The sequence below is a fragment of the Vicugna pacos genome, chromosome 15 (assembly GCF_048564905.1).
Source record: "Vicugna pacos chromosome 15, VicPac4, whole genome shotgun sequence".
NCBI lineage: Eukaryota > Metazoa > Chordata > Mammalia > Artiodactyla > Camelidae > Vicugna > Vicugna pacos.
Genome location: NC_133001.1, coordinates 2,994,561 through 3,137,855, shown reverse-complemented (window position 1 = coordinate 3,137,855; position 143,295 = coordinate 2,994,561). Strand labels below are relative to the sequence as shown.

Here is a 143,295-nt window from a genome sequence, read left to right as displayed (position 1 = left end):
TCTGTGATCTTTACCAAAGACTGTACCTCACTGCACAATTTATCTCATTGTACAAGGGAAAAAAATAAGAAAGAATTCTTGCCAATCACTTCTTTTTTATCCCTAATATGCCGCCTATCACCACATCTTGCTGACTTGGCTTTCTAAATACCTGCACACCTACGCAACTGGGCTCTGTGGGGAAATGGCACGGACGCCCTGTTTTTACTGACTACCTCGCAGACATCTTTATGTGAAAGTATCTTTAAATTCTGCCTGTAGTGCCTTACTTGATGGATGGACATGTGTCACTTTGCTTCCATGTCTCTGCTTCTGCCTCTCAAGCCTTAAAAAAAAAAGAGAAGTTCTCATGAAAATCAACCCAATAAAAATACCTAGTTCAAAACAGATGCCTTGTGTTTTTTAAATCTGTGTTTTGGCTCATATTAGGAAACTTAAAACATAGGTATAAGACATACTTCCCCAATACATCGGTTTAGGGTAGGATACTCAGGGTGTTGATTAACAGACAAAAGGAATTCTGTACCCTGCCCTCCCATATTCTTTTGCTTTGGTTCAAAAAAATAGAGGAAATTCTTGAGATATAGGAAAATTCTGTGACTGACACTACTTTTTGCACGACGGCATTAACATTGTCTAAAAAACTGCCCAGGTCCATCTCGAGGCACCCATGCACCCTGCTGCTGATGGGGACACAGGCTTATTAGTCCCGGCTGCCTGTCCTCCTGTCCTGAGCCCTTGGCATCCTTGGCTTGCAGCAGGCCGAGAGCCGCAAGAGTTGGCTGTGTCAACGTGACTTGAAACAGACTGTGGCCCTCAAACTCCTGCTTCTCACAGACTGAGGATAGATCTTTCCTGGATGCTCAGGCCTCCTTACTTGAAGAAGTCAACCTCTGTGCTCGACCAAAGATGCAGATAGAGTTAATCACAGAAGCATTTCAGCCCCATCCCACCTCCGGTGGCTTCTCATTTCACCAGGTCAAAAAAACTCTCTTGATAAGTTGAAGCAATGACAAGGCACAGTTTGCTGACACTTCGCTGCATCCTCTTTTTATCTCTCTTCCCCATCATTCACCAAAATAACTGGTTCCCACTGGGCCGTCTTCCAGCCCTCACAAAACCCATCTTTTACACACTTTACCAAAGTTCTAAAAGCCAGTTTGAAACTGTGCTGAATTTTCTGTGGCAGATTTTGCTGCAGAAAAATAGGAATACATATGTATTTTGTTTTGTTTTGTTTTTTTAATCAATGATATTATTAAATCTGAGGATGTAATTTCCCTACTTGCTCCAAAAGTATTCCAAATTCCTGAGTGTGACATCTTAAAACTTGCTTAATTTGCTCTCAGCCAAGGTGAAGGCATGAAGTTGTCACATGCTGAAGTGGAGGGAAGGTCATTTGATGATTCAAAGGTGTAAAGAGGGAAGTGTGAAGGAGACATTGCCATTAGAAGAGTGGACGAACAGAAGCAGTATCTTGAAAAGCAGCTCATGGTAAAGTGATGATTTCTTATAAATGGGGAGGAGCAAAGACCTATTCCAGTTTCCCAAGGAATCAGGTCCCGTCTCCTTGACAACAGGAGTTTTCCTCTTTGAGGATAAAAAAACCTGCAACTTACCAATTCACATCAAGTTGTTCATCACCTTTGGGGAGAAGGGTGTAGCTCAGTGGCAGAGCACGTGATTAGCAACACAAGGTCCTGGATTCAACCTCTGATACCTCCATTAAAATAAATAAACCTAACCCCCCCACCAAAAAATAAATACAAATAATTTGTTAAAGATTTTTATCATCTTTTAATTATTGAATAATTTAATACCAATATTAAGCAAAGTCACTCTCTGCGCCTACTAAAATCCAGCGTAAGTCAATTTGTTTTCTTCTACAGCGTGTGAGCAACAGCGTTTGGCAGAGCAGCTAACTTTTCCAGAGAAGCTGACCTAATGCCAGAGAGAAGTAAACCTGTGCTCCTGGCACGTCTTAGACACATGAGCCTCCGAACTGTGAAATGTATTTCCTTCACCTTAAACAGCAAGGCACTTATGGACATGATGCATCCATGCAAGCTTCTGTAAATGATTATTTCTGCAAAATCACTGACATGCACGTCATTTTACCAGATAACTCCTTTCCTCCCCGGTACAACGTAAAAACATTTGTAAAAAGCATTTTTTGTTTGTTTGCTCTTCTTCTCCTTGGTGGAATCTTGCTTGTCTCACAATTTACAAAATTTACCATCAAGTTCAGCTCTCTTTTCTCTCATGGACAGGTCAGTTCAGGGGTCTGTGATTGCCTGAGGCAAATGTACAGAAAATACCCACAAATCACTGCTTTCTTCTAATTAAAAGTTTATTTGTGAGACAAAGTAGCAAAGAAGTAATTTTATGTTTCTGACCTCTTTCTCTTGCTGAATAATCGGAGGCAATTCTCAATGATATTTGAACATCTATTTAATCTTTACAACTAAATCAAATGACCATCATATTTCAAATCTTTTCTTCTACTTACAAAAAGTAAAGAGTTTAGCAATCATCCAGAACAAAGAAAATGTAGACTGCTGACCTAGATAATGCGGGTGTTTCTATAGTCGCCGAAAGTAACTGAGTTTCACCCTCAACCCGCAAGTCATTCTGACCACATGGGTCAGACTCCTGGCTCTGTTACCTGAGTCCAGTGCATAGCAGGTACTTCGTCCTGGTGAAACGACTACACTTACAGAAGGTCCCAGTGCAGACTTCACACTCACCTTCACTCAAGCAGCATAGTGCGCCATCACTGTTAACAGCGCCATGCAGTGTATCTATCAAGTGCACTCCAACACGTCCTGGCGGCAATCCAGACCATTTGATTTGCAAAGATGTGATGGCCCATTTAAGGCTCACTAAATCATTCTATGCCTTAATAATCATATCTAGCTGAGGCACTCAGTCCCGGATCACGCTTCCCAAGAGAACAAATAAAACCACTGGGGGGAAAAGCTTCCTGGAAACAGCTTGAACTTAAATGGTGACAACAGCTGGCTCAGCAGATGCTCTTCACACGATTTAACACCCGAGTTCTCCATGACAGAATTTTGACTAAATCCACACCTCTAGATGTCATAAGTACTATTTTAATAAAATTTTGAAAGCCCAAAGAGGTAATATTGGGTGAAACCAAGAGCACTGGTGACACTATAAAGATAATGTTCATTTCTACACTTTTAGTAGCCACATATTTCCAAATTTTACCACCTTTCTGTATAATAACCTAGCAATCACATCCAGAAGGATAATCAGTTCTATCCTACAGTCTTGTTAAATAGAAATGATTTATATAAAATGAGTCTCATACAACTAAATGAATGCATAATTTTAAAACATGATCATTTTAATATTTGCATCTCCTTCAAGTAATTTTTAAAAAATGCAATCCCTTTCTCCTCTGAAAGTAATTTTTACCCTAGAAAATCAATTTACTCAGCCAGTATCAGCCAAAACTTAGAGTTACTTATAGAAATGTGTAAATGTATAGGTAATATGTGTGATATTCATATAGAAATTGATTAGTTGTATCCAGAGAAATTTAAATTCTGAATTGAAATGTTTGAAAAATTCTGGGACTAATGATTGTGTTAACTTTGACAATCTTGGCTGACTGCAAAATCAGCTGTATTTCTGAACCCAGTCATTATTTTAATGCCTCATCATAATAAAGACAGCAAGGAAGGTATGGCGATTTTATCTGAACTTTCTACGATATTGGTGAGTCACTATGTTGATCTAAATCTGGTAAAATATAAATATTTAGGCGTGCAGTCTGTCTAAGCAAAAGAATGTTCATATGAATCTCGTTATCTACATTAAAAAAAACTTTCTGGCACATCCACGTCTCTTAATGTTTCTTTTCAGACCATGGGGTCAGAATATGGTAATTCTCTCTCTCTCTCTCACACACACACACACACACACTACACATTTACTGTATTTTCTATAATAAAACTGTACTGTTTTCTATAGTTTGCTAATAGTGTAAAATTTGAAATTCGCAATTCCTAGATGATAGAATGCTTATTTAAAAAAAATAAAATGATGGATAAGTAACAATCCTCAGCTAAGAAATTCTAAGCTAAAAGATTCTCAGCAAACCTCAACAACAACAAAAAAGTCTGAAGTGACACCATGGGAACTGGGCGGCCCAGTGCCGGCCACGCCCCTGAGCCAGGCGCCGGCAGCGGCCGCAGCTCCGCGGGGTCGGCCAGGCTCTCAGCGGGGGGACCGCAGCCCGCGCCCTCCGCGAGGACGACGACGGGGACGCGGGGAGGAGGGCGCGGGGGGGGGGGCTGGCTGCGCCCCGGAGGCCGGGCGGCGGCAGCGGCAGCGGGGCCGGCCCGCGGGGCTCTGGGTGGCTCGCGCAGCGCGCCGCGTGCCTGCGGGCGCCCCGAGGCCAGAACCGCCGGCAGAGCGAGGGGACGCAGAGCGAGGGGACGCAGAGCGAGGGGACGCAGACGCCTCGGCAGCCTCGGCAGCCTCGGCCGCCGCCGCCGTCCCGGGCGCCTGGGCCTCCGGAGCGCCAGGGCGGTGCTGGCCCCGGCGGGAAGCCTGGCGCCCCCCGGGCTCTGGGACTCCGCTGGCGCGCGCGGGCAATGGACCAGCAGGCAGCAACTTTCACTCATTCTGTGCCATGTCCATCTTCCCCCAGGCTAGGCTCCCTTCCTCTCTGGAATTCTGAGCTCAGAAGGAGAGAGAGGGAAAATGATCTTTCCCCCTCATCTCTTCCCAGCAGAGCAGCCCTGGAAATGCCATCACGTCAGCACCATCCCCCACCGGCGCCCTCTCCCTGCCCCTACATTTGCATGCATGCATCAGTGTCCTGCAAGCATTCTTGCCAAATATTTCAAGGCATAACATTTGCCTTGGTCTGAAGTTTTCTAGAGGCTGATGAGGTTTCCCCAAGCCTCCACAACCTGCCATTTCACAAATAATTACCTACTTCAGCTCTCCTGCCACTACCGATGCTGTCTCTAAAACACTACATCTTTTTTTAAAAGCCAGTGTTTATTCTTATAATTAGGAACATTCCAGCTTCTCCTGCCAGGTAACTTCACCATCTCAAATACCGACAAGAGTTATTAAGCCATAAGAATACACACCTAAGTGTGGAGTAAAAAAAATCTGTTTTCTTCCATCAAGAAATACAGTGCTTTTTCCACCACAGTCTGTATGGCTGTATAATTAATCATGGTTTTCAAATGGCTCTCTCTTATTATAAAATTGCTTTGAGTCATTAGGGAGAAAATAGAAGATACAGATGAGGAAAGCACCCACCCCCCCACGCCTGTAGCGGCTGGTCTCTAAGACGGTCCCCAGGGAGCCTTCCGCCTGGTGTTTATTCACACCCCTGTGCAGTCCTCTTCACGCCCGTGGCCTGGATCTCATGGGTCACTTCTAATGAACAGAATACAGAAAAAGTCATGGCTGTCGCTCCCAAGCTTAGGTGTGCCCAAAAGAGTTACCAGAGCAGACCTGAGACTGTTATCCTCAGAAAGGCCTGCTCTCACAGTTGGCCCATTGGCCAGCATCCTGCAGCTCGGATTTCAGGATGAAACCTTCCCACGTTAAGCCACCAAAAGACTAAAATCTCCCTTGCTCTCTCCATCTCTCACTCTCTCTCTCTCTATCTTCCTCTCTCCCGCTGTCATACACACACACACACACACACACACATCTTTCCCTCATTGAGCCCTGAGATGACTAAGGCCCAGCCACAACCTTGACTGCATCCTTGTGAGGGACCCTGAGCCAGAGGACACCCAACCAAGCTGCATCTAGATTTCAGAAACGGACCCACAGAAACCATGAAATAATAAATGCTTATTGCTTTAAGCTGCTAAATTTTAAGGTAAGTGGTTACAGAGCAATCGATAACTAACATACTGTAACCCAGAGTTCACTGATGTTTATATTTTAGGTCATGTCACCTCAAGGGTTTATATATACATATAGTTAGCTTGCTTAATTCACTTGGCAATATATTGTATTGTAAAAATTGTCTTACCATGGGATTTGTACTAGCCACGAAGTATTCAGTCATATGGGAAAATCATATTTTATTACAGCCATTTCCTGTCATTTCACACGTAGGTCATTTTGAGGTTTCTGCCACCACTATAAACAATCCTTGTACTAATCTCTGTCCAAAAGTATAATGATATTTTTAGAATACATTGTTAAAAATGAAAGTTTTAGCTCAAAGGATATGCACATTTAGGAGTTTTTGATGTATTATCTCAAGTGGCTTTCCAGAAAACTACACTTGAGTTATACAATTCAGACTCCTGCCAAGAGGAGCTGAGTGCACTTCGCCCCATCGCTGAGCCAAAACTGTATGTTATCATTTTATGATTTTTACAACATGATACATATGCCTGTCCTTACAATCGCCTGAACACACTATAAGACAGATATGGCTGAAAATTACCTTTTGTCTGTTTCTTATGTGCAGCCTAAGTATAAACACTGGGTGTCATGCTAGGAGCCCTCAGAGCCACTGCAGGCAGCAAGCAAGAAAGCCACGCAGCCAGCGGTTCCTTGCCGCACGCCGCTCAGCTCAGTGGCCCTTCCTGGGATGAGCGCCCGCGTAGGTTGTACTGATGACAGCAGCTCATTTCTTTTGTATGTAATGTTTGCAACTCATTCATATCCAGTAAAAAAAAAAAATTCTTGTTTTGCCAAAAAAGGGAATGCGAAAAGTGGATGAAATGTATGTCTTAGAGAACTGAAAAAAGGAAAGGAAATGCTTTTTCTAGTTAGTCAGGGTGACTACTGCTTTTGGCTAGTAGGAAAACACTGTTTTTAAAAACAGTCTCTTGTAACAACAAAAAATACAAACAGAATGGAAAGTATTCCGTTTTTACCTCTTTGTCTCACCTGAGATTGTGCCCTCTGCTCTTTTGCCGTGTTTAATCCCCATAAAAACTTACTCAATAAGCAGTTCTAGGGAGAAAAATGGGGAAGATCTGGGCAAGAAACAGTATCAGAACTGCTGGTTTTTACCCTTTTCTCATTTCCTAATGAGCCTCATTATTTCATAGGCAATGTGACCATGCTCAAGGATAAAAGATTATTAATTTAATAAGCTTTAAATAACTAAGCAATTCTGCAAAAGTGTATTGAGTGAATATTAAGTGCCTTGTTGGAACAGAGAAGGGGAGATGAGGGTGACCAAGAACGAGGAACGGTCCTCAGCGAGCCTTCCACCTAGTACAGGGCACACACACACACACACACGCACACGCGCACACACACACGCACACACACACAGAGCTGACAACAGAAACCATGCGAGCAAGAGCTGAGGGGATCTGAGGACAGGGGAGGACATGGGTTTGACCCCACCTTAGAGAGAAGAAGAGGGCTGCAGACGTCGGACAGGGAACCATGAACAGAAGCTCTGACAGAAGGAGAGCACAGCCGCAGCCCAGGCCCTGAGTGTGTACATGGATGCACGCGGCACCAGGCCCAGCTGGCATGGAGAGATACAGTGGGGACCAGGTTAAAAAAAAGGTTGGAGGCTATGCATGGTATGATTCCAACTACACAACATTCTGGAAAGAGCAAAATTATGGAGACAGTAAAAATTCAGTGGTTGCCAGGGGCTGGGGGAGAGGGGTGAATAAGTGGAGCACAGGGGGTTTTGAGAGCAGGGAAATTACTCCGTGAGATACTATAGTGGTGGACACGTGCTGTTACACATTTGTCCAAATCCACAGAATGGACAACACCGAGAGAGAACTCCAAGGTCAGCTCTGGGCTTCGGGTGATTATGATGTGTTAACGCAGGTTTAGCCTTGGTAACCAATGTACCACTCTGATGGGAGATGTGGATAAAGGGGCAGTCTGTGCATGCATGGGGCAGGGAAGACAGGGAAAACCTCTGTACTTTCCTCTCAATTTTGCTGCAAACCTAAAAATAATGTAAGCAAGTAAAATCTTAAAAAAAGAAAAAAAAGATTGGGGGCTGTAACTAAAGGCCTTGCATGCAGTGCTAAGGAATGTGAAACTGACTCTGTAAACCACCGCTCGCCAAACTTTTGATCACACACTCCACTCATTTAGAAGTCTCTCTGAGCACACACCCTAATACAGGTCTATTCACTTACTTACTTATTAAATTATATACCTGACCTACTACTACATTAATGTGCTATGTGCTATCTACGTATATTATGAAAGATATAGGAAAATATAACCTAAAAAGAATCAGATTATAATATTCGAATGTCGTGCTTATCGTGGGTTTCCTACTGGCAGAAGCGCATCCTCAAAGCACAATGTACGTTTACTTCGACAAATCTTGTAATTAACACTTATATTTCAAAGCATCTTCTTGATAACTTTGAACTTGCGCAGCCAGCTTCTTGCCAGGGCTCCTTGGATTGTCGCTGCTGTTTCCTCGTGAAGCAGCGGGCAGGGGGCTCACGCAGGCCCAGCAGTGAGGCCCGCCTAGCTGCTTCTTTGTTTGTACTTTACCACTAGCATCCCCGTCAGCCTTGCAACAATGTTGAAGCCTCTTGTACACTTTATAAAGGCTTGTTTAGCCAACACTAGGTGCTAATATCTGTCCCTGGTCTCCCGTAAGATGTGGCCTGAGGATGAACTCCACTCACACTTCCAGTGAGCTGAGACTCCAGCTCCTTCTCACAACTACTTGAGACCCAAGCAGGGTGCTGGTGTCAATCCACATAAACAATGTTTGTAAATACACAGAAACAGAAGTTCCAGAATCCCCCTCCTGCCTCCCTCTTGCACACTGTCTACAGAGCGTGCTTCCACACTGGGGAGCAGCCAGCAGTGTAGATAATGGAAGCCGTTGCACATTTTGGAGGCAGGAATAGCAGGTTTTAATCTGTATTCTAGGAAATGGTCTCTGTAGTGGATGGGATGGGGGCTGCCACAGGCAGAACATTTAGGAAGCTCTCATTTTAATCCAGAATGGAGACAATGAGGGGCTGAATCAAAACTGCAAACAGGAAGGAGAGCTCCCTATCATGTTGCGGGAGGAAACAGAATTGAAACTGAATACTTTTAGAAGACCTGTGATTCTCAGGCCACCCTATTGTGTCACAGCCTGCACTTCAATGATTTATATTATCTTCTTGGTCCTTCCAGGCATTTGAGTCCAAATTCCGAACTAAGGCAATGACTGTGAACAGTAAAAAGCAGGGCTGGACAGGTAAGATCATGACCTCTCTTTTTGACATGTTGAGTTAGAGACACCAGTTGTGTATCTACAAGGAAGTGTTGAAAGGAAAGTGGTAACAGGGATCTAGAGCAGTGCACTGGGCTAAATAGTGTCCCCCCAAATTTCACATTCACCTGAAACCTTTGAATGTGACCTCGTTTGGAAACAGGGCTTTTGCAGGTGTAATTAGTCATGTGAAGGTGAGATCACACTGGGCCCTAATCCAATGACTGGTTTCCCTGCAAAGAGAGGGAGATTTAGACCCAGACACACAGACAGGAGGCCATGGGAAGACAGAGGCCGAGGTTTGAGTAATGTGTGTACAAACCAAGAAGCTCCAAGGGTTGTCAGCAACCACCCGAAACCAGAATAAGGTCTGGAAGGATTTCTCCCCCAGAGACTTCAGAGATGGCATGGGCCTGCCAACAACTTGATTTCAGCTTCTAGCCCCCAGAACCGCTAGAGAACAAGTTTCTGTTGGTTTAGGCCATGCAGTTTGTGGTGCTTTGTAACAGCAGCTCCAGGAAACTGATGCAGACGAGGTTCCCAGCTAGGGATCAGTGTGAGGGCTGAAGCTGTAGGCGGTGTGCAGTCATCTTTCAAGAAGGCTCGGAGAGGGGAGGGAAGATCCAAACCTGAGTGACAGCGAAGAGCCACATGTGATAAGCAAGCCAAGAAGCCAGAGGGGAACGAGGGGCCAGGAAAAGGGAAGGAGCTTTTGGTTTCAAGAGAGGAGAACGTGTGCAGGGATGGAGGGGAGATGCCTGGACTGGGTGGTGGGGGGGAGGGCAGTGCCATGAACTCAAAAGAGGAGAAGTTTGAAGAGGGTTGGGGTAGTCAGTGGAGACAGACACTCCTAAAATATCAGGCAGGGTGAGAAATGAGAAAAAGCCTTACAATACAGGTGATCGCCACCACACTCAGAGAGATGAGACTGAATACCAGAAAGGTCAAGGGGCCTCACCAACATCAGGTAGAAAGCTGTTGGGTCCAAGACACATTAAGTGAAAACATTAAATTCCAAGATGACATAGAGAAAATTAGACAGAACATAAGTCAAACTGAAATCATGACCACTTGCCTGCATCACATATTCTGGAACAAGTAGGTGTTTTTCTTCGGCCACACTCAGTTCATTCTGTTACACCCGATTTCCTCTCCAAGGTCAACGGCGCTTCTCTAGAGGCGGTGGCCGCGTGTCTACCATCGCCGGACCCGTTTCCACGAGAGCGTGTACGTACCTTTCCTGAAGCACCGCACCGCGCTAGGAGCAGGCCTCGCGCACTCGACGGCCGGGCGTGAGGAAGGAAGCGCGGGGAAGGAGCTGCCGAGTCCGCGAGTGGGAGGCGGGGCGAGGCGGCCGGGCGGCCCCGCACGCAGCGCCGGTCGGCGGGGGGCATCAGCCATTCCTCGTTATTTTTAAAAATTGCTTGCTCATTGTTACCAATGGGTATTGCTGGCCTGCGCTCTGCAGGTTTGTAAGCCTTGTACTTTCCAAGCCTTAAGACTGAAGAAAGAGCCCAGAGCCAGCAACAGAGACACCAGTGGTTTAACAGACCGGGGGGGGGGGGTTACTTGTCTGAAGCAATGTCCCGGAGCGACTCCCCACCGTGTGCAGCAGACGGTGGACAGGACGCGGCGGCAGCCTTCCCTCCTGGGGTGCGGGGTGGAGACAGTGGGTTACCAGTTATAGGAGGAACTGATGTCCAGTTCACTTCTCAGCTGCCAGGAAAGCCAGCAGGGGAGCACAGCATGCTCCTTACCACTCCTTGGATAAACCATCATAGTGGAGATCGTTCTTATTTAAATATTAGGACAACCGCTGCCAGGGGCTGAGGGCAAGTATGTGAGCACTTAGAGGGAAAGTCAGGCAGGTGAGCAGGGTGGGGGTGAGGCAGCGACTGGTTGAGCAGGGGATGTACAGAACAGCCATCTTGTTCATTCAGGTTCTTCCATGATGCTTTTTGGGGGATAATAATGCAAACTTCTAATCTTGCACCACTTCCTTTAATGCACTAGGATTCTTGCTAAAAAAGGAATAACCTGAGTTTGATCAGGAGGAGACATCAGACAAACTCAAACTCATAGACATTCTACAAAATAACTAGTCAGCACTCTTCAGTCCTGCAAGGCAAAGAAGAGGCGCTGTTCCCGGCCCAAGGAGGCTGGTGAAGTGTGACACCTAAACGTGCTGTGGGATCCTGGCTGTGCTCCTGGGCCAGAAAGTGAGGCGCTTGATGAAAGTCAAATGATTTGATTTTAAATTAAATTTGAATTAAATTCTACAGAATTCATCTATAGACTAATTAATAGTTTAATATCAATGTTAATTTCCTGGTTTTGATCATTGGGCTACGGTTTCTAAGAGGTTAATATTTGAAGAAGCTGACTGAATGGTGTAGGAAACTTTACAAGACTTTTGCAACTTCTTTGTTAAGTCCGACATTACTTCAAAATGAGATATTAAAAATATTAATGATAGAAATACTTGTTAAGTGAGGATGACTTTCTTCCTTCTCCATCCCCTCTTCTTCCTTCTTTAAGGTGTCCCCTCTCCCTGGCTGTCCTGGCTTCTCAGGGCTACCTGTCATGGGGCCACCCTCATTTTCTTTTTTTTTTTTAAAGTCCTTTACATGTAGTAAATCATTTAATCCATGTAACAAACGTGCAATATGTTTTACATATGAGAAAATAGAACCTCAGAGAAATTCAGTAATTTGCCTGAGGTCACACAGCCAGAGGGAGCTGGGGTCCTAACCCAAGTGGTCTGTCATCAAAGCTCCTAAAAACATCACTATGTTGTCTCTTACTAGGTTAGTATCCTTTGCAAAACATAGCACCTAACTGACACTCAGCACATATTTTTTGAGCTGATTTGAATAGATGGTCCCATTAAGAAAGGACATCTTCACCCTCTTGATCATGAAATTAATCTATGCTGAGTCCCCTTCTTTCAGGGACCTATGAGATTGGTGAGAACATCTGATAAACCAATCTGAGCTGCAGTGTTAGCAGTAATTAAGGTTCTTTGCAAGCACCTCTTGAAATAACTGTGCCTTTCAGGTGAAGATGAGAACCTCACACATCCTGTAGAACCAGAGGAGTGATATATGAGCAAGGAGCAGGTGGCACCCAGTTCAAGCCATACAAAAGGCAACAAAGACCAGAATTTTCAAGTGTAGACTGAGGCAGAAGGGCTCACACCTGGCTATGAATCAGAACCACCTGTGGGGCTTTTAAAACTTGTGATTCCTACTCTCTACTCTAGACACTCAATCAGAAGCCCCTTGAGTGGGAATCTGTGTTTTTTTCTAATTCTCTAGAATATTCTAATCCATAGACATAAAGAAAGAGGGCTGCAATCCATAAAAGCAGGATATTTAGGGATTCCTGGAATAGACTCAGAGGAAAGAAGCAGGAAAAATGATGAAAGAGTAATCACAGGAAACAGATTTCACATCATGTTTAGAGTGTCCTGTGTGAGCCGGCTTGTGAGACACATCTGAGGCTGATTTCAGTGAAGTCTTACAAAATCTCAGTGGATGGGGGTGGGGGTTGGGGGAGTCTTGGGCCCATTTTAGAGATGGCAAAACTGAGGGCTTCAGTGGATTTCAGCACCTTGCTCAAAGTCTCTAAGTTAGAGAGTTTTTTGGCTTTTATTTTTATCTGTCCAATGTTAAAAAAAAAACTAAACTAAAAGTAAATTCAACTCAGTAAATTTGAAGATCTAATTGACTTTGTTAGATTCATGAATGGCACAGCATCCCATCTAGTAAACAGAAGGGTGGAAAAAAATGGAAATTGTTAAAAAATGGCAAGTTTTTATAGGAAGAAGGATGGAGCAAGGGAGGTATTAGCAAAAGAAAAGAATTTATTTTTTTCAGGCCACGACATCCTCTTCCAGGGAAGAAGGGAATGACAAGGGTTTTACCACGCAGATTGCCTCTTCCTGGGAAGTGTGATACTGGACAGAGAGTGCTCATGTAACAGACTGCCTCATGAGAAAATTCGAGAATGGTTGATTAAGATTACATTTCTGATAGGACCTGATCTAACTTAAACACTTCTGCACAGCAAAGGAAACCATTAACAAAAGAAAACAGCAACCTATGGAATGGGAGAAAGTATTTGTGAATGAGGCAACCAACAAGGGATTAATATGCAAAATATACAAACAGCTCATACAACTCAGTATCAAAACACACACACACACACAAAACAATCAAAAAATGTGCAGAAGACCTAAATAGACATTCTTCCATACAGAGGGCCAACACGGCCATCTGAAAAGATGCTCAATATTACTAATTAGTAGGCAGATGCAAATCAAAATCACGATGAGGTATCACCTCACACAGGTCAGAATGGCCATCATCAAAAGTCTACAAATAATAAATGCTGGAAAGGATGGAGAGAAAAAGGAACCCTTGTACACTGTTGGTGGGAATGTAAATTGGTGCAATCCCAATGAAATACAGTATGGAGGTTCTTTAGAAAATTAAAAATAGAGCTACCATATGACCCAACCATCCCTCTCCTGGGCATATATCCAGAAAAGATGAAAAGTCTAATTTGAAAAGATAGGGACGCACAGTCTTTAAGGCATTAGCCTGCTGTGACTCCCTTTGCCTGGCAGAGCAATAAAGCAGTTCTTTTCTATCCTTCCCCCACCAAGAAAAGATACATGCATTCCAATATTCACAGCAATACTATTTACAATAGCTGAGACACACAAAAATAAATATTATATGATATCACTCACATGTGGGATCTAAAAAATAATACAAATGAATCTATATAAAAAACAGAAAGATTCACAGACTTAGAAAACAAACATGGTTAACAAAGGGGAGAGGAAATGGGGGAGGGACAAAATTAGGAATATGAGATTAACAGATACAAACTAGTAAGCATAAACTAGATAAGCAACAAGGATTTACTATATTGCAAAGGGAATTATGCCCAATATTTTGTAATAACCTATAATGGAATATAATCTGCAGGAAAAAAATTATAATGCTGTACACCTAAAACTAACACAATATTGTAAATCAACTATACTTCAAATTTTGAAAAGATTACATTTGTGGGGAAGGTCAAAACTACAATTAAGTATAGATTTGGTATCATGGGCTTTGGCTCAATTTATGTCATTTTGATCCTATGGTTTTTCTTTTTAACACCAGGGAACTTTGTTAAGAATGAACAAAGAAGAGGACAAGCTTTAGGGGTGCTTCTACTATTCTCTAAGGACTGTAGAGAACAAGATAGGGTGAGAGCTGCTCCCTCCTCTTCCCAAGGACACTGCCCTATAATCCATGTCTTACTGGTACCAGCAACTCTAGTGGGCCTTCTGTCCTCAGAACTCTCTAGACCATTGGACAAGTTTTATGTCCACATTTTCTCTCCTTCAGGGGCCCAGGTTGCCTTTTCCTTCATCATGCTGAATTTTGGTAAGAACACAGGGTGAGCCTGTGGGTTCTGCATCTCAGCCATCCTCTAGCAGCTGGTTTCCCTTCTAATGGGTCACCCAGCCTTTGCACATGGCATAGAAGAAGGGAAAACATTCCTTTCCTCATGGTGAGATACCAGCACACATATGGCCTGAGTGCCAGAAAGACCACCCCTACCCTTGCCTCCCAGTCCTCTTCCCAAATAGCCTGGGGAGGGGCTAGAGGGAGAGCAGTGGGTGATGACAGGTCCCATCCTGCTGCTGCTTCATAAACCTGCCACTAAGGGTCTTGCTCAAATCTTCAGTAAGTGTTGTTTAGCTTCTTGTTTCAGACATAGGACTTAGCCCCTATTCAACACCACAACACAAGTCCCAGTCTGTAGATGAATGAATGAATGAATGAATGAATGAGTTTGGGCATCAAACAAAACTGGGTTCCAATCCTGATTTCTCTACTGTGTAAGTCACTTCACTTTTTTTAAAAAACATTTTTTACTGAATTATAGTCATTTTACAATGTGTCAAATTCCAGTATAGAGCACAATTTTTCAGTTATGCATGAACATACATGTATTCAGTCTTTTTTTTTTGCTGTGAGCTACCACAAGATCTTGTACATATTTCTCTGTACTATACACTATAAACCTTTTTCTTTGTATTCTGCACATGTCTGTCAGTATCTACAAAGTTTGAAATCCCAGTCTGTACCTTCCCACCAACCACTCACTTGGCAACCACAAGTTTATATTCTATGTCTATGAGTCTATTTCTGTTTTGTATTTATGTCTTTTTTTTTAAATTTCCACATATGAGCAATCTCATATGGTATTTTCTTTCTCTTTCTGGCTTACTTCACTTAGAACGACATTCTCCAGGAACATCCATGTTGCTGCAAATGGCGTTTTTGTCGTTTTTATGGCTGAATAGTATTCCATTGAATAAATATATCACATCTTTATCCACTCATCTGTTGATGGACATTTAGGCTGTTTTCATGTCTTGGCTATTGTAAATAGTGCTGCTATGAACATTGGGGTGCAGGTTTTCTTTTTGAAGTAGGGCTCCTTCTCAATACATGCCCAGGAGCGGGATTCCTGGGTCATATGGTAAGTTTATTCCTAGTCTTTTGAGGAATCTCCATACTGTTTTCCACAGTAGCTGCACCAACCTGCATTCCCACCAGCAGTGTGGGAGGGTTCCCTTTTCTCCACAGCTCTCCAGCATTTCTCACTTGCAGACTTTTGAATGATGGCCACTCTGACTGGTGTGAGGTGATACCTCGTAGTTTTGATTTGCATTACTCTGATAATTAGTGATATTGAGCACTTTTTTTTCATATGCCTATTGATCATTTGTATTTCTTCCTTGGAGAATTGCTTGTTTAGGTCTTCTGCCCATTATGGGATTGGGTTATTCTTCTTTTTTTTTTCTTATTATGTCGTATGAGCTGCTTATATATTCTGGAGATCAAGCTTTGTTGGTTCCACTTGCAAAAATTTTCTCCCATTCCAAAGGTTGTCGTTTTGTTTTACTTATGGTTTTCTTTGCTGTGCAGAAGCTTGTAAGTTTCATTAGGTCCCATTTGTTTATTCTTGCTTTTATTTCTATTGCTTGGGTAGACTGCCCTAAGAGAACATTTTTGAGATGTATGTCAGATAATGTTTTGTCTATATTTTCTTCTAGGAGGCTTGTTGTATCTTGTCTTATGTTTAAGTCTTTGATCCATTTTGAGTTTATTTTTGTGTACAGTGTAAGGGAGTGTTCTAGCTTCACTGATTTACATGCTGCTGTCCAGTTTTCCCAACACCATTTGCTGAAAAGACTGTCTTTATTCCATTGTATATTCTTGCCTCCTTTGTCAAATATTAGTTGACAAAAAGTTTGTGGGTTCATTTCTGGGCTTTCTATTCTGTTCCATTGGTCCATATGTCAGTTTTTGTACCAATACCAGCTCTTTTGATTACTGTAGCTTTGTAGTATTGTCTGAAGTCTGGGAGAGTTATTCCTCCAGCCTCTTTCTTTCTCTTCAGCAATTCTAGGTCTTTGGTGGTTCCATATAAATTTTACTATGATTTGTTCGAGTTCTGTGAGATATGTCCTGGGTAATTTGATAGGGATTGCATTAAATCTATAGATTGCCTTGGGCAGTATGACCATTTTAACAATATTGATTCTTCCAATCCAGGAGCACGTGATATCTTTCCATTTTTTTAAGTCTTCATTCATTTCCTTACTCAGTGTTTTATAGTTTTCCATGTATAAGTCTTTCACCTCCTTGGTTAGATTAATTCCTAGGCATTCTATTACTTTGGGTGCTATTTTTAAGGGGATTGTTTCTTTACTTTCTTTTTCTGTTGATTCATCATTAATGTAGAGAAATGTAATTGATTTTTGAACGTTAATCTTGTAACTTGCTAACTTGCTGAATTCTTCGGTTATTTCTAGTAGTTTTCGTGTGGAACTTTTAGGGTTTTCTATATATAGTATCATGTCATCTGCATATAGTGACACTTTTACCTCTTCTTTTCCAATTTGGATCCCTTTTATTTCTCTCTCTTGCCTGATTGCTGTGGCTAGGACTTCCAAGACTATGTTGAATAGGAGTGGTGATAGTGGGCCGCCTTGTCTTGTCCCAGATTTTAGTGGGAAGCTTTTGGGTTTCTCACTGTTGATACTATGGTGGCTGTAGGTTTGTCATATATGGCTTTAATTATGTTGAGCTATGTTCCTTCCCTCTATTCCCACTTTGGTGAGAGTTTTGATCATAAATGGGTGTTGAATTCTATCAAATGCTTTTTTTACATCTATTGAGATGATCATGTGGTTTTGTCCTTCCTCTTGTTGATGTGTTGTATTGCATTGATTGATTTGTGTATGTTGAATCACCCTTGTGTCCCTGGGATGAATCCCACTTGATCATGATGTATGATCTTTCTTATGTGCTGTTGGATTCTGCTTGCTAATATTGTGGTTAGGATTTTTGCATCTATGTTCATCAGTGATATTGGTCTGTAATTCTCTTTTTTGATGGTGTCTTTGACAGGGTGATGGTGGCTTCATAGAATGAGTTTGGGAGTATTCCCTCCTTTTCAGTCTTCTGGAAGAGTTTGAGAAGGACTGGTATGAGTTCTTTGTATGTTTGGTAGAATTCCCCTGTGAAGCCGTCTGGTCCTGGACTTTTATTTGTGGGGAAGTTTTTTTTATTGCTAATTTGATTCCATTTCTAGTGATTGGTTTGTTCATGCGGTCAGTTTCTTCTTGATTCAGTCTTGGTGGACTGTATGTTTCCAGAAACTTGTCCATCTCCTCTAGGTTATCCATTTTGGTTCCATATATTTTTTCATAATATTCTCATATGATATTCTGTATTTCTATGTTATTTGTTGTTCTTTCTCCATTTTCCTTTCTTATTTTGCTTATCTGTGCTCTCTCCTTTTTCTTCTTTGTGACTTTGGCCATAGTTTTGTTGATTTTATTTATTCTTTCAAAAAAGAGCTTTTGGTTTGATTGACTTTTTTCTAATTTTTTAAAATCTCTATTTTATTTATTTCCTCCCTCGTCTTTATTATTTCCTTCCTTCTGCTGACTTTGGGATTTTTTGCTCTTCTTTTTCTAATTCTTTTAGTTGGTGGGTTAGATTGTTTATTTGAGATAGGTTTTTTTTTTCTTTTTTCTTTTTTTGAGGAGGGCCTGTATTGCTATAAACTTCCCTCTTGGCACTGCCTTTGCTGTGTCCCATAAATTTTGTGTGGTTGTGTTTTCATTTTCATTTCTCTCAAGGTACTTTTAAAATTTCAACTTTGATTTCTTCATTGAACCATTGTTTTTTAGTAGCATGTTGTTTAATCTCCATGCTTTCCTTTTTTTTCTCCTTTGTTTCTCTATTGTTGATTTCTAGTTTCATGGCATTGTGGTCAGTAAAGATGCTTGAGATAATTTCTATCTTCTTAAAATTGTTGAGTCTTCTTTTGTGCCCAAGTACATGATCAATCCTAGAAAATGCTCCATGTGTACTTGAAAAGAATGTATATCCTATTTTGGGGAGTGTAATGCTCTGAAAATAGCCAAATCTAATTTTTCTATTGTATCATTTAGTTTCTCTGTTGCTTTATTTATTTTCTGTCCAGGAGATCTGTCTAGTGATGTTAATGTGGTATTAAAATTTCCAATAATGATTGTATTCCCATCGATTTCCCCCTTTATCTCTGTTAGTAATTTTTTATGTACTTAGGTGCTACTATATTGGGTGCATATATATTAATGTGTAATATCCTCATCTTGTATTACTACTTTAATCATGATAAAATGTCCTTCTTTATCTTTATGGCCTTTGTATTAAAGTCTATTTTGTCTGAAGTCTGTACTGCTACACCTGCTTTCTTGGCTTTTCCATTTGCATGGAATATCCTTTTCCATCCTTTCACTCTCAATCTATATGTATTCTTCTTCCTACAGAGGGTCTCTTGTATGCAGCATATTGACGATTCTTCTTTTATTATCCAGTTTGCCACTCTACATCTTTCAACTGGAGCATTTAGTCCATTAACATTTACAGTAATTAATGATGTGTGTTTATTGCCATTTTGTATTTATTTTTGCAGTTGATTTGGTATTTCCTCTTTGTTCCTTTCTTCTTCCTTTTGTGGTTTGATAATTTTCCTTTGTATTATCTTGGATTTTATTTAGTTTTTGTGACTCACTTGTAAGTTTTTGGCTTGCGGTTACCCTTTTTTTGTAAGTCTATTAACCCATTACAATAACTGTTTGTATTAAACAGATAGTACTATAAGCTCAAACCCATCCTACCAAGAACACAAAATTTTGAAAAGAAAAAAAATATATATTTCCTTGCTTTCCTTTCCCACTCTTTATGATTTAGATGTCTTCTTTTACAACTTTGTGTTTATTCTATTTGTAATTCATGGTAGTTATCACCTTTCCAGTCATGATTTTCTCATTTCTGTAGCATTCTGCTTCTTTTCTATTTAGAGTAGACCTGTCAGTATTTCTTTTAGCATAGGCTTAATGATGCTAAACTCTTCTAGTTTTCTCTTGTCCATGAAGTTCTTCATCTCTCCTGTTCTAAAGTATAACCTTGCTGGATAGAGTGTCCTAGGCTGCATCTTTTTTTTCATTTAAGACTTTGAATGTATCTTAACCACTCCCTTCTGGCCTGTAGTGTTTGTGTAGAGAAATCAGCTGAGAGCCTTGTGGGAGTTCCCTTGTAACTCACTCTGTTTTTCTCTTGCTGCCTTTAGGATCATTTCTTTATCCTTTTAACCCTGGCCATCTTGATTATAATATGTCTTGGTGTGGGTCTACTTGGGTTCTTCTGTTTGAGACTCTCTGAACTTCCTGTACTTGGATATTTTGATTCCTTCTTTAGGTTTGGGAAGTTTTCAGTCATGATTTCTTCAAATACCTTTTCAATACCCTTTGTTCTTTCTTCCCCTTTTGGAACCCCTATTATGTGTAGATTGGCAAGCTTTATATTATCCCATAGGTCCCTTATATTGTTTTCATTGGTTTTTGTTTCTCTCTAAGCTGTTCTGATTGGGTGCTTTCTATTGTCCTGCCTTCTAGGTCACTTATTTGTTCCTCTGCATTATCTATCCTGCTTTTGTACAACCTTTAGATCAGCTCTTATCTTAGCAAGTGGGTTTTCCAATGTTACTTGGCTCTTCTTTATAGCTTCAATTTCATTTTTGACATATTTTATATCTCTATACACTCTTAGTTCCTTCAGTACTCGGATCACTTTTTTTGAAATCTTTATCTAGTAGGCCATCAGTGTTTATTTCACTGATCATCAGGGAATTTCTCGTGTAATTGGGAGTGGTCCCTCTGCTTCATCTTGCTTATCTCTCTCTGGCATTATTTCTTATGGAGTATCAGTTATCTATTGTGGTCATTAAGGAGTTTATTAATCTATCTAAGCCTATGCAGGAATAAAATTTAAAAAGAATTTTTAAAGAAGAAAGATAAAAAGCTTGAAAAAAGTGTATAATCAACAACAGAAGAACAAGTTGGGGCAATGTAACAATTTGAGTTGAGACATCTTTTAAAAACCTCAAAAAAAGGAGAAAAGACCCTCCAAAATTTTGAAACTTGAGTATAATCAATAACAGGAGATCAAAACCAAGATAAATGAAACTGAAATTGCAGTGGATTTTGAAAACTAGTAATAATAAAAATAAAAGAAATATTTTAAAGGGATTAAAATGGGAAACATATACAGTTGTTTAAAAATTTAAAAATTCAAAAGGTAATAGAAAATAGAACAGATGAAAAAGAGAAAAAGAAATAAAGTGGTTGTGTTCTCATGGAGACCGTATGCTCTTAATGGTTTTATCGAGAGGTCTTTCTGTCCTCTCCCTGCTGCATGAACTGAGCTCGCTGCATTCAGAACCCCTCCGTTGGCCAAGCCCCTGGTCTGTGCTGCTCCCAGTGCAGGTCGGCAAGCAGATCACATCCCCTCCCAAAACTGCAGTCAGGTGCTGCGCTCTTACACAGTGGGCGGGTGGGTTACACCCTTCCTTATGCCACGGTCACATACTGCACTCCTGCCAAGAAGGCAGGTAGCCACCTGCCCTCTCCCAGTGCAGATCACTCCCCTGCTCTGTGCAGCTGCCTGCTCCACCTCGGGTCTGCGCTCCAGGAGACAGCAGAACAGCGCCACCCATGATTTGTGCCCAAACTCAGCTCCTTGTTTGTCTTGGAGGCTTAAGTTCTCAAGAATTCCCAGGACAGAACTATCCTATCTGCCTTGCACTATGAACAAGTCTCAGTCTGCCCTTTGAGGCTGCTAAGCCCTTAGGTATGAATTCAGGTTTCAACCACGCCACACCTGGGTGCTAAGCACTGGAGGATATGGAAGCTGTGTCTGAGCACCGCCTCTTGGCTCGACAGATTTTCAGAGGTAGGAGATATTGTACCCTTCCCCTCAGGGCACGTCAGCCATGTTGCTTTTTTTTTTTTTTTTGTATTTTATGGAGGGCCCAGGTTTTTCTGCCCTGTGTACCCACTAATCCACAGTGTGAAATACCCTATAGTTCCCTGGGATTGCCTCTGTGCAGCCTGCCTGTCCTCCGCCCGGCTCAGGCAGCTTGTCCTGTCCTCCACCTGCCACTTTCCCTCTAGGGCTAGGGGTTGCAGAGAACCTCTGTGCCCATTTAACTTAGTTCTGTTTGTCAAGAGCTATTTCATATAGATCTGGGCCTTGGAGGATCCCCCTCAGTCCCAATGACCTCTCCCTTGGAGAGGGGTAGACCCAGCAAGTGAACGCTATTTCTCCTTTGCAGCTTCCTCCCTGCAGGACTAGTCCCAAGTTATTTTACTTTTACTTTTTTCCTACCATATTTGTGGTGTCTCCGTCTTTTGAAGAAGGCAATGTTCTGTCAGAGTTCAGCAGGTGCTCTGCTTGGCTGGGTGGGTCCATGGATGTGAGTTTTGGTGTATTTGTGGGAGACGGTGAGCTACGAGGATTCCTCTACTCCACCATCTTGGCTGATCCCCCACCCCCCTTTTTTTAAAGCTGTACACTTTATCGAACTGGTCTCAAGTCAGTGTACAGGTAAACCCTGGCTGCCTCCATGCCTCAGCCTACTCTCAAGGGGACCAAAAGCCTTCATACATCTCAAGTTTGGGGACAAAAAGGGGGGGCTGATCATTCAAAATAAAACAAAAGCAAGACTTAATGTAATTTTTTTTTTTGGAGACCATCACTTACACAAAAGCAATGCCATCACCCTCCCCTGTGTGGATTTAGGCAAGGACTGGCCCTTCTCCTTAGAGAAGTGGGGCAGCTTTCAGGAAGTCAAGGGACTTCCTATAACAATGCATCTTACATTCGAAATGACTATTTTAAAAAATGTACGAAGTCCTCAGCCACAAGGTAGAACTTTGGGGATGGTTGATCCAACTGCCTGCTGTCACCTTCACTGTTCCAGTTTTTAAGTCCTGAGTCAGTACCAAAAAAAAAAAAATATTCAAAAGAAAAAAAAATAAAACTATGCCAATCTCGTCACCTTTTCTGTGCAAGTTAGGTTTTGTCATGAAAAGGGTGGAAGGTAACTCAGTCCGCCTAGAAGCACTTGCGGTGGACGATGGAGGGACCAAACTCATCATACTCTTGGTTGCTGATCCACATCTGCTGGAAGGTGGGCAGTGAGGCCAGGATGGAACCACCCATCCACACGGAGTACTTGCGCTCAGAGGGCGCAATGATCTTGACCTTCACCGTGCTGGGGGCCAGGGCAGTGAGCTCCTTCTGCATCCTGCCGGTGATGCCGGGGTACATGGTGGTCCCGCCAGACAGCACCGTGTTGGCATAGAGGTTCTTGTGGATGTCCATGTCACACTTCATGATGGAGTTGAAGGTAGTCTCGTGGATGCCACAGGCTTCCAGGCCCAGGAAGGCAGGCTGGAAGAGAGCCTCAGGGCAGCGGAAGCGCTCGCTGCCAATGGTGATGACCTGACCATCGGGCAGCTCATAGCTCTTCTCCAGGGAGGAGCTGGAGGCGGCAGTGGCCATCTCCTGCTCCAAGTCCAGGGCGACGTAGCAGAGCTTCTCTTTGATGTCACGCACGATTTCCCGCTCGGCCGTGGTGGTGAACCTGTAGCCACGTTCCATGAGGATCTTCATAAGGTAGTCTGTCAGGTCCCGGCCAGCCAGGTCCAGACGCAGGGTGGCGTGGGGGAGGGCATGCCCCTCGTAGGTGGGCACAGTGTGAGTGACCCCATCACCAGAGTCCATCACAATGCCAGTGGTGCGGCCAGAGGTGTACAAGGACAGCACAGCCTGGATGGCCACGTACAAGGCTGGGGTGTTGAAGGTCTCGAACATAATCTGAATCATCTTCTCACGGTTGGCCTTGGGGTTCAGTGCGGCCTCAGTCAGCAGCAATGGGTGCTCCTCTGGGGCCACGCGCAGCTCATTATAGAAGGTGTGGTGCCAGATCTTCTCCATGTCATCCCAGTTGGTGACAATGCCGTGTTCAATGGGGTACTTGAGGGTCAGGATGCCTCTCTTGCTTTGGGCCTCATTACCTACGTAGGAGTCCTTCTGGTCCATGCCTACCATGACGCCCTGGTACCGGGGGCGTCCCACGACGGAGGGGAAGACGGCCTGGGGGGCATCGCTGCCCGCGAAGCCGGCCTTGCACATGCCGGAGCCGCTGTCAACCACGATTGCAGCAGTATCGTTATCCATGGCAAACTGGTGGTGGAGTAGACCAGTGGCAAAGGTGGAGCGGTGAGAGGCCTGTGCTGTTGGAGTGGACGTGGTCTCAGCTGTCATCTTGAAGTTTCTTGACCCACTCGTGCAAGAAGGTATGTAAGACACACCTAAGAAATAATGTATATTAGGTTTTCAATATTGACATAAGGTTATTGAAAAGGTAAAAAATTAATTTAATTGCCACAGAATTATTAGAAATTAAGTCTTTTATATTTCAAGATCACTGTAGTATTCACTGAAAACATTTTTAGCATTTAGGGAATGAATGCTATTAATTTCTTCTGTTTCCAAAATTAGTTTGGTTTGTTACCTCATGCTAATGTTTAAAAGCCTTTCTATGAGAGAATCATCAAAAAATTAGCTATCCTAAAAAAAAAAAAAAAAGCTAGTGCTTCCATACAGAAATTAATCTCATTTGAGTAACAAATGCCAATTCAACATATAGTCTTGATGTCTGACAGTTGTGAGGAGTGGCTGTGGTTTACCCCAGTTCTAGCCCCTTCCTGCTTCCGGAATTCTCTGCAGTGGCAATGATCTAATCTTGCTTCAGTGCAAACATATGACGCCATCTGAAAGGAGTTCTCTCAAGTTTCCTCATCAGTTCCCAGATCACCTATCACCTTTTTTTCTCTTTCCTTTCACTGTATCCTTCCCTTTTCAAAGGTAGCTCTAGATCTGTGGTCTTAATTCTTCCCCCCTTTTATATTCTTTTGATGGATTATCCCCACCACTTCTTTTTTCTCTCTGCTTAATGGCAGGAACTTACATCGGTAATTTCTGCTTCAACTCTTTGCCTCCCTCTGGCTATAAACGTGCTCAGAAAGAAAAACAAAATTACGCTTTTCCTTGATGCTTTATGTCTTGAATTCTCTAGTGGCTCTTCTCCCAGATTTCTCTAAACACAAATCTACCCTCTTGCTATTCTGAGCGTGGTCTCAAGACAAGCAACAAGAGTGTCAGCTTAGAACTCATTAGAAATGCAGAATCTCAGACCTACTGTTCAGAATGCACACTTTTCAATGGGTCCCCAGGTGACTAGTTAAAATTTGAGACAGTCTCGTCTATACCGAGTCTACTCGACTTAACTGATTATTCTGAAAAATCTAGCCTCAAGTGCCCACTATAACACTTCTCCAAATTGAAACTGCATTAGAAGTTGCAAACTTTCTAATGGACTATTTATCAGGAAACAGCTTCCCTGCCCCCCTCACCCCCCATAACACACCCTGCTCTCTTCCTCTTCCTTATTCTCTTTTGGCCTAGGTGACACCATCCAGTAAGGCAGCAACACACTACATGACATGAAGGTCCAGACATTTACAGCTGCCCACATCTGCCTGTGTTCACCCACGGCAGGTAAAACCCAGCTCTGCGTGATCAGGCACCTCAGTCCTCACTGCCTGCCCAACAATGAGGAATATGGGGACAGTGGGAACATTCGTGCTTCTCGGACAAGCTACGGTGCTGGAAGCTCACTTCAGGTCCATCTCACATTTCAGACACTTCCTTTTTCCAAAGAACTGATCTACCTTCCCACCCTCTCCCACAGGCCCCTACCTCCTTTCCCTTCATTTACTGCCTGTCCCCTCTGCCGCTCTCATTCTTCATCCCCTCTTTCCTGCCTCATTTTCTGACTGTCCTTAGGTCACAGAGCATCCTGAAATGAAACAATTAAGCTCCTTAAATGGCACTCTCAATTTAACCTGTCGTTGACACCTAAGTTATAAAATTTACCTCCTTTTCTCATTTTTCCCTCACTATACCTTCACCGGGTGATTTTTCTTTGGCTTTTAGAATATATCAGAATTCATGTTGGAAATCAACATTCTGTCAGATGGCTTTTTAATAAAATACAGGTCTTACCTTCTACTTGTCCACTTAATATATTTTTTCCTGTTTGACCTGCAGCTCCAGATGAAATATCCACATACATTTGTGGTAGACTCTCAGAGATACTCTGTTAAAATCAATATTAATAATGAGTCGCATAAAGAATTCCTAATCCCTAAGAAAATCCCTGCATTTCAAAACTTAAAAAAAAAGCCTTCCTATTTTAAAAGCAATTTAGACTTAAAAACAAGAGAAGAGTATCTTGGGAAACCAAACATATAAATAGAAAACTTCATATACATTTTCTAGAACAAGCCTATCTTTTATTTTCATTTGGCTTTTGATTCAGTAAGCTGAACATGGAAAGCCAGAGCAAGTATTTTCACAGGCAAAATATTGACTTATATTCACATTTCAACAAAGAATTAACTTCAAAACACCTAACTTCACTCTACATTCCCCCACAAAAATGAAGATATATTTAAAAATAAGTATTTTTGTTGGTAAAATTGAATTGCTTTGTAGTACATGTGAAACTAACATGGTAAATTGACCACACTTCAATAAAAAAGCAAAACTTAAAATGCACTTATTTTAAAACAAGTACTTTCATAAATATACTTGCTATAAATTTAAAATATTTCTAACGACAGATACTGATTTAGTATTAAATTGAGATCCTTGACATGAAAACAAACCTTGGAGACTGTCACATTGAGTACTGACAGAACACTGTAGAAGCTGCTTCATTTCAGTAAACAATGGCTTAGCACAATCTTATTATTTGATAAAACTTTTATAGTTAGGAAAACTAGTTGAATAAAGTAGCAAAGTAATAAGAAAAACATTGATGCCTTAATAACAGCGGAATCTTTAAGTACAGTTATGCAATTCTTCAAAAAACTACAAGGATTTCTCTCTGTCCAGAGTGTTCCTTCCCTGGGCCTTCACGTCACTGGCTCCTTCCCGTCCTTCCCTTGGCAGCTTTGGTCACATTCTGATCTGTGCCAACTAAGTGAATTCCACTCTTACTCCACACCCATCATAACTACAGACACGCCCCTTCTGTCAAAAACCAAAGTTCTCCACTTCCTTTACCTGAAGGACTTACTGTGACTGACAGAGGATTCCTGTTTACTTGTCCTTCTGTTCCTACCACTACAGCCTAACCCCTCAACCCTTAGGTCAGTTCAGTGTCTTAACTGCCTGGCACGCAGTTGGTGTTCAGAAGCAGGAATTCCTTTAAGGTCAAAACATCGAAAATCTCAAGATGCCCACAAGCACCAAATCACTCTATACCTATCAGAGATCTCCACTAATAGTCTACTAAAACACGACATACCCCCATTTTAATGAGAACTCCACATGCCCACTCAAACTTTCCCATTCTTAACTATCCACTGCCGTTTTCTTGTCCTTCAGGTGTCAAAAAGTGTCCTCAGCACTTAGTAAGTCATTCATTGTCACTGTGATCATCCTGTCTTACACTTTATAGCACCATTTGCAGATGACATCTTTTCACATTTGTTACATTTGTTCACTGCACACACCTCAGAGTTAAGTGCCAGTGTCCTTTTACCAACAAGGTCACTGACATTCAATCAGCTCCAACAGGTTTTTCCAAGACCCCACAGCTTATGCATGACAGAACAAAGATGCCAACATATCTGCTGACTTGAAATACAGTGCTGTGCCACTAGGCAGCACCTGTCTAGATCCAAGAGTTCAGGGTCAATTTACCTCTCTTCACAGCTGTCAGCTTAGAACACTCCACCAATGTTACTTACAATACTTCAACTACGGTCACGATTAAAGTACAACATGCAGGCCACACTAACTATCCCATATGGGCTGTCCTCATTACAATGTCACTAACCCAAACTGTTGGTATACTAACCCCACATATTTACTAATCTTCACCATGCTTTTGATTTACATGAAACTATCCCTGCAGATCTACTTGACAAGAAAACTGTAATATTTCCAACTCACGGGCATTTGCTTTTGAAGGTCAAATTGGCAAAAACATAAAACAAAACACAACAATATGAAAACAGTCTTCTTTTTGACCCAAAACATTTTTCTCTGAATATGCCTTGAGAGTTGGACAAATCCATTTATAAGAAACACACACAACTGGTCACAGGCTGAAAAAGAATAACTCTCTACTTTTTAGAGAAAACAGCTCAAGAAGTCAAATCGATTCCATAGGACAAATAAGCATTGCTTTCTGGGCTATAAACACTGGTTTCATTAGGTAACACTGGAAAATTAACAAGAGGATACTAGGTACTAGTAAGACCTTTAGCACTCAAAGAATTTCTTAATGGAAGATTCAAAAACATAAGAAAAATATGTATGGGAAAATGCAAAAAGAGAAACTAACCTCAAAGCATCCCTTCACTTATGTATTAACAAAACTAGTTAATATTTAAGGGCGATACTAATAATAATAAAAATAGAATACTACCTCTAAACGAGAAGATGATTCTGTATCTTCCTGGATACCTGAATGAAAAGACGAAATGTTACATATAAAACTAAGGCACAGACACATAAATAAGAATACTTACAAATTAAATTTTGAACACACATATACATCAACTGTCACTCATGCATATTACTATATAATAAAGCAGAAAAGCCACTTTAAAAAGTTGTACCATTTTCTGGACGAAAAACATCATCAAACATGGGACAGTTATAAAGATAGATGTTAAATGGAAACCATTAAAAACAAATGGTCATAACATATACATTTACAAACAGCAGAATTTCATAATATTTTTTGGAGAACTGAAAACTGAACCGAATAGTACTACCTGTAATGCATACATTCTATCTCTTACTGAGCTAAAAAATCCACCCTGGCACACTACGTATAACGATAGAGAAAAAAACTATCATGAATGTTCATCAACTTACTTAATGTACAGCTTTTTTCTGCTGCAGTAACAGACGTCAAAGAGCCATGATCGGCCAGTTCCTCTGGAGCAATGTGAATCGACTCAGAAACATGAAGTGATCTGTCAATTTCAGGCCCAGCCAAGACTTCCTATAAACACACACACACACAAAAACAAGAACCAAAAGTTACAAACCATTAACATAATACACATGGACTTTCAGTAAAATAGTAACCAGGACAACAAGAACGCACGCCACCTCTCAGATCATAAGCCCTCTCCCCTGGGAGGAGCTGCCGATACACATAAAAGGGAGGCCCTTCTCTCGACTCTGCCACCGGGAGGGAGCCAGGAAGACGACTCGCCACGCAGAAGTCTGACCGCTCTCCAACCCAGGGCGGAGGCATACGGCGAACGGCACAAGGGACAGGAGAGCCCGTGGCAGGTCGCTTAGGTCACGGAGCGCTGGGAAGCCCGCACTGGGTCTTCAGAGACACAACCCAGTGCACACAGGGGGAAGCGAGGGCGCTTCCGGGGAAGGGCAGCCTGGGCCAAAGGCTGCGGGGTCAAGCACCAGAGGAAGTCGCAAGGGAAACTACAGCACTGTTACTGGCCATGGGCTGGAAAAGGGCAAAAGCCCCTACGTTCAAGGCCAGACATCCCCTGGTAACTTTCAGATCAGGATGGCCACAGGAAAAAAAGCCAAGATCAAACGACGACAGGAAAGCACCTGACTGCCACAGGGCTCTGTCCGCCTCCAGCGTCCCCTCATAAACGCTAACGGAAAAGAACTGGGCCACACCACGTAGATACAGACACCCGTTTCGCGAGGTGAGTCTCCAAAATTACTGCAGGTGCGTCGGTCGTGCAGTCACACGACGTGAAGCACCCGGTAACTGTAGGAGGTGTGCACTGGGATAAACCCTGTAAGCCCGCAGACCTTCCCGGGCAAATGCAAACTTGGGGACGCAGGCGCAAAGCACCCAGGCGTCCCCGCTGCAGCGTGCCCTGACGCTTACCTACCGAACGAAGGAGAAGAACAGTGACAAAGGGAGACGGTTACCTCTTTATCAGAAAAGAAATCGGCCTCGTCCGGTTCTCCGCTTTGGGGCACTGTCACGTGGCCTGTAAGAAGGAGTCACACGTACATCAATGGGGACACGAGCCTCTGGGAACTTCAACCCCCCCTCCTCTCCTCACCTATCCCCAACTCATGCGTGCTTCAGTGCAATCAAGGGGCACAAAAGGAGGTCAGGGGGCTAAAGCACTTCCTGGAAGGAGAAGCGCCGTCGTGCTGGGATCTCTGTGAGGACAGGTGGCAAAGGCCAACCGCCCAAAAGGGGACGGATACTGTGCCAGGACCTACACCTTTCAGGTGTTCCACAGTAGGCGTTCTGTTAAGGGAGGCAGTGGGCATCGAATCCAGGAAGTCCTGCATGCTAAGCATGCATTCACTCTACCGCAGAGCTGCACTGCTCCCTCCGAAAATTGAGTTTCTGGACAGACGCCTGATCAAGACAAGAGAGGGACAGAAAACCCCCAGACGTGTACACTAGCTTACCGAACGTGTCAGCTGGGCCAGCTCCATCAACACAGCTCAACGTGTCATGCGCTGTTACTGGCCCTGGAGCAAGTCCAAACGTCTGGCTATCGGTTGCTGGCTCAGTCGCCAACCCCTAGGAACACAGAGGGCAATTAAACAAGAACCGAACGCCAGAAACCATCACATTCACGCACGGGGTCTTTCCCCCAGTTAGTCATGGGGACAACAAGTACGCACGCCACCTCTCAGATCATAAGCCCTCTCCCCTGGGAGGAGCTGCCGATACACATAAAAGGGAGGCCCTTCTCTCGACTCTGCCACCGGGAGGGAGCCAGGAAGACGACTCGCCACGCAGAAGTCTGACCGCTCTCCAACCCAGGGCGGAGGCATACGGCGAACGGCACAAGGGACAGGAGAGCCCGTGGCAGGTCGCTTAGGTCACGGAGCGCTGGGAAGCCCGCACTGGGTCTTCAGAGACACAACCCAGTGCACACAGGGGGAAGCGAGGGCGCTTCCGGGGAAGGGCAGCCTGGGCCAAAGGCTGCGGGGTCAAGCACCAGAGGAAGTCGCAAGGGAAACTACAGCACTGTTACTGGCCATGGGCTGGAAAAGGGCAAAAGCCCCTACGTTCAAGGCCAGACATCCCCTGGTAACTTTCAGATCAGGATGGCCACAGGAAAAAAAGCCAAGATCAAACGACGACAGGAAAGCACCTGACTGCCACAGGGCTCTGTCCGCCTCCAGCGTCCCCTCATAAACGCTAACGGAAAAGAACTGGGCCACACCACGTAGATACAGACACCCGTTTCGCGAGGTGAGTCTCCAAAATTACTGCAGGTGCGTCGGTCGTGCAGTCACACGACGTGAAGCACCCGGTAACTGTAGGAGGTGTGCACTGGGATAAACCCTGTAAGCCCGCAGACCTTCCCGGGCAAATGCAAACTTGGGGACGCAGGCGCAAAGCACCCAGGCGTCCCCGCTGCAGCGTGCCCTGACGCTTACCTACCGAACGAAGGAGAAGAACAGTGACAAAGGGAGACGGTTACCTCTTTATCAGAAAAGAAATCGGCCTCGTCCGGTTCTCCGCTTTGGGGCACTGTCACGTGGCCTGTAAGAAGGAGTCACACGTACATCAATGGGGACACGAGCCTCTGGGAACTTCAACCCCCCCTCCTCTCCTCACCTATCCCCAACTCATGCGTGCTTCAGTGCAATCAAGGGGCACAAAAGGAGGTCAGGGGGCTAAAGCACTTCCTGGAAGGAGAAGCGCCGTCGTGCTGGGATCTCTGTGAGGACAGGTGGCAAAGGCCAACCGCCCAAAAGGGGACGGATACTGTGCCAGGACCTACACCTTTCAGGTGTTCCACAGTAGGCGTTCTGTTAAGGGAGGCAGTGGGCATCGAATCCAGGAAGTCCTGCATGCTAAGCATGCATTCACTCTACCGCAGAGCTGCACTGCTCCCTCCGAAAATTGAGTTTCTGGACAGACGCCTGATCAAGACAAGAGAGGGACAGAAAACCCCCAGACGTGTACACTAGCTTACCGAACGTGTCAGCTGGGCCAGCTCCATCAACACAGCTCAACGTGTCATGCGCTGTTACTGGCCCTGGAGCAAGTCCAAACGTCTGGCTATCGGTTGCTGGCTCAGTCGCCAACCCCTAGGAACACAGAGGGCAATTAAACAAGAACCGAACGCCAGAAACCATCACATTCACGCACGGGGTCTTTCCCCCAGTTAGTCATGGGGACAACAAGTACGCACGCCACCTCTCAGATCATAAGCCCTCTCCCCTGGGAGGAGCTGCCGATACACATAAAAGGGAGGCCCTTCTCTCGACTCTGCCACCGGGAGGGAGCCAGGAAGACGACTCGCCACGCAGAAGTCTGACCGCTCTCCAACCCAGGGCGGAGGCATACGGCGAACGGCACAAGGGACAGGAGAGCCCGTGGCAGGTCGCTTAGGTCACGGAGCGCTGGGAAGCCCGCACTGGGTCTTCAGAGACACAACCCAGTGCACACAGGGGGAAGCGAGGGCGCTTCCGGGGAAGGGCAGCCTGGGCCAAAGGCTGCGGGGTCAAGCACCAGAGGAAGTCGCAAGGGAAACTACAGCACTGTTACTGGCCATGGGCTGGAAAAGGGCAAAAGCCCCTACGTTCAAGGCCAGACATCCCCTGGTAACTTTCAGATCAGGATGGCCACAGGAAAAAAAGCCAAGATCAAACGACGACAGGAAAGCACCTGACTGCCACAGGGCTCTGTCCGCCTCCAGCGTCCCCTCATAAACGCTAACGGAAAAGAACTGGGCCACACCACGTAGATACAGACACCCGTTTCACGAGGTGAGTCTACGAAACTACTACAGGTGCGTCGGTCGTGCAGTCACACGACGTGAAGCACCCGGTAACTGTAGGAGGTGTGCACTGGGATAAACCCTGTAAGCCCGCAGACCTTCCCGGGCAAATGCAAACTTGGGGACGCAGGCTCAAAGCACCCAGGCGTCCCCGCTGCAGCGTGCCCTGACGCTTACCTACCGAACGAAGGAGAAGAACAGTGACAAAGGGAGACGGTACCTCTTTATCAGAAAAGAAATCGGCCTCGTCCGTTTCTCCGCTTTGGGGCACTGTCACGTGGCCTGTAAGAAGGAGTCACACGTACATCAATGGGGACACGAACCTCTGGGAACTTCAAACCCCCCCTCCTCTCCTCACCTATCCCCAGCTCATGCGTGCTTCAGTGCAACCAAGGGGCACAAAAGGAGGTCAGGGGGCTAAAGCACTTCCTGGAAGGAGAAGCGCCGTCGTGCTGGGATCTCTGTGAGGACAGGTGGCAAAGGCCAACCGCCCCAAAGGGGACGGATACTGTGCCAGGACCTACACCTTTCAGGTGTTCCACAGTAGGCGTTCTGTTTAAGGGAGGCAGTGGGCATCGAATCCAGGAAGTCCTGCATGCTAAGCATGCATTCACTCTACCGCAGAGCTGCACTGCTCCCTCCGAAAATTGAGTTTCTGGACAGATGCCTGATCAAGACAAGAGAGGGACAGAAAACCCCCAGACGTGTACACTAGCTTACCGAACGTGTCAGCTGGGCCAGCTCCATCAACACAGCTCAACGTGTCATGCGCTGTTACTGGCCCTGGAGCAAGTCCAAACGTCTGGCTATCGGTTGCTGGCTCAGTCGCCAACCCCTAGGAACACAGAGGGCAATTAAACAAGAACCGAACGCCAGAAACCATCACATTCACGCACGGGGTCTTTCCCCCAGTTAGTCATGGGGACAACAAGTACGCACGCCACCTCTCAGATCATAAGCCCTCTCCCCTGGGAGGAGCTGCCGATACACATAAAAGGGAGGCCCTTCTCTCGACTCTGCCACCGGGAGGGAGCCAGGAAGACGACTCGCCACGCAGAAGTCTGACCGCTCTCCAACCCAGGGCGGAGGCATACGGCGAATGGCACAAGGGACAGGAGAGCCCGTGGCAGGTCGCTTAGGTCACGGAGCGCTGGGAAGCCCGCACTGGGTCTTCAGAGACACAACCCAGTGCACACAGGGGGAAGCGAGGGCGCTTCCGGGGAAGGGCAGCCTGGGCCAAAGGCTGCGGGGTCAAGCACCAGAGGAAGTCGCAAGGGAAACTACAGCACTGTTACTGGCCATGGGCTGGAAAAGGGCAAAAGCCCCTACGTTCAAGGCCAGACATCCCCTGGTAACTTTCAGATCAGGATGGCCACAGGAAAAAAAGCCAAGATCAAACGACGACAGGAAAGCACCTGACTGCCACAGGGCTCTGTCCGCCTCCAGCGTCCCCTCATAAACGCTAACGGAAAAGAACTGGGCCACACCACGTAGATACAGACACCCGTTTCGCGAGGTGAGTCTCCAAAACTACTGCAGGTGCGTCGGTCGTGCAGTCACACGACGTGAAGCACCCGGTAACTGTAGGAGGTGTGCACTGGGATAAACCCTGTAAGCCCGCAGACCTTCCCGGGCAAATGCAAACTTGGGGACGCAGGCGCAAAGCACCCAGGCGTCCCCGCTGCAGCGTGCCCTGACGCTTACCTACCGAACGAAGGAGAAGAACAGTGACAAAGGGAGACGGTACCTCTTTATCAGAAAAGAAATCGGCCTCGTCCGGTTCTCCGCTTTGGGGCACTGTCACGTGGCCTGTAAGAAGGAGTCACACGTACATCAATGGGGACACGAACCTCTGGGAACTTCAAACCCCCCCTCCTCTCCTCACCTATCCCCAGCTCATGCGTGCTTCAGTGCAACCAAGGGGCACAAAAGGAGGTCAGGGGGCTAAAGCACTTCCTGGAAGGAGAAGCGCCGTCGTGCTGGGATCTCTGTGAGGACAGGTGGCAAAGGCCAACCGCCCAAAAGGGGACGGATACTGTGCCAGGACCTACACCTTTCAGGTGTTCCACAGTAGGCGTTCTGTTTAAGGGAGGCAGTGGGCATCGAATCCAGGAAGTCCTGCATGCTAAGCATGCATTCACTCTACCGCAGAGCTGCACTGCTCCCTCCGAAAATTGAGTTTCTGGACAGACGCCTGATCAAGACAAGAGAGGGACAGAAAACCCCCAGACGTGTACACTAGCTTACCGAACGTGTCAGCTGGGCCAGCTCCATCAACACAGCTCAACGTGTCATGCGCTGTTACTGGCCCTGGAGCAAGTCCAAACGTCTGGCTATCGGTTGCTGGCTCAGTCGCCAACCCCTAGGAACACAGAGGGCAATTAAACAAGAACCGAACGCCAGAAACCATCACATTCACGCACGGGGTCTTTCCCCCAGTTAGTCATGGGGACAACAAGTACGCACGCCACCTCTCAGATCATAAGCCCTCTCCCCTGGGAGGAGCTGCCGATACACATAAAAGGGAGGCCCTTCTCTCGACTCTGCCACCGGGAGGGAGCCAGGAAGACGACTCGCCACGCAGAAGTCTGACCGCTCTCCAACCCAGGGCGGAGGCATACGGCGAACGGCACAAGGGACAGGAGAGCCCGTGGCAGGTCGCTTAGGTCACGGAGCGCTGGGAAGCCCGCACTGGGTCTTCAGAGACACAACCCAGTGCACACAGGGGGAAGCGAGGGCGCTTCCGGGGAAGGGCAGCCTGGGCCAAAGGCTGCGGGGTCAAGCACCAGAGGAAGTCGCAAGGGAAACTACAGCACTGTTACTGGCCATGGGCTGGAAAAGGGCAAAAGCCCCTACGTTCAAGGCCAGACATCCCCTGGTAACTTTCAGATCAGGATGGCCACAGGAAAAAAAGCCAAGATCAAACGACGACAGGAAAGCACCTGACTGCCACAGGGCTCTGTCCGCCTCCAGCGTCCCCTCATAAACGCTAACGGAAAAGAACTGGGCCACACCACGTAGATACAGACACCCGTTTCGCGAGGTGAGTCTCCAAAATTACTGCAGGTGCGTCGGTCGTGCAGTCACACGACGTGAAGCACCCGGTAACTGTAGGAGGTGTGCACTGGGATAAACCCTGTAAGCCCGCAGACCTTCCCGGGCAAATGCAAACTTGGGGACGCAGGCGCAAAGCACCCAGGCGTCCCCGCTGCAGCGTGCCCTGACGCTTACCTACCGAACGAAGGAGAAGAACAGTGACAAAGGGAGACGGTTACCTCTTTATCAGAAAAGAAATCGGCCTCGTCCGGTTCTCCGCTTTGGGGCACTGTCACGTGGCCTGTAAGAAGGAGTCACACGTACATCAATGGGGACACGAGCCTCTGGGAACTTCAACCCCCCCTCCTCTCCTCACCTATCCCCAACTCATGCGTGCTTCAGTGCAATCAAGGGGCACAAAAGGAGGTCAGGGGGCTAAAGCACTTCCTGGAAGGAGAAGCGCCGTCGTGCTGGGATCTCTGTGAGGACAGGTGGCAAAGGCCAACCGCCCAAAAGGGGACGGATACTGTGCCAGGACCTACACCTTTCAGGTGTTCCACAGTAGGCGTTCTGTTAAGGGAGGCAGTGGGCATCGAATCCAGGAAGTCCTGCATGCTAAGCATGCATTCACTCTACCGCAGAGCTGCACTGCTCCCTCCGAAAATTGAGTTTCTGGACAGACGCCTGATCAAGACAAGAGAGGGACAGAAAACCCCCAGACGTGTACACTAGCTTACCGAACGTGTCAGCTGGGCCAGCTCCATCAACACAGCTCAACGTGTCATGCGCTGTTACTGGCCCTGGAGCAAGTCCAAACGTCTGGCTATCGGTTGCTGGCTCAGTCGCCAACCCCTAGGAACACAGAGGGCAATTAAACAAGAACCGAACGCCAGAAACCATCACATTCACGCACGGGGTCTTTCCCCCAGTTAGTCATGGGGACAACAAGTACGCACGCCACCTCTCAGATCATAAGCCCTCTCCCCTGGGAGGAGCTGCCGATACACATAAAAGGGAGGCCCTTCTCTCGACTCTGCCACCGGGAGGGAGCCAGGAAGACGACTCGCCACGCAGAAGTCTGACCGCTCTCCAACCCAGGGCGGAGGCATACGGCGAATGGCACAAGGGACAGGAGAGCCCGTGGCAGGTCGCTTAGGTCACGGAGCGCTGGGAAGCCCGCACTGGGTCTTCAGAGACACAACCCAGTGCACACAGGGGGAAGCGAGGGCGCTTCCGGGGAAGGGCAGCCTGGGCCAAAGGCTGCGGGGTCAAGCACCAGAGGAAGTCGCAAGGGAAACTACAGCACTGTTACTGGCCATGGGCTGGAAAAGGGCAAAAGCCCCTACGTTCAAGGCCAGACATCCCCTGGTAACTTTCAGATCAGGATGGCCACAGGAAAAAAAGCCAAGATCAAACGACGACAGGAAAGCACCTGACTGCCACAGGGCTCTGTCCGCCTCCAGCGTCCCCTCATAAACGCTAACGGAAAAGAACTGGGCCACACCACGTAGATACAGACACCCGTTTCGCGAGGTGAGTCTCCAAAACTACTGCAGGTGCGTCGGTCGTGCAGTCACACGACGTGAAGCACCCGGTAACTGTAGGAGGTGTGCACTGGGATAAACCCTGTAAGCCCGCAGACCTTCCCGGGCAAATGCAAACTTGGGGACGCAGGCGCAAAGCACCCAGGCGTCCCCGCTGCAGCGTGCCCTGACGCTTACCTACCGAACGAAGGAGAAGAACAGTGACAAAGGGAGACGGTACCTCTTTATCAGAAAAGAAATCGGCCTCGTCCGGTTCTCCGCTTTGGGGCACTGTCACGTGGCCTGTAAGAAGGAGTCACACGTACATCAATGGGGACACGAACCTCTGGGAACTTCAAACCCCCCCTCCTCTCCTCACCTATCCCCAGCTCATGCGTGCTTCAGTGCAACCAAGGGGCACAAAAGGAGGTCAGGGGGCTAAAGCACTTCCTGGAAGGAGAAGCGCCGTCGTGCTGGGATCTCTGTGAGGACAGGTGGCAAAGGCCAACCGCCCCAAAGGGGACGGATACTGTGCCAGGACCTACACCTTTCAGGTGTTCCACAGTAGGCGTTCTGTTTAAGGGAGGCAGTGGGCATCGAATCCAGGAAGTCCTGCATGCTAAGCATGCATTCACTCTACCGCAGAGCTGCACTGCTCCCTCCGAAAATTGAGTTTCTGGACAGACGCCTGATCAAGACAAGAGAGGGACAGAAAACCCCCAGACGTGTACACTAGCTTACCGAACGTGTCAGCTGGGCCAGCTCCATCAACACAGCTCAACGTGTCATGCGCTGTTACTGGCCCTGGAGCAAGTCCAAACGTCTGGCTATCGGTTGCTGGCTCAGTCGCCAACCCCTAGGAACACAGAGGGCAATTAAACAAGAACCGAACGCCAGAAACCATCACATTCACGCACGGGGTCTTTCCCCCAGTTAGTCATGGGGACAACAAGTACGCACGCCACCTCTCAGATCATAAGCCCTCTCCCCTGGGAGGAGCTGCCGATACACATAAAAGGGAGGCCCTTCTCTCGACTCTGCCACCGGGAGGGAGCCAGGAAGACGACTCGCCACGCAGAAGTCTGACCGCTCTCCAACCCAGGGCGGAGGCATACGGCGAACGGCACAAGGGACAGGAGAGCCCGTGGCAGGTCGCTTAGGTCACGGAGCGCTGGGAAGCCCGCACTGGGTCTTCAGAGACACAACCCAGTGCACACAGGGGGAAGCGAGGGCGCTTCCGGGGAAGGGCAGCCTGGGCCAAAGGCTGCGGGGTCAAGCACCAGAGGAAGTCGCAAGGGAAACTACAGCACTGTTACTGGCCATGGGCTGGAAAAGGGCAAAAGCCCCTACGTTCAAGGCCAGACATCCCCTGGTAACTTTCAGATCAGGATGGCCACAGGAAAAAAAGCCAAGATCAAACGACGACAGGAAAGCACCTGACTGCCACAGGGCTCTGTCCGCCTCCAGCGTCCCCTCATAAACGCTAACGGAAAAGAACTGGGCCACACCACGTAGATACAGACACCCGTTTCGCGAGGTGAGTCTCCAAAATTACTGCAGGTGCGTCGGTCGTGCAGTCACACGACGTGAAGCACCCGGTAACTGTAGGAGGTGTGCACTGGGATAAACCCTGTAAGCCCGCAGACCTTCCCGGGCAAATGCAAACTTGGGGACGCAGGCGCAAAGCACCCAGGCGTCCCCGCTGCAGCGTGCCCTGACGCTTACCTACCGAACGAAGGAGAAGAACAGTGACAAAGGGAGACGGTTACCTCTTTATCAGAAAAGAAATCGGCCTCGTCCGGTTCTCCGCTTTGGGGCACTGTCACGTGGCCTGTAAGAAGGAGTCACACGTACATCAATGGGGACACGAGCCTCTGGGAACTTCAACCCCCCCTCCTCTCCTCACCTATCCCCAACTCATGCGTGCTTCAGTGCAATCAAGGGGCACAAAAGGAGGTCAGGGGGCTAAAGCACTTCCTGGAAGGAGAAGCGCCGTCGTGCTGGGATCTCTGTGAGGACAGGTGGCAAAGGCCAACCGCCCAAAAGGGGACGGATACTGTGCCAGGACCTACACCTTTCAGGTGTTCCACAGTAGGCGTTCTGTTAAGGGAGGCAGTGGGCATCGAATCCAGGAAGTCCTGCATGCTAAGCATGCATTCACTCTACCGCAGAGCTGCACTGCTCCCTCCGAAAATTGAGTTTCTGGACAGACGCCTGATCAAGACAAGAGAGGGACAGAAAACCCCCAGACGTGTACACTAGCTTACCGAACGTGTCAGCTGGGCCAGCTCCATCAACACAGCTCAACGTGTCATGCGCTGTTACTGGCCCTGGAGCAAGTCCAAACGTCTGGCTATCGGTTGCTGGCTCAGTCGCCAACCCCTAGGAACACAGAGGGCAATTAAACAAGAACCGAACGCCAGAAACCATCACATTCACGCACGGGGTCTTTCCCCCAGTTAGTCATGGGGACAACAAGTACGCACGCCACCTCTCAGATCATAAGCCCTCTCCCCTGGGAGGAGCTGCCGATACACATAAAAGGGAGGCCCTTCTCTCGACTCTGCCACCGGGAGGGAGCCAGGAAGACGACTCGCCACGCAGAAGTCTGACCGCTCTCCAACCCAGGGCGGAGGCATACGGCGAACGGCACAAGGGACAGGAGAGCCCGTGGCAGGTCGCTTAGGTCACGGAGCGCTGGGAAGCCCGCACTGGGTCTTCAGAGACACAACCCAGTGCACACAGGGGGAAGCGAGGGCGCTTCCGGGGAAGGGCAGCCTGGGCCAAAGGCTGCGGGGTCAAGCACCAGAGGAAGTCGCAAGGGAAACTACAGCACTGTTACTGGCCATGGGCTGGAAAAGGGCAAAAGCCCCTACGTTCAAGGCCAGACATCCCCTGGTAACTTTCAGATCAGGATGGCCACAGGAAAAAAAGCCAAGATCAAACGACGACAGGAAAGCACCTGACTGCCACAGGGCTCTGTCCGCCTCCAGCGTCCCCTCATAAACGCTAACGGAAAAGAACTGGGCCACACCACGTAGATACAGACACCCGTTTCACGAGGTGACTCTCCAAAACTACTGCAGGTGCGTCGGTCGTGCAGTCACACGACGTGAAGCACCCGGTAACTGTAGGAGGTGTGCACTGGGATAAACCCTGTAAGCCCGCAGACCTTCCCGGGCAAATGCAAACTTGGGGACGCAGGCGCAAAGCACCCAGGCGTCCCCGCTGCAGCGTGCCCTGACGCTTACCTACCGAACGAAGGAGAAGAACAGTGACAAAGGGAGACGGTTACCTCTTTATCAGAAAAGAAATCGGCCTCGTCCGGTTCTCCGCTTTGGGGCACTGTCACGTGGCCTGTAAGAAGGAGTCACACGTACATCAATGGGGACACGAGCCTCTGGGAACTTCAACCCCCCCTCCTCTCCTCACCTATCCCCAACTCATGCGTGCTTCAGTGCAACCAAGGGGCACAAAAGGAGGTCAGGGGGCTAAAGCACTTCCTGGAAGGAGAAGCGCCGTCGTGCTGGGATCTCTGTGAGGACAGGTGGCAAAGGCCAACCGCCCAAAAGGGGACGGATACTGTGCCAGGACCTACACCTTTCAGGTGTTCCACAGTAGGCGTTCTGTTAAGGGAGGCAGTGGGCATCGAATCCAGGAAGTCCTGCATGCTAAGCATGCATTCACTCTACCGCAGAGCTGCACTGCTCCCTCCGAAAATTGAGTTTCTGGACAGACGCCTGATCAAGACAAGAGAGGGACAGAAAACCCCCAGACGTGTACACTAGCTTACCGAACGTGTCAGCTGGGCCAGCTCCATCAACACAGCTCAACGTGTCATGCGCTGTTACTGGCCCTGGAGCAAGTCCAAACGTCTGGCTATCGGTTGCTGGCTCAGTCGCCAACCCCTAGGAACACAGAGGGCAATTAAACAAGAACCGAACGCCAGAAACCATCACATTCACGCACGGGGTCTTTCCCCCAGTTAGTCATGGGGACAACAAGTACGCACGCCACCTCTCAGATCATAAGCCCTCTCCCCTGGGAGGAGCTGCCGATACACATAAAAGGGAGGCCCTTCTCTCGACTCTGCCACCGGGAGGGAGCCAGGAAGACGACTCGCCACGCAGAAGTCTGACCGCTCTCCAACCCAGGGCGGAGGCATACGGCGAACGGCACAAGGGACAGGAGAGCCCGTGGCAGGTCGCTTAGGTCACGGAGCGCTGGGAAGCCCGCACTGGGTCTTCAGAGACACAACCCAGTGCACACAGGGGGAAGCGAGGGCGCTTCCGGGGAAGGGCAGCCTGGGCCAAAGGCTGCGGGGTCAAGCACCAGAGGAAGTCGCAAGGGAAACTACAGCACTGTTACTGGCCATGGGCTGGAAAAGGGCAAAAGCCCCTACGTTCAAGGCCAGACATCCCCTGGTAACTTTCAGATCAGGATGGCCACAGGAAAAAAAGCCAAGATCAAACGACGACAGGAAAGCACCTGACTGCCACAGGGCTCTGTCCGCCTCCAGCGTCCCCTCATAAACGCTAACGGAAAAGAACTGGGCCACACCACGTAGATACAGACACCCGTTTCGCGAGGTGAGTCTCCAAAATTACTGCAGGTGCGTCGGTCGTGCAGTCACACGACGTGAAGCACCCGGTAACTGTAGGAGGTGTGCACTGGGATAAACCCTGTAAGCCCGCAGACCTTCCCGGGCAAATGCAAACTTGGGGACGCAGGCGCAAAGCACCCAGGCGTCCCCGCTGCAGCGTGCCCTGACGCTTACCTACCGAACGAAGGAGAAGAACAGTGACAAAGGGAGACGGTTACCTCTTTATCAGAAAAGAAATCGGCCTCGTCCGGTTCTCCGCTTTGGGGCACTGTCACGTGGCCTGTAAGAAGGAGTCACACGTACATCAATGGGGACACGAGCCTCTGGGAACTTCAACCCCCCCTCCTCTCCTCACCTATCCCCAACTCATGCGTGCTTCAGTGCAATCAAGGGGCACAAAAGGAGGTCAGGGGGCTAAAGCACTTCCTGGAAGGAGAAGCGCCGTCGTGCTGGGATCTCTGTGAGGACAGGTGGCAAAGGCCAACCGCCCAAAAGGGGACGGATACTGTGCCAGGACCTACACCTTTCAGGTGTTCCACAGTAGGCGTTCTGTTAAGGGAGGCAGTGGGCATCGAATCCAGGAAGTCCTGCATGCTAAGCATGCATTCACTCTACCGCAGAGCTGCACTGCTCCCTCCGAAAATTGAGTTTCTGGACAGACGCCTGATCAAGACAAGAGAGGGACAGAAAACCCCCAGACGTGTACACTAGCTTACCGAACGTGTCAGCTGGGCCAGCTCCATCAACACAGCTCAACGTGTCATGCGCTGTTACTGGCCCTGGAGCAAGTCCAAACGTCTGGCTATCGGTTGCTGGCTCAGTCGCCAACCCCTAGGAACACAGAGGGCAATTAAACAAGAACCGAACGCCAGAAACCATCACATTCACGCACGGGGTCTTTCCCCCAGTTAGTCATGGGGACAACAAGTACGCACGCCACCTCTCAGATCATAAGCCCTCTCCCCTGGGAGGAGCTGCCGATACACATAAAAGGGAGGCCCTTCTCTCGACTCTGCCACCGGGAGGGAGCCAGGAAGACGACTCGCCACGCAGAAGTCTGACCGCTCTCCAACCCAGGGCGGAGGCATACGGCGAACGGCACAAGGGACAGGAGAGCCCGTGGCAGGTCGCTTAGGTCACGGAGCGCTGGGAAGCCCGCACTGGGTCTTCAGAGACACAACCCAGTGCACACAGGGGGAAGCGAGGGCGCTTCCGGGGAAGGGCAGCCTGGGCCAAAGGCTGCGGGGTCAAGCACCAGAGGAAGTCGCAAGGGAAACTACAGCACTGTTACTGGCCATGGGCTGGAAAAGGGCAAAAGCCCCTACGTTCAAGGCCAGACATCCCCTGGTAACTTTCAGATCAGGATGGCCACAGGAAAAAAAGCCAAGATCAAACGACGACAGGAAAGCACCTGACTGCCACAGGGCTCTGTCCGCCTCCAGCGTCCCCTCATAAACGCTAACGGAAAAGAACTGGGCCACACCACGTAGATACAGACACCCGTTTCACGAGGTGACTCTCCAAAACTACTGCAGGTGCGTCGGTCGTGCAGTCACACGACGTGAAGCACCCGGTAACTGTAGGAGGTGTGCACTGGGATAAACCCTGTAAGCCCGCAGACCTTCCCGGGCAAATGCAAACTTGGGGACGCAGGCGCAAAGCACCCAGGCGTCCCCGCTGCAGCGTGCCCTGACGCTTACCTACCGAACGAAGGAGAAGAACAGTGACAAAGGGAGACGGTTACCTCTTTATCAGAAAAGAAATCGGCCTCGTCCGGTTCTCCGCTTTGGGGCACTGTCACGTGGCCTGTAAGAAGGAGTCACACGTACATCAATGGGGACACGAGCCTCTGGGAACTTCAACCCCCCCTCCTCTCCTCACCTATCCCCAACTCATGCGTGCTTCAGTGCAATCAAGGGGCACAAAAGGAGGTCAGGGGGCTAAAGCACTTCCTGGAAGGAGAAGCGCCGTTGTGCTGGGATCTCTGTGAGGACAGGTGGCAAAGGCCAACCGCCCAAAAGGGGACGGATACTGTGCCAGGACCTACACCTTTCAGGTGTTCCACAGTAGGCGTTCTGTTAAGGGAGGCAGTGGGCATCGAATCCAGGAAGTCCTGCATGCTAAGCATGCATTCACTCTACCGCAGAGCTGCACTGCTCCCTCCGAAAATTGAGTTTCTGGACAGACGCCTGATCAAGACAAGAGAGGGACAGAAAACCCCCAGACGTGTACACTAGCTTACCGAACGTGTCAGCTGGGCCAGCTCCATCAACACAGCTCAACGTGTCATGCGCTGTTACTGGCCCTGGAGCAAGTCCAAACGTCTGGCTATCGGTTGCTGGCTCAGTCGCCAACCCCTAGGAACACAGAGGGCAATTAAACAAGAACCGAACGCCAGAAACCATCACATTCACGCACGGGCTCTTTCCCCCAGTTAGTCATGGGGACAACAAGTACGCACGCCACCTCTCAGATCATAAGCCCTCTCCCCTGGGAGGAGCTGCCGATACACATAAAAGGGAGGCCCTTCTCTCGACTCTGCCACCGGGAGGGAGCCAGGAAGACGACTCGCCACGCAGAAGTCTGACCGCTCTCCAACCCAGGGCGGAGGCATACGGCGAACGGCACAAGGGACAGGAGAGCCCGTGGCAGGTCGCTTAGGTCACGGAGCGCTGGGAAGCCCGCACTGGGTCTTCAGAGACACAACCCAGTGCACACAGGGGGAAGCGAGGGCGCTTCCGGGGAAGGGCAGCCTGGGCCAAAGGCTGCGGGGTCAAGCACCAGAGGAAGTCGCAAGGGAAACTACAGCACTGTTACTGGCCATGGGCTGGAAAAGGGCAAAAGCCCCTACGTTCAAGGCCAGACATCCCCTGGTAACTTTCAGATCAGGATGGCCACAGGAAAAAAAGCCAAGATCAAACGACGACAGGAAAGCACCTGACTGCCACAGGGCTCTGTCCGCCTCCAGCGTCCCCTCATAAACGCTAACGGAAAAGAACTGGGCCACACCACGTAGATACAGACACCCGTTTCACGAGGTGAGTCTCCGAAACTACTGCAGGTGCGTCGGTCGTGCAGTCACACGACGTGAAGCACCCGGTAACTGTAGGAGGTGTGCACTGGGATAAACCCTGTAAGCCCGCAGACCTTCCCGGGCAAATGCAAACTTGGGGACGCAGGCGCAAAGCACCCAGGCGTCCCCGCTGCAGCGTGCCCTGACGCTTACCTACCGAACGAAGGAGAAGAACAGTGACAAAGGGAGACGGTACCTCTTTATCAGAAAAGAAATCGGCCTCGTCCGGTTCTCCGCTTTGGGGCACTGTCACGTGGCCTGTAAGAAGGAGTCACACGTACATTAATGGGGACACAAACCTCTGGGAACTTCAAACCCCCCCTCCTCTCCTCACCTATCCCCAGCTCATACGTGCTTCAGTGCAACCAAGGGGCACAAAAGGAGGTCAGGGGGCTAAAGCACTTCCTGGAAGGAGAAGCGCCGTCGTGCTGGGATCTCTGTGAGGACAGGTGGCAAAGGCCAACCGCCCCAAAGGGGACGGATACTGTGCCAGGACCTACACCTTTCAGGTGTTCCACAGTAGGCGTTCTGTTAAGGGAGGCAGTGGGCATCGAATCCAGGAAGTCCTGCATGCTAAGCATGCATTCACTCTACCGCAGAGCTGCACTGCTCCCTCCGAAAATTGAGTTTCTGGACAGACGCCTGATCAAGACAAGAGAGGGACAGAAAACCCCCAGACGTGTACACTAGCTTACCGAACGTGTCAGCTGGGCCAGCTCCATCAACACAGCTCAACGTGTCATGCGCTGTTACTGGCCCTGGAGCAAGTCCAAACGTCTGGCTATCGGTTGCTGGCTCAGTCGCCAACCCCTAGGAACACAGAGGGCAATTAAACAAGAACCGAACGCCAGAAACCATCACATTCACGCACGGGGTCTTTCCCCCAGTTAGTCATGGGGACAACAAGTACGCACGCCACCTCTCAGATCATAAGCCCTCTCCCCTGGGAGGAGCTGCCGATACACATAAAAGGGAGGCCCTTCTCTCGACTCTGCCACCGGGAGGGAGCCAGGAAGACGACTCGCCACGCAGAAGTCTGACCGCTCTCCAACCCAGGGCGGAGGCATACGGCGAACGGCACAAGGGACAGGAGAGCCCGTGGCAGGTCGCTTAGGTCACGGAGCGCTGGGAAGCCCGCACTGGGTCTTCAGAGACACAACCCAGTGCACACAGGGGGAAGCGAGGGCGCTTCCGGGGAAGGGCAGCCTGGGCCAAAGGCTGCGGGGTCAAGCACCAGAGGAAGTCGCAAGGGAAACTACAGCACTGTTACTGGCCATGGGCTGGAAAAGGGCAAAAGCCCCTACGTTCAAGGCCAGACATCCCCTGGTAACTTTCAGATCAGGATGGCCACAGGAAAAAAAGCCAAGATCAAACGACGACAGGAAAGCACCTGACTGCCACAGGGCTCTGTCCGCCTCCAGCGTCCCCTCATAAACGCTAACGGAAAAGAACTGGGCCACACCACGTAGATACAGACACCCGTTTCACGAGGTGAGTCTCCAAAACTACTGCAGGTGCGTCGGTCGTGCAGTCACACGACGTGAAGCACCCGGTAACTGTAGGAGGTGTGCACTGGGATAAACCCTGTAAGCCCGCAGACCTTCCCGGGCAAATGCAAACTTGGGGACGCAGGCGCAAAGCACCCAGGCGTCCCCGCTGCAGCGTGCCCTGACGCTTACCTACCGAACGAAGGAGAAGAACAGTGACAAAGGGAGACGGTTACCTCTTTATCAGAAAAGAAATCGGCCTCGTCCGGTTCTCCGCTTTGGGGCACTGTCACGTGGCCTGTAAGAAGGAGTCACACGTACATTAATGGGGACACGAGCCTCTGGGAACTTCAACCCCCCCCTCCTCTCCTCACCTATCCCCAACTCATGCGTGCTTCAGTGCAACCAAGGGGCACAAAAGGAGGTCAGGGGGCTAAAGCACTTCCTGGAAGGAGAAGCGCCGTCGTGCTGGGATCTCTGTGAGGACAGGTGGCAAAGGCCAACCGCCCAAAAGGGGACGGATACTGTGCCAGGACCTACACCTTTCAGGTGTTCCACAGTAGGCGTTCTGTTTAAGGGAGGCAGTGGGCATCGAATCCAGGAAGTCCTGCATGCTAAGCATGCATTCACTCTACCGCAGAGCTGCACTGCTCCCTCCGAAAATTGAGTTTCTGGACAGACGCCTGATCAAGACAAGAGAGGGACAGAAAACCCCCAGACGTGTACACTAGCTTACCGAACGTGTCAGCTGGGCCAGCTCCATCAACACAGCTCAACGTGTCATGCGCTGTTACTGGCCCTGGAGCAAGTCCAAACGTCTGGCTATCGGTTGCTGGCTCAGTCGCCAACCCCTAGGAACACAGAGGGCAATTAAACAAGAACCGAACGCCAGAAACCATCACATTCACGCACGGGCTCTTTCCCCCAGTTAGTCATGGGGACAACAAGTACGCACGCCACCTCTCAGATCATAAGCCCTCTCCCCTGGGAGGAGCTGCCGATACACATAAAAGGGAGGCCCTTCTCTCGACTCTGCCACCGGGAGGGAGCCAGGAAGACGACTCGCCACGCAGAAGTCTGACCGCTCTCCAACCCAGGGCGGAGGCATACGGCGAACGGCACAAGGGACAGGAGAGCCCGTGGCAGGTCGCTTAGGTCACGGAGCGCTGGGAAGCCCGCACTGGGTCTTCAGAGACACAACCCAGTGCACACAGGGGGAAGCGAGGGCGCTTCCGGGGAAGGGCAGCCTGGGCCAAAGGCTGCGGGGTCAAGCACCAGAGGAAGTCGCAAGGGAAACTACAGCACTGTTACTGGCCATGGGCTGGAAAAGGGCAAAAGCCCCTACGTTCAAGGCCAGACATCCCCTGGTAACTTTCAGATCAGGATGGCCACAGGAAAAAAAGCCAAGATCAAACGACGACAGGAAAGCACCTGACTGCCACAGGGCTCTGTCCGCCTCCAGCGTCCCCTCATAAACGCTAACGGAAAAGAACTGGGCCACACCACGTAGATACAGACACCCGTTTCACGAGGTGAGTCTCCGAAACTACTGCAGGTGCGTCGGTCGTGCAGTCACACGACGTGAAGCACCCGGTAACTGTAGGAGGTGTGCACTGGGATAAACCCTGTAAGCCCGCAGACCTTCCCGGGCAAATGCAAACTTGGGGACGCAGGCGCAAAGCACCCAGGCGTCCCCGCTGCAGCGTGCCCTGACGCTTACCTACCGAACGAAGAAGAACAGTGACAAAGGGAGACGGTACCTCTTTATCAGAAAAGAAATCGGCCTCGTCCGGTTCTCCGCTTTGGGGCACTGTCACGTGGCCTGTAAGAAGGAGTCACACGTACATTAATGGGGACACAAACCTCTGGGAACTTCAAACCCCCCCTCCTCTCCTCACCTATCCCCAGCTCATGCGTGCTTCAGTGCAACCAAGGGGCACAAAAGGAGGTCAGGGGGCTAAAGCACTTCCTGGAAGGAGAAGCACCGTCGTGCTGGGATCTCTGTGAGGACAGGTGGCAAAGGCCAACCGCCCCAAAGGGGACGGATACTGTGCCAGGACCTACACCTTTCAGGTGTTCCACAGTAGGCGTTCTGTTTAAGGGAGGCAGTGGGCATCGAATCCAGGAAGTTCTGCATGCTAAACATGCATTCACTCTACCGCAGAGCTGCACTGCTCCCTCCGAAAATTGAGTTTCTGGACAGACGCCTGATCAAGACAAGAGAGGGACAGAAAACCCCCAGACGTGTACACTAGCTTACCGAACGTGTCAGCTGGGCCAGCTCCATCAACACAGCTCAACGTGTCATGCGCTGTTACTGGCCCTGGAGCAAGTCCAAACGTCTGGCTATCGGTTGCTGGCTCAGTCGCCAACCCCTAGGAACACAGAGGGCAATTAAACAAGAACCGAACGCCAGAAACCATCACATTCACGCACGGGCTCTTTCCCCCAGTTAGTCATGGGGACAACAAGTACGCACGCCACCTCTCAGATCATAAGCCCTCTCCCCTGGGAGGAGCTGCCGATACACATAAAAGGGAGGCCCTTCTCTCGACTCTGCCACCGGGAGGGAGCCAGGAAGACGACTCGCCACGCAGAAGTCTGACCGCTCTCCAACCCAGGGCGGAGGCATACGGCGAACGGCACAAGGGACAGGAGAGCCCGTGGCAGGTCGCTTAGGTCACGGAGCGCTGGGAAGCCCGCACTGGGTCTTCAGAGACACAACCCAGTGCACACAGGGGGAAGCGAGGGCGCTTCCGGGGAAGGGCAGCCTGGGCCAAAGGCTGCGGGGTCAAGCACCAGAGGAAGTCGCAAGGGAAACTACAGCACTGTTACTGGCCATGGGCTGGAAAAGGGCAAAAGCCCCTACGTTCAAGGCCAGACATCCCCTGGTAACTTTCAGATCAGGATGGCCACAGGAAAAAAAGCCAAGATCAAACGACGACAGGAAAGCACCTGACTGCCACAGGGCTCTGTCTGCCTCCAGCGTCCCCTCATAAACGCTAACGGAAAAGAACTGGGCCACACCACGTAGATACAGACACCCGTTTCACGAGGTGAGTCTCCAAAACTACTGCAGGTGCGTCGGTCGTGCAGTCACACGACGTGAAGCACCCGGTAACTGTAGGAGGTGTGCACTGGGATAAACCCTGTAAGCCCGCAGACCTTCCCGGGCAAATGCAAACTTGGGGACGCAGGCTCAAAGCACCCAGGCGTCCCCGCTGCAGCGTGCCCTGACGCTTACCTACCGAACGAAGGAGAAGAACAGTGACAAAGGGAGACGGTTACCTCTTTATCAGAAAAGAAATCGGCCTCGTCCGGTTCTCCGCTTTGGGGCACTGTCACGTGGCCTGTAAGAAGGAGTCACACGTACATTAATGGGGACACGAGCCTCTGGGAACTTCAACCCCCCCCTCCTCTCCTCACCTATCCCCAACTCATGCGTGCTTCAGTGCAACCAAGGGGCACAAAAGGAGGTCAGGGGGCTAAAGCACTTCCTGGAAGGAGAAGCGCCGTCATGCTGGGATCTCTGTGAGGACAGGTGGCAAAGGCCAACCGCCCAAAAGGGGACGGATACTGTGCCAGGACCTACACCTTTCAGGTGTTCCACAGTAGGCGTTCTGTTTAAGGGAGGCAGTGGGCATCGAATCCAGGAAGTCCTGCATGCTAAGCATGCATTCACTCTACCGCAGAGCTGCACTGCTCCCTCCGAAAATTGAATTTCTGGACAGACGCCTGATCAAGACAAGAGAGGGACAGAAAACCCCCAGACGTGTACACTAGCTTACCGAACGTGTCAGCTGGGCCAGCTCCATCAACACAGCTCAACGTGTCATGCGCTGTTACTGGCCCTGGAGCAAGTCCAAACGTCTGGCTATCGGTTGCTGGCTCAGTCGCCAACCCCTAGGAACACAGAGGGCAATTAAACAAGAACCGAACGCCAGAAACCATCACATTCACGCACGGGGTCTTTCCCCCAGTTAGTCATGGGGACAACAAGTACGCACGCCACCTCTCAGATCATAAGCCCTCTCCCCTGGGAGGAGCTGCCGATACACATAAAAGGGAGGCCCTTCTCTCGACTCTGCCACCGGGAGGGAGCCAGGAAGACGACTCGCCACGCAGAAGTCTGACCGCTCTCCAACCCAGGGCGGAGGCATACGGCGAACGGCACAAGGGACAGGAGAGCCCGTGGCAGGTCGCTTAGGTCACGGAGCGCTGGGAAGCCCGCACTGGGTCTTCAGAGACACAACCCAGTGCACACAGGGGGAAGCGAGGGCGCTTCCGGGGAAGGGCAGCCTGGGCCAAAGGCTGCGGGGTCAAGCACCAGAGGAAGTCGCAAGGGAAACTACAGCACTGTTACTGGCCATGGGCTGGAAAAGGGCAAAAGCCCCTACGTTCAAGGCCAGACATCCCCTGGTAACTTTCAGATCAGGATGGCCACAGGAAAAAAAGCCAAGATCAAACGACGACAGGAAAGCACCTGACTGCCACAGGGCTCTGTCCGCCTCCAGTGTCCCCTCATAAACGCTAACGGAAAAGAACTGGGCCACACCACGTAGATACAGACACCCGTTTCACGAGGTGAGTCTCCGAAACTACTGCAGGTGCGTCGGTCGTGCAGTCACACGACGTGAAGCACCCGGTAACTGTAGGAGGTGTGCACTGGGATAAACCCTGTAAGCCCACAGACCTTCCCGGGCAAATGCAAACTTGGGGACGCAGGCTCAAAGCACCCAGGCGTCCCCGCTGCAGCGTGCCCTGACGCTTACCTACCGAACGAAGGAGAAGAACAGTGACAAAGGGAGACGGTACCTCTTTATCAGAAAAGAAATCGGCCTCGTCCGGTTCTCCGCTTTGGGGCACTGTCACGTGGCCTGTAAGAAGGAGTCACACGTACATTAATGGGGACACAAACCTCTGGGAACTTCAAACCCCCCCTCCTCTCCTCACCTATCCCCAGCTCATGCGTGCTTCAGTGCAACCAAGGGGCACAAAAGGAGGTCAGGGGGCTAAAGCACTTCCTGGAAGGAGAAGCACCGTCGTGCTGGGATCTCTGTGAGGACAGGTGGCAAAGGCCAACCGCCCCAAAGGGGACGGATACTGTGCCAGGACCTACACCTTTCAGGTGTTCCACAGTAGGCGTTCTGTTTAAGGGAGGCAGTGGGCATCGAATCCAGGAAGTTCTGCATGCTAAACATGCATTCACTCTACCGCAGAGTTGCACTGCTCCCTCCGAAAATTGAGTTTCTGGACAGACGCCTGATCAAGACAAGAGAGGGACAGAAAACCCCCAGACGTGTACACTAGCTTACCGAACGTGTCAGCTGGGCCAGCTCCATCAACACAGCTCAACGTGTCATGCGCTGTTACTGGCCCTGGAGCAAGTCCAAACGTCTGGCTATCGGTTGCTGGCTCAGTCGCCAACCCCTAGGAATACAGAGGGCAATTAAACAAGAACCGAACGCCAGAAACCATCACATTCACGCACGGGGTCTTTCCCCCAGTTAGTCATGGGGACAACAAGTACGCACGCCACCTCTCAGATCATAAGCCCTCTCCCCTGGGAGGAGCTGCCGATACACATAAAAGGGAGGCCCTTCTCTCGACTCTGCCACCGGGAGGGAGCCAGGAAGACGACTCGCCACGCAGAAGTCTGACCGCTCTCCAACCCAGGGCGGAGGCATACGGCGAACGGCACAAGGGACAGGAGAGCCCGTGGCAGGTCGCTTAGGTCACGGAGCGCTGGGAAGCCCGCACTGGGTCTTCAGAGACACAACCCAGTGCACACAGGGGGAAGCGAGGGCGCTTCCGGGGAAGGGCAGCCTGGGCCAAAGGCTGCGGGGTCAAGCACCAGAGGAAGTCGCAAGGGAAACTACAGCACTGTTACTGGCCATGGGCTGGAAAAGGGCAAAAGCCCCTACGTTCAAGGCCAGACATCCCCTGGTAACTTTCAGATCAGGATGGCCACAGGAAAAAAACCCAAGATCAAACGACGACAGGAAAGCACCTGACTGCCACAGGGCTCTGTCTGCCTCCAGCGTCCCCTCATAAACGCTAACGGAAAAGAACTGGGCCACACCACGTAGATACAGACACCCGTTTCACGAGGTGAGTCTCCAAAACTACTGCAGGTGCGTCGGTCGTGCAGTCACACGACGTGAAGCACCCGGTAACTGTAGGAGGTGTGCACTGGGATAAACCCTGTAAGCCCGCAGACCATCCCGGGCAAATGCAAACTTGGGGACGCAGGCGCAAAGCACCCAGGCGTCCCCGCTGCAGCGTGCCCTGACGCTTACCTACCGAACGAAGGAGAAGAACAGTGACAAAGGGAGATGGTTACCTCTTTATCAGAAAAGAAATCGGCCTCGTCCGGTTCTCCGCTTTGGGGCACTGTCACGTGGCCTGTAAGAAGGAGTCACACGTACATTAATGGGGACACGAGCCTCTGGGAACTTCAACCCCCCCCTCCTCACCTATCCCCAACTCATGCGTGCTTCAGTGCAACCAAGGGGCACAAAAGGAGGTCAGGGGGCTAAAGCACTTCCTGGAAGGAGAAGCGCCGTCGTGTTGGGATCTCTGTGAGGACAGGTGGCAAAGGCCAACCGCCCAAAAGGGGACGGATACTGTGCCAGGACCTACACCTTTCAGGTGCTTCACAGTAGGCGTTCTGTTTAAGGGAGGCAGTGGGCATCGAATCCAGGAAGTCCTGCATGCTAAGCATGCATTCACTCTACCGCAGAGCTGCACTGCTCCCTCCGAAAATTGAGTTTCTGGACAGACGCCTGATCAAGACAAGAGAGGGACAGAAAACCCCCAGACGTGTACACTAGCTTACCGAACGTGTCAGCTGGGCCAGCTCCATCAACACAGCTCAACGTGTCATGCGCTGTTACTGGCCCTGGAGCAAGTCCAAACGTCTGGCTATCGGTTGCTGGCTCAGTCGCCAACCCCTAGGAACACAGAGGGCAATTAAACAAGAACCGAACGCCAGAAACCATCACATTCACGCACGGGGTCTTTCCCCCAGTTAGTCATGGGGACAACAAGTACGCACGCCACCTCTCAGATCATAAGCCCTCTCCCCTGGGAGGAGCTGCCGATACACATAAAAGGGAGGCCCTTCTCTCGACTCTGCCACCGGGAGGGAGCCAGGAAGACGACTCGCCACGCAGAAGTCTGACCGCTCTCCAACCCAGGGCGGAGGCATACGGCGAACGGCACAAGGGACAGGAGAGCCCGTGGCAGGTCGCTTAGGTCACGGAGCGCTGGGAAGCCCGCACTGGGTCTTCAGAGACACAACCCAGTGCACACAGGGGGAAGCGAGGGCGCTTCCGGGGAAGGGCAGCCTGGGCCAAAGGCTGCGGGGTCAAGCACCAGAGGAAGTCGCAAGGGAAACTACAGCACTGTTACTGGCCATGGGCTGGAAAAGGGCAAAAGCCCCTACGTTCAAGGCCAGACATCCCCTGGTAACTTTCAGATCAGGATGGCCACAGGAAAAAAAGCCAAGATCAAACGACGACAGGAAAGCACCTGACTGCCACAGGGCTCTGTCCGCCTCCAGCGTCCCCTCATAAACGCTAACGGAAAAGAACTGGGCCACACCACGTAGATACAGACACCCGTTTCACGAGGTGAGTCTCCAAAACTACTGCAGGTGCGTCGGTCGTGCAGTCACACGACGTGAAGCACCCGGTAACTGTAGGAGGTGTGCACTGGGATAAACCCTGTAAGCCCGCAGACCTTCCCGGGCAAATGCAAACTTGGGGACGCAGGCGCAAAGCACCCAGGCGTCCCCGCTGCAGCGTGCCCTGACGCTTACCTACCGAACGAAGGAGAAGAACAGTGACAAAGGGAGACGGTTACCTCTTTATCAGAAAAGAAATCGGCCTCGTCCGGTTCTCCGCTTTGGGGCACTGTCACGTGGCCTGTAAGAAGGAGTCACACGTACATTAATGGGGACACGAGCCTCTGGGAACTTCAACCCCCCCCTCCTCTCCTCACCTATCCCCAACTCATGCGTGCTTCAGTGCAACCAAGGGGCACAAAAGGAGGTCAGGGGGCTAAAGCACTTCCTGGAAGGAGAAGCGCCGTCGTGCTGGGATCTCTGTGAGGACAGGTGGCAAAGGCCAACCGCCCCAAAGGGGACGGATACTGTGCCAGGACCTACACCTTTCAGGTGTTCCACAGTAGGCGTTCTGTTAAGGGAGGCAGTGGGCATCGAATCCAGGAAGTCCTGCATGCTAAGCATGCATTCACTCTACCGCAGAGCTGCACTGCTCCCTCCGAAAATTGAGTTTCTGGACAGACGCCTGATCAAGACAAGAGAGGGACAGAAAACCCCCAGACGTGTACACTAGCTTACCGAACGTGTCAGCTGGGCCAGCTCCATCAACACAGCTCAACGTGTCATGCGCTGTTACTGGCCCTGGAGCAAGTCCAAACGTCTGGCTATCGGTTGCTGGCTCAGTCGCCAACCCCTAGGAACACAGAGGGCAATTAAACAAGAACCGAACGCCAGAAACCATCACATTCACGCACGGGGTCTTTCCCCCAGTTAGTCATGGGGACAACAAGTACGCACGCCACCTCTCAGATCATAAGCCCTCTCCCCTGGGAGGAGCTGCCGATACACATAAAAGGGAGGCCCTTCTCTCGACTCTGCCACCGGGAGGGAGCCAGGAAGACGACTCGCCACGCAGAAGTCTGACCGCTCTCCAACCCAGGGCGGAGGCATACGGCGAACGGCACAAGGGACAGGAGAGCCCGTGGCAGGTCGCTTAGGTCACGGAGCGCTGGGAAGCCCGCACTGGGTCTTCAGAGACACAACCCAGTGCACACAGGGGGAAGCGAGGGCGCTTCCGGGGAAGGGCAGCCTGGGCCAAAGGCTGCGGGGTCAAGCACCAGAGGAAGTCGCAAGGGAAACTACAGCACTGTTACTGGCCATGGGCTGGAAAAGGGCAAAAGCCCCTACGTTCAAGGCCAGACATCCCCTGGTAACTTTCAGATCAGGATGGCCACAGGAAAAAAAGCCAAGATCAAACGACGACAGGAAAGCACCTGACTGCCACAGGGCTCTGTCCGCCTCCAGCGTCCCCTCATAAACGCTAACGGAAAAGAACTGGGCCACACCACGTAGATACAGACACCCGTTTCACGAGGTGACTCTCCAAAACTACTGCAGGTGCGTCGGTCGTGCAGTCACACGACGTGAAGCACCCGGTAACTGTAGGAGGTGTGCACTGGGATAAACCCTGTAAGCCCGCAGACCTTCCCGGGCAAATGCAAACTTGGGGACGCAGGCGCAAAGCACCCAGGCGTCCCCGCTGCAGCGTGCCCTGACGCTTACCTACCGAACGAAGGAGAAGAACAGTGACAAAGGGAGACGGTTACCTCTTTATCAGAAAAGAAATCGGCCTCGTCCGGTTCTCCGCTTTGGGGCACTGTCACGTGGCCTGTAAGAAGGAGTCACACGTACATTAATGGGGACACGAGCCTCTGGGAACTTCAACCCCCCCTCCTCTCCTCACCTATCCCCAACTCATGCGTGCTTCAGTGCAACCAAGGGGCACAAAAGGAGGTCAGGGGGCTAAAGCACTTCCTGGAAGGAGAAGCGCCGTCGTGCTGGGATCTCTGTGAGGACAGGTGGCAAAGGCCAACCGCCCCAAAGGGGACGGATACTGTGCCAGGACCTACACCTTTCAGGTGTTCCACAGTAGGCGTTCTGTTAAGGGAGGCAGTGGGCATCGAATCCAGGAAGTCCTGCATGCTAAGCATGCATTCACTCTACCGCAGAGCTGCACTGCTCCCTCCGAAAATTGAGTTTCTGGACAGACGCCTGATCAAGACAAGAGAGGGACAGAAAACCCCCAGACGTGTACACTAGCTTACCGAACGTGTCAGCTGGGCCAGCTCCATCAACACAGCTCAACGTGTCATGCGCTGTTACTGGCCCTGGAGCAAGTCCAAACGTCTGGCTATCGGTTGCTGGCTCAGTCGCCAACCCCTAGGAACACAGAGGGCAATTAAACAAGAACCGAACGCCAGAAACCATCACATTCACGCACGGGCTCTTTCCCCCAGTTAGTCATGGGGACAACAAGTACGCACGCCACCTCTCAGATCATAAGCCCTCTCCCCTGGGAGGAGCTGCCGATACACATAAAAGGGAGGCCCTTCTCTCGACTCTGCCACCGGGAGGGAGCCAGGAAGACGACTCGCCACGCAGAAGTCTGACCGCTCTCCAACCCAGGGCGGAGGCATACGGCGAACGGCACAAGGGACAGGAGAGCCCGTGGCAGGTCGCTTAGGTCACGGAGCGCTGGGAAGCCCGCACTGGGTCTTCAGAGACACAACCCAGTGCACACAGGGGGAAGCGAGGGCGCTTCCGGGGAAGGGCAGCCTGGGCCAAAGGCTGCGGGGTCAAGCACCAGAGGAAGTCGCAAGGGAAACTACAGCACTGTTACTGGCCATGGGCTGGAAAAGGGCAAAAGCCCCTACGTTCAAGGCCAGACATCCCCTGGTAACTTTCAGATCAGGATGGCCACAGGAAAAAAAGCCAAGATCAAACGACGACAGGAAAGCACCTGACTGCCACAGGGCTCTGTCCGCCTCCAGCGTCCCCTCATAAACGCTAACGGAAAAGAACTGGGCCACACCACGTAGATACAGACACCCGTTTCACGAGGTGACTCTCCAAAACTACTGCAGGTGCGTCGGTCGTGCAGTCACACGACGTGAAGCACCCGGTAACTGTAGGAGGTGTGCACTGGGATAAACCCTGTAAGCCCGCAGACCTTCCCGGGCAAATGCAAACTTGGGGACGCAGGCGCAAAGCACCCAGGCGTCCCCGCTGCAGCGTGCCCTGACGCTTACCTACCGAACGAAGGAGAAGAACAGTGACAAAGGGAGACGGTTACCTCTTTATCACAAAAGAAATCGGCCTCGTCCGGTTCTCCGCTTTGGGGCACTGTCACGTGGCCTGTAAGAAGGAGTCACACGTACATTAATGGGGACACGAGCCTCTGGGAACTTCAACCCCCCCCTCCTCACCTATCCCCAACTCATGCGTGCTTCAGTGCAACCAAGGGGCACAAAAGGAGGTCAGGGGGCTAAAGCACTTCCTGGAAGGAGAAGCGCCGTCGTGCTGGGATCTCTGTGAGGACAGGTGGCAAAGGCCAACCGCCCCAAAGGGGACGGATACTGTGCCAGGACCTACACCTTTCAGGTGTTCCACAGTAGGCGTTCTGTTTAAGGGAGGCAGTGGGCATCGAATCCAGGAAGTCCTGCATGCTAAGCATGCATTCACTCTACCGCAGAGCTGCACTGCTCCCTCCGAAAATTGAGTTTCTGGACAGACGCCTGATCAAGACAAGAGAGGGACAGAAAACCCCCAGACGTGTACACTAGCTTACCGAACGTGTCAGCTGGGCCAGCTCCATCAACACAGCTCAACGTGTCATGCGCTGTTACTGGCCCTGGAGCAAGTCCAAACGTCTGGCTATCGGTTGCTGGCTCAGTCGCCAACCCCTAGGAACACAGAGGGCAATTAAACAAGAACCGAACGCCAGAAACCATCACATTCACGCACGGGCTCTTTCCCCCAGTTAGTCATGGGGACAACAAGTACGCACGCCACCTCTCAGATCATAAGCCCTCTCCCCTGGGAGGAGCTGCCGATACACATAAAAGGGAGGCCCTTCTCTCGACTCTGCCACCGGGAGGGAGCCAGGAAGACGACTCGCCACGCAGAAGTCTGACCGCTCTCCAACCCAGGGCGGAGGCATACGGCGAACGGCACAAGGGACAGGAGAGCCCGTGGCAGGTCGCTTAGGTCACGGAGCGCTGGGAAGCCCGCACTGGGTCTTCAGAGACACAACCCAGTGCACACAGGGGGAAGCGAGGGCGCTTCCGGGGAAGGGCAGCCTGGGCCAAAGGCTGCGGGGTCAAGCACCAGAGGAAGTCGCAAGGGAAACTACAGCACTGTTACTGGCCATGGGCTGGAAAAGGGCAAAAGCCCCTACGTTCAAGGCCAGACATCCCCTGGTAACTTTCAGATCAGGATGGCCACAGGAAAAAAAGCCAAGATCAAACGACGACAGGAAAGCACCTGACTGCCACAGGGCTCTGTCCGCCTCCAGCGTCCCCTCATAAACGCTAACGGAAAAGAACTGGGCCACACCACGTAGATACAGACACCCGTTTCACGAGGTGAGTCTCCAAAACTACTGCAGGTGCGTCGGTCGTGCAGTCACACGACGTGAAGCACCCGGTAACTGTAGGAGGTGTGCACTGGGATAAACCCTGTAAGCCCGCAGACCTTCCCGGGCAAATGCAAACTTGGGGACGCAGGCTCAAAGCACCCAGGCGTCCCCGCTGCAGCGTGCCCTGACGCTTACCTACCGAACGAAGGAGAAGAACAGTGACAAAGGGAGACGGTTACCTCTTTATCAGAAAAGAAATCGGCCTCGTCCGGTTCTCCGCTTTGGGGCACTGTCACGTGGCCTGTAAGAAGGAGTCACACGTACATTAATGGGGACACGAGCCTCTGGGAACTTCAACCCCCCCCTCCTCTCCTCACCTATCCCCAACTCATGCGTGCTTCAGTGCAACCAAGGGGCACAAAAGGATGTCAGGGGGCTAAAGCACTTCCTGGAAGGAGAAGCGCCGTCGTGCTGGGATCTCTGTGAGGACAGGTGGCAAAGGCCAACCGCCCAAAAGGGGACGGATACTGTGCCAGGACCTACACCTTTCAGGTGTTCCACAGTAGGCGTTCTGTTAAGGGAGGCAGTGGGCATCGAATCCAGGAAGTCCTGCATGCTAAGCATGCATTCACTCTACCGCAGAGCTGCACTGCTCCCTCCGAAAATTGAGTTTCTGGACAGACGCCTGATCAAGACAAGAGAGGGACAGAAAACCCCCAGACGTGTACACTAGCTTACCGAACGTGTCAGCTGGGCCAGCTCCATCAACACAGCTCAACGTGTCATGCGCTGTTACTGGCCCTGGAGCAAGTCCAAACGTCTGGCTATCGGTTGCTGGCTCAGTCGCCAACCCCTAGGAACACAGAGGGCAATTAAACAAGAACCGAACGCCAGAAACCATCACATTCACGCACGGGCTCTTTCCCCCAGTTAGTCATGGGGACAACAAGTACGCACGCCACCTCTCAGATCATAAGCCCTCTCCCCTGGGAGGAGCTGCCGATACACATAAAAGGGAGGCCCTTCTCTCGACTCTGCCACCGGGAGGGAGCCAGGAAGACGACTCGCCATGCAGAAGTCTGACCGCTCTCCAACCCAGGGCGGAGGCATACGGCGAACGGCACAAGGGACAGGAGAGCCCGTGGCAGGTCGCTTAGGTCACGGAGCGCTGGGAAGCCCGCACTGGGTCTTCAGAGACACAACCCAGTGCACACAGGGGGAAGCGAGGGCGCTTCCGGGGAAGGGCAGCCTGGGCCAAAGGCTGCGGGGTCAAGCACCAGAGGAAGTCGCAAGGGAAACTACAGCACTGTTACTGGCCATGGGCTGGAAAAGGGCAAAAGCCCCTACGTTCAAGGCCAGACATCCCCTGGTAACTTTCAGATCAGGATGGCCACAGGAAAAAAAGCCAAGATCAAACGACGACAGGAAAGCACCTGACTGCCACAGGGCTCTGTCCGCCTCCAGCGTCCCCTCATAAACGCTAACGGAAAAGAACTGGGCCACACCACGTAGATACAGACACCCGTTTCGCGAGGTGAGTCTCCAAAAATACTGCAGGTGCGTCGGTCGTGCAGTCACACGACGTGAAGCACCCGGTAACTGTAGGAGGTGTGCACTGGGATAAACCCTGTAAGCCCGCAGACCTTCCCGGGCAAATGTAAACTTGGGGACGCAGGCGCATAGCACCCAGGCGTCCCCGCTGCAGCGTGCCCTGACGCTTACCTACCGAACGAAGGAGAAGAACAGTGACAAAGGGAGACGGTTACCTCTTTATCAGAAAAGAAATCGGCCTCGTCCGGTTCTCCGCTTTGGGGCACTGTCACGTGGCCTGTAAGAAGGAGTCACACGTACATTAATGGGGACACGAGCCTCTGGGAACTTCAACCCCCCCCTCCTCTCCTCACCTATCCCCAACTCATGCGTGCTTCAGTGCAACCAAGGGGCACAAAAGGAGGTCAGGGGGCTAAAGCACTTCCTGGAAGGAGAAGCGCCGTCGTGCTGGGATCTCTGTGAGGACAGGTGGCAAAGGCCAACCGCCCCAAAGGGGACGGATACTGTGCCAGGACCTACACCTTTCAGGTGTTCCACAGTAGGCGTTCTGTTAAGGGAGGCAGTGGGCATCGAATCCAGGAAGTCCTGCATGCTAAGCATGCATTCACTCTACCGCAGAGCTGCACTGCTCCCTCCGAAAATTGAGTTTCTGGACAGACGCCCGATCAAGACAAGAGAGGGACAGAAAACCCCCAGACGTGTACACTAGCTTACCGAACGTGTCAGCTGGGCCAGCTCCATCAACACAGCTCAACGTGTCATGCGCTGTTACTGGCCCTGGAGCAAGTCCAAACGTCTGGCTATCGGTTGCTGGCTCAGTCGCCAACCCCTAGGAACACAGAGGGCAATTAAACAAGAACCGAACGCCAGAAACCATCACATTCACGCACGGGCTCTTTCCCCCAGTTAGTCATGGGGACAACAAGTACGCACGCCACCTCTCAGATCATAAGCCCTCTCCCCTGGGAGGAGCTGCCGATACACATAAAAGGGAGGCCCTTCTCTCGACTCTGCCACCGGGAGGGAGCCAGGAAGACGACTCGCCACGCAGAAGTCTGACCGCTCTCCAACCCAGGGCGGAGGCATACGGCGAACGGCACAAGGGACAGGAGAGCCCGTGGCAGGTCGCTTAGGTCACGGAGCGCTGGGAAGCCCGCACTGGGTCTTCAGAGACACAACCCAGTGCACACAGGGGGAAGCGAGGGCGCTTCCGGGGAAGGGCAGCCTGGGCCAAAGGCTGCGGGGTCAAGCACCAGAGGAAGTCGCAAGGGAAACTACAGCACTGTTACTGGCCATGGGCTGGAAAAGGGCAAAAGCCCCTACGTTCAAGGCCAGACATCCCCTGGTAACTTTCAGATCAGGATGGCCACAGGAAAAAAAGCCAAGATCAAACGACGACAGGAAAGCACCTGACTGCCACAGGGCTCTGTCCGCCTCCAGCGTCCCCTCATAAACGCTAACGGAAAAGAACTGGGCCACACCACGTAGATACAGACACCCGTTTCGCGAGGTGAGTCTCCAAAATTACTGCAGGTGCGTCGGTCGTGCAGTCACACGACGTGAAGCACCCGGTAACTGTAGGAGGTGTGCACTGGGATAAACCCTGTAAGCCCGCAGACCTTCCCGGGCAAATGCAAACTTGGGGACGCAGGCGCAAAGCACCCAGGCGTCCCCGCTGCAGCGTGCCCTGACGCTTACCTACCGAACGAAGGAGAAGAACAGTGACAAAGGGAGACGGTTACCTCTTTATCAGAAAAGAAATCGGCCTCGTCCGGTTCTCCGCTTTGGGGCACTGTCACGTGGCCTGTAAGAAGGAGTCACACGTACATCAATGGGGACACGAGCCTCTGGGAACTTCAACCCCCCCTCCTCTCCTCACCTATCCCCAACTCATGCGTGCTTCAGTGCAATCAAGGGGCACAAAAGGAAGTCAGGGGGCTAAAGCACTTCCTGGAAGGAGAAGCGCCGTCGTGCTGGGATCTCTGTGAGGACAGGTGGCAAAGGCCAACCGCCCAAAAGGGGACGGATACTGTGCCAGGACCTACACCTTTCAGGTGTTCCACAGTAGGCGTTCTGTTTAAGGGAGGCAGTGGGCATCGAATCCAGGAAGTCCTGCATGCTAAGCATGCATTCACTCTACCGCAGAGCTGCACTGCTCCCTCCGAAAATTGAGTTTCTGGACAGACGCCTGATCAAGACAAGAGAGGGACAGAAAACCCCCAGACGTGTACACTAGCTTACCGAACGTGTCAGCTGGGCCAGCTCCATCAACACAGCTCAACGTGTCATGCGCTGTTACTGGCCCTGGAGCAAGTCCAAACGTCTGGCTATCGGTTGCTGGCTCAGTCGCCAACCCCTAGGAACACAGAGGGCAATTAAACAAGAACCGAACGCCAGAAACCATCACATTCACGCACGGGCTCTTTCCCCCAGTTAGTCATGGGGACAACAAGTACGCACGCCACCTCTCAGATCATAAGCCCTCTCCCCTGGGAGGAGCTGCCGATACACATAAAAGGGAGGCCCTTCTCTCGACTCTGCCACCGGGAGGGAGCCAGGAAGACGACTCGCCACGCAGAAGTCTGACCGCTCTCCAACCCAGGGCGGAGGCATACGGCGAACGGCACAAGGGACAGGAGAGCCCGTGGCAGGTCGCTTAGGTCACGGAGCGCTGGGAAGCCCGCACTGGGTCTTCAGAGACACAACCCAGTGCACACAGGGGGAAGCGAGGGCGCTTCCGGGGAAGGGCAGCCTGGGCCAAAGGCTGCGGGGTCAAGCACCAGAGGAAGTCGCAAGGGAAACTACAGCACTGTTACTGGCCATGGGCTGGAAAAGGGCAAAAGCCCCTACGTTCAAGGCCAGACATCCCCTGGTAACTTTCAGATCAGGATGGCCACAGGAAAAAAAGCCAAGATCAAACGACGACAGGAAAGCACCTGACTGCCACAGGGCTCTGTCCGCCTCCAGCGTCCCCTCATAAACGCTAACGGAAAAGAACTGGGCCACACCACGTAGATACAGACACCCGTTTCACGAGGTGAGTCTCCAAAACTACTGCAGGTGCGTCGGTCGTGCAGTCACACGACGTGAAGCACCCGGTAACTGTAGGAGGTGTGCACTGGGATAAACCCTGTAAGCCCGCAGACCTTCCCGGGCAAATGCAAACTTGGGGACGCAGGCGCAAAGCACCCAGGCGTCCCCGCTGCAGCGTGCCCTGACGCTTACCTACCGAACGAAGGAGAAGAACAGTGACAAAGGGAGACGGTTACCTCTTTATCAGAAAAGAAATCGGCCTCGTCCGGTTCTCCGCTTTGGGGCACTGTCACGTGGCCTGTAAGAAGGAGTCACACGTACATTAATGGGGACACGAGCCTCTGGGAACTTCAACCCCCCCCTCCTCACCTATCCCCAACTCATGCGTGCTTCAGTGCAACCAAGGGGCACAAAAGGAGGTCAGGGGGCTAAAGCACTTCCTGGAAGGAGAAGCGCCGTCGTGCTGGGATCTCTGTGAGGACAGGTGGCAAAGGCCAACCGCCCAAAAGGGGACGGATACTGTGCCAGGACCTACACCTTTCAGGTGCTTCACAGTAGGCGTTCTGTTTAAGGGAGGCAGTGGGCATCGAATCCAGGAAGTCCTGCATGCTAAGCATGCATTCACTCTACCGCAGAGCTGCACTGCTCCCTCCGAAAATTGAGTTTCTGGACAGACGCCTGATCAAGACAAGAGAGGGACAGAAAACCCCCAGACGTGTACACTAGCTTACCGAACGTGTCAGCTGGGCCAGCTCCATCAACACAGCTCAACGTGTCATGCGCTGTTACTGGCCCTGGAGCAAGTCCAAACGTCTGGCTATCGGTTGCTGGCTCAGTCGCCAACCCCTAGGAACACAGAGGGCAATTAAACAAGAACCGAACGCCAGAAACCATCACATTCACGCACGGGGTCTTTCCCCCAGTTAGTCATGGGGACAACAAGTACGCACGCCACCTCTCAGATCATAAGCCCTCTCCCCTGGGAGGAGCTGCCGATACACATAAAAGGGAGGCCCTTCTCTCGACTCTGCCACCGGGAGGGAGCCAGGAAGACGACTCGCCACGCAGAAGTCTGACCGCTCTCCAACCCAGGGCGGAGGCATACGGCGAACGGCACAAGGGACAGGAGAGCCCGTGGCAGGTCGCTTAGGTCACGGAGCGCTGGGAAGCCCGCACTGGGTCTTCAGAGACACAACCCAGTGCACACAGGGGGAAGCGAGGGCGCTTCCGGGGAAGGGCAGCCTGGGCCAAAGGCTGCGGGGTCAAGCACCAGAGGAAGTCGCAAGGGAAACTACAGCACTGTTACTGGCCATGGGCTGGAAAAGGGCAAAAGCCCCTACGTTCAAGGCCAGACATCCCCTGGTAACTTTCAGATCAGGATGGCCACAGGAAAAAAAGCCAAGATCAAACGACGACAGGAAAGCACCTGACTGCCACAGGGCTCTGTCCGCCTCCAGCGTCCCCTCATAAACGCTAACGGAAAAGAACTGGGCCACACCACGTAGATACAGACACCCGTTTCGCGAGGTGACTCTCCAAAACTACTGCAGGTGCGTCGGTCGTGCAGTCACACGACGTGAAGCACCCGGTAACTGTAGGAGGTGTGCACTGGGATAAACCCTGTAAGCCCGCAGACCTTCCCGGGCAAATGCAAACTTGGGGACGCAGGCGCAAAGCACCCAGGCGTCCCCGCTGCAGCGTGCCCTGACGCTTACCTACCGAACGAAGGAGAAGAACAGTGACAAAGGGAGACGGTTACCTCTTTATCAGAAAAGAAATCGGCCTCGTTCGGTTCTCCGCTTTGGGGCACTGTCACGTGGCCTGTAAGAAGGAGTCACACGTACATTAATGGGGACACGAGCCTCTGGGAACTTCAACCCCCCCCTCCTCTCCTCACCTATCCCCAACTCATGCGTGCTTCAGTGCAACCAAGGGGCACAAAAGGAGGTCAGGGGGCTAAAGCACTTCCTGGAAGGAGAAGCGCCGTCGTGCTGGGATCTCTGTGAGGACAGGTGGCAAAGGCCAACCGCCCCAAAGGGGACGGATACTGTGCCAGGACCTACACCTTTCAGGTGTTCCACAGTAGGCGTTCTGTTAAGGGAGGCAGTGGGCATCGAATCCAGGAAGTCCTGCATGCTAAGCATGCATTCACTCTACCGCAGAGCTGCACTGCTCCCTCCGAAAATTGAGTTTCTGGACAGACGCCTGATCAAGACAAGAGAGGGACAGAAAACCCCCAGACGTGTACACTAGCTTACCGAACGTGTCAGCTGGGCCAGCTCCATCAACACAGCTCAACGTGTCATGCGCTGTTACTGGCCCTGGAGCAAGTCCAAACGTCTGGCTATCGGTTGCTGGCTCAGTCGCCAACCCCTAGGAACACAGAGGGCAATTAAACAAGAACCGAACGCCAGAAACCATCACATTCACGCACGGGCTCTTTCCCCCAGTTAGTCATGGGGACAACAAGTACGCACGCCACCTCTCAGATCATAAGCCCTCTCCCCTGGGAGGAGCTGCCGATACACATAAAAGGGAGGCCCTTCTCTCGACTCTGCCACCGGGAGGGAGCCAGGAAGACGACTCGCCACGCAGAAGTCTGACCGCTCTCCAACCCAGGGCGGAGGCATACGGCGAACGGCACAAGGGACAGGAGAGCCCGTGGCAGGTCGCTTAGGTCACGGAGCGCTGGGAAGCCCGCACTGGGTCTTCAGAGACACAACCCAGTGCACACAGGGGGAAGCGAGGGCGCTTCCGGGGAAGGGCAGCCTGGGCCAAAGGCTGCGGGGTCAAGCACCAGAGGAAGTCGCAAGGGAAACTACAGCACTGTTACTGGCCATGGGCTGGAAAAGGGCAAAAGCCCCTACGTTCAAGGCCAGACATCCCCTGGTAACTTTCAGATCAGGATGGCCACAGGAAAAAAAGCCAAGATCAAACGACGACAGGAAAGCACCTGACTGCCACAGGGCTCTGTCCGCCTCCAGCGTCCCCTCATAAACGCTAACGGAAAAGAACTGGGCCACACCACGTAGATACAGACACCCGTTTCACGAGGTGAGTCTCCGAAACTACTGCAGGTGCGTCGGTCGTGCAGTCACACGACGTGAAGCACCCGGTAACTGTAGGAGGTGTGCACTGGGATAAACCCTGTAAGCCCGCAGACCTTCCCGGGCAAATGCAAACTTGGGGACGCAGGCGCAAAGCACCCAGGCGTCCCCGCTGCAGCGTGCCCTGACGCTTACCTACCGAACGAAGGAGAAGAACAGTGACAAAGGGAGACGGTACCTCTTTATCAGAAAAGAAATCGGCCTCGTCCGGTTCTCCGCTTTGGGGCACTGTCACGTGGCCTGTAAGAAGGAGTCACACGTACATTAATGGGGACACAAACCTCTGGGAACTTCAAACCCCCCCTCCTCTCCTCACCTATCCCCAGCTCATGCGTGCTTCAGTGCAACCAAGGGGCACAAAAGGAGGTCAGGGGGCTAAAGCACTTCCTGGAAGGAGAAGCGCCGTCGTGCTGGGATCTCTGTGAGGACAGGTGGCAAAGGCCAACCGCCCCAAAGGGGACGGATACTGTGCCAGGACCTACACCTTTCAGGTGTTCCACAGTAGGCGTTCTGTTAAGGGAGGCAGTGGGCATCGAATCCAGGAAGTCCTGCATGCTAAGCATGCATTCACTCTACCGCAGAGCTGCACTGCTCCCTCCGAAAATTGAGTTTCTGGACAGACGCCTGATCAAGACAAGAGAGGGACAGAAAACCCCCAGACGTGTACACTAGCTTACCGAACGTGTCAGCTGGGCCAGCTCCATCAACACAGCTCAACGTGTCATGCGCTGTTACTGGCCCTGGAGCAAGTCCAAACGTCTGGCTATCGGTTGCTGGCTCAGTCGCCAACCCCTAGGAACACAGAGGGCAATTAAACAAGAACCGAACGCCAGAAACCATCACATTCACGCACGGGCTCTTTCCCCCAGTTAGTCATGGGGACAACAAGTACGCACGCCACCTCTCAGATCATAAGCCCTCTCCCCTGGGAGGAGCTGCCGATACACATAAAAGGGAGGCCCTTCTCTCGACTCTGCCACCGGGAGGGAGCCAGGAAGACGACTCGCCACGCAGAAGTCTGACCGCTCTCCAACCCAGGGCGGAGGCATACGGCGAACGGCACAAGGGACAGGAGAGCCCGTGGCAGGTCGCTTAGGTCACGGAGCGCTGGGAAGCCCGCACTGGGTCTTCAGAGACACAACCCAGTGCACACAGGGGGAAGCGAGGGCGCTTCCGGGGAAGGGCAGCCTGGGCCAAAGGCTGCGGGGTCAAGCACCAGAGGAAGTCGCAAGGGAAACTACAGCACTGTTACTGGCCATGGGCTGGAAAAGGGCAAAAGCCCCTACGTTCAAGGCCAGACATCCCCTGGTAACTTTCAGATCAGGATGGCCACAGGAAAAAAAGCCAAGATCAAACGACGACAGGAAAGCACCTGACTGCCACAGGGCTCTGTCCGCCTCCAGCGTCCCCTCATAAACGCTAACGGAAAAGAACTGGGCCACACCACGTAGATACAGACACCCGTTTCACGAGGTGAGTCTCCGAAACTACTGCAGGTGCGTCGGTCGTGCAGTCACACGACGTGAAGCACCCGGTAACTGTAGGAGGTGTGCACTGGGATAAACCCTGTAAGCCCGCAGACCTTCCCGGGCAAATGCAAACTTGGGGACGCAGGCGCAAAGCACCCAGGCGTCCCCGCTGCAGCGTGCCCTGACGCTTACCTACCGAACGAAGGAGAAGAACAGTGACAAAGGGAGACGGTACCTCTTTATCAGAAAAGAAATCGGCCTCGTCCGGTTCTCCGCTTTGGGGCACTGTCACGTGGCCTGTAAGAAGGAGTCACACGTACATTAATGGGGACACAAACCTCTGGGAACTTCAAACCCCCCCTCCTCTCCTCACCTATCCCCAACTCATGCGTGCTTCAGTGCAACCAAGGGGCACAAAAGGAGGTCAGGGGGCTAAAGCACTTCCTGGAAGGAGAAGCGCCGTCGTGCTGGGATCTCTGTGAGGACAGGTGGCAAAGGCCAACCGCCCCAAAGGGGACGGATACTGTGCCAGGACCTACACCTTTCAGGTGTTCCACAGTAGGCGTTCTGTTTAAGGGAGGCAGTGGGCATCGAATCTAGGAAGTTCTGCATGCTAAACATGCATTCACTCTACCGCAGAGCTGCACTGCTCCCTCCGAAAATTGAGTTTCTGGACAGACGCCTGATCAAGACAAGAGAGGGACAGAAAACCCCCAGACGTGTACACTAGCTTACCGAACGTGTCAGCTGGGCCAGCTCCATCAACACAGCTCAACGTGTCATGCGCTGTTACTGGCCCTGGAGCAAGTCCAAACGTCTGGCTATCGGTTGCTGGCTCAGTCGCCAACCCCTAGGAACACAGAGGGCAATTAAACAAGAACCGAACGCCAGAAACCATCACATTCACGCACGGGGTCTTTCCCCCAGTTAGTCATGGGGACAACAAGTACGCACGCCACCTCTCAGATCATAAGCCCTCTCCCCTGGGAGGAGCTGCCGATACACATAAAAGGGAGGCCCTTCTCTCGACTCTGCCACCGGGAGGGAGCCAGGAAGACGACTCGCCATGCAGAAGTCTGACCGCTCTCCAACCCAGGGCGGAGGCATACGGCGAACGGCACAAGGGACAGGAGAGCCCGTGGCAGGTCGCTTAGGTCACGGAGCGCTGGGAAGCCCGCACTGGGTCTTCAGAGACACAACCCAGTGCACACAGGGGGAAGCGAGGGCGCTTCCGGGGAAGGGCAGCCTGGGCCAAAGGCTGCGGGGTCAAGCACCAGAGGAAGTCGCAAGGGAAACTACAGCACTGTTACTGGCCATGGGCTGGAAAAGGGCAAAAGCCCCTACGTTCAAGGCCAGACATCCCCTGGTAACTTTCAGATCAGGATGGCCACAGGAAAAAAAGGCAAGATCAAACGACGACAGGAAAGCACCTGACTGCCACAGGGCTCTGTCTGCCTCCAGCGTCCCCTCATAAACGCTAACGGAAAAGAACTGGGCCACACCACGTAGATACAGACACCCGTTTCACGAGGTGAGTCTCCAAAACTACTGCAGGTGCGTCGGTCGTGCAGTCACACGACGTGAAGCACCCGGTAACTGTAGGAGGTGTGCACTGGGATAAACCCTGTAAGCCCGCAGACCTTCCCGGGCAAATGCAAACTTGGGGACGCAGGCTCAAAGCACCCAGGCGTCCCCGCTGCAGCGTGCCCTGACGCTTACCTACCGAACGAAGGAGAAGAACAGTGACAAAGGGAGATGGTTACCTCTTTATCAGAAAAGAAATCGGCCTCGTCCGGTTCTCCGCTTTGGGGCACTGTCACGTGGCCTGTAAGAAGGAGTCACACGTACATTAATGGGGACACGAGCCTCTGGGAACTTCAACCCCCCCCTCCTCACCTATCTCCAACTCATGCGTGCTTCAGTGCAACCAAGGGGCACAAAAGGAGGTCAGGGGGCTAAAGCACTTCCTGGAAGGAGAAGCGCCGTCGTGCTGGGATCTCTGTGAGGACAGGTGGCAAAGGCCAACCGCCCAAAAGGGGACGGATACTGTGCCAGGACCTACACCTTTCAGGTGCTTCACAGTAGGCGTTCTGTTTAAGGGAGGCAGTGGGCATCGAATCCAGGAAGTCCTGCATGCTAAGCATGCATTCACTCTACCGCAGAGCTGCACTGCTCCCTCCGAAAATTGAGTTTCTGGACAGACGCCTGATCAAGACAAGAGAGGGACAGAAAACCCCCAGACGTGTACACTAGCTTACCGAACGTGTCAGCTGGGCCAGCTCCATCAACACAGCTCAACGTGTCATGCGCTGTTACTGGCCCTGGAGCAAGTCCAAACGTCTGGCTATCGGTTGCTGGCTCAGTCGCCAACCCCTAGGAACACAGAGGGCAATTAAACAAGAACCGAACGCCAGAAACCATCACATTCACGCACGGGCTCTTTCCCCCAGTTAGTCATGGGGACAACAAGTACGCACGCCACCTCTCAGATCATAAGCCCTCTCCCCTGGGAGGAGCTGCCGATACACATAAAAGGGAGGCCCTTCTCTCGACTCTGCCACCGGGAGGGAGCCAGGAAGACGACTCGCCACGCAGAAGTCTGACCGCTCTCCAACCCAGGGCGGAGGCATACGGCGAACGGCACAAGGGACAGGAGAGCCCGTGGCAGGTCGCTTAGGTCACGGAGCGCTGGGAAGCCCGCACTGGGTCTTCAGAGACACAACCCAGTGCACACAGGGGGAAGCGAGGGCGCTTCCGGGGAAGGGCAGCCTGGGCCAAAGGCTGCGGGGTCAAGCACCAGAGGAAGTCGCAAGGGAAACTACAGCACTGTTACTGGCCATGGGCTGGAAAAGGGCAAAAGCCCCTACGTTCAAGGCCAGACATCCCCTGGTAACTTTCAGATCAGGATGGCCACAGGAAAAAAAGCCAAGATCAAACGACGACAGGAAAGCACCTGACTGCCACAGGGCTCTGTCCGCCTCCAGCGTCCCCTCATAAACGCTAACGGAAAAGAACTGGGCCACACCACGTAGATACAGACACCCGTTTCACGAGGTGACTCTCCAAAACTACTGCAGGTGCGTCGGTCGTGCAGTCACACGACGTGAAGCACCCGGTAACTGTAGGAGGTGTGCACTGGGATAAACCCTGTAAGCCCGCAGACCTTCCCGGGCAAATGCAAACTTGGGGACGCAGGCGCAAAGCACCCAGGCGTCCCCGCTGCAGCGTGCCCTGACGCTTACCTACCGAACGAAGGAGAAGAACAGTGACAAAGGGAGACGGTTACCTCTTTATCAGAAAAGAAATCGGCCTCGTCCGGTTCTCCGCTTTGGGGCACTGTCACGTGGCCTGTAAGAAGGAGTCACACGTACATTAATGGGGACACGAGCCTCTGGGAACTTCAACCCCCCCTCCTCTCCTCACCTATCCCCAACTCATGCGTGCTTCAGTGCAACCAAGGGGCACAAAAGGAGGTCAGGGGGCTAAAGCACTTCCTGGAAGGAGAAGCGCCGTCGTGCTGGGATCTCTGTGAGGACAGGTGGCAAAGGCCAACCGCCCCAAAGGGGACGGATACTGTGCCAGGACCTACACCTTTCAGGTGTTCCACAGTAGGCGTTCTGTTAAGGGAGGCAGTGGGCATCGAATCCAGGAAGTCCTGCATGCTAAGCATGCATTCACTCTACCGCAGAGCTGCACTGCTCCCTCCGAAAATTGAGTTTCTGGACAGACGCCTGATCAAGACAAGAGAGGGACAGAAAACCCCCAGACGTGTACACTAGCTTACCGAACGTGTCAGCTGGGCCAGCTCCATCAACACAGCTCAACGTGTCATGCGCTGTTACTGGCCCTGGAGCAAGTCCAAACGTCTGGCTATCGGTTGCTGGCTCAGTCGCCAACCCCTAGGAACACAGAGGGCAATTAAACAAGAACCGAACGCCAGAAACCATCACATTCACGCACGGGCTCTTTCCCCCAGTTAGTCATGGGGACAACAAGTACGCACGCCACCTCTCAGATCATAAGCCCTCTCCCCTGGGAGGAGCTGCCGATACACATAAAAGGGAGGCCCTTCTCTCGACTCTGCCACCGGGAGGGAGCCAGGAAGACGACTCGCCACGCAGAAGTCTGACCGCTCTCCAACCCAGGGCGGAGGCATACGGCGAACGGCACAAGGGACAGGAGAGCCCGTGGCAGGTCGCTTAGGTCACGGAGCGCTGGGAAGCCCGCACTGGGTCTTCAGAGACACAACCCAGTGCACACAGGGGGAAGCGAGGGCGCTTCCGGGGAAGGGCGGCCTGGGCCAAAGGCTGCGGGGTCAAGCACCAGAGGAAGTCGCAAGGGAAACTACAGCACTGTTACTGGCCATGGGCTGGAAAAGGGCAAAAGCCCCTACGTTCAAGGCCAGACATCCCCTGGTAACTTTCAGATCAGGATGGCCACAGGAAAAAAAGCCAAGATCAAACGACGACAGGAAAGCACCTGACTGCCACAGGGCTCTGTCCGCCTCCAGCGTCCCCTCATAAACGCTAACGGAAAAGAACTGGGCCACACCACGTAGATACAGACACCCGTTTCACGAGGTGACTCTCCAAAACTACTGCAGGTGCGTCGGTCGTGCAGTCACACGACGTGAAGCACCCGGTAACTGTAGGAGGTGTGCACTGGGATAAACCCTGTAAGCCCGCAGACCTTCCCGGGCAAATGCAAACTTGGGGACGCAGGCGCAAAGCACCCAGGCGTCCCCGCTGCAGCGTGCCCTGACGCTTACCTACCGAACGAAGGAGAAGAACAGTGACAAAGGGAGACGGTTACCTCTTTATCAGAAAAGAAATCGGCCTCGTCCGGTTCTCCGCTTTGGGGCACTGTCACGTGGCCTGTAAGAAGGAGTCACACGTACATTAATGGGGACACGAGCCTCTGGGAACTTCAACCCCCCCTCCTCTCCTCACCTATCCCCAACTCATGCGTGCTTCAGTGCAACCAAGGGGCACAAAAGGAGGTCAGGGGGCTAAAGCACTTCCTGGAAGGAGAAGCGCCGTCGTGCTGGGATCTCTGTGAGGACAGGTGGCAAAGGCCAACCGCCCCAAAGGGGACGGATACTGTGCCAGGACCTACACCTTTCAGGTGTTCCACAGTAGGCGTTCTGTTAAGGGAGGCAGTGGGCATCGAATCCAGGAAGTCCTGCATGCTAAGCATGCATTCACTCTACCGCAGAGCTGCACTGCTCCCTCCGAAAATTGAGTTTCTGGACAGACGCCTGATCAAGACAAGAGAGGGACAGAAAACCCCCAGACGTGTACACTAGCTTACCGAACGTGTCAGCTGGGCCAGCTCCATCAACACAGCTCAACGTGTCATGCGCTGTTACTGGCCCTGGAGCAAGTCCAAACGTCTGGCTATCGGTTGCTGGCTCAGTCGCCAACCCCTAGGAACACAGAGGGCAATTAAACAAGAACCGAACGCCAGAAACCATCACATTCACGCACGGGGTCTTTCCCCCAGTTAGTCATGGGGACAACAAGTACGCACGCCACCTCTCAGATCATAAGCCCTCTCCCCTGGGAGGAGCTGCCGATACACATAAAAGGGAGGCCCTTCTCTCGACTCTGCCACCGGGAGGGAGCCAGGAAGACGACTCGCCACGCAGAAGTCTGACCGCTCTCCAACCCAGGGCGGAGGCATACGGCGAACGGCACAAGGGACAGGAGAGCCCGTGGCAGGTCGCTTAGGTCACGGAGCGCTGGGAAGCCCGCACTGGGTCTTCAGAGACACAACCCAGTGCACACAGGGGGAAGCGAGGGCGCTTCCGGGGAAGGGCAGCCTGGGCCAAAGGCTGCGGGGACAAGCACCAGAGGAAGTCGCAAGGGAAACTACAGCACTGTTACTGGCCATGGGCTGGAAAAGGGCAAAAGCCCCTACGTTCAAGGCCAGACATCCCCTGGTAACTTTCAGATCAGGATGGCCACAGGAAAAAAAGCCAAGATCAAACGACGACAGGAAAGCACCTGACTGCCACAGGGCTCTGTCCGCCTCCAGCGTCCCCTCATAAACGCTAACGGAAAAGAACTGGGCCACACCACGTAGATACAGACACCCGTTTCGCGAGGTGAGTCTCCAAAACTACTGCAGGTGCGTCGGTCGTGCAGTCACACGACGTGAAGCACCCGGTAACTGTAGGAGGTGTGCACTGGGATAAACCCTGTAAGCCCGCAGACCTTCCCGGGCAAATGCAAACTTGGGGACGCAGGCGCAAAGCACCCAGGCGTCCCCGCTGCAGCGTGCCCTGACGCTTACCTACCGAACGAAGGAGAAGAACAGTGACAAAGGGAGACGGTTACCTCTTTATCAGAAAAGAAATCGGCCTCGTCCGGTTCTCCGCTTTGGGGCACTGTCACGTGGCCTGTAAGAAGGAGTCACACGTACATTAATGGGGACACGAGCCTCTGGGAACTTCAACCCCCCCCTCCTCTCCTCACCTATCCCCAACTCATGCGTGCTTCAGTGCAACCAAGGGGCACAAAAGGAGGTCAGGGGGCTAAAGCACTTCCTGGAAGGAGAAGCGCCGTCGTGCTGGGATCTCTGTGAGGACAGGTGGCAAAGGCCAACCGCCCAAAAGGGGACGGATACTGTGCCAGGACCTACACCTTTCAGGTGTTCCACAGTAGGCGTTCTGTTAAGGGAGGCAGTGGGCATCGAATCCAGGAAGTCCTGCATGCTAAGCATGCATTCACTCTACCGCAGAGCTGCACTGCTCCCTCCGAAAATTGAGTTTCTGGACAGACGCCCGATCAAGACAAGAGAGGGACAGAAAACCCCCAGACGTGTACACTAGCTTACCGAACGTGTCAGCTGGGCCAGCTCCATCAACACAGCTCAACGTGTCATGCGCTGTTACTGGCCCTGGAGCAAGTCCAAACGTCTGGCTATCGGTTGCTGGCTCAGTCGCCAACCCCTAGGAACACAGAGGGCAATTAAACAAGAACCGAACGCCAGAAACCATCACATTCACGCACGGGCTCTTTCCCCCAGTTAGTCATGGGGACAACAAGTACGCACGCCACCTCTCAGATCATAAGCCCTCTCCCCTGGGAGGAGCTGCCGATACACATAAAAGGGAGGCCCTTCTCTCGACTCTGCCACCGGGAGGGAGCCAGGAAGACGACTCGCCACGCAGAAGTCTGACCGCTCTCCAACCCAGGGCGGAGGCATACGGCGAACGGCACAAGGGACAGGAGAGCCCGTGGCAGGTCGCTTAGGTCACGGAGCGCTGGGAAGCCCGCACTGGGTCTTCAGAGACACAACCCAGTGCACACAGGGGGAAGCGAGGGCGCTTCCGGGGAAGGGCAGCCTGGGCCAAAGGCTGCGGGGACAAGCACCAGAGGAAGTCGCAAGGGAAACTACAGCACTGTTACTGGCCATGGGCTGGAAAAGGGCAAAAGCCCCTACGTTCAAGGCCAGACATCCCCTGGTAACTTTCAGATCAGGATGGCCACAGGAAAAAAAGCCAAGATCAAACGACGACAGGAAAGCACCTGACTGCCACAGGGCTCTGTCCGCCTCCAGCGTCCCCTCATAAACGCTAACGGAAAAGAACTGGGCCACACCACGTAGATACAGACACCCGTTTCACGAGGTGAGTCTCCGAAACTACTGCAGGTGCGTCGGTCGTGCAGTCACACGACGTGAAGCACCCGGTAACTGTAGGAGGTGTGCACTGGGATAAACCCTGTAAGCCCGCAGACCTTCCCGGGCAAATGCAAACTTGGGGACGCAGGCGCAAAGCACCCAGGCGTCCCCGCTGCAGCGTGCCCTGACGCTTACCTACCGAACGAAGGAGAAGAACAGTGACAAAGGGAGACGGTACCTCTTTATCAGAAAAGAAATCGGCCTCGTCCGGTTCTCCGCTTTGGGGCACTGTCACGTGGCCTGTAAGAAGGAGTCACACGTACATTAATGGGGACACAAACCTCTGGGAACTTCAAACCCCCCCTCCTCTCCTCACCTATCCCCAACTCATGCGTGCTTCAGTGCAACCAAGGGGCACAAAAGGAGGTCAGGGGGCTAAAGCACTTCCTGGAAGGAGAAGCGCCGTCGTGCTGGGATCTCTGTGAGGACAGGTGGCAAAGGCCAACCGCCCCAAAGGGGACGGATACTGTGCCAGGACCTACACCTTTCAGGTGTTCCACAGTAGGCGTTCTGTTTAAGGGAGGCAGTGGGCATCGAATCTAGGAAGTTCTGCATGCTAAACATGCATTCACTCTACCGCAGAGCTGCACTGCTCCCTCCGAAAATTGAGTTTCTGGACAGACGCCTGATCAAGACAAGAGAGGGACAGAAAACCCCCAGACGTGTACACTAGCTTACCGAACGTGTCAGCTGGGCCAGCTCCATCAACACAGCTCAACGTGTCATGCGCTGTTACTGGCCCTGGAGCAAGTCCAAACGTCTGGCTATCGGTTGCTGGCTCAGTCGCCAACCCCTAGGAACACAGAGGGCAATTAAACAAGAACCGAACGCCAGAAACCATCACATTCACGCACGGGGTCTTTCCCCCAGTTAGTCATGGGGACAACAAGTACGCACGCCACCTCTCAGATCATAAGCCCTCTCCCCTGGGAGGAGCTGCCGATACACATAAAAGGGAGGCCCTTCTCTCGACTCTGCCACCGGGAGGGAGCCAGGAAGACGACTCGCCACGCAGAAGTCTGACCGCTCTCCAACCCAGGGCGGAGGCATACGGCGAACGGCACAAGGGACAGGAGAGCCCGTGGCAGGTCGCTTAGGTCACGGAGCGCTGGGAAGCCCGCACTGGGTCTTCAGAGACACAACCCAGTGCACACAGGGGGAAGCGAGGGCGCTTCCGGGGAAGGGCAGCCTGGGCCAAAGGCTGCGGGGTCAAGCACCAGAGGAAGTCGCAAGGGAAACTACAGCACTGTTACTGGCCATGGGCTGGAAAAGGGCAAAAGCCCCTACGTTCAAGGCCAGACATCCCCTGGTAACTTTCAGATCAGGATGGCCACAGGAAAAAAAGGCAAGATCAAACGACGACAGGAAAGCACCTGACTGCCACAGGTCTCTGTCTGCCTCCAGCGTCCCCTCATAAACGCTAACGGAAAAGAACTGGGCCACACCACGTAGATACAGACACCCGTTTCACGAGGTGAGTCTCCAAAACTACTGCAGGTGCGTCGGTCGTGCAGTCACACGACGTGAAGCACCCGGTAACTGTAGGAGGTGTGCACTGGGATAAACCCTGTAAGCCCGCAGACCTTCCCGGGCAAATGCAAACTTGGGGACGCAGGCTCAAAGCACCCAGGCGTCCCCGCTGCAGCGTGCCCTGACGCTTACCTACCGAACGAAGGAGAAGAACAGTGACAAAGGGAGATGGTTACCTCTTTATCAGAAAAGAAATCGGCCTCGTCCGGTTCTCCGCTTTGGGGCACTGTCACGTGGCCTGTAAGAAGGAGTCACACGTACATTAATGGGGACACGAGCCTCTGGCAACTTCAACCCCCCCCTCCTCACCTATCCCCAACTCATGCGTGCTTCAGTGCAACCAAGGGGCACAAAAGGAGGTCAGGGGGCTAAAGCACTTCCTGGAAGGAGAAGCGCCGTCGTGCTGGGATCTCTGTGAGGACAGGTGGCAAAGGCCAACCGCCCAAAAGGGGACGGATACTGTGCCAGGACCTACACCTTTCAGGTGCTTCACAGTAGGCGTTCTGTTTAAGGGAGGCAGTGGGCATCGAATCCAGGAAGTCCTGCATGCTAAGCATGCATTCACTCTACCGCAGAGCTGCACTGCTCCCTCCGAAAATTGAGTTTCTGGACAGACGCCTGATCAAGACAAGAGAGGGACAGAAAACCCCCAGACGTGTACACTAGCTTACCGAACGTGTCAGCTGGGCCAGCTCCATCAACACAGCTCAACGTGTCATGCGCTGTTACTGGCCCTGGAGCAAGTCCAAACGTCTGGCTATCGGTTGCTGGCTCAGTCGCCAACCCCTAGGAACACAGAGGGCAATTAAACAAGAACCGAACGCCAGAAACCATCACATTCACGCACGGGGTCTTTCCCCCAGTTAGTCATGGGGACAACAAGTACGCACGCCACCTCTCAGATCATAAGCCCTCTCCCCTGGGAGGAGCTGCCGATACACATAAAAGGGAGGCCCTTCTCTCGACTCTGCCACCGGGAGGGAGCCAGGAAGACGACTCGCCACGCAGAAGTCTGACCGCTCTCCAACCCAGGGCGGAGGCATACGGCGAACGGCACAAGGGACAGGAGAGCCCGTGGCAGGTCGCTTAGGTCACGGAGCGCTGGGAAGCCCGCACTGGGTCTTCAGAGACACAACCCAGTGCACACAGGGGGAAGCGAGGGCGCTTCCGGGGAAGGGCAGCCTGGGCCAAAGGCTGCGGGGTCAAGCACCAGAGGAAGTCGCAAGGGAAACTACAGCACTGTTACTGGCCATGGGCTGGAAAAGGGCAAAAGCCCCTACGTTCAAGGCCAGACATCCCCTGGTAACTTTCAGATCAGGATGGCCACAGGAAAAAAAGCCAAGATCAAACGACGACAGGAAAGCACCTGACTGCCACAGGGCTCTGTCCGCCTCCAGCGTCCCCTCATAAACGCTAACGGAAAAGAACTGGGCCACACCACGTAGATACAGACACCCGTTTCACGAGGTGACTCTCCAAAACTACTGCAGGTGCGTCGGTCGTGCAGTCACACGACGTGAAGCACCCGGTAACTGTAGGAGGTGTGCACTGGGATAAACCCTGTAAGCCCGCAGACCTTCCCGGGCAAATGCAAACTTGGGGACGCAGGCGCAAAGCACCCAGGCGTCCCCGCTGCAGCGTGCCCTGACGCTTACCTACCGAACGAAGGAGAAGAACAGTGACAAAGGGAGACGGTTACCTCTTTATCAGAAAAGAAATCGGCCTCGTCCGGTTCTCCGCTTTGGGGCACTGTCACGTGGCCTGTAAGAAGGAGTCACACGTACATTAATGGGGACACGAGCCTCTGGGAACTTCAACCCCCCCTCCTCTCCTCACCTATCCCCAACTCATGCGTGCTTCAGTGCAACCAAGGGGCACAAAAGGAGGTCAGGGGGCTAAAGCACTTCCTGGAAGGAGAAGCGCCGTCGTGCTGGGATCTCTGTGAGGACAGGTGGCAAAGGCCAACCGCCCCAAAGGGGACGGATACTGTGCCAGGACCTACACCTTTCAGGTGTTCCACAGTAGGCGTTCTGTTAAGGGAGGCAGTGGGCATCGAATCCAGGAAGTCCTGCATGCTAAGCATGCATTCACTCTACCGCAGAGCTGCACTGCTCCCTCCGAAAATTGAGTTTCTGGACAGACGCCTGATCAAGACAAGAGAGGGACAGAAAACCCCCAGACGTGTACACTAGCTTACCGAACGTGTCAGCTGGGCCAGCTCCATCAACACAGCTCAACGTGTCATGCGCTGTTACTGGCCCTGGAGCAAGTCCAAACGTCTGGCTATCGGTTGCTGGCTCAGTCGCCAACCCCTAGGAACACAGAGGGCAATTAAACAAGAACCGAACGCCAGAAACCATCACATTCACGCACGGGGTCTTTCCCCCAGTTAGTCATGGGGACAACAAGTACGCACGCCACCTCTCAGATCATAAGCCCTCTCCCCTGGGAGGAGCTGCCGATACACATAAAAGGGAGGCCCTTCTCTCGACTCTGCCACCGGGAGGGAGCCAGGAAGACGACTCGCCACGCAGAAGTCTGACCGCTCTCCAACCCAGGGCGGAGGCATACGGCGAACGGCACAAGGGACAGGAGAGCCCGTGGCAGGTCGCTTAGGTCACGGAGCGCTGGGAAGCCCGCACTGGGTCTTCAGAGACACAACCCAGTGCACACAGGGGGAAGCGAGGGCGCTTCCGGGGAAGGGCGGCCTGGGCCAAAGGCTGCGGGGTCAAGCACCAGAGGAAGTCGCAAGGGAAACTACAGCACTGTTACTGGCCATGGGCTGGAAAAGGGCAAAAGCCCCTACGTTCAAGGCCAGACATCCCCTGGTAACTTTCAGATCAGGATGGCCACAGGAAAAAAAGCCAAGATCAAACGACGACAGGAAAGCACCTGACTGCCACAGGGCTCTGTCCGCCTCCAGCGTCCCCTCATAAACGCTAACGGAAAAGAACTGGGCCACACCACGTAGATACAGACACCCGTTTCACGAGGTGAGTCTCCAAAACTACTGCAGGTGCGTCGGTCGTGCAGTCACACGACGTGAAGCACCCGGTAACTGTAGGAGGTGTGCACTGGGATAAACCCTGTAAGCCCGCAGACCTTCCCGGGCAAATGCAAACTTGGGGACGCAGGCGCAAAGCACCCAGGCGTCCCCGCTGCAGCGTGCCCTGACGCTTACCTACCGAACGAAGGAGAAGAACAGTGACAAAGGGAGACGGTTACCTCTTTATCAGAAAAGAAATCGGCCTCGTCCGGTTCTCCGCTTTGGGGCACTGTCACGTGGCCTGTAAGAAGGAGTCACACGTACATTAATGGGGACACGAGCCTCTGGGAACTTCAACCCCCCCTCCTCTCCTCACCTATCCCCAACTCATGCGTGCTTCAGTGCAACCAAGGGGCACAAAAGGAGGTCAGGGGGCTAAAGCACTTCCTGGAAGGAGAAGCGCCGTCGTGCTGGGATCTCTGTGAGGACAGGTGGCAAAGGCCAACCGCCCCAAAGGGGACGGATACTGTGCCAGGACCTACACCTTTCAGGTGTTCCACAGTAGGCGTTCTGTTAAGGGAGGCAGTGGGCATCGAATCCAGGAAGTCCTGCATGCTAAGCATGCATTCACTCTACCGCAGAGCTGCACTGCTCCCTCCGAAAATTGAGTTTCTGGACAGACGCCTGATCAAGACAAGAGAGGGACAGAAAACCCCCAGACGTGTACACTAGCTTACCGAACGTGTCAGCTGGGCCAGCTCCATCAACACAGCTCAACGTGTCATGCGCTGTTACTGGCCCTGGAGCAAGTCCAAACGTCTGGCTATCGGTTGCTGGCTCAGTCGCCAACCCCTAGGAACACAGAGGGCAATTAAACAAGAACCGAACGCCAGAAACCATCACATTCACGCACGGGGTCTTTCCCCCAGTTAGTCATGGGGACAACAAGTACGCACGCCACCTCTCAGATCATAAGCCCTCTCCCCTGGGAGGAGCTGCCGATACACATAAAAGGGAGGCCCTTCTCTCGACTCTGCCACCGGGAGGGAGCCAGGAAGACGACTCGCCACGCAGAAGTCTGACCGCTCTCCAACCCAGGGCGGAGGCATACGGCGAACGGCACAAGGGACAGGAGAGCCCGTGGCAGGTCGCTTAGGTCACGGAGCGCTGGGAAGCCCGCACTGGGTCTTCAGAGACACAACCCAGTGCACACAGGGGGAAGCGAGGGCGCTTCCGGGGAAGGGCAGCCTGGGCCAAAGGCTGCGGGGACAAGCACCAGAGGAAGTCGCAAGGGAAACTACAGCACTGTTACTGGCCATGGGCTGGAAAAGGGCAAAAGCCCCTACGTTCAAGGCCAGACATCCCCTGGTAACTTTCAGATCAGGATGGCCACAGGAAAAAAAGCCAAGATCAAACGACGACAGGAAAGCACCTGACTGCCACAGGGCTCTGTCCGCCTCCAGCGTCCCCTCATAAACGCTAACGGAAAAGAACTGGGCCACACCACGTAGATACAGACACCCGTTTCACGAGGTGAGTCTCCAAAACTACTGCAGGTGCGTCGGTCGTGCAGTCACACGACGTGAAGCACCCGGTAACTGTAGGAGGTGTGCACTGGGATAAACCCTGTAAGCCCGCAGACCTTCCCGGGCAAATGCAAACTTGGGGACGCAGGCGCAAAGCACCCAGGCGTCCCCGCTGCAGCGTGCCCTGACGCTTACCTACCGAACGAAGGAGAAGAACAGTGACAAAGGGAGACGGTTACCTCTTTATCAGAAAAGAAATCGGCCTCGTCCGGTTCTCCGCTTTGGGGCACTGTCACGTGGCCTGTAAGAAGGAGTCACACGTACATTAATGGGGACACGAGCCTCTGGGAACTTCAACCCCCCCTCCTCTCCTCACCTATCCCCAACTCATGCGTGCTTCAGTGCAACCAAGGGGCACAAAAGGAGGTCAGGGGGCTAAAGCACTTCCTGGAAGGAGAAGCGCCGTCGTGCTGGGATCTCTGTGAGGACAGGTGGCAAAGGCCAACCGCCCCAAAGGGGACGGATACTGTGCCAGGACCTACACCTTTCAGGTGTTCCACAGTAGGCGTTCTGTTAAGGGAGGCAGTGGGCATCGAATCCAGGAAGTCCTGCATGCTAAGCATGCATTCACTCTACCGCAGAGCTGCACTGCTCCCTCCGAAAATTGAGTTTCTGGACAGACGCCTGATCAAGACAAGAGAGGGACAGAAAACCCCCAGACGTGTACACTAGCTTACCGAACGTGTCAGCTGGGCCAGCTCCATCAACACAGCTCAACGTGTCATGCGCTGTTACTGGCCCTGGAGCAAGTCCAAACGTCTGGCTATCGGTTGCTGGCTCAGTCGCCAACCCCTAGGAACACAGAGGGCAATTAAACAAGAACCGAACGCCAGAAACCATCACATTCACGCACGGGGTCTTTCCCCCAGTTAGTCATGGGGACAACAAGTACGCACGCCACCTCTCAGATCATAAGCCCTCTCCCCTGGGAGGAGCTGCCGATACACATAAAAGGGAGGCCCTTCTCTCGACTCTGCCACCGGGAGGGAGCCAGGAAGACGACTCGCCACGCAGAAGTCTGACCGCTCTCCAACCCAGGGCGGAGGCATACGGCGAACGGCACAAGGGACAGGAGAGCCCGTGGCAGGTCGCTTAGGTCACGGAGCGCTGGGAAGCCCGCACTGGGTCTTCAGAGACACAACCCAGTGCACACAGGGGGAAGCGAGGGCGCTTCCGGGGAAGGGCAGCCTGGGCCAAAGGCTGCGGGGACAAGCACCAGAGGAAGTCGCAAGGGAAACTACAGCACTGTTACTGGCCATGGGCTGGAAAAGGGCAAAAGCCCCTACGTTCAAGGCCAGACATCCCCTGGTAACTTTCAGATCAGGATGGCCACAGGAAAAAAAGCCAAGATCAAACGACGACAGGAAAGCACCTGACTGCCACAGGGCTCTGTCCGCCTCCAGCGTCCCCTCATAAACGCTAACGGAAAAGAACTGGGCCACACCACGTAGATACAGACACCCGTTTCGCGAGGTGAGTCTCCAAAACTACTGCAGGTGCGTCGGTCGTGCAGTCACACGACGTGAAGCACCCGGTAACTGTAGGAGGTGTGCACTGGGATAAACCCTGTAAGCCCGCAGACCTTCCCGGGCAAATGCAAACTTGGGGACGCAGGCGCAAAGCACCCAGGCGTCCCCGCTGCAGCGTGCCCTGACGCTTACCTACCGAACGAAGGAGAAGAACAGTGACAAAGGGAGACGGTTACCTCTTTATCAGAAAAGAAATCGGCCTCGTCCGGTTCTCCGCTTTGGGGCACTGTCACGTGGCCTGTAAGAAGGAGTCACACGTACATTAATGGGGACACGAGCCTCTGGGAACTTCAACCCCCCCCTCCTCACCTATCCCCAACTCATGCGTGCTTCAGTGCAACCAAGGGGCACAAAAGGAGGTCAGGGGGCTAAAGCACTTCCTGGAAGGAGAAGCGCCGTCGTGCTGGGATCTCTGTGAGGACAGGTGGCAAAGGCCAACCGCCCAAAAGGGGACGGATACTGTGCCAGGACCTACACCTTTCAGGTGTTCCACAGTAGGCGTTCTGTTAAGGGAGGCAGTGGGCATCGAATCCAGGAAGTCCTGCATGCTAAGCATGCATTCACTCTACCGCAGAGCTGCACTGCTCCCTCCGAAAATTGAGTTTCTGGACAGACGCCCGATCAAGACAAGAGAGGGACAGAAAACCCCCAGACGTGTACACTAGCTTACCGAACGTGTCAGCTGGGCCAGCTCCATCAACACAGCTCAACGTGTCATGCGCTGTTACTGGCCCTGGAGCAAGTCCAAACGTCTGGCTATCGGTTGCTGGCTCAGTCGCCAACCCCTAGGAACACAGAGGGCAATTAAACAAGAACCGAACGCCAGAAACCATCACATTCACGCACGGGGTCTTTCCCCCAGTTAGTCATGGGGACAACAAGTACGCACGCCACCTCTCAGATCATAAGCCCTCTCCCCTGGGAGGAGCTGCCGATACACATAAAAGGGAGGCCCTTCTCTCGACTCTGCCACCGGGAGGGAGCCAGGAAGACGACTCGCCACGCAGAAGTCTGACCGCTCTCCAACCCAGGGCGGAGGCATACGGCGAACGGCACAAGGGACAGGAGAGCCCGTGGCAGGTCGCTTAGGTCACGGAGCGCTGGGAAGCCCGCACTGGGTCTTCAGAGACACAACCCAGTGCACACAGGGGGAAGCGAGGGCGCTTCCGGGGAAGGGCAGCCTGGGCCAAAGGCTGCGGGGTCAAGCACCAGAGGAAGTCGCAAGGGAAACTACAGCACTGTTACTGGCCATGGGCTGGAAAAGGGCAAAAGCCCCTACGTTCAAGGCCAGACATCCCCTGGTAACTTTCAGATCAGGATGGCCACAGGAAAAAAAGCCAAGATCAAACGACGACAGGAAAGCACCTGACTGCCACAGGGCTCTGTCCGCCTCCAGCGTCCCCTCATAAACGCTAACGGAAAAGAACTGGGCCACACCACGTAGATACAGACACCCGTTTCGCGAGGTGAGTCTCCAAAATTACTGCAGGTGCGTCGGTCGTGCAGTCACACGACGTGAAGCACCCGGTAACTGTAGGAGGTGTGCACTGGGATAAACCCTGTAAGCCCGCAGACCTTCCCGGGCAAATGCAAACTTGGGGACGCAGGCGCAAAGCACCCAGGCGTCCCCGCTGCAGCGTGCCCTGACGCTTACCTACCGAACGAAGGAGAAGAACAGTGACAAAGGGAGACGGTTACCTCTTTATCAGAAAAGAAATCGGCCTCGTCCGGTTCTCCGCTTTGGGGCACTGTCACGTGGCCTGTAAGAAGGAGTCACACGTACATCAATGGGGACACGAGCCTCTGGGAACTTCAACCCCCCCTCCTCTCCTCACCTATCCCCAACTCATGCGTGCTTCAGTGCAATCAAGGGGCACAAAAGGAAGTCAGGGGGCTAAAGCACTTCCTGGAAGGAGAAGCGCCGTCGTGCTGGGATCTCTGTGAGGACAGGTGGCAAAGGCCAACCGCCCAAAAGGGGACGGATACTGTGCCAGGACCTACACCTTTCAGGTGTTCCACAGTAGGCGTTCTGTTTAAGGGAGGCAGTGGGCATCGAATCCAGGAAGTCCTGCATGCTAAGCATGCATTCACTCTACCGCAGAGCTGCACTGCTCCCTCCGAAAATTGAGTTTCTGGACAGACGCCTGATCAAGACAAGAGAGGGACAGAAAACCCCCAGACGTGTACACTAGCTTACCGAACGTGTCAGCTGGGCCAGCTCCATCAACACAGCTCAACGTGTCATGCGCTGTTACTGGCCCTGGAGCAAGTCCAAACGTCTGGCTATCGGTTGCTGGCTCAGTCGCCAACCCCTAGGAACACAGAGGGCAATTAAACAAGAACCGAACGCCAGAAACCATCACATTCACGCACGGGGTCTTTCCCCCAGTTAGTCATGGGGACAACAAGTACGCACGCCACCTCTCAGATCATAAGCCCTCTCCCCTGGGAGGAGCTGCCGATACACATAAAAGGGAGGCCCTTCTCTCGACTCTGCCACCGGGAGGGAGCCAGGAAGACGACTCGCCACGCAGAAGTCTGACCGCTCTCCAACCCAGGGCGGAGGCATACGGCGAACGGCACAAGGGACAGGAGAGCCCGTGGCAGGTCGCTTAGGTCACGGAGCGCTGGGAAGCCCGCACTGGGTCTTCAGAGACACAACCCAGTGCACACAGGGGGAAGCGAGGGCGCTTCCGGGGAAGGGCAGCCTAGGCCAAAGGCTGCGGGGTCAAGCACCAGAGGAAGTCGCAAGGGAAACTACAGCACTGTTACTGGCCATGGGCTGGAAAAGGGCAAAAGCCCCTACGTTCAAGGCCAGACATCCCCTGGTAACTTTCAGATCAGGATGGCCACAGGAAAAAAAGCCAAGATCAAACGACGACAGGAAAGCACCTGACTGCCACAGGGCTCTGTCCGCCTCCAGCGTCCCCTCATAAACGCTAACGGAAAAGAACTGGGCCACACCACGTAGATACAGACACCCGTTTCGCGAGGTGAGTCTCCAAAACTACTGCAGGTGCGTCGGTCGTGCAGTCACACGACGTGAAGCACCCGGTAACTGTAGGAGGTGTGCACTGGGATAAACCCTGTAAGCCCGCAGACCTTCCCGGGCAAATGCAAACTTGGGGACGCAGGCGCAAAGCACCCAGGCGTCCCCGCTGCAGCGTGCCCTGACGCTTACCTACCGAACGAAGGAGAAGAACAGTGACAAAGGGAGACGGTTACCTCTTTATCAGAAAAGAAATCGGCCTCGTCCGGTTCTCCGCTTTGGGGCACTGTCACGTGGCCTGTAAGAAGGAGTCACACGTACATTAATGGGGACACGAGCCTCTGGGAACTTCAACCCCCCCCTCCTCTCCTCACCTATCCCCAACTCATGCGTGCTTCAGTGCAACCAAGGGGCACAAAAGGAGGTCAGGGGGCTAAAGCACTTCCTGGAAGGAGAAGCGCCGTCGTGCTGGGATCTCTGTGAGGACAGGTGGCAAAGGCCAACCGCCCAAAAGGGGACGGATACTGTGCCAGGACCTACACCTTTCAGGTGTTCCACAGTAGGCGTTCTGTTAAGGGAGGCAGTGGGCATCGAATCCAGGAAGTCCTGCATGCTAAGCATGCATTCACTCTACCGCAGAGCTGCACTGCTCCCTCCGAAAATTGAGTTTCTGGACAGACGCCTGATCAAGACAAGAGAGGGACAGAAAACCCCCAGACGTGTACACTAGCTTACCGAACGTGTCAGCTGGGCCAGCTCCATCAACACAGCTCAACGTGTCATGCGCTGTTACTGGCCCTGGAGCAAGTCCAAACGTCTGGCTATCGGTTGCTGGCTCAGTCGCCAACCCCTAGGAACACAGAGGGCAATTAAACAAGAACCGAACGCCAGAAACCATCACATTCACGCACGGGCTCTTTCCCCCAGTTAGTCATGGGGACAACAAGTACGCACGCCACCTCTCAGATCATAAGCCCTCTCCCCTGGGAGGAGCTGCCAATACACATAAAAGGGAGGCCCTTCTCTCGACTCTGCCACCGGGAGGGAGCCAGGAAGACGACTCGCCACGCAGAAGTCTGACCGCTCTCCAACCCAGGGCGGAGGCATACGGCGAACGGCACAAGGGACAGGAGAGCCCGTGGCAGGTCGCTTAGGTCACGGAGCGCTGGGAAGCCCGCACTGGGTCTTCAGAGACACAACCCAGTGCACACAGGGGGAAGCGAGGGCGCTTCCGGGGAAGGGCAGCCTGGGCCAAAGGCTGCGGGGTCAAGCACCAGAGGAAGTCGCAAGGGAAACTACAGCACTGTTACTGGCCATGGGCTGGAAAAGGGCAAAAGCCCCTACGTTCAAGGCCAGACATCCCCTGGTAACTTTCAGATCAGGATGGCCACAGGAAAAAAAGCCAAGATCAAACGACGACAGGAAAGCACCTGACTGCCACAGGGCTCTGTCCGCCTCCAGCGTCCCCTCATAAACGCTAACGGAAAAGAACTGGGCCACACCACGTAGATACAGACACCCGTTTCGCGAGGTGAGTCTCCAAAAATACTGCAGGTGCGTCGGTCGTGCAGTCACACGACGTGAAGCACCCGGTAACTGTAGGAGGTGTGCACTGGGATAAACCCTGTAAGCCCGCAGACCTTCCCGGGCAAATGCAAACTTGGGGACGCAGGCGCAAAGCACCCAGGCGTCCCCGCTGCAGCGTGCCCTGACGCTTACCTACCGAACGAAGGAGAAGAACAGTGACAAAGGGAGACGGTTACCTCTTTATCAGAAAAGAAATCGGCCTCGTCCGGTTCTCCGCTTTGGGGCACTGTCACGTGGCCTGTAAGAAGGAGTCACACGTACATCAATGGGGACACGAGCCTCTGGGAACTTCAACCCCCCCTCCTCTCCTCACCTATCCCCAACTCATGCGTGCTTCAGTGCAACCAAGGGGCACAAAAGGAAGTCAGGGGGCTAAAGCACTTCCTGGAAGGAGAAGCGCCGTCGTGCTGGGATCTCTGTGAGGACAGGTGGCAAAGGCCAACCGCCCAAAAGGGGACGGATACTGTGCCAGGACCTACACCTTTCAGGTGTTCCACAGTAGGCGTTCTGTTAAGGGAGGCAGTGGGCATCGAATCCAGGAAGTCCTGCATGCTAAGCATGCATTCACTCTACCGCAGAGCTGCACTGCTCCCTCCGAAAATTGAGTTTCTGGACAGACGCCCGATCAAGACAAGAGAGGGACAGAAAACCCCCAGACGTGTACACTAGCTTACCGAACGTGTCAGCTGGGCCAGCTCCATCAACACAGCTCAACGTGTCATGCGCTGTTACTGGCCCTGGAGCAAGTCCAAACGTCTGGCTATCGGTTGCTGGCTCAGTCGCCAACCCCTAGGAACACAGAGGGCAATTAAACAAGAACCGAACGCCAGAAACCATCACATTCACGCACGGGCTCTTTCCCCCAGTTAGTCATGGGGACAACAAGTACGCACGCCACCTCTCAGATCATAAGCCCTCTCCCCTGGGAGGAGCTGCCGATACACATAAAAGGGAGGCCCTTCTCTCGACTCTGCCACCGGGAGGGAGCCAGGAAGACGACTCGCCACGCAGAAGTCTGACCGCTCTCCAACCCAGGGCGGAGGCATACGGCGAACGGCACAAGGGACAGGAGAGCCCGTGGCAGGTCGCTTAGGTCACGGAGCGCTGGGAAGCCCGCACTGGGTCTTCAGAGACACAACCCAGTGCACACAGGGGGAAGCGAGGGCGCTTCCGGGGAAGGGCAGCCTGGGCCAAAGGCTGCGGGGTCAAGCACCAGAGGAAGTCGCAAGGGAAACTACAGCACTGTTACTGGCCATGGGCTGGAAAAGGGCAAAAGCCCCTACGTTCAAGGCCAGACATCCCCTGGTAACTTTCAGATCAGGATGGCCACAGGAAAAAAAGCCAAGATCAAACGACGACAGGAAAGCACCTGACTGCCACAGGGCTCTGTCCGCCTCCAGCGTCCCCTCATAAACGCTAACGGAAAAGAACTGGGCCACACCACGTAGATACAGACACCCGTTTCGCGAGGTGAGTCTCCAAAATTACTGCAGGTGCGTCGGTCGTGCAGTCACACGACGTGAAGCACCCGGTAACTGTAGGAGGTGTGCACTGGGATAAACCCTGTAAGCCCGCAGACCTTCCCGGGCAAATGCAAACTTGGGGACGCAGGCGCAAAGCACCCAGGCGTCCCCGCTGCAGCGTGCCCTGACGCTTACCTACCGAACGAAGGAGAAGAACAGTGACAAAGGGAGACGGTTACCTCTTTATCAGAAAAGAAATCGGCCTCGTCCGGTTCTCCGCTTTGGGGCACTGTCACGTGGCCTGTAAGAAGGAGTCACACGTACATCAATGGGGACACGAGCCTCTGGGAACTTCAACCCCCCCTCCTCTCCTCACCTATCCCCAACTCATGCGTGCTTCAGTGCAATCAAGGGGCACAAAAGGAAGTCAGGGGGCTAAAGCACTTCCTGGAAGGAGAAGCGCCGTCGTGCTGGGATCTCTGTGAGGACAGGTGGCAAAGGCCAACCGCCCAAAAGGGGACGGATACTGTGCCAGGACCTACACCTTTCAGGTGTTCCACAGTAGGCGTTCTGTTTAAGGGAGGCAGTGGGCATCGAATCCAGGAAGTCCTGCATGCTAAGCATGCATTCACTCTACCGCAGAGCTGCACTGCTCCCTCCGAAAATTGAGTTTCTGGACAGACGCCCGATCAAGACAAGAGAGGGACAGAAAACCCCCAGACGTGTACACTAGCTTACCGAACGTGTCAGCTGGGCCAGCTCCATCAACACAGCTCAACGTGTCATGCGCTGTTACTGGCCCTGGAGCAAGTCCAAACGTCTGGCTATCGGTTGCTGGCTCAGTCGCCAACCCCTAGGAACACAGAGGGCAATTAAACAAGAACCGAACGCCAGAAACCATCACATTCACGCACGGGCTCTTTCCCCCAGTTAGTCATGGGGACAACAAGTACGCACGCCACCTCTCAGATCATAAGCCCTCTCCCCTGGGAGGAGCTGCCGATACACATAAAAGGGAGGCCCTTCTCTCGACTCTGCCACCGGGAGGGAGCCAGGAAGACGACTCGCCACGCAGAAGTCTGACCGCTCTCCAACCCAGGGCGGAGGCATACGGCGAACGGCACAAGGGACAGGAGAGCCCGTGGCAGGTCGCTTAGGTCACGGAGCGCTGGGAAGCCCGCACTGGGTCTTCAGAGACACAACCCAGTGCACACAGGGGGAAGCGAGGGCGCTTCCGGGGAAGGGCAGCCTGGGCCAAAGGCTGCGGGGTCAAGCACCAGAGGAAGTCGCAAGGGAAACTACAGCACTGTTACTGGCCATGGGCTGGAAAAGGGCAAAAGCCCCTACGTTCAAGGCCAGACATCCCCTGGTAACTTTCAGATCAGGATGGCCACAGGAAAAAAAGCCAAGATCAAACGACGACAGGAAAGCACCTGACTGCCACAGGGCTCTGTCCGCCTCCAGCGTCCCCTCATAAACGCTAACGGAAAAGAACTGGGCCACACCACGTAGATACAGACACCCGTTTCGCGAGGTGAGTCTCCAAAAATACTGCAGGTGCGTCGGTCGTGCAGTCACACGACGTGAAGCACCCGGTAACTGTAGGAGGTGTGCACTGGGATAAACCCTGTAAGCCCGCAGACCTTCCCGGGCAAATGCAAACTTGGGGACGCAGGCGCAAAGCACCCAGGCGTCCCCGCTGCAGCGTGCCCTGACGCTTACCTACCGAACGAAGGAGAAGAACAGTGACAAAGGGAGACGGTTACCTCTTTATCAGAAAAGAAATCGGCCTCGTCCGGTTCTCCGCTTTGGGGCACTGTCACGTGGCCTGTAAGAAGGAGTCACACGTACATCAATGGGGACACGAGCCTCTGGGAACTTCAACCCCCCCTCCTCTCCTCACCTATCCCCAACTCATGCGTGCTTCAGTGCAACCAAGGGGCACAAAAGGAAGTCAGGGGGCTAAAGCACTTCCTGGAAGGAGAAGCGCCGTCGTGCTGGGATCTCTGTGAGGACAGGTGGCAAAGGCCAACCGCCCAAAAGGGGACGGATACTGTGCCAGGACCTACACCTTTCAGGTGTTCCACAGTAGGCGTTCTGTTAAGGGAGGCAGTGGGCATCGAATCCAGGAAGTCCTGCATGCTAAGCATGCATTCACTCTACCGCAGAGCTGCACTGCTCCCTCCGAAAATTGAGTTTCTGGACAGACGCCCGATCAAGACAAGAGAGGGACAGAAAACCCCCAGACGTGTACACTAGCTTACCGAACGTGTCAGCTGGGCCAGCTCCATCAACACAGCTCAACGTGTCATGCGCTGTTACTGGCCCTGGAGCAAGTCCAAACGTCTGGCTATCGGTTGCTGGCTCAGTCGCCAACCCCTAGGAACACAGAGGGCAATTAAACAAGAACCGAACGCCAGAAACCATCACATTCACGCACGGGCTCTTTCCCCCAGTTAGTCATGGGGACAACAAGTACGCACGCCACCTCTCAGATCATAAGCCCTCTCCCCTGGGAGGAGCTGCCGATACACATAAAAGGGAGGCCCTTCTCTCGACTCTGCCACCGGGAGGGAGCCAGGAAGACGACTCGCCACGCAGAAGTCTGACCGCTCTCCAACCCAGGGCGGAGGCATACGGCGAACGGCACAAGGGACAGGAGAGCCCGTGGCAGGTCGCTTAGGTCACGGAGCGCTGGGAAGCCCGCACTGGGTCTTCAGAGACACAACCCAGTGCACACAGGGGGAAGCGAGGGCGCTTCCGGGGAAGGGCAGCCTGGGCCAAAGGCTGCGGGGTCAAGCACCAGAGGAAGTCGCAAGGGAAACTACAGCACTGTTACTGGCCATGGGCTGGAAAAGGGCAAAAGCCCCTACGTTCAAGGCCAGACATCCCCTGGTAACTTTCAGATCAGGATGGCCACAGGAAAAAAAGCCAAGATCAAACGACGACAGGAAAGCACCTGACTGCCACAGGGCTCTGTCCGCCTCCAGCGTCCCCTCATAAACGCTAACGGAAAAGAACTGGGCCACACCACGTAGATACAGACACCCGTTTCGCGAGGTGAGTCTCCAAAAATACTGCAGGTGCGTCGGTCGTGCAGTCACACGACGTGAAGCACCCGGTAACTGTAGGAGGTGTGCACTGGGATAAACCCTGTAAGCCCGCAGACCTTCCCGGGCAAATGCAAACTTGGGGACGCAGGCGCAAAGCACCCAGGCGTCCCCGCTGCAGCGTGCCCTGACGCTTACCTACCGAACGAAGGAGAAGAACAGTGACAAAGGGAGACGGTTACCTCTTTATCAGAAAAGAAATCGGCCTCGTCCGGTTCTCCGCTTTGGGGCACTGTCACGTGGCCTGTAAGAAGGAGTCACACGTACATCAATGGGGACACGAGCCTCTGGGAACTTCAACCCCCCCTCCTCTCCTCACCTATCCCCAACTCATGCGTGCTTCAGTGCAACCAAGGGGCACAAAAGGAAGTCAGGGGGCTAAAGCACTTCCTGGAAGGAGAAGCGCCGTCGTGCTGGGATCTCTGTGAGGACAGGTGGCAAAGGCCAACCGCCCAAAAGGGGACGGATACTGTGCCAGGACCTACACCTTTCAGGTGTTCCACAGTAGGCGTTCTGTTTAAGGGAGGCAGTGGGCATCGAATCCAGGAAGTCCTGCATGCTAAGCATGCATTCACTCTACCGCAGAGCTGCACTGCTCCCTCCGAAAATTGAGTTTCTGGACAGACGCCCGATCAAGACAAGAGAGGGACAGAAAACCCCCAGACGTGTACACTAGCTTACCGAACGTGTCAGCTGGGCCAGCTCCATCAACACAGCTCAACGTGTCATGCGCTGTTACTGGCCCTGGAGCAAGTCCAAACGTCTGGCTATCGGTTGCTGGCTCAGTCGCCAACCCCTAGGAACACAGAGGGCAATTAAACAAGAACCGAACGCCAGAAACCATCACATTCACGCACGGGCTCTTTCCCCCAGTTAGTCATGGGGACAACAAGTACGCACGCCACCTCTCAGATCATAAGCCCTCTCCCCTGGGAGGAGCTGCCGATACACATAAAAGGGAGGCCCTTCTCTCGACTCTGCCACCGGGAGGGAGCCAGGAAGACGACTCGCCACGCAGAAGTCTGACCGCTCTCCAACCCAGGGCGGAGGCATACGGCGAACGGCACAAGGGACAGGAGAGCCCGTGGCAGGTCGCTTAGGTCACGGAGCGCTGGGAAGCCCGCACTGGGTCTTCAGAGACACAACCCAGTGCACACAGGGGGAAGCGAGGGCGCTTCCGGGGAAGGGCAGCCTGGGCCAAAGGCTGCGGGGTCAAGCACCAGAGGAAGTCGCAAGGGAAACTACAGCACTGTTACTGGCCATGGGCTGGAAAAGGGCAAAAGCCCCTACGTTCAAGGCCAGACATCCCCTGGTAACTTTCAGATCAGGATGGCCACAGGAAAAAAAGCCAAGATCAAACGACGACAGGAAAGCACCTGACTGCCACAGGGCTCTGTCCGCCTCCAGCGTCCCCTCATAAACGCTAACGGAAAAGAACTGGGCCACACCACGTAGATACAGACACCCGTTTCGCGAGGTGAGTCTCCAAAATTACTGCAGGTGCGTCGGTCGTGCAGTCACACGACGTGAAGCACCCGGTAACTGTAGGAGGTGTGCACTGGGATAAACCCTGTAAGCCCGCAGACCTTCCCGGGCAAATGCAAACTTGGGGACGCAGGCGCAAAGCACCCAGGCGTCCCCGCTGCAGCGTGCCCTGACGCTTACCTACCGAACGAAGGAGAAGAACAGTGACAAAGGGAGACGGTTACCTCTTTATCAGAAAAGAAATCGGCCTCGTCCGGTTCTCCGCTTTGGGGCACTGTCACGTGGCCTGTAAGAAGGAGTCACACGTACATCAATGGGGACACGAGCCTCTGGGAACTTCAACCCCCCCTCCTCTCCTCACCTATCCCCAACTCATGCGTGCTTCAGTGCAATCAAGGGGCACAAAAGGAAGTCAGGGGGCTAAAGCACTTCCTGGAAGGAGAAGCGCCGTCGTGCTGGGATCTCTGTGAGGACAGGTGGCAAAGGCCAACCGCCCAAAAGGGGACGGATACTGTGCCAGGACCTACACCTTTCAGGTGTTCCACAGTAGGCGTTCTGTTTAAGGGAGGCAGTGGGCATCGAATCCAGGAAGTCCTGCATGCTAAGCATGCATTCACTCTACCGCAGAGCTGCACTGCTCCCTCCGAAAATTGAGTTTCTGGACAGACGCCCGATCAAGACAAGAGAGGGACAGAAAACCCCCAGACGTGTACACTAGCTTACCGAACGTGTCAGCTGGGCCAGCTCCATCAACACAGCTCAACGTGTCATGCGCTGTTACTGGCCCTGGAGCAAGTCCAAACGTCTGGCTATCGGTTGCTGGCTCAGTCGCCAACCCCTAGGAACACAGAGGGCAATTAAACAAGAACCGAACGCCAGAAACCATCACATTCACGCACGGGCTCTTTCCCCCAGTTAGTCATGGGGACAACAAGTACGCACGCCACCTCTCAGATCATAAGCCCTCTCCCCTGGGAGGAGCTGCCGATACACATAAAAGGGAGGCCCTTCTCTCGACTCTGCCACCGGGAGGGAGCCAGGAAGACGACTCGCCACGCAGAAGTCTGACCGCTCTCCAACCCAGGGCGGAGGCATACGGCGAACGGCACAAGGGACAGGAGAGCCCGTGGCAGGTCGCTTAGGTCACGGAGCGCTGGGAAGCCCGCACTGGGTCTTCAGAGACACAACCCAGTGCACACAGGGGGAAGCGAGGGCGCTTCCGGGGAAGGGCAGCCTGGGCCAAAGGCTGCGGGGTCAAGCACCAGAGGAAGTCGCAAGGGAAACTACAGCACTGTTACTGGCCATGGGCTGGAAAAGGGCAAAAGCCCCTACGTTCAAGGCCAGACATCCCCTGGTAACTTTCAGATCAGGATGGCCACAGGAAAAAAAGCCAAGATCAAACGACGACAGGAAAGCACCTGACTGCCACAGGGCTCTGTCCGCCTCCAGCGTCCCCTCATAAACGCTAACGGAAAAGAACTGGGCCACACCACGTAGATACAGACACCCGTTTCGCGAGGTGAGTCTCCAAAAATACTGCAGGTGCGTCGGTCGTGCAGTCACACGACGTGAAGCACCCGGTAACTGTAGGAGGTGTGCACTGGGATAAACCCTGTAAGCCCGCAGACCTTCCCGGGCAAATGCAAACTTGGGGACGCAGGCGCAAAGCACCCAGGCGTCCCCGCTGCAGCGTGCCCTGACGCTTACCTACCGAACGAAGGAGAAGAACAGTGACAAAGGGAGACGGTTACCTCTTTATCAGAAAAGAAATCGGCCTCGTCCGGTTCTCCGCTTTGGGGCACTGTCACGTGGCCTGTAAGAAGGAGTCACACGTACATCAATGGGGACACGAGCCTCTGGGAACTTCAACCCCCCCTCCTCTCCTCACCTATCCCCAACTCATGCGTGCTTCAGTGCAATCAAGGGGCACAAAAGGAAGTCAGGGGGCTAAAGCACTTCCTGGAAGGAGAAGCGCCGTCGTGCTGGGATCTCTGTGAGGACAGGTGGCAAAGGCCAACCGCCCAAAAGGGGACGGATACTGTGCCAGGACCTACACCTTTCAGGTGTTCCACAGTAGGCGTTCTGTTTAAGGGAGGCAGTGGGCATCGAATCCAGGAAGTCCTGCATGCTAAGCATGCATTCACTCTACCGCAGAGCTGCACTGCTCCCTCCGAAAATTGAGTTTCTGGACAGACGCCCGATCAAGACAAGAGAGGGACAGAAAACCCCCAGACGTGTACACTAGCTTACCGAACGTGTCAGCTGGGCCAGCTCCATCAACACAGCTCAACGTGTCATGCGCTGTTACTGGCCCTGGAGCAAGTCCAAACGTCTGGCTATCGGTTGCTGGCTCAGTCGCCAACCCCTAGGAACACAGAGGGCAATTAAACAAGAACCGAACGCCAGAAACCATCACATTCACGCACGGGCTCTTTCCCCCAGTTAGTCATGGGGACAACAAGTACGCACGCCACCTCTCAGATCATAAGCCCTCTCCCCTGGGAGGAGCTGCCGATACACATAAAAGGGAGGCCCTTCTCTCGACTCTGCCACCGGGAGGGAGCCAGGAAGACGACTCGCCACGCAGAAGTCTGACCGCTCTCCAACCCAGGGCGGAGGCATACGGCGAACGGCACAAGGGACAGGAGAGCCCGTGGCAGGTCGCTTAGGTCACGGAGCGCTGGGAAGCCCGCACTGGGTCTTCAGAGACACAACCCAGTGCACACAGGGGGAAGCGAGGGCGCTTCCGGGGAAGGGCAGCCTGGGCCAAAGGCTGCGGGGTCAAGCACCAGAGGAAGTCGCAAGGGAAACTACAGCACTGTTACTGGCCATGGGCTGGAAAAGGGCAAAAGCCCCTACGTTCAAGGCCAGACATCCCCTGGTAACTTTCAGATCAGGATGGCCACAGGAAAAAAAGCCAAGATCAAACGACGACAGGAAAGCACCTGACTGCCACAGGGCTCTGTCCGCCTCCAGCGTCCCCTCATAAACGCTAACGGAAAAGAACTGGGCCACACCACGTAGATACAGACACCCGTTTCGCGAGGTGAGTCTCCAAAAATACTGCAGGTGCGTCGGTCGTGCAGTCACACGACGTGAAGCACCCGGTAACTGTAGGAGGTGTGCACTGGGATAAACCCTGTAAGCCCGCAGACCTTCCCGGGCAAATGCAAACTTGGGGACGCAGGCGCAAAGCACCCAGGCGTCCCCGCTGCAGCGTGCCCTGACGCTTACCTACCGAACGAAGGAGAAGAACAGTGACAAAGGGAGACGGTTACCTCTTTATCAGAAAAGAAATCGGCCTCGTCCGGTTCTCCGCTTTGGGGCACTGTCACGTGGCCTGTAAGAAGGAGTCACACGTACATCAATGGGGACACGAGCCTCTGGGAACTTCAACCCCCCCTCCTCTCCTCACCTATCCCCAACTCATGCGTGCTTCAGTGCAACCAAGGGGCACAAAAGGAAGTCAGGGGGCTAAAGCACTTCCTGGAAGGAGAAGCGCCGTCGTGCTGGGATCTCTGTGAGGACAGGTGGCAAAGGCCAACCGCCCAAAAGGGGACGGATACTGTGCCAGGACCTACACCTTTCAGGTGTTCCACAGTAGGCGTTCTGTTTAAGGGAGGCAGTGGGCATCGAATCCAGGAAGTCCTGCATGCTAAGCATGCATTCACTCTACCGCAGAGCTGCACTGCTCCCTCCGAAAATTGAGTTTCTGGACAGACGCCCGATCAAGACAAGAGAGGGACAGAAAACCCCCAGATGTGTACACTAGCTTACCGAACGTGTCAGCTGGGCCAGCTCCATCAACACAGCTCAACGTGTCATGCGCTGTTACTGGCCCTGGAGCAAGTCCAAACGTCTGGCTATCGGTTGCTGGCTCAGTCGCCAACCCCTAGGAACACAGAGGGCAATTAAACAAGAACCGAACGCCAGAAACCATCACATTCACGCACGGGCTCTTTCCCCCAGTTAGTCATGGGGACAACAAGTACGCACGCCACCTCTCAGATCATAAGCCCTCTCCCCTGGGAGGAGCTGCCGATACACATAAAAGGGAGGCCCTTCTCTCGACTCTGCCACCGGGAGGGAGCCAGGAAGACGACTCGCCACGCAGAAGTCTGACCGCTCTCCAACCCAGGGCGGAGGCATACGGCGAACGGCACAAGGGACAGGAGAGCCCGTGGCAGGTCGCTTAGGTCACGGAGCGCTGGGAAGCCCGCACTGGGTCTTCAGAGACACAACCCAGTGCACACAGGGGGAAGCGAGGGCGCTTCCGGGGAAGGGCAGCCTGGGCCAAAGGCTGCGGGGTCAAGCACCAGAGGAAGTCGCAAGGGAAACTACAGCACTGTTACTGGCCATGGGCTGGAAAAGGGCAAAAGCCCCTACGTTCAAGGCCAGACATCCCCTGGTAACTTTCAGATCAGGATGGCCACAGGAAAAAAAGCCAAGATCAAACGACGACAGGAAAGCACCTGACTGCCACAGGGCTCTGTCCGCCTCCAGCGTCCCCTCATAAACGCTAACGGAAAAGAACTGGGCCACACCACGTAGATACAGACACCCGTTTCGCGAGGTGAGTCTCCAAAATTACTGCAGGTGCGTCGGTCGTGCAGTCACACGACGTGAAGCACCCGGTAACTGTAGGAGGTGTGCACTGGGATAAACCCTGTAAGCCCGCAGACCTTCCCGGGCAAATGCAAACTTGGGGACGCAGGCGCAAAGCACCCAGGCGTCCCCGCTGCAGCGTGCCCTGACGCTTACCTACCGAACGAAGGAGAAGAACAGTGACAAAGGGAGACGGTTACCTCTTTATCAGAAAAGAAATCGGCCTCGTCCGGTTCTCCGCTTTGGGGCACTGTCACGTGGCCTGTAAGAAGGAGTCACACGTACATTAATGGGGACACGAGCCTCTGGGAACTTCAACCCCCCCCTCCTCACCTATCCCCAACTCATGCGTGCTTCAGTGCAACCAAGGGGCACAAAAGGAGGTCAGGGGGCTAAAGCACTTCCTGGAAGGAGAAGCGCCGTCGTGCTGGGATCTCTGTGAGGACAGGTGGCAAAGGCCAACCGCCCAAAAGGGGACGGATACTGTGCCAGGACCTACACCTTTCAGGTGCTTCACAGTAGGCGTTCTGTTTAAGGGAGGCAGTGGGCATCGAATCCAGGAAGTCCTGCATGCTAAGCATGCATTCACTCTACCGCAGAGCTGCACTGCTCCCTCCGAAAATTGAGTTTCTGGACAGACGCCTGATCAAGACAAGAGAGGGACAGAAAACCCCCAGACGTGTACACTAGCTTACCGAACGTGTCAGCTGGGCCAGCTCCATCAACACAGCTCAACGTGTCATGCGCTGTTACTGGCCCTGGAGCAAGTCCAAACGTCTGGCTATCGGTTGCTGGCTCAGTCGCCAACCCCTAGGAACACAGAGGGCAATTAAACAAGAACCGAACGCCAGAAACCATCACATTCACGCACGGGCTCTTTCCCCCAGTTAGTCATGGGGACAACAAGTACGCACGCCACCTCTCAGATCATAAGCCCTCTCCCCTGGGAGGAGCTGCCGATACACATAAAAGGGAGGCCCTTCTCTCGACTCTGCCACCGGGAGGGAGCCAGGAAGACGACTCGCCACGCAGAAGTCTGACCGCTCTCCAACCCAGGGCGGAGGCATACGGCGAACGGCACAAGGGACAGGAGAGCCCGTGGCAGGTCGCTTAGGTCACGGAGCGCTGGGAAGCCCGCACTGGGTCTTCAGAGACACAACCCAGTGCACACAGGGGGAAGCGAGGGCGCTTCCGGGGAAGGGCAGCCTGGGCCAAAGGCTGCGGGGTCAAGCACCAGAGGAAGTCGCAAGGGAAACTACAGCACTGTTACTGGCCATGGGCTGGAAAAGGGCAAAAGCCCCTACGTTCAAGGCCAGACATCCCCTGGTAACTTTCAGATCAGGATGGCCACAGGAAAAAAAGCCAAGATCAAACGACGACAGGAAAGCACCTGACTGCCACAGGGCTCTGTCCGCCTCCAGCGTCCCCTCATAAACGCTAACGGAAAAGAACTGGGCCACACCACGTAGATACAGACACCCGTTTCACGAGGTGACTCTCCAAAACTACTGCAGGTGCGTCGGTCGTGCAGTCACACGACGTGAAGCACCCGGTAACTGTAGGAGGTGTGCACTGAGATAAACCCTGTAAGACCGCAGACCTTCCCGGGCAAATGCAAACTTGGGGACGCAGGCGCAAAGCACCCAGGCGTCCCCGCTGCAGCGTGCCCTGACGCTTACCTACCGAACGAAGGAGAAGAACAGTGACAAAGGGAGACGGTTACCTCTTTATCAGAAAAGAAATCGGCCTCGTCCGGTTCTCCGCTTTGGGGCACTGTCACGTGGCCTGTAAGAAGGAGTCACACGTACATTAATGGGGACACGAGCCTCTGGGAACTTCAACCCCCCCTCCTCTCCTCACCTATCCCCAACTCATGCGTGCTTCAGTGCAACCAAGGGGCACAAAAGGAGGTCAGGGGGCTAAAGCACTTCCTGGAAGGAGAAGCGCCGTCGTGCTGGGATCTCTGTGAGGACAGGTGGCAAAGGCCAACCGCCCCAAAGGGGACGGATACTGTGCCAGGACCTACACCTTTCAGGTGTTCCACAGTAGGCGTTCTGTTTAAGGGAGGCAGTGGGCATCGAATCCAGGAAGTCCTGCATGCTAAGCATGCATTCACTCTACCGCAGAGCTGCACTGCTCCCTCCGAAAATTGAGTTTCTGGACAGACGCCTGATCAAGACAAGAGAGGGACAGAAAACCCCCAGACGTGTACACTAGCTTACCGAACGTGTCAGCTGGGCCAGCTCCATCAACACAGCTCAACGTGTCATGCGCTGTTACTGGCCCTGGAGCAAGTCCAAACGTCTGGCTATCGGTTGCTGGCTCAGTCGCCAACCCCTAGGAACACAGAGGGCAATTAAACAAGAACCGAACGCCAGAAACCATCACATTCACGCACGGGCTCTTTCCCCCAGTTAGTCATGGGGACAACAAGTACGCACGCCACCTCTCAGATCATAAGCCCTCTCCCCTGGGAGGAGCTGCCGATACACATAAAAGGGAGGCCCTTCTCTCGACTCTGCCACCGGGAGGGAGCCAGGAAGACGACTCGCCACGCAGAAGTCTGACCGCTCTCCAACCCAGGGCGGAGGCATACGGCGAACGGCACAAGGGACAGGAGAGCCCGTGGCAGGTCGCTTAGGTCACGGAGCGCTGGGAAGCCCGCACTGGGTCTTCAGAGACACAACCCAGTGCACACAGGGGGAAGCGAGGGCGCTTCCGGGGAAGGGCAGCCTGGGCCAAAGGCTGCGGGGTCAAGCATCAGAGGAAGTCGCAAGGGAAACTACAGCACTGTTACTGGCCATGGGCTGGAAAAGGGCAAAAGCCCGTACATTCATGGCCAGACTTCCCTTCATAACTTTCAAATGACGATAGCTATGAAAAGGAGAAAGAATGCAAGGAAACCTAACCTCCACTCGTAAGTACCATGTTTCAATGTTCTTTAATAAAATATTATTTCAAGACCCCAAATGAATGTGTTTAGATACAATCAGTGGTTTGATTAGATCAGTGTGGCTTATTATAAAATTACGTCATGTTGTCTTGTGACATTAAGGAAAGAATAATTTCTCAGTAATACATTAAAAATTGTAGTTAAAACGTTTAATCCACAAATGGAAATGAGAGACTGCAATGTGAAAACAAACCCCTGTTTATTTTTTATTAATGTGTAATACTTAAACATTAAAATAATGTGAAATATATTAACAAGAGAAAATACCTCCATATTGTAAGAAGATTTTTCTTTCACTTCTTCAGATGGGCACATTGATGTAGCATCTGTAGAATGCAGTGAGACATACATTAATGAGAGTATCTGTAGTATAAACTGATACCCCAGTAGGCGTCTATACTGTTTTGTAGGTAGTTCAATAGAAATCTGCAGAAAAGAAGTTGAAAGACAGCATTTTCTGGACAAAATATTTAATCAGTTAATGTATATTTCAAAATGCACACTAATAATTCATGTAAAAAGAAAGGGTATGAAACTTAGATTTCCACACTGTAGTTTTGTAACATTTAAAGCCTTTTTATATGAAGGTACCGGTGATTCAATCCAGGGAAGCCTTCATGCTAAGTAAGCATGTATTCTATTTACAACTCACCTATATCCTTCCGCGCTGTAAACTAGCTGCTCAGCGTTGATAAAATACAAAAAGAAAACACCTTTCAGTGTTTACTGTCTTACAAAACATGTTAGTTTGCTGAAGCATAACAACGTTTGAGCCTTCCCTGACAGATTACAAGCTTTCTCACATCACATTGAGTGGGAGACAGGTGTCAGGACCCTTGAGGAAGATACCACAGGCCACAGGTTCAGGTGTTTGCATAGCTAATCATCAGCTGTGTAAGGTCCAGGCTCCACTCGCTGGAGAAGATGATATGGGCAGGCTTCTCCTTCAGGGAGCCTAGAACGTGGTCGATGTTGAAAGCCCGTGTGAAACACAAGCATATCTTCCTTCCATCAGAGGACTCTTTTTCATTCTACAAGAGACACCTCCTCCCCAGGTCTGGGTGGGGAAGACGCGGTCCATCAAGTGTGTGTGCTAAGGGACTAGAGGAACACGCCAGTGGCCCCATTCAGGGTTGCCCATGCACTGGGAAGCTCTGGAGAGCGATCTGCCCTTCTTTTGCAGTGACTCAAAGAAGAAACAGAGTAATATGTTTTAATCTTACCAAGTGGAGCAGGTGGTGCTGGTGGGCGAGGCTGCACAGGGCACAAGGGTGGCCCAGGTGCAGGCGGCCCACTGGGTGATGATGGGCTGCTTATCAGGCATGCCATGCAGGTTGGTCCTGTGAAAGGATGGGGCCCTCCAACCCCCAGTGTCACCTGCAGAACACAAGGGAGAGCTGGGTTGGATGACAGACAAAAGGATCAAAACGGACAAAAGCTGGAACCCAACGCAGCAGCTGTCAGCACCGGGCACCCTCCCCTCCATCAGGTGCCCAGACAGCAGCACAGTGCCACACAGTCCACCCATCCCTCTGGGGCCTGCCTGCAGCCTGGGCCACACAGGAGGACATGGGGATAAAGCACGGTCGCCACACATCACCACCGCTGTCTGTACGTGGAAGAAGCCAAGGGGCCTGCCTGAGACCATGCACAGAGAGGTTCCAGCACACTGCCCAAGTAGCGCCTTCCCAACAGGCAGCCTCTCTGAGCAGAACAGCCCTCCCCACTGCCTTCCCCAACACCATGGAAGCTTGCTTGGTGTGGATTAGGAACACGGAGAAAGAAAGGACGTGGAGAGCCCATTCTCCACACATGGGAGCACAGCCACAGCAGGGTCATCACTCTCTCTGCAGACCCCTGCCAGGCGTTCTCTACTCCCTCCTCACAAAGGGCCCCTCTCCTCCCTGCAGGGGCTGCCCCTGGGTGTAAAGAACTCTGGAGAGCTGGGCATCCTGGAATCCTGCGGGGGCACTGCCCAAGTGCTCCAGAGGAGACGAGGTTGTTCTCAGAAGGTAGTCAGGCTCCGCTACAATCATCCTCATTCTCAGGGACATCTGCATTTTAAGTTCACTACGAAACGCACACTATGTGCAGCCTATGGGAAAGTGAAGTGGGAAGTCTCAGTCCCACAGCTGACATCAAAGGGATTTTAGCTCATGCGCAAAATCCCACAGTGTGTGATCACACAGTGGAGCAGCTCTGACAGCTTCCAGGGCAGGACCCACCCAGTGCAGGGTGAGGGATACAATGTCACCACTTTGGTGCCAATTGGAATCCCCCTGCAGGGAACAGGCATTTTCGCTGCGGGCACTTCCAGTTTCAGCCTCTATTTCCTACTACAAATGCAGCATCTCTGAGAGTCAGGCTTTTCTACCCAGAGTGCAACTGGAGGGAGTGTGGAAGATACAGTTACCTCCCCAGAAAAGACAGTGATGGGCTGTGACATTTACTACACCCACGAAGACTCACAGGTGCACAAAGCACACGGTGTAAAGCCGGAGGGAGGGCTTTGCTCAATTTTCAGTTACCAGGACTTGAGTGGACATTCTAAACAGGAGAATCCCCAGCCTGAGCCAGGAAACCTGTCAAAGAATGACGACAGGAACCTGTCTCAGTGACCCAAGAGCAATCCCAACTGAAGGAGGTAAAAAGGAGTCAGACGAGCCAGAAGTCAGTGCAGAGCGAGGGCTCACCCTCCTCATGCTATTTCGAGAAACACACAAAGTCTGCACTCCTCAGCTTCCATGAACTCCCTGATGGCTTCTGTAGGCACCGCCCAAGGTGACGGGGCTCAGGGGAGAAGCCCACTGGCTCCTGGGCAAGAGTTTGAATTTCAAACGTAATGAAATGCCAGATCCGTCACAGAACACACAATCTGGAGACGAGGCCAGGAGCGGCTGCTGGGAAAACAAAATGATCACATTTTCCAGAACGACTTCCAACCGACAACGACACCCCACTTACCTGGGCCTCCAGGGCTGCCTCAGGCTGGCGGGAGCTGCCGGGCTGCACCGGAGCCGCCCCAGGTCCTGCATTGGAGAAAAACCACAGAAAGGATGGAGGATCAGGCTTTCCTGTGTGGACCCTCGTCAAGCATTACAACACTCCCAAGCCTTCCTTCACCGCGTCACGCTGGTTCCCACACCAGAACACAGCAGTGGCATCTCTCCTGACTCTCGATGTAGAGACCACATCTTCTAGTTTCTGGTATTTTCTTGACTAATTATCTGTGCAATGTCATAGCTCAGACTAGCTAGACAAATCACTAAGGGTGTGTTTCATCTGTCACAGATCCCTGAACATGTTCTATGTTGAAGGCATGTGTTTATCAGTGACATTTTTGCTTTCTGTCAGAAGAGATTTTTTTCCTCTTCAAGAGACACCTGCTTCCCAGGTCAAGATGGGGAAATCAGTCGGTCCATCAAATAAATATGTGTGCTAAGAACCTAGAAGAATGTTACCATGCCTTACGTCTGATTTCCCCAGGCTTTGCAAAGCCCTGGAGTGACTTCTTCCCTTCCTTGCAAATACTCAACACGGAAACAGAGTTATATGCTTTCGTCTTACCAAAGAGTGGAGACAGAGGTGTTTGATAAGGTCCTGGAGAGCACCAGGGTGGACTCGGTGGCGGTGGCCTGTAACCCAAGAATGGTGCAGGTGGATATTCCGAGGGGTAGAACCTGCACGGAGCTGCTGAGATTGGATAGGGCACTCTTTCATTCCCATAGACCTGCAGGACAGAAGATTCAGTTTTGAAATATATGACTATTATGGAAAAGGACACACACACACAGGTACCAGTCAAAACAGGAACAGTCCCTGTTACCCTCACATCAACCAGGGTTTATAAGCAGAGCATCAGTGCCAAAAAACTCTACCCTCCTGGGTCCCCCTGTGAGCTTACGGGAGTTGTAGGCCAGGCAGTGAATCACTGCCACTGTCTGCAAATGCAGGGAGGAAAGGGACCAGTCCTGGGGCATCACAGAGACAAGCACGCACCTACTCCCAGGGCCGCTCACCAGCACAAAAGCCCCTTGTGTGCATTTTATGAGCAGAGAGAGTGAGAGGGGATGGTGGTTTCAGGTCTTTAATTCATTTCAAGTCAATCTTTCTGAGAAGCAGGTGACAGGGACTTCAGTGTTTTACATGGCAATACCCTGTTTTCCCAGCACCATTTATTTCAGACACTGCCTTTTCTCTATTGAGTACTCTTGGCTCCCTTGTCAGATGTCAATTGACTGTATTTGTGTGGGTGTGTTTCTGGGCTCTTGAGAGTGTTCCACTGGTCTTGCGTCTGTTTTCATGTCAGTTTTGAAACCTATAGTTTGATGATACAGCTTGGAATCCCAAGCTGTGATGCCCTCCTGTGTTCTTTTCTCAGGAAGACTACTGTGGCTCTCCAGGGTTTGTGTGGGAATCTACATAACTATTAGGAATGTTTTTCCTACTTTTAGAAAAATATAAAAGGTCCCCCCAAAGGTGACCAGCTGCGTGGGGAAGCTTGGGGGAAGATTCGGGCAAGAGTTTGCATTTGAAAAGTAAATGACACGGTAGATGTGTTACAAAATACACAATCCAGAGGCAAGGCCAGGAAAGGATGGCTGGAAAGATATCAGGTATTTCCAGAGACAGTTCCAACACAAAATGGCCACTGGAACACAACTGGAAAAAAATCATTTACCTGGGCCTCCTCGGCCTGCTGCCTCATGTATTCTTCTGCCTGCCTCTCTCTGCAGATTGCATCCAATCTTAAAGACAGAGAAAGAACGGCTTCAACAAGAATTACATCAATTCCTCTCCTAGACACAAAACAGCCAATCCTTAAAAATCTCAAAACACCCTTAAAAATGGGTCAAAACTCTGTACCTTTGTTTCATGTGGGCGACCTCCCTTCTCCACTCAGCATTTTCCCTCTCCAGCTCCCGAGCCCTTATCTGTGGGAGAAAAACACATCCACGTTCAGTTGTGGCCGACTGTGCACAAAGAGAAGGAAGGAAACAAATTCTTACCCAGTTGTCTTGGGCCTCCTTCTCAGCAAGAATGACCTGAAAAAGTCAACACATCAAGGAACAACCCATGGTTAGCGGTTCTCAGGGCCACAATAACGATCTGCATCACGTGCTGAGGACTCGGCGCGTCAGGGGGAAGGCAGGGTACCTGGAGTCCCAAGGTGATCTCTGCTTCCCGCATTTGCCCATGACATTCTTCAAGTCTTCTCCTACGAGTTACAAATTGTTTCATCAGAGAAAATACAATGCTGGGCATGATTTTAAGTAACCTGCCCAAGTCCACATTATCTGAACTATACACTTAAACACATTACCTAACTGTACAAGACACACTTCACACGGCTGTAAAAGTACAGCAGGTCCGAAGCTATTGCTGCAGTCACTCCTTCCGTCATTATTATTTGACACCAGCCAGGTTCTGCACTGACATAGCTTCCTTTCCCATTCTCAACACTTCCCTCACTTACCCTGTGTCGAGTAAACCTTGAATCTTCTTTTCCTTACATCCTGATCCTATTTCTCTACAAGTGGGTCTCCCCAGTGGCACGGGCATATTTATTGGTCCAACTGACGTTACACCAAACTGCTGTCCTCAGATTGAGAACAGTTTACAGCACCTTCAGAAACATCTCTGTGAACCGTCTTTCCACAGACTCTGGCCAGCACTGGGGACCAGGAAATTCTTAGTAACTTAATACTTTTTAAACTTAAACTTTTAACTTAACGTGTAAAACTTAACATTTTTTTCTCCTGTGTGAAGTATGTATACAAATGTCTTCTGAATATTTGTTTGGGTCTGTGTGTGATATTGTGTCTACACATTTTAGAAAAGTTTTCAAAAAATCCAACAGGGGTTTCGGAGCGGTGGGTGCAGAGAAGCTGAACTCACTTGTGCTGTTTTGTCTCTTTCTCAGCCAGTTTTGCCCTCTCCTCTGCTGCCAACAGCTGCTGCTTTCCCACCAGCTCACATCCTTTCACGTCCACCTTCCTGAGAGGGGAAAGACACTCTGTGAAATTCTGCCAGTTCCCCTCCCAGAAATTGGAAGGGAACGATTCAATGTCCCTTTCGCCCTTCCCCATAAATGCTCAGACTGACAAACACAGAGGAAAGAATGAAAGGCCCCCACAAGTAGATACAACATTACGCCCAGGCCTCTGGCAAATGTTTGGTATCTGGGCTTCCCTTCAGCGTCCCCACCCTTATTCATTTGTACATAAATTAAACACACGTGAAAAGCCCACGTGAGGTGCACTCTGCGTGCCCCCCCAACCCCGGGCTCAGGCTCCTGTGACTGGGACAGTGTGAGCATGACCAAGTATCACAACCAAACCCGTTAGGGTGAAGCAAGTGTTCATGACTTGTTTGATTTCTCCCACAGAGAGCCCTGATTTCAGTCAAAGCCTGGGGCAAAACCTGGTTCTTCAGGGAATATAGGAAAATGTTTGGTTCTGAATGTGGGCTAATGGGTGTGAAGTCCATGACCTCCTCCTGAGAATGACAGGAAACTCTGGACAAATTACGAAATCCATCATTGAAAGTACCAAATTGCTAACAAGCCAGGAAGGAACATGAGACCAAGATGGAGAAAACGGAAGCCCAGGACTGGGTCCACCTTCCCTGGGGGGTCAGAGGAAACTACTGAGATGCAGAGCAGCCTGGCAGCTGGTGCTCCCCCCCCCCCACGGGGACCGCAATCAGCCAGCTGGAGCTCACGGCCAATCAGTGAAGGTGATTCCCAGAGACACCTGCAGGCTTTAGCTGGGATCCGTGAGATCATGCCAGGAACAAAGGTGAGGAGACACATGGGCCTCAGGAGGGCTGGCTGCACTGATTGATCTCAGCTGCTAACTAGGTTAACAGGATGCAGCACTCTGGCACCCTGATGACCTGCCAGCTGTAATGCCCACCTTCTCTGCAGCAAGTTAACCTCACACTAGGCCTCCAATTTTCTCTATTTTCTACCCAATGTCTAGAGTTTAACAAAAATGATAGACACATGGCAGGCAGGTCATGACAACATGATGTGACTGAAACCTAAGGACAATAAAAATGGACCAAGGGGGATTCAGATAATACAGTGACTAAATCTGGTCCAAAAACCCACTAAGATCTAAGTACAAATAAATGCAAACTAAATACAAACAAGAACTCTGGTAACCACTTAGAATGAACAGAAGCAGCAGACTACAAAAACCAAGGCAGAAAAGCAAATCTGTACTGATTGAATATGGTAAAGAAAATAAGGTGGCAAGTATTCTGAAACATATTATAATATCCACATAATTCTACACACTCATTCACAGATTATTCATCATGATTAACACGGGAATGTCTTACCCTTCAGTGCCCATATTTCTCTGTCCACAAGTTTCATCAAACCAGCGTACTTTCTTCTTCCGCCTTTGGAATCTGGCTTCCTCTGCTGCTTTCACAGATCCTGATGCAGCATGGTGGCCTTGCATTTTCTTTTTACGTCCTGTAAACATAAAACAATTGTCTCTGTGGGTGCACAGTGCACTCAGGAGCTTGGTTGTGGTGGGGAGTAGACAAAGGAGAGAATCCTGAAGGTAGGAACCCACTTTTTACCTTCCCAGTGCAAACTCGTTTCTACAACAGGTGTATCTCATTTTATTGCGCTTCCCAGTAATGCATTTTTTTAAACAAATTGAATATTTGTAACAATCCTGAGTCCAGCAATTCTATCAGTGACATTTCTTTCCAACAACATTTGCTCATTTCTTTTCTGCATCACGTTTTGGTAATTCTTGAAATATTTCATTATCATTTTAATTAAAATAGGCATGACATTCCTTTAAGGCAAAGCCTAATCCAGCAGAAGTCCCAAATTCTCAGCAATTCTATAAACCCTGAGAGAGATGAAGAGACTACAAAAGGAAAGTCTGAAGCCAGCAGGAGTTGGTCCATGAAGTTTAAGGCAAGATTCCATCTCCACTGCATAGCTATGCAAGGTAAGGCAGGAAGAGCTAATGCAGAAGCTGCTGCAAGTTCTCCAGATGAAGCTAGGATACCTAATGAAGATGGCTCCATGAAACAACAGGTTTTCAACACAGAGAAATGCAAGAGGAGGCCACCCAGCACTTTAATAGCTGGAGAGGAGAAGTCAGTGCCTGGTATCAAAGCTTCAGTGCACAGGCTGATTTTCTTGTTAGGGGCTAATGCACCTGGTGACTGTAAGTTGAAGTCAGTGTTCATTTAACATTCTGAAAACCCCACGTCCAATGAGAATCATGTGAAATCTACTCTGTGCTCTTATAAATGGAACAAAGCCTGAATGACAGCACATCTATTTACAACATGAACATTTTAGCCCATTGCTGAGACCCACTGCTGAGAAAACAAACAAAAATTTCTTTCAAAATATTACTGCTCATGGACAATGCACCCGGTCACCCAGGAGCTCTGACGGAGATATATGAGATGAATGCTTTTTCCAAGCTTAACACGACATCCATTCTGCAGCCCATGCATCAGGAGTAATTATGACTTTCAAGTCTTATTATTAAAGAAATACATTTTGGAAGGCTTTAGCTGCCACAGACAGTGATACCACTGATGGGTCTGGGCAAATGAATGGAAAACTTTCTGGAAAGGATTCACCATTTTAGGTGCCACTAAGAATATTTGTGATTTATGGGGAGAAGTCAAAATATCAACACGAACTGAGGTTTGGAAGGGATTGATTCCAATCCTGATGTGTGACTTTGAGGGGCTCAAGACGTCAGTGCAGGAAGGTACTGCAGATGAGCTGAAAATAGCAGGAGAACTAGAGTTAGAAGTGGAGCCTGAAGACATGACTGTGTGGCTGCAACCTCCTGATAAATGTGCATGAATGAAGAGCTGCTTCTTATGGACGAGCAAAGAAATTGGTTTCTTGAGATGGAATCTACTGGTGAAGGTGCTGTGAAGAATGCTGAAATAACAAAGGACTTACAAGAGTTCATGAAGTTAGCTGATACACTACCGCAGGGTTTCAAGAGGACCGACTCCAATTTGGAAAGAGGTTCTGCTGTGTGTAAAATGTATCAAATTGCCTGCTACAGAGGACTTGTTCCTGAAAGGAAGAGTTACCCTGTGACAAACTTCACTGTGGTCTTACGGTAAGAAATTGCAAAAGTTACACCAATCTTCAGCGACCGTCACAATGATCGGTCAGCAGCCGCCAACATCAATTCAATACCATCCACCAAAATGACTATAACTTTATAAAAAAAAAAAAGTTAGAAAAAGACCATCCACCAACAAAAAGATTACCCCTCACTGAAGGCTCTGACGATGGCTAGTAGTTTTTAGTAATAAAGTATATTTTCATTAAGCTACAAACATTGGGGCTTTTAGACACAGTGGTATTGCTCACTTAATAGACTACCGTATAGTGTAAACTTAACTGTCATATGCACTGGAAAACCAAAAAAAAAAATCATTTGTCTCTCTTTATTATAATATTTATTTTATTCTAAGGGTCTAGAACTGAAGCCACATCATCTCCCAGGAAGCCTACATATGGTTTTCTTCCCAACAAGCAACATACCTTCCGGGTTGCAGTCCTCAGTCATCACAACTGTCTGCATTGAGTCCTCAGATCTGGTCTTCAAAACACCTGGCTGTAAGACAGATGTGAGAACAAGAAGTTGAACAAGAAGTACTGGTCCACAGCAATGTGAATGTACTTAACATGAGAGGATTGCACACTTGGACGTCAGCCAAGACGGGTCATCTGATTTATGCGCATTACAGCACAATTAAACACTGACAAAGTGATGCTCTGCTCTCTGAGTTCAGTGTCTCTGGGGTGAGTAATGTTTCTTACTCTCTTCTTGCTGCTGAGCTGAACGTCCTCCTGCACATACATTTCTTCAGATTTCACTGTGGCTTCATGGACACGAGTTTTATTATGAGCAATTTCAACCCAAAACATTCTCATTGATGACTAAATTCCCAAGAAAATAATTTGAACAGATATCAACATTTAATCTAAGACATGAGATTGTTGTTCCTTGTGAAAGCTAATGTGTACAGTGGCAATCCTGCTGCAACTAGAGGCATTTACCTCTGAAGTTCCTGAAGTGTTCATTGAAACAGCATCTTTCAGGTTCTCTGGAGATGTTCCTTTTCCCAGTATCTTCACGCAGAACAGAAACAAAGCATGTACTAAGATTTCAATGAAAACTCAGGATGATAGGCTTAAAAAGCGTGTAACTTTTTTTTCAAAAACAAATTATTTTGTTAAGTGCAAAATAAACATAGTAGCTCTGGTACAAAGACTTTGGTGAGCATTATCTCCAGAAGATATTAAGGCAGTGATATGATTCTGAACATAAAATTTTAAAAAGAAAGGAAAACAAGTGTCATACGTCCCCTTACACATGTGTGAGAGCATCTGGGGCTTTCCATGAGTTTCAGTTTGAGGTCAAAGACAGTGTCTACTCCACTTGAGAGTTTACAGCAGACAGAGCCTCTTCCTTCAAGTTCTAGCACTGGGCCCCCTAGCAGCTCGTTCTGATCCTGTTTGTCCTGCATTTCCTTCTTCAGCTGGTCCTCTTCCACTGCCAGCCTGTCAAGCTCTTCCAGCAAGTCTTGGTTTCTTCTGTTGGACAGTTGCTTCTCTTCAACCCATTTGGAATCCTGTCCCTTCTCAGCCAGTACCACAGCCACCCCTAAGATTCCTGTGATGGCAGCTGATCCAGGCTGGGCCCAGGACAAATGTCAAGCCCATAAAGAAATGCAGAAAAAAGAGACCATCAGGCACAAGTACTCCCTAGCCTCCAGAGACTTCCTCCTCACTGGACGATGGAAGACACGACTGCATGACAAGGGGAAAGCAAGGGTGGGAAACTGCTCATGTCAAAGAGCTCACAAATGAGTGTCCCTAGTGGAATATAAATAAAGTTTACCCAAACTCACATGGAAAGTTCTCTGTTTAACATAAACAGGGCAAGGGGCTGCACAGCTCGACTAGTAACTTCCTTCACCTCTCCGGTGTTTCCTGGCATTTTCTGTGTATCTTGGAGGACAGTGTGAGTGGAGAGAAAACTCCCTAGGTTGTGAAAATAAGACATATTTCCTAGTCTCTGAAGTTAAAAAGTCACGGAGGTTTTAGTCTGTGAAATTCTGGATCACTGTTCAGAGGGAGGTTCCGCTACCGGGCTCCCAAATTCTGCTGTGGCCAAAAGCAAGTGGACCTGGAGCGCGCAGCTCGCCCAGGGCACAAAAAGCCTCAGAAGCCCAGTTATGGTCAACGTTGCAGCCAAACTCTTACCGAGTGTGGACTCTTGGCATCCTGAGCCCTCGCTGCCTGCAGTTTAGCTAGAGTAATTTGAATGATGTTATTCAAATACTCATTATCCTTCTCGACGGATTTCAAGTTCTCCTTCAAAAAAAACATATTGCATCAGTAACAATTACTCATTACTTTCATTTGTTTTCAGAATGTAATCTAGGAAAAGAAGAGGTTTGCACCTTAAACGTCAGCGCTTCACCAGAGAGCATCTTCTTTTGCCTAACGGTCTCCTCTAAGCGCTTCTTTGAGTCAGTGGCCTATGCAAATATGTAATAAAGAAATTACAAATACTAATTACACTGGTAGCTGAACGCACCTTGTGTGTGACCCCTTCCACTAATACAGAAAGCGGTGCTTTACATCTACGACACTTGCTTTGTTTATTTTTTTACTGCAATATAGCCAGTTACAATGTGTCAGTTTCTGGTATACAGCATAGTGTTTCAGTCACACATATATATATACCTATATTTGTCTTCACATTCTTTTTCATTATAGATTACAAGATATCAAGTAGAGTTCCCTGTTCTCTACAGAAGACTTTTTTTTTTATCTAGGACACTTGCTTTGAATCTAGACCTCTTATAGAACATACGGAACAGAACAGAAGGATGAGAGAAAAGAGAGCCAAATAACTGAAGCTGAAATCGGAAAAAGAATATCAGAAGGACAATGATACCTTCTGCTTCCAAGCAGATATATTTTCTGCAAGTTCTCTGCTTTTTTCCTCAACATTCTTGATCTTCTCAGCCATCTGCCTTAAAGGAACTAAAAGGAGATAAAGCAGTTTCTCATATTGGTAGGAAAATCCAGTAGAATAGAATTACCCCAATTTATTAGCAGCAAAGACATATCTTTGGCTGGCACTAAGAGTATAACTAAATTTTTAACTTTACTACTGTGCCTAAAGGAAGCAAATCTTAGTGGCATTCTACATGTGAGATCGCTGAGATTCCTAGTTCAATTTTTTTCAAGGATGCAGAAACACAATAAAGTCTTCTCCTAAATTCTCTCCCAGCTATAAGCACCATTCTTAGAAAATTCAATCATTCAAATACTTCTGACATCACCAGAGATGAAAAAGAAAAACCAAGCATCCTGTCCCCTTAAGATTCCCTCCTCCAATTACTAAGGTAAGTAAACATGCCCCTGCTTAAAAGAAAAAAAAAAAACCCTCATCCCACGCAGGTTCACCCCACAGCCAGGCCCTATCCTATCTGCAGCACCACAGAAGGCAAGTTCAACACGTCGCCTGACTGGGCCCACACAAGCCCCCAGTGTCGTCCTGCTGCCTGGCAGATCATCTTTCATGAAAACCATGCTGGGGGCCCTGGAGGACAAGGTCGCTGGAATTAAACACTTTGGTACCATGTGGGCTTCACCACCTAGTCACTGAAGGGCCTGGGTAACACACAGTCCCTGAATGACAAGCTTTTCTATCACCAGGATGAGAATGTTCCCATCACTGTTTCAGGAAAACAGCACACACAAAGCAGCCGGTCACAGGCGACTCCACGTGTGATGCTCTAGAACACGACCCTCAGCTCCAGGCTCCTCTCTTGGGCATCTAAGTCCCTCATCTGACCGCACAGCGCACATGCAACTTCTCTCTGCCCAGCGGGGACGCTCTGATGCTGAGATCACTCTGCCAAGCACCAGCATTTCTGTATCCACCGTCACCAACACCAGGCCTCGAGGGCCTACTGAGTGCCAGGCAGCCACCCTGCCCGCCAAGCACAGCCCCACTGAGTCAGCAGAAAGCAGCATTCTCAGGCTGAATCACTTCCATTAAGTCCCCACTGGCACGAATGGCCCCCTTCACTTCCGAGTCACAGCCCACGGCTTCCCCTCGGCTGTGACACACACACCTGGATACTTCTGCATCCCTCCCTCAGCCTGGAGAGTCCTGACAGGCTCCAGTGGTGTTTCAGCATCTTTCCTTTTCACCAAGAGCCAGGTCAGGTCAGGTAGTCACTGCGAACATTCTCATCACCTGCTTCCTAAAGGTTTCTATGCAAAATTAAACTCATCTTACTCTCCCTACTCCTGTGATCCTCCTGGTCTCGTATCTCAATAGATGCCAACTTCCTCTATGGTGTCATTTAGACACCATCCCAGGAGTAAAATTTTCAAGAGTTAAGTCAGTTAGACATCAGAAGTCACTGTGTTAATTCTTAGTTGAATTAAAACCCATATTGAATCCCAGTATTGAGAAAACATTACAAAGAAAACTAAACCCTAACATCTTACCTTGAGGCTTTGGAGGCTTTACCTAGAGAGGAAGAAACATTAAATTTGAAGTCAAAACATATAATTAGTAAATATATAGTTCCTAGTAAACTATTAAAACAGTAATTCATTGAAATTATAATTATCAATTTGGATCAGCATAACGATTCATACGATTAAAAATCAAGAAAAATCAGAATTTCCTACCTAAGGCATGATCTTTCACTCACCATTCCTGATAGCACAATGGTAAATAACTTATTTTAGAACAAAAGATCTGTTACATTCTATTAAACAAACACCAATCTACTTTAATTTTCATAATGCATATTCATGTTTAATAACACTGAACTGTATTATTTTCATAATATGTTGTAATGCATCATTTATCCGATTTTTTTTTTTGTCAAACCAAACATCCACATGTAAGTCCAGAACCTGGATTGCTGTGCAACCTTTGAGAGAGAGAGAGAGAGAGAGGAGAAACTAAAAGAAAAATAAAGGCAAAATCTTTATACTAACATGCAAAACTTTCATTCAGTGAAAGCTTTTTTGAAATCGTATAGAGTTGACTGTTGAATTGACAAGCAATTGTAACATATGAAGTCGTAAGATTTGTCAAGACCACTAAAAACAAACGGACATCAAATGAGACATGAGACGAGAATGAAAGTGAGCAATGGCTGTAATACAAGCACAAGCAGCAGCAGGACCGACAGTGACCATTTTCAAGAAGCGAACATGCTTCCTAACTCAGACACGAGTCATCATCTGAGGAATAACAGCTCAAAAAAACCCAGGCAGGACTCCACTGTAATACCATGTAAAGACACACTTCCCTGACCCTTAACACATATTTTTTCATTCAAAACTTTAAGTGATGATCAGAGACTGAGGCCAGCCCTAATCTTGCCAAGATATTGGACTATCATCACAGGGTTGAAGCTCCAGCGGCAATAATGTGGCTATAGAAGAATGTATGCACGGAGGGCAAACAGAAAACCACAGATGTTCCCTTCACTTCACACTTGCTCAGGGAACAGAGAGTCCCTGTCCCCTGTCACCCAACACACAGACAGGGGCAGGTGGGGAGAGAGATGGGCTCACCAAACACTTAACCTTCCTGTTTTGCTACTGAAGAGAAGAGTTTATAAATTGCCATTGTCTCACTGAGAATATACTGTTGTCTTGCTCATTGAGTTCTTACTATAAAGATAGTATTTTGCAACAAGTTTCCATTTCAAAATTAATTTCTGTTCAAGTTAGTTATCTAAAAGGAAACAAAGAAAAGACTCCTGGATTCTGGCCCAGGCAGGCAAATAAAATGTCCAGTGACTATAAAAATTCCTGTTAGGTGTGATTAAAAGGACACTATAAGGTACTTTAGTAATACTCACAGCGCAGACGGTCCTCCAAACAAACAAGAGAAAACTAGAAACTCCCCAGGAGGCAGCAAGAAGAGTAAGCTTCCACAGAAGTTCATAAATCTCGAGGATCTGAAAAGATATTGGAGATAATGAGGAACCTCAAAGACATTTGCAGCTTATCTGTCACAGAGAATCATCTTTAGAAACCCTAAACCACAGCTCCTCAGAGAGGCAAGAAGGGACACTTGAGTTCAAAAGGAGCAGGAGCAAGCTGTTGGGAGTGTGGGCATGTTTACTGCCTTCATTTGGTGATAGTTTCACTACTGCTCACATATGTCAAATATCAATAAACTGTATCACTGGAAAGGCGCTGATATTACATGTAAACACACCAGACTAAAGCTGCAGAAAAATATGACACACAAAATGTTACACACTTGACTTTGCCGACACATTGCAAATATTTTTAAAATAGTTAACAGAACTTAACTTATGAATGTAGAAGCCAACTTGAAATTGAAAATGAGGAAACGCAAACCTACAGGGGATGGGAAGCCTACATCTTCTATTGTATGTTAATGAAGTATCTGGACAAACTTCTATGAAATATCTCCAAAAATGCACCCAAAATGTACGGAAAAGTCACAATGAAAATGTGTTAGAATACAGAGATATGTACAGAGATGTATTTGTACATTTATAGATTGGACATGAGTGAGAAAGCAGACCAGCTCTTATAACAATGTCAAAATTACTATTCCAGCAAAAATTAATGATTAATTTTAGCCCAACTTTCTAAAAACCATGGAGGTTTTTTCAATGTTCACTCTGATTCTGAACCAGAGCATGTAATGTCAGACTTCTGAAGTAAATAAGGATTTATATTATTGAGTAATCTTGTATAATATGGTTAAACCCTAAGAATGAAGTTAACATAAAAAGAAAATTCAAAATAATCAGTACAAATAATTCACATGCATATTTCATAGTATTGCACCTACGTCCATTAACAGTTGCAATGAAAATTAATTCGTATTTCTGGAATGTACGGTCACCAAAACAAAAGGCAAACACTCAGTTTTGTAAAAACTAGATTTATAAGTATTATAGGAGGGAATAAATGTACAATGTAATTTGTACTAATCTAGACACCAAGTTTCAGTCTTGTGCAAATAAAACCTCTAGAAAGCAGCCTCTGAAATCGGTAACATAGTCATTGTCAGCTGCTCTCACCGTTGAGGTCAGTAAAATGTGTGCTGTGGGAAACACACACTGTCTTTGCGTAACCACAGTCTGAGAGAGCAGTGGGTCTCAGCACAAAGGGGAGACATGCAGACCAGGGGACAAAAAGACAAACACCATCTAGGCACCAATTGGTAAAACCCCTTCCGTCATGAGCATGCTTGTCACACACGGTCCTGTCTAAGCGCTGATGTCAGTAGCTGACTCCTACCTATAGTCTATCCACCAGGCTGATGGACTCAGGTTCTGTCAGCGGCCATGAGCAACGGAGGAGGAGGACAAGTTAGTTTATCCAAATGCTCAAAGACGTGGTAGGGAAAGAGGGCTTAACTAACCTATGAGAACTCAGCCTCATCCTCTTTGAGGGAAAAAATTCCAAGAAATACGACCTAGAAACGTCCTCCTCAGTAGGCTCGAAAGAAAAAGAACAGACTCCTCTTTGGGTGGAGTGTTCATGTGGTGTGATTCTGCCTCCGTGCAAAGACTGTTCCTGACACTCAATTTTTCCAGGTCCATGAGAATCTGCTGAAAGCCCATCAGAACAAACCCACTTAGATCCATGAGGTGTTCTCAGTCTTTCTTTTTTGGGGTGTGGAGGTGCTTTTTCCTGATAGAGTGAAAATTTCACAGCATGTATCTCTATTTCTTCATATTTGGACAATTCTAAGGACATGAAGGGCCCTTTCTGCTTCGGGAAAACCAACACTCTGAACATGGACATTTTACTAAAGAAAGAATGACAACTCATCCCCCTCCTGGTCATGTCTCTCCCAGGCATTTCCCCATTATAAACATCCCAGCAGGCTGCAGCCACTCATTTTCACATCGACGGGGCTCTCAGGGCTCCTGTCAACCTAGTCAGACACAGAGTCCCTGGGGGTAGCCTCCAAGATGAGAAGGAAAGAGATGACTCAGAATTTGCTAGAAGTCCAATAGAAATAAAAGCAAAAATAAACAAATGGGACCTGATTAAATTTGGAAGCTTTTGCACAGCAAAGGAAACTACAAATAAAACAAAAAGACAACCTACAGAATGGGAGAAAATATTTGCAAAAATGAGACTGACAAAGGCTTAATTTCTGGAATATATAAGCAGCTCATATGACTTAAGAAAAAAACAAACAACCCAATCTCAAAACGGGCAGAAGACCTAATCAAGCAATTCTCCAATGAAGACATACAAATGGCCAAAAGACACATGAAAAACTGCTCAATATCACTAATTATCAGAGAAACGCAAATCAAAACTACAATGACATATCACCCCACACCAGTCAGAAGGGCCATCATTCAAAAGTCAACCAACAACAAATGCTGGAGAAGCTGAGGAGAAAAGGGAACCCTCCTACACTGCTGGTGGGAATGTAGTTTGGTGCAGCCATTATGGAAAACAGTATGGAGATTCCTCAAAATAGACTTACCATATAATCCAACAATCCCATTCCTGGGCATATATCCAGAGGGAACCTTAATTCAAAAAGGTACATGCACCCCAATGTTCATACAGCACTATGTACAATAGCCAAGACATGGAAACAACCTAAATGTCCACTCACAGGATAAAGAATCTGTGGTATATTTATAGAATGGAATACTACTCAGCCATAGAAAATGATAAAATGATTGGACCTGGAGAATGTTATTCTAAGTGAAGAAGTCAGAAAGCAAAAGAAAAATGCCATATCACTTATATGTGGACTCTTAAAAAAAAAGACAAACTTATTTACAAAACAAAAACAGACTCAGATGTAGAAAACAAATTTATGATAATTGGGGGGAATGGAGTGGGAAGGGAAAAGTTGGGAGTTTGAGATTCACAAATACTAATCTATATAAAGTAGACAACAACTAGCTTATACTGTACAGCACAGGGAACTATATTTAATGACTAGTAGTAATTTATGGTAAAAAAGAATATGGAAGAGAACATATGTATGTTCCTATATGACTGAAGCATTCTGTTGTACCCCAGAAACTGACACAGCATTGCAAACTGACTATATGTCAATAAAAATATTTTAAAAATTACAGGGCTACTGAATACTTTTGTTACATTAAGATTTCTGAAAAGAATACACTTCAAAGAAAAAAGAATTGTTGCTAGAAGTTAACAAACCAGAAAGCACAGAGCACAAATGACACTTCACTGTTTAACAGACTAGCATCAACCCAGTGCTGAGACACAACTGCTCCCAGGGCTGCCACATGTCACCACTGGGAAGAGTGTACTCACAGGAGAGCGCACTTCACAGCGACTGCACCCAAACATGCACAGCTTGAAGCAGGATCTTGACAAGCTTTCCAGAAGCCAGTCTAACTATGACTTCTAGTAAATAAGCTTCTCACTTTTTAAAAAACAGCTTTATTGAGATATAATTCACACATTTCCTCATTTTAGGCATACAACTCAATGGCTTTTAGTACATTCACATTTCCTTCTTTGATGCAATAAAGTAACTATTTCAGGTTTCATCCTGTCAGCCTGCTGTGTTTGGTCCAAGAGGTCGTGACAGGACCCAGACCTTGATGAAAATGCTGGTGGCCAGGGCCGCTGCAGGCTGGTCAAGAAACCTGCCCAGAGGGCCTTGGTCTGCACCAACGATGTGTTCCCATCAAGGACCCCGTGAGAAAGCAGATATTTAACCATAGTGTGGAAGAGCCCAGGAAAAAGGAGGAAACCCGATGCCCAATGTTTACTCACAGTTGTATTTTCATATCCAGTACACCCCAGCACGTAGCGGCAGAAAAGCATCCCCATTATCTCCATGTCCTGGTCCTCCCAGGGCCCTGGGGTCCCCAGGCAGGAGGTGGGGGGAGGGGAAGGGAGGGGAAGGGAGGGGAGGGGAGGGGAGGGGAGGGGAGAGGAGGGGAGGGGCTGGGGATGGGATTGGGGAGGGAGTGTGACAGGAAGAAGGGCTGGGCACTTGGGAGGAGAAGGGGGTCACAGAAAGGGTGAGGGTCAATCAAACCCTTGAGGGGAGGAAGGCGGGTTCAGTCAGGGGAGAAGGTCAGCAGGGCAGGAAAATAAACAGCAGGTCAAGCGGACTCTCAGGAGCAGCTGGAGGGGACAAGATGCCTCCCTCCAAGCCTTCTCCTGTCTGAACGCTGCCTTAGCAACGCTGACGCTTCATGCCCTCTCTCGACCAATCACCTGCCTTTGCCCCTGGTCCTCACAGTGGACATTCCAGGTGACCTCACTTCTAGAATGCGGGGGCCCCGCCCACCTGAGCCCCCCCCCCACCAACTGCCATCCAACCCTGGGTCCTCTCTGCAAACTTTTCTGACCTTATGCTTTCTGGTCCTGCCCAACTCAGGTTCCCTGCCCTCCAATTCTGGGCGCTTCCTCCCTCTTCTCCAGATTCCCAGAGTTTCCCACAGGCAGTGGCTGAAAAAGACTAAGAAAAAGAATGACAGAACCAAGAGGAATCACCTGCACAAGCAGGGTAGGAGGTCTTCACTCCCCCTCACTCAGCACTTCATACAAAAGGCAGATAGAATGTCCACAAGATGGAGAAGATCTAAACAGCAAACCATCCTAATCACATCACCACACCCATACGGCCGTCCTTATCTGTAGTACACCTGTATGTGACACATTAATTTTAGGTACACATGATACATGCATAAAAATAAACCCTATTATTTTTACCATATATATAACTACACAGTATAATTGTATATTGTCACACCCTCCACTCTGCACTTGGGTGACTCAGGTACACCCAGGTCCAAGGAGGCAGAAACTACCGAGGTGAGGCAGAAGCAAAGTTATGCTTTGGGGCAGTATTGGCTATGAGGGGGCTAGAGAAATCCTTCTGGGGTGGTGGGAAGATTTGGTATCTTGATATGGGGCATGGTTGTGTTCACTCAATCAAGAAATACTGAGCATGTAGGGCCTGCCAGTCTCAAGGGTCATAGAGAGCCTATCTGTCCCCGTGAAGTGGCCAACTGCTGACAGTGAGGGATGGCTAAGGTGCCTGGAGTGGCCACGGGAGTCCAGTGAGAGGGCCCCGCACTAACACAGGCTTTGTGCCCCAGCCCTGCCCTGCCAGCTGCCCTCAGGAGCCTCAATTCCAGGCAAACTCTGAAAAGGACTGAGGGCAGCAGCTCCCTCCTAAGTCTAAGGAGCTCAGGAGCTCTTAGTGAGAAACAGGCAGGGGACAGTCAGTGGTTTGGGACTCTGCCACTCACAAAGAGGAGGTGGGTGAAAATATCTGGCTCCTTATACATCTCTCAATCCAATCTCCCAGGAGCCCCTTAAGCCCACAGGGCCCTCTCCCCTTCCAGCTGGGGGAGGTGGCCAGCCCTGCAGCAGCTCTGGGGTCCAGACTGGGCCACGAACAAGTCAAGGGCCACCAACAGGTCAAGGTGAGGCTGTGCTGCCCAGAAAGAGGGGGGAACAGTGGTGCAGCAGTAAATACCAGCAGGAGCAGCCTCTGTAACCGGGCTCCTCCACTGTGTGCAGGGCCGGGGCCACAACTTGGCTGTGAGAGTGGGAGGGCTGGGAGAGCTGGGGCCCTGTGGCCCTGGACAGTGCTGGACCACAGCCCAGGGCCTGAGCGTCTGGGTGGAGAGACAGAGAAAGAGACAGGCAGGGAGAAAGACTGCATGAGTGATTCAGATAGACAGGTGGTGGTCAAGTCCTAGAGAGGAGGTGACAGAGGGTAACCAGGTAGTGAGAAGCAGAGACAAGAGAAGGCAAGAAGGCAAGAAGGAGCCAGCCCACAGTGCATGGTGGGGGACGAAGGGCCAGGGTGGCCTGACTCTGGGAAAGCCCAGAGTGGAGGGAGCAGAAAAGGCAGGAATCCTGGCATCACAGTCCTTCCCACTCTGAGGCTCTGATCCCCCTGGAGCTGAGCTCCCCAGGAGTCACCATACTTTCAAACACTGGTACCTCCCATTTTTCTTGGGACTGCTGTTCCAGCCTCTATATCTATCCCTGTAGGGGCTGACTTCCAGGAAAATGGGCTGCCCTGAGGGAGGAAACTCCAGAGCCTGTCCTGTGGGGAGTTGACCCTGACCCTCACAGACACAGTGGGGCTGTGTTTCCAACTACACCATGGGCCTTCCTGCTTCCACAGCCGGGCTTCAGGTGCTGGGCTGGCCTGAGGATCCCCCAGCCTGGAGGGACTGAGCCCCATCCAGGGTGAGCAGGCTTCAGGGATCCTGGGTCTCCTCGTACTGTCAGAATTCCTTCCAGCCCTCAGGAGTCGGCACCACCTATAAATTACCAATGAACACCAGGTCAAAGGTATTGAGGTCTCACATTGAGCAATAAAATGTGCCAACTGGCCAAATTCAAAGTGCAGTACTCCAATTACACAACACTGTCAATAACCCATTTTATGGATGAGAAGACAAAGGGGATTTGAATCACCTAAGGGTCTCAGGGGTGGTGAATGCTGGAACGTTACCCTGAACCAAGGTCTGCCTTGGAAAGGGACCCACCTGGAGCCCGTCCTTTGACCTGCTCCCTGAGGCTCTGAGGGAGACTGCTGGTTTTGTCTCGGGAAACTCCTCTTCCAATGGCATTGAGTAACGCAGCTGTCAGGACAAGCAGGGCGAGGATATGTTCCTGAGCACTCCTGACTTCTAACAGCAGGTCAGCTTTGTCTCAGGAAATGGGTCCTCTATCATCAAGTCAGGCATCAAAGTAAATAAGAGTAAAAACATAAGATCCGTCATACCTATGAGTACTACATATGAATAAATAACTTTAAATAAAATAAATAAATAACTTTATGAACTATAAATGGATGCATTGCATTGATCCATGAGAAACAGAACACTACATACATTCATTACAAACTAGTGCTGTCACGGATGGGAATGTGGTGACAAGAGCAGGGTGTTTTTAGCAGAGAAGGAGATCCTACAGCTCTCAGTACAAGGTGGGTAAGTTTACAGTATTTCACCCCATGACCAAACTCTCAACACACACACACACACGCACACGCAGGCACAGGCAAATGCACATAGATCCTAAAAAGATAATCTACCTTCTGATCAGAAAAATGATAAAAATATGTGCACACACCACCTAACAGCACACTGACCACACACACAGTTCCCACAATAACTTCTTAATACTTCAGTTCTGTGAGCCTCTGAAGTTCCCCTCACTTGGCGCTCACCATCATCTAACAGAAAGAAGTCATAAACAATACTTCGTCTGATTCATTACAGTTGCTCTGGGAACTTATTTTACATCACTGCTAGCCTCAGGAGAATATAAAATTCACAATTGCAGATGGAGTTTTTGGCTCAGTAGTTTTCACGGCTAAAAGCTTCCACTGACTACACAAAATTATTGCCTCTACTTTTCTCATTCTGTGCTTTCTATACCAGCTAAAATTTCCCTTTACATCTAATCACTTTGGATTTCAATCCATGGCCTGATACTGCGTTTTGTAGATGAAGTGTGATTGTTCCTACAGGTCGCTATCTATTGATGACCATTTTATTCTTTAGACTTAAACAGTACAACTGACTTCCAACCTACAGCTTTTCGTGTAACTGGAGAAAGAATAATAAAGCTTATACTGACGTCACTCACCAGTGCACTGCCAGACTCATAGCTTGTCCTGGTCACACTCTGACCTCCTCTAATAAGTGTCTGTCCAGAAAAATCAAGCCCACACAAGTGTGGGTCTGATTCTACAGGGCCAGCACGCCCACCTTCTCCATTTATTTACTCTCAGTTGTCACTACTTTTCGATTATTTGACCTAGAAATTGGCCTCCTCCTACCCCTACCCTGAACATTTCAAAAGAATAACTTAAAAACTAAAGTTTTCATAGCACACACTCTATCCTCATTGCTAGTAGCCATAAACGTAGCCTATAAATGAATTTACAAGGATTAGAATGAATGTATGATAATTAGTTTAAAGAAAAATATTCTGACCCATAAAATTATAATTAGCTTCATAACTATCAAATGGCATCAGTTTACATTACTGTTATTTTTGCATTTATAGCATCCTATATGGATACTAATATACAATCACACTTAATACCCCCATTACTATGCTTAGATGGCATAATATCGTCATTATTCATTACAGCAACTGTCAGCATGCTCAGCACCCATTCTACATTAGCTGGCATAATACCTAATACCGCCTGTGCGGCTGCACCGCTAATAGCTGTGGGATCCAACGGCTACGGTACTGATTATGTACAAATTCTTAACCTTCTTCAAGGCTAAATAAAACTCATTATTACAAACATTATATTAATACCATTAACATAATTACCAAAAGTTATATCCTCTGAATTAATACTACATCTCATGGTCTATTAACCAGCCTTATTAGCTCATTCTTCCTGAATCAACTCTGAGTGACGCTAGCTTTCACTTTTCACTAGCCTTCCTCTCTACCACAGTGCCTCCTCTTGCATCAGCAACTTGTCTTCTTCCCCCAGCACACATAGACAGCCCACTACATCTATCCCAGGAATCATTAGCCCCTAAAACGGTATCATCACAATGTTAACCTTACTACAAGTATCCTTAGACTTCCACACTTCAGAATTGACCACATTCTATAGTTTAATCAAAACAACATTAGTCAAAACCCTAATCATTTTTTACCCACTGGGAAACTCAAACAAGATGATTAAATTCAGGATTTAATTTCTTACTGTATGTACTCCTTGGATCATTTCCACTTTTCATTGCACTAAGTTTGATCCAGAATCTTTTCTGGGGCGGGGGTTATTTATTTATTTACTTACTTTTGCTTACTCACTTGCTTTATTTATTTATTTATGGTGGAGGTACCGGGGATTGAACCCAGGACCTCATGCATGCTAAGTACATATTCTACCACTTGAGCTATACCTTCCCCCCTAATTCTGATCCTGAATCTTGTACATTCATTACATTCTCTAATAATTCAATACTAAACTCAGGCAGCATCCATTTCTTAATCTGGTGCTCCCCATGACTGACATGTAAGAGCGTTTATGGTAAACATGCCCGTTTAGGACCTGCTCCTTTTGTTCCTGAGAGCATAACTGGAGCTTGCATTCCTGGACCCAGAGTACCTGCAGTTATGCTGCTCACACTAGGCAGCTGGGGCACATTACACATAATAATCAATCCCTTGGAAAATAAGACGGCATATCCTGACCTTACACCATCCTTGTGAGGAATAATCATGACAAGCCCCATCTACCTGTGCTGCCACAGATTTACAGCCGCTCCCCGCAGGGCCCTCCAGTGGCCACACACACTAGAAGCTGTGGGCATCCATGCTCAGACAGCATGAGGTCCCAGCGCTGCTCCAGCCCTGACAATCACCCGCACCTTACGTCATGGTTTGAACCATGTATTAGGCACCCCAGCCACGGGGTTCAGCACTGGGATAAGGAGCCCCCTCAGCTGGGGTGAAAACCAGCGGGCTTGCTGGAGCACTGTAAGAAGCTGAGCCTCTGCTCATGAAGAGCCTGTGCAGAGACCCAGTGACTCCCCATCACGGCAGGGACACAGCAGGCTGAACACTGCCTGGGGCTCTGGCCGGATTGCAGGGGTGGCTCAGACGGGGGCCCCCTGGACTTCCCCAGGCTCCTGCTCCCCTCTCAGATGGAGGCTTCCACTGCCAGTCAGCGTGCACACAGTGGGGGAAAGTGGCGCTGAGCTGGGTGTGGCCCTGCCTCTGAAAAGACGGCCAACAGTCACGGCCAGCTAGAGTGTCCCTGCACACCCTCTACAGGGAACAGCACTAGCACCAGGGCAGAGCCTGCCATCCCCAGAACTCACTTTCCTGTGCACACCCGACAAGCGGTGGGGCCAGCTCAGGGCTGCGGCCCCAATCTCTCTGGCCCTGACCCACCCTCTAGCCAAGCTGTGCACGTCAGAGAAAAGGTTATACCAGTACAGAAGGGCCGCTGCAAGCCCTCAGGCCTCAGCCACATCCCAAACCAAAGCAAAGACTGCCACCACACCCAGGCGAACCCCACTCCCACAGAGATCCTGCTCCAGCCCTACGGGACCCTATGCCACCCCTGATAGGGCTGGAACAGTCACTGAGCAGAGAAGCCCCTGCTTGAACCTGGAACTGGCTCCAGTCCCTCTGACTCCAGCCCTGCCACCCCCATTGCAGGGGCTGCCAGCACGTCCTGAGGGAAGAGGGCAGCCCAGAATCACTTCAGGTCCAGCTCTTCCCCACAAACCTGCTGAGCACAGAAGACTGCACAGGAGTGCTCTCACACAAGGACACACCTTTAATTCTGACAGGTAACTGTTTCATCTAATTTCACAGAGATATAGCAAATTAAAATGAGAACACACAGGAACATATATTATGTGAAAGAATAAGAAAATAATCATAATGAAAATAAATAAATAATTTACCTGACAAAAAGGTCAAAGCAACAGTATTAAGAATGATAACTGCACTGGGAAAAAGAACAGATGAACACAGGGCGAATTTTCAAAAAGAAGTAGAAAGTCTAAGAAAGAACCAGTCAGAGCAGAAGTGTAGGTAACACAAAAGATCAGGCAGTACAGACGACCCATTAGCAATCCGTAAGAGAGAATAATGAAAAGCACCCAATCAGAAAGGTAAGAAGAAAAAGCACATTACATGAGGTTAAGGGACTTCTGAGACAGTATCAAGCACAGTAACACTCACATTGTAGGGGTCCCTGAAGGAAGAGAGAGAAAGGGTGAGAAAACCTTTGATAAAATTATGGCTGGAAACTCCCCTAATCTGAAGAACAAAACTGATACCCAGGCACAGGAATCAGAGAGAGTCCCAAATGTGATCAGCTCAAACCAACTCACAACAAGACCTATCATTATTCAAAAAGTGAAATTTAAAGACAATGACAGAAACAACCAAACAACCCAATCCAAAAATGGGCAAAAGACCTAAACAAGCAATTCTCCAAGGAAGAAATACAAGTGATCAACCGGCACATGAAAAAATGTTCAATATCATTAATTATCACTAATTATCACAGAAATTCAAACCAAAACTACAATGAGGTATCACCTCACACCAGTCAGAATGGCCGTCATTCAAAAATTCACAAATGACAAATACTGGAGAGGCTATGGAGAAAGAGGAACCCTCCTACACTGCTGGTGGGAAAGCAGGTTGGTGTAGCCACCATGGAAAACAGTATGGAGATTCTTCAAAAGACTAGAAATATACTTACCCTATGACCCAGGAATCCGGCTCCTGGGCATATATCCAGAAGGAACTCTACTTCAGGATGACACCTGCACCCCAATGTTCATAGCAGCACTATTTACAATAGCAAAGACATGGAGACAGCCTAAATGTCCATCAACAGATGACTGGATAAAGAAGAGGTGGTATATTTATACAATGAAATACTACTCAGCCATAAAAACTGACAACATAATGCCATTCGCAGCAACATGGATGCTCCTGGAGAATGTCATTCTAAGTGAAGTAAGCCAGAAAGAGAAAGAAAAATACCATATGAGATCACTCATATGTGGACTCCAAAAAAAAACCAACAACAACAAAAAAAAAGCATAAATACAAAACAGAAATAGACTCATAGACATAGAATACAAACTTGTGGTTACCAAGGGGGAAGGGGGTGGGAAGGGATAGACTGGGATTTCAAAGTTGTAGAATAGATAAGATTATACTGTAGAGCACAAGGAAATATATATAAAGATCTTATGGCAGCTCACAGACAAAAAAATGTGACAATGAATATCTATATGTTCATGTATAACTGAAAAATTGTGCTCTACACTGGAATTTGACACAACATTGTAAAATGATTATAAATCAATAAAAAAAAGTCAAAAAGAAAGACAATAACAGAATTCTAAAGGCAAAAAAAGAGGAAAATGTCACATTAAAGGAAATAAGCCCATCAGCTCTTCTTACTGCATGTATTTTTTAAATTTACATATATCTACTGTTCACTGTCTCTAAGAAGGTTTAGAGCTGTAGCTTTTTTAACTTACATAGTTACTAAAGGAGTAAAGCCAACCACAAAGCAAGAATTAATTCAAAAAGGTAATACACCCTGCTATTAACAGCAGCACTTTTGCAATTGCCAAGACATGAAAGCACCCCAAGTGCACATCAACAGATGACTGGATAAAGAAGATGCACCATACACATTACCTAATGGAACACAACTCACCCGTAAAAGAGAAGGATATTTTGCAATTTGTGGCTTTTCATTCACTTTTTTTCACTTCAAAACCCAGAATCTCATAACTGGCATAAACATTTCCATTGCATCAAAAACAACAAAACACCTAGAAATAAGCTTAGAAATAAATAACCAAGGAGGTTACTATACTCTGAAAACTGATGAAGGAAACTGAAGATGATACAAAGAAACAGAAAGATATCTTCTGCTCTTGGACTGGAAGCATCATTATCAAAATGGTCATCTACCCAAAGCAAACTACACATCCAACGCAACCTCTGTCAAAACACTTATGGCATTTTTCACAAAACTAGAACAAACAATTCCAAAATTTATATGGAACCGTAAAAGACCCTGAACAGCCACAGCAATCTTGTGTATGTCTTCCCCCCCCCCTTCTTCTTATGGTTCTCTTTTCTTATGGTTAGATAACTAGAGAAGCTCCTTTAACATCTGTTGTAAAGCTGGCTTGGTGGCGGTGAATTCTTTTAGCTTTTGTTTATCTGAAAAGATTTTGATTTCTCCATCAAATCTGAAAAAGAGCCTTGCTGCACAGAATATTCTTGGCTGTAAATTTTTCACTTTCATCTGTTTAAATATGTTGTGCCACTCCCCTCTGGCCTGAAGACTATCTGCTGAGAAATCAGCTGACATAACCTTATGGCAGCTCCCTTGTATGTCATTTTGTTGTTTTCCTCTTGCTGATTTTAACATTTTCTCCTTACCCTTAATTTTGTAAGTTTGATGACTCTGTGCCTTCATGTGTTCCTCTTTGTGCTGATGCTGTGTGGTACTCTCTGCACTTCCTGGACTTGGGTGACTGTTTCCTTTCCCAAGTTGGGGGAGTTTTTGGTTATTATCTGTCCCAAAATTTTCTCAGGTCCTTTCTCTCTCTCTCCTCTTTTTGAGACCCCTATAATATGAGTATTAGTGCACTTCATGTTGTCCCAGAGCTCTCTTAAACTATCCTCATGCCTCTTCATTTTTTTTCCTGTTCTGCAGTAGTGATTTCCACTAATCTGTCTTCTAGCTCACTGATCTGTTCTGCTTCATTTAGTCTAGTCTTAGTTCCTTCTAGTGTGTTAGGTCATTAAAATCATTTCAGTGATTTTATTAGTCAACTCTGGGTATTCTTTATATTTTCCAACTTTCTGCTAAAAATTTTGCTCTGTGCATCTATACTCCTCTTGAGTTCTCTGAACATCTTCACCATCACTACTTTAACTTCTTTTTCAGATAAACTGCCTGTCTCATCACTTACTTTTTCTGGGATTTTATCTTGTACCTTGGCCTAGAAGATACTCCTCTATCATCTCATTCTGTATGTCTTTCTATTTCTACTTTTAGGTAGGATAGTTATGTTTCTCAACCTTGGAGAAGTGGCCCACTGTGGGAGACATTCTATGTGTCCCAGCAGTACACTCCTCTTGTCACCCAAGGGCCAGAGTCCAGCCAGTCCCAGTGAAGACTCTGGCCTGTGTTTGTGGGCTCCTTCCACAGGCTTTGGGGCCGTTGTTTTCTTCCTTCTGGTATCAGCTCCCTGGTGGATGAGGCTGGACTAGAGGCTTATGCAGGTCTCTTGGCAGGAGAAGTCAGTGCCTGCCCACTGCTTGTTCCTGGACCTCTGGTGGGAAGGGCCTTGTCTCAATGTATTTTTAGGACAGGAAGCCCACTGATAGGTGGGGCGGTGTTCCCACCCAGTATGTTCTTTGGCCTGAGGCTTCCTGGCCCTTAAGCCTACAGGTTGTTGGGTGGGGCTAGGTTTTGGTGCTAGTGATTCAATCAAGATGTCAGCCTCCAGGAAAGCTCACATAGATAAACACTCCTGGAATGTCAGCCACCAGTTTTTATATCCCCTGGGTGAGCCACAGCCTTCCCCTATGACCCCAGGAGACCTTCCAAAACCAGCAGGCAGGCCTGGCCCAGGTTTCTATGAAATCACTAGTTCTGCCCTTGAACCTGGCACACATGAATAGATTCTGGGTACACCTCCCAAGAGAATGAACTCTCTGTTTCCCCCAGCCCCATGGGGCTCCTAGAGCTAAGCACCCCTGCCTTCAAAACCAGATGTCCTGGGGCCTCTTCCTCCTCCCAATGCTGAAATCCCAGGCTGGGGAGACTGACATGGGGCTCAGAACTCCTGTGGGAGGGTCTCTCTGATTTACTCTCTAGCTTGTGGGTAGCCCACCCCGGGGGGTATGAGGCTTGATTATATCATGAGCACACCTCTCCTACCATCCTGCTGTGGTCCCCGCTTTGTTTCCAGTTGAAGATCTTTTTTGCCAGGTTCATCTTTTTTTCGATGCTTGTTTAGCAGTCAGCTGTGGTTTCACCGTAGTCGTGAGGACAGGAGAGCTCATGGAGGCCTATCAGCTGTTTTTCAGCAGTCATTGCAGGCCAGAAGGAACAGCCATGATATATTTAAAGTACTTAAAGGGAAAAGCCTAGAACCTAGGCTACATAGTCAGCAAAGTTATTAATCACAGTTGAAAGACAGTTAAAGAGTTTCTCAGATAAGCAAAACCTAAGAGTTCATCAATCCTAAACTGACCTTATAGGAATTATTAAAAGGTTTTCTTTATGTGAAAAGGAACAAGAAATAAGAACTTGTGTGAAGGGGGAAATCCCACTTTTAGGGCAAAAATGGATCAACAGCTGTGAATCAACCACTTAAATAAGCCACTATAAAGACTGAAAGACAAAACTTGTAAAAACTATAGTTACAGTAAACATTTATACAAGGCATATGAAGATGTAGAAAATAAAATCAAAACCAAAAAAAAAAAGAACTTACATGTCCTTAAATCACAATCACTTTAAGACAATCAGATATTGGAACAGAGTGAAATATATGAACCTCATGGTAATCATAAATCAAAAACTGACATTAGATATGCAAAGGCAAGTGAGAGAAACACAGACATAACAACAAAGAAAATCAACCAATCATAAGAGAAGAATATGAAGAAAGAAGGACAGAGAAGAACTACAAAAACATTTGGCAAGGTAGAAGGATACAACATTAACATACACAAATCAGTTGCATTTCTTTACACTAACAATGAAATAGTGGAAAAAGAAAGTAAAAAAATAAAAAATCCCCTTTAAAATCACATCCAAAACAATAAAATACTTAGGAATAAATCTGGCCAAGCAAGTGAAAGACTTACACATGGAGAACTATGACACATTGATTAAACAAATTAAAGAGGACTTAAAGAAATGGAAAGATATCCTATACTCTTGGATTGGGAGAATTAATAATGTTAAAATGGCCACACTGCCCAAGGCAATCTACACAGTTAAAGCATTCCCTATCAAGTTACCCAGGACATTTTTCACAGAACTAGAACAAATAGTCCTAAAATTCACATGGAATCATAAAAGACACAGAATTGCCAAAGCAACACTGAAGAAAACGAATAGAGCTGGAGGAATGAGCCTCCCAAACTTCAGACAATATTACAGAGCTACAGTAATCAAAAAAGTGTGGTACTGGCATAAAAACAGACACATGGATCAATGCAACAGAATAGGGATCCCAGAAATAAAACACACAGACCTACAATTAATCTTTGGCAAAGGTGACAAGATATATAATCGAGAAAAGACAGTTCCCTCAGCAAGTGGTGTTGGGAAAACTGGACAGCAGCACGTAAGTGACTGAAGTTAGGGCACTCCCTCACACCATACATAAAAAATAAACTCACAATGGCTTAAAGATTGAAATATAAGACATGGCACCATAAAACTCCTAGAAGTGAAAATAGGGAAAACATTCTGACATGAATTGTAGCAATGTGTTCTTAGGTCAGTCTCCCAAGGCAAGAAATGAAAGCACAAATAAACAGATGGGACCCAAACAAACTTACAAGTTTTTGCACACACAGCAAAGCAAACCATAAAGAAAATGAAAAGACAAACTACAAAATTGAAGAAAATATTCACAATGTGACCAAAAAGGGCTTAATTTCCAAAATTTACAGATAGCACATAAAGCTCAGTAACAACAACAAAACAAATGATCCAAACCCCAAAACAGTCTGAAGACCTAGTCATTTCTCCAAAGAAAACTACAAATGGCCAACAGGCACATGAAAAGATGCTCAACGTTGCTAATAACTAGAGAAATTCACGTCAGAACTACAATGAGGTATCACCTCACACCAGTCAGAATGGCCATTATTGAAATGTTTACAAATAACAAATGCTGGAGACACTGGGCAAAGGGAACCCTCCTACACTGTTGGTGGGACTGCACATTGGTACAACCACTGTGGAAAATGGTAAGGAAGTTCTTTAAAAAACTAAAAGTAGAGCTACCATGTCATCCAACAATCCCACTGTTGGGCTCATCCAGAGAAAACACTAAATTAAAAAGATATATGCATCCCAAAGTTCAAACAGCACTATTTGTAATAGCCAAGACATGGAAGCAACCTACATGTCCCCTGTGAGATAAATGGATAAAGAAGAAGTGTTTTAGATATACATATATTTTATAAACACACACACCAGAATACTACTCTGCCATAAAAAAGAATGAAATGATACTATTTGCAGCAAAATGCATGGATCTACAAATTATACTAATAAAGTTCGTTACAGAAAGACAAATGCCATATGATATAATTTTTATGTGGAATTTAAAACATGACACAAGTGAACTTATTTACAAAACAGAAACAGACTCACAGGCTTAAAAGACAAACTTTGATTACTAAGTGGAAAGCAGGAAGGGGGATAAATTAGATGTTTGGGATGAGCAGATACAAACTCCAGTAGATATAAACTACTACATGTAAAATAAGTAGAAAAACAAGGTCCTTCTGTATAGCACAGGGAACGTTTATCAATATCCTATAATAAACCATAATGAAAAAGAGTAAGGAAAGGAATATATATATATATATATATATATATATATATATATATATATATACATATATACACACACATACACTATGCTGTACATATTCAAACAAAATATTATTATATGAATTAAGCCATTATATTAACAGAGTAATAGTAGACTATACTGAAAATGCAATACTGGTCAGGATTCAAAAATAACTATTCAACACCCATTTATGATTAAAAAAAAAAACTCTCACCAAAGTGGGTATAGAGGGAACATATCTCAACATAATAAAAACTATATATGACAAACCTACAGCCAGCATAGTACTCAACGATGAGAAACTCAAAAGCTTCCCACTTAAAATCTGGGACAAGACAAGGCTGCCCACTATCACCACTCCCATTCAACATAGTCTTGGAAGTCCCAGCCACAGCAATCAGGCAAGAAAGAAATAAAAGGGATCCAAATTGGAAAAAGAAGATGTAAAATTCTCACTATATGCAGATGACATGATACTATATATAGAAAACCCTAAAAGGTCCACAAAAAAACTACGAGAACTAATCAAAGAATTCAGCAATATAGCAAGTTACGAGTTTAACATTCAAAAATCAGTTGCATTTCTTTACAGTAATGATGAATCAACAGGAAAAGAAAGTAAAGAAACAATCCCCTTTAAAATAGCACCCAAAGTAATAAAATACCTAGGAATAAATCTAACCAAGGAGGTGAAAGACTTATACACAAGAGAACTAGAAAACATTAAGGAAATTAAAGAATACTTAAAAAAACGGAAAGACATCCCATGCTCTTGGATTGGAAGAATCAATATTGTTAAAATGCTCATACTTCCCAAGGCAATCTATAGATTTAATGCAATCCCTATCAAATTACTCGGGACATATTTCACGGAACTAGAACAAATCATCCTAAAATTTATACGGAATCACAAAACACTCAGAATTGCCAAAGCATTACTGAAGAAAAAAAGGCTGGAGGATTAACTCTTCAGGACTTCAGACAATATTACAGAGCTACAGTCATCAAAACAGCATGCTATTGGTACAAAAACAGACATATGGACCATTGGAACAGAACAGACAGCCCAGAAATGAACCCACAAACTTTTGATTAACTAATCTTTGACAAAGGAGGCAAGAACATACAATGGAAAAAAGACAGTCTCTTCAGCAAATCATGTTGGGAAAACTGGACAGCAGCTTGTAAATCAATGAAGCTAGAACACTTCCTTACACCATACATAAAAATAAACTCAAAATAGATCAAAGACTTAAACATAAGACAAGATACAATAAACCTAGAAGAAAACAGGAAAAAACATGATCTCAAAAATGTTCTCCTAGGGCAGTCTACTCAAGCAATAGAAATAAAAGCAAGAATAAACAAATGGGACCTAATGAAACTTACAAGCTTTTGCACAGCAAAGGAAACCGTAAGTAAAACAAAACAACCTACGAATGGGAGAAAATTTTTCCAAAAGATGAAACTGACAAAGGCTTGATCTCCAGAATATACAAGCAGCTCATATGTCTTAGTAAGAAAAAAACAAACAACCCAACCCAAAAATGGGCAGAAGACCTAAACAAGCAATTCTCCAAGGAAGACATACAAATGATCAATAGACACATGAAAAAATGTTCAATATCACTCATTATCAGAGAAATGCATATCAAAACTACAATGAGGTATCACCTCACACCAGTCAGAATAGCCATCATTCAAAAAGTCTACAAATGACAAATGCTGGAGAGGCTGTGGAGAAATGGGAACCCTCCTACACTGCTGGTGGGAATGTAGTTTGGTGCAGCCACTGTGGAAAACAGTATGGAGATTCCTCAAAAGACTAGGAACAGACCTACCATATGACCCAGGAATCCCCACTCCTGGGCATATATCCACAAGGAACCCTACTTCAAAAAGACACCTGCACCCCAATGTTCATAGCAGCACTATTTGCAATAGCCAAGACATGGAAATAAATGTCCATCGACAGGAGATAAAGAAGAGGTGGTATATTTATACAATGGAATACTATTCAGCCATAAAATGACAACATAACACCATTTGTAGCAACATGGATATCCCTGAAGAATGTCATTCTAAGTGAAATAAGCCAGAAAGAGAAAGAAAAATACCATATGAGATTGCGCATACATGCAGTCTAAAAAGAAAAGAAAAATACAAATGAACATCAATACGAAATAGGAACAGACTCAAAGACATAGAATACAAACTTGTGGTTGCTGGGGGGAGGGGGTGGGAAGGGACAGACTGGGAATTCGAAATTTTAGATACTGACAGGTATACACAGAATAGATAAACAAGATTACACTGTATAGCACAAGGAAATGTATACAAGATCTTGTGGTAGCTCATAGTGAAAGAGATTGTGACAATGATATGTATGTTCACGTATAGCTGAAAAATTGTGCTCTACACTGGAAATTGACACATTTTAAACTGACTGTAGCTCAATAAAATAAACTTTTTTAAAAAGTAGGTAAACAATAAAAATAATTAAATTAAATAAATATGCAAAACTTTTTTGAGATCCCCAAAATAACTTCAGTCACTTTCTTGTTCATACGGTTCAGAGCATAGGAGATGGAATGAGAGCCAGACCATCATGAATTCATACGGTCAATATTCTGTTTCTTAGGCAGGTGACTTAATCCATATAAATCTCATTTCCCAAATACTCAACTTGAGAATACTACTATTAATCACATTGTAGCCCTACTATGAAGTTAAAATATGGTAATACCTAAACTACAGTGGCTTACTAAATATTTAAAACTGTAGTCATCATTATATTACTAATACCTTTACAGTAAGTATGTAGCAATTTAAATGTTCAATAAGTATATGACTTCATTAAATATGCATTTTTAATATATAAAAATTTAAATATTTAAAAAATAATTTAGTATTTAAAAACTTTTTAATATTTAAAAAATAACTAAATTACCCCCTTAACAGAAAGTACAATGATAAAATAATGATTAAGTAGGATAAATGTATAAAGGTATCTAATAAGGTTCATTGAGTAGTCATGAAAATAACTCTTAGCAAAACTGTGAAAGAAAGCAACTTCCATTACAAAGTGAAAATAATCAAAGCAGTATAGTGTTGGCTTGGAAACAGACACATATAGCAATGGAACAGAATAAAGCTCATAAATAAACCTGTGCATATATCAACAATAATTCATGACAAGAGAGCCAAAAATATATAATGGGGAGAGGACAGTTTCTTCACTAAACAGTGTGGGGAAAACTGTATAAGTACATGTAGACAAATGAAAATGGACACCTATCTTATTACCAAAGTCAACTCAAAATGCATGAAGGATTTGAATGTCAGACCTGAAACCATAAAACTACTGTAAGAAATTGTAGGCAGTAAGCTCCCTGACATCAGTCTTGGATCTTGGTGGTGAACTTTTGGATTTGACACCAAAAGCAAAAGAAACAAAAATAAAGATAAGCAAGTGGGATTATATCAAACTAAAAAGCTTCTGCACAGCAAAGGAAATTAACAAAAACATGAAAAGGTACCTTACTGAATGGTAAGAATGGGAGAAAAGAACTGCAAATAGTAACTGAAAAGGGGGTGATATACAAAATATATAAAAAAGCTCCTACAACTCAATAATCACAACATTAAAAAAACACAATCTGATTAAAACATGAAAAGGACCAATATATCATTAGTCATCAGGGAAACAGAAATCAATACCACAACAAGGTATCACCTCACATGTGTCAGAATGCCTGTTACCAAAAAGACAAGACATAACAAGGTTCGGCAAGACATGGAGAAATGGGAAACCTGTGACTGTTGGGAACGTAAATTAGTGGAGCCACAATGTTAAACAACATGGAGGTTTCCCAAAATACTAAAAATAGGGCTACTATATGATCCAGCAATTCCACTCTTCTTTATCTGAAAGAAATGAAAACACTAATTTGAGAGGAGATCTGCATGCCCATCTTCACTACAGCATTAATTCAATAATCAAGATACAGAAACAATTTAAGTGTCCATCAGTGGATGAATGGACAAAGAAAATCTGGTATGCGTGTATACGTCTAACAAAGTACCATTGAGTCATTAAAAAGAATGAAATCTTGCTATTTGCATCAACCTGGATTGACCCTAAGGGCATTACGCTAAATGAAATAAATCAGAGATAAACATGCACGGCTTCATTTACAGGTGGAAGCTAAATAAGACAAAACCAAAAGGCGGCTCATAGATACAGAGAACAGACTGGTGGTTGCCAGGTGTGGGGAGGAGGAGGGGAAATATTGGTGAATGGGGCCAATGCATACAAATTTCCATTTACAAAATAAATGACATATACAGTGTGGTGACTGTAAGTAACAATACCACATAAAATACTTGATATTACTAAGGGAGTAGAATCTTATCACAAGAAAAATGTGTAAACATATACGATGGAAGTTAACTAAACTTACTGTGGTTATCACTTCACAATATATATAACTATCAAATCATTAAGCTGTATGCCAGAACCTAAGATAAAGTTATTTGTCTATTCTAGCTCAATAAAAACAATCACACAAACAAATAAGGCTATGCAATTTGTAAAAGGATATACTTGGGATAATGTGAACATTTAGCAACATTAGTAGTAATAATAATAATAATAACAACAACAACAATAACAACAACAACAACCCTGGGCACTTCCTTTGGTGATCATTGTGCTAAGGGCTTTAGTCACATTATCTCACTTACAAGACAATCAATCATAAAAAGATCTGTACCAGACAATTTTACAAAGAATGAAGCTGTGGCTTGGAAAAGTTAAGCAATTTTCCCAAGACAGCCAGTGGCAGAGCCAGGACTCAGACCTGTCTTTCAAGCAGCGAAAACCTGGAACCAGAACAAAAGTGCACAGACTGATTTTCGTCCTACTAGACTACGTCTTACTACCTAATCACTTCTGATTCCGGCCCCTTCAAGTCTCTGAACTTCAATTTTCATTTATATATAAAACTTAGGATACGAAAACCTGCACTGTCTATCCTGCAAAGTTGTACTGAGAAAGAACAGGGTTAATGTTGCTTTGAAACCTGTGATAAGATGAATAGATACAAGGAGGACAGGCAATGGTCACAGCGTGGTGGCACCACCAGCCACAGCAGCCTGCTAAGAGCATCAGCACAGGTTAGTTCTGGTTTCTGCACAAGATACAGAATGGACACTCCGTTGTTCTTAGGGATCGTCCCGCTAAGTAAAAATATCTAAATGAAGCTGAAAAGAGTACAGCACATCCAGAATCAGCTCATTAAAAGTGCTGAGGGTTTGATGTGTGTGTCTGTTTTGTTTTGCTACACAGAGGAGGGCTGCTATTATAAACTCTGAGCAGCTGTCTGTGGTTCTGTAGTAAAAATACATTTGGGGTCCTATTCTTGCAATTTCCTGAATGGGTGAGGAAGATGGGGGTGGCAGGGATGGGTTTACTCTACTGCACAGTAACGTATGTCCACACTAACACCCTATTCTGATGAGTCAGCACACCACTTTAGGATGAGCAACCTGAGAATAAAGAGAAAGCATCCTGCACCAGGCATTGTTTCATAGAGTACAGGTGCCCAAGTACAGGAATCACACACTCAGCAGTCCAAGAAAACGCAAACAGCACAGCAGAGGAACATAAAAAGACAGCAAGCTCTTGCCTTTTGTTCAAAAACAAAAGTGACAATTTCATTCTGCTTTACAGAAATCTGCAACCGTTCAGGCAGGTCCTGCAGACAGTTCCGACCTACCCAGGTCACTTCAGCTGTAGTTACTCCTCCCCCTGTGGAAGAAGAACTCTAATAAAGACTGCCATCTTTATTGCTTTACCAATAGAAATTCCACCCACGGTATTTTCCATATTCTTTGGAAGGAAACAGACTGAAAACTGGCTTTTTAATAGACAGAAATGCAAAGTGAGGTGCAGACGAAGGAAATAGAAAACTGAATCTAACATGAGTGAGCATGATGAGTCCCAACAATATTTAGAATCCAGACAGGAAGAAACACATTCAGAGCAACAGGAACCAGAAAGAAAACAAAAGGAAAGAAGGCAGCTTCCTGAATCTGATTATCTAAGTGAACTGACAATGGAATAGAAAAGAACAAACCTGACTCCATACTAGACCTGTTCCTTTGACTTCAACTCTGTGCCCTGTTTCCTAGGCTCAGACTTGCCAGTTCTGCACCTTTTGTAAAACAATGTTGCCAACAGCCTGAAATAGACAGCAGAGCCTGTTCCCAAGGCTCTGGCCCTTAAGGATATTTACACTTTTCCATTCATATAAAGGTAACAAGTTGCAATATAGAAAACATTTGTTTTGTTGGAGGTTTACAGGGACACCATGATCTCACCCACGTGGACAGCTGCCAAGAACACAGGATTCCAAGAACAAGGAATTCCTACATTAAGAAGTTTCCAACAACCAAGCATTCCCCCTCCTCTTTTTAGTATAAAAGGAGCCTGAATTCTAACTTGGAGAAGATGGTGCTCTAGGACATCAGTCTGCCACCTTCTGGGTCAGCCAGCTTTCTGAATAAAGTCATTGTTCTTTGCCATAACACCTCATCTCCTGATTTACTGGCCTGTCATGTGGTGAGCAGAATGAGTTTGGATTCAATAACAATAACCAACAATATAATTAATGAGCAAATACCGAAAGTTTTCTTTGAAATGAACCAGATGCCAGCTTTCACCTCTTCTAGTCAATACTGTACTGAAGACACTGTCAGGATAATAATGTAGTAACAACAACAACAAAATAGGAGGCATAAAGATCACATTTTAAGTGAGAAAACTGTCATTGTGTGTGCACGGCATTATTACATGCATGGAAAACCCACCATAATACAAAGACATTCATGATTAGGAAGTGAATTAGGGCATGGTTACTGGGTTGAGGATCAGTATATAAAATCAACTGGATTATTCTGCATGAGTAAGAAAGAAACAAAATTAACCTGCAAACACCAGACCAGCAAACAAGTATCCACAGGAAAAAGAACCTACACAAGATAAACTTACACAACATTAAAAAAAAAATGCTTCAGCCCACCCCACAGAGGCCGTGAGGTCTCCCCAGCCAGGCTGGGTCCAGCCCGGGCTGCGGGGTGCTGTGCGCAGGCCGGTAGGGGCCCAACATTGGCCTCCCTGTGCAGCTGGTGCTCTCACCATGCTGGCCCTGGTCAGATGTCCAGCGCCTCTGAGCCCAGGGGCTCTGGGTGACAGAAATTTTAAAAACAATCAATGTAAGAAAAACACAAAAATCCAACAGGAAAGTGAGCAGGAAATATGAAGAACAGTAAGCCGAGGAGGCTGACAGACCTTCTAAAAGGTAACTCCCCTGATGCAGGTCCAGGTGGGAGGATCCCAGCAGGGCCCAGGCCAGGAGGCCAGGAGGCAGGACCACCAGGGAGGTGACAGTGCCCCCTGCTGTGGGAGGGTCCGGGTCCAGGACTTCCAGTGGGGACTCCAGGTCTTCTGCCTCAGTCTTGGCCTCCACTGCATCGCCAAGCACAGCCCCACGTCACCACCCCCAAGCTGGGGGGGATTCTGATTGGCCAGGTCAGAGAAAGTCATATAAAATGTGGTTGTCACACAGAATTCAAACAGGGCACTGTCAGACTGTCACACAAGAGACAGGACTCAACTGTCATCAAAGCACTTCTAAAGACGAAAGCTTAATTTCGCCCTCTAACCAGGCAAGAGGTTGCAAAATGCTCAAATGAACAAGTATCAGACTCACATATTCATCGACCGGTCACCAATGCTGGGAGAAAAAATGATCCTGTGCTGCTGAGCTGGCCCATCAGCGTGATCCCAGGGCACGGACAGGCTGATGGTTGTCTCTCCAAAGACTCAGATTCCTCGGTCTACTGCGTGGTCGTAAATAAATCAACACAATAGAGTCAGTGGCCTGTCTGTGAGTAGGTGGACATGGGGGTGGAGGGAGGGGTATAACAGACCTGTAAGCAGGTCAGTGTCACTGCACCCAGAGGTTTCACCACTCTCTGGGGTGTTTCCTCCCCTGTGATAAAATCCGCATCTCCTACTTTTCTCATGTGGACCCCTCAACAGTAGGAAGTGCTCCATTCAGAGCTACAGTTACATGCTGAGCTTTTCGGGACAGGGACTGGGTTGGAGCCTAAATGTACAGACTGGGAGAGAACAGGATTTTAACTACTCCGACCATTTCCTGCTGAATGAAACACAGGCTGAGCCCTCACATTTCAAAAGTGCCCAGTTGGTGAGAAGACCCACTGCAGGGAGGAGAAGGGAAGAAACTTCTCCTTAACCCAGGTCCCAGATGAGGAAACAGCCCAGTGACACTCGGCCCAGTGACACTCACTCAGCCCAGAGGGCCCTCAGACTGAATGTGCATGTGGGAACCCAGGCAGAAGTGGGCTCCAGGCATCCCCTCACCTGCGCAAGGTGGCGGCGGCTCTCAGCACCCCCCTCAGCACCCACCTGCCCAGCCTTCCTCACTGAGTCACAAGGGAACTGGGTGGGAAGGATTTCAGCCTCATGTGTTTGGCCCCGCATGGGGCTGGGATTCTGCCTCCATCCGAGTGGAGCGCAGTGATGTTCATGGAATAGGGTGTGTCTGGAACCAGCTGTTCCAAGTGCGCCGTGGGGGTGTTCCCTGGCACCACAACCTGGAGGGGAGGACATGCCAAATTCTGTCTGGTAACAACCCAAATGCTTATTTACTCTTTTATTAGCATAATAATGTTTATAGTGAAGGACTGAGCCCAGACTCAGCAGAAGCCAACCTCTGTGCTACTTCGTGACATCTCCCCGGGCCACAGCATTACATTCACTTTTCCCTCAGAAATTCCCTCTCCACTAAATCTGAGTACACACTTGACCCTTAGCAACCTCGACAACCTCCCATTTAGGTTCCTGGGGAAGGTTCTCAAATACAACATCCAGGGCTTACGATAGTGACCCCAAAGCACCCCGAATGTTAGAGACACTTCTCAGGGAAAGGTTTTTCTATTAAAATGGAGCTACTCCATGCGATGGACAAGGGCGGTGCTGTCTGAACACATCCTGCCACACACAAGGGTGCAAATCAACACTCGGACAGGCTCAACTTGTGTTTATCTTTGTCCATGGTCCCTGCTTCTTTTTGTAAAGTCTCATAAATTTACTTTCCCTCAGGTGTTGTGACACTCTCCCTACTCAAATTAGTCATTTCTGCTCTCTCTGTTATTAATCTACTTAGAGAATGGAATAGTACTAAGCCAGATTGGGCAGTCTATTAAGAGCCAATGAAGGCAAACTTTTAGGTAGGGTCCTAACAAAGACGTGTGTGTTACAATGAAAGTCCATATTGACAAGGTGTATCAACAACTTGCATTTACTACTGGGGTTTTTAACTCATATAGCTAATTTGCTTTTTCCTCAAATTTGCTTTTGCTTACTAACCCTACAGTTCATACCGTTACAATTTAATTCATCAAAAGCAATCACTTAATAAGCATTGTACATGGGCATGTTTATGACCTGTGTTCTCACAGGCTGCCAAGCATGACACAAATATGAGACTAAGTTCATCAGGAAATGAGTGTGCCTGTGACCCAGGGCCACACCAACTGACCTACTGTCCTGCACCAGCAACTGCAGCAGGAGGCACCGTAAAATCTACAAAATTCTTCTGCCAGCTCTAAGGTTACAACAGTACTTACAAGTTCTGGGGGCCTCGTGCTAGCCAGGGGAGCGCACACAACGCGGTACTGCGGCACTGGCCAGGGGCGGGGTCGAGATCGTCCCAGCTGCTTGGGGTCGGACTGTACACTTGGACATCTCTGGCCAGTCTTCTCACCACTGAGGAAAGAAAAGCCAACATGTATTTCTTACATCTATTTACACATGTCAAGCTTTTGTTATCACTTCCCCCAAACTTCCACTTTGTAGCAGGATA

General features: G+C 49.9%; 2 protein-coding genes across 2 annotated transcripts; both read right to left on the bottom strand.

Annotated features, from left to right (window-relative positions):
- Window positions 1–22,368: 22,368 nt before the first annotated feature.
- LOC116282805 (actin, cytoplasmic 1-like) lies at window positions 22,369–28,731 on the bottom strand. Its single transcript, XM_072937457.1, has 4 exons — window positions 28,669–28,731; window positions 28,214–28,251; window positions 25,777–25,870; window positions 22,369–24,020 (listed from the first exon to the last, which is right to left on the bottom strand). The coding sequence occupies exons 3-4, from the start codon at window positions 25,844–25,846 to the stop codon at window positions 22,759–22,761; spliced, it is 1,332 nt and encodes a 443-aa protein (XP_072793558.1). The 5' UTR covers window positions 25,847–25,870; window positions 28,214–28,251; window positions 28,669–28,731; the 3' UTR covers window positions 22,369–22,758.
- A 748-nt stretch (window positions 28,732–29,479) lies between these two features.
- On the bottom strand, window positions 29,480–120,041 carry LOC140685978 (uncharacterized). The gene is made up of 111 exons (XM_072938372.1): window positions 119,985–120,041; window positions 116,072–116,170; window positions 114,696–114,717; window positions 113,125–113,213; window positions 112,625–112,702; window positions 112,425–112,535; window positions 111,216–111,287; window positions 110,697–110,769; window positions 108,485–108,623; window positions 107,036–107,134; window positions 106,295–106,355; window positions 106,147–106,182; window positions 106,004–106,071; window positions 105,819–105,885; window positions 104,705–104,867; window positions 104,102–104,166; window positions 102,398–102,514; window positions 100,407–100,521; window positions 99,908–99,969; window positions 98,880–98,994; window positions 98,385–98,446; window positions 97,357–97,471; window positions 96,858–96,919; window positions 95,830–95,944; window positions 95,331–95,392; window positions 94,303–94,417; window positions 93,804–93,865; window positions 92,776–92,890; window positions 92,277–92,338; window positions 91,249–91,363; window positions 90,751–90,812; window positions 89,723–89,837; window positions 89,224–89,285; window positions 88,196–88,310; window positions 87,698–87,759; window positions 86,670–86,784; window positions 86,171–86,232; window positions 85,143–85,257; window positions 84,644–84,705; window positions 83,616–83,730; window positions 83,122–83,183; window positions 82,094–82,208; window positions 81,596–81,657; window positions 80,568–80,682; window positions 80,070–80,131; window positions 79,042–79,156; window positions 78,544–78,605; window positions 77,516–77,630; window positions 77,021–77,082; window positions 75,993–76,107; window positions 75,493–75,554; window positions 74,466–74,580; window positions 73,967–74,028; window positions 72,939–73,053; window positions 72,441–72,502; window positions 71,413–71,527; window positions 70,915–70,976; window positions 69,887–70,001; window positions 69,392–69,453; window positions 68,364–68,478; window positions 67,864–67,925; window positions 66,837–66,951; window positions 66,338–66,399; window positions 65,311–65,425; window positions 64,812–64,873; window positions 63,784–63,898; window positions 63,289–63,350; window positions 62,261–62,375; window positions 61,762–61,823; window positions 60,734–60,848; window positions 60,235–60,296; window positions 59,207–59,321; window positions 58,708–58,769; window positions 57,680–57,794; window positions 57,185–57,246; window positions 56,157–56,271; window positions 55,659–55,720; window positions 54,631–54,745; window positions 54,132–54,193; window positions 53,104–53,218; window positions 52,609–52,670; window positions 51,581–51,695; window positions 51,081–51,142; window positions 50,054–50,168; window positions 49,554–49,615; window positions 48,526–48,640; window positions 48,026–48,087; window positions 47,002–47,116; window positions 46,502–46,563; window positions 45,474–45,588; window positions 44,975–45,036; window positions 43,948–44,062; window positions 43,450–43,511; window positions 42,422–42,536; window positions 41,924–41,985; window positions 40,896–41,010; window positions 40,398–40,459; window positions 39,370–39,484; window positions 38,872–38,933; window positions 37,844–37,958; window positions 37,344–37,405; window positions 36,317–36,431; window positions 35,819–35,880; window positions 34,791–34,905; window positions 34,291–34,352; window positions 33,264–33,378; window positions 32,764–32,825; window positions 31,737–31,851; window positions 31,239–31,300; window positions 30,211–30,325; window positions 29,480–29,774 (listed from the first exon to the last, which is right to left on the bottom strand). Exons 1-111 carry the CDS (start codon window positions 120,039–120,041, stop codon window positions 29,665–29,667), a joined length of 9,783 nt encoding a protein of 3,260 aa, XP_072794473.1. The 3' UTR covers window positions 29,480–29,664.
- Between the last annotated feature and the right edge of the window lie 23,254 nt (window positions 120,042–143,295).

Excerpts from the sequence above, each read along its gene's own strand:
- LOC116282805 (XM_072937457.1), bottom strand. The coding sequence starts at position 25,846 with ATGTATGTGGATATTTCATCTGGAGCTGCAGGTCAAACAGGAAAAAAT. Across the intron at positions 24,021-25,776 it reads ATTAAGTGGACAAGTAGAAG|GTGTGTCTTACATACCTTCT; the intron begins GTAAGACCTGTA and ends ATTATTTCTTAG.
- LOC140685978 (XM_072938372.1), bottom strand. The coding sequence starts at position 120,041 with ATGGGGATGCTTTTCTGCCGCTACGTGCTGGGGTGTACTGGATATGAA. Across the intron at positions 81,658-82,093 it reads TGGCCCAGCTGACACGTTCG|GCCACGTGACAGTGCCCCAA; the intron begins GTAAGCTAGTGT and ends TCCTTCTTACAG. Across the intron at positions 29,775-30,210 it reads TGGCCCAGCTGACACGTTCG|GCCACGTGACAGTGCCCCAA; the intron begins GTAAGCTAGTGT and ends TCCTTCTTACAG.